The 144,179-nt window shown below is 35.0% G+C and overlaps 5 protein-coding genes across 31 annotated transcripts; 3 read left to right on the plus strand and 2 right to left on the minus strand.

Moving 5' to 3' along the window:
• Nucleotides 1-24,149: 24,149 nt before the first annotated feature.
• LOC105421414 (uncharacterized) lies at nt 24,150-31,317 on the plus strand. The gene is made up of 5 exons (XM_011628771.3): nt 24,150-24,489; nt 24,596-24,691; nt 30,193-30,257; nt 30,357-30,468; nt 30,846-31,317. Coding segments are annotated over exons 1-5 (516 nt in total). The 5' UTR covers nt 24,150-24,488; the 3' UTR covers nt 31,088-31,317.
• Nucleotides 31,318-36,534: 5,217 nt separating this feature from the next.
• On the minus strand, nt 36,535-41,078 carry LOC18444230 (large ribosomal subunit protein eL37x). The gene is made up of 4 exons (XM_006854406.4): nt 41,003-41,078; nt 40,746-40,881; nt 38,079-38,180; nt 36,535-36,917 (listed from the first exon to the last, which is right to left on the minus strand). Exons 1-4 carry the CDS (start codon nt 41,003-41,005, stop codon nt 36,880-36,882), a joined length of 279 nt encoding a protein of 92 aa, XP_006854468.2. The 5' UTR covers nt 41,006-41,078; the 3' UTR covers nt 36,535-36,879.
• A 4,744-nt stretch (nt 41,079-45,822) lies between these two features.
• On the plus strand, nt 45,823-60,498 carry LOC18444229 (TLD-domain containing nucleolar protein). Of its 15 annotated transcripts, none has more exons than XM_020673493.2 (9): nt 45,823-46,053; nt 46,370-46,399; nt 47,700-48,151; nt 48,259-48,331; nt 52,849-52,929; nt 54,338-54,401; nt 59,346-59,433; nt 59,827-59,911; nt 60,147-60,498. In XM_020673493.2, the coding sequence occupies exons 1-9, from the start codon at nt 46,006-46,008 to the stop codon at nt 60,186-60,188; spliced, it is 963 nt and encodes a 320-aa protein (XP_020529152.1). In that variant the 5' UTR covers nt 45,823-46,005; the 3' UTR covers nt 60,189-60,498. The 15 variants fall into 15 exon arrangements, 7 of the variants coding, with proteins under 7 accessions (XP_020529152.1, XP_020529153.1, XP_020529154.1 ...); XR_016058862.1 differs by having other exon boundaries at nt 45,838-46,053; nt 48,254-48,331; nt 54,338-54,413; XR_016058860.1 differs by lacking the exon at nt 45,823-46,053 and having other exon boundaries at nt 46,155-46,399; nt 48,254-48,331.
• An 11,898-nt stretch (nt 60,499-72,396) lies between these two features.
• On the plus strand, nt 72,397-79,955 carry LOC18444228 (nucleotide-sugar uncharacterized transporter 2). Of its 2 annotated transcripts, XM_006854404.4 has the most exons (7): nt 72,397-72,578; nt 73,929-74,080; nt 74,612-74,817; nt 75,206-75,299; nt 77,999-78,165; nt 78,631-78,801; nt 79,346-79,955. In XM_006854404.4, the coding sequence occupies exons 1-7, from the start codon at nt 72,461-72,463 to the stop codon at nt 79,602-79,604; spliced, it is 1,167 nt and encodes a 388-aa protein (XP_006854466.1). In that variant the 5' UTR covers nt 72,397-72,460; the 3' UTR covers nt 79,605-79,955. The 2 variants fall into 2 exon arrangements, with proteins under 2 accessions (XP_006854466.1, XP_088727333.1); XM_088871207.1 differs by lacking the exon at nt 79,346-79,955 and having other exon boundaries at nt 78,631-78,805.
• Nucleotides 79,956-129,223: 49,268 nt separating this feature from the next.
• LOC18444225 (uncharacterized) lies at nt 129,224-139,537 on the minus strand. Of its 12 annotated transcripts, none has more exons than XR_002282608.2 (6): nt 138,754-139,537; nt 134,884-134,988; nt 134,339-134,763; nt 133,988-134,210; nt 129,635-129,807; nt 129,224-129,482 (listed from the first exon to the last, which is right to left on the minus strand). XR_002282608.2 is itself a non-coding variant. In XM_011628767.3 (4 exons), exons 1-4 carry the CDS (start codon nt 139,510-139,512, stop codon nt 129,356-129,358), a joined length of 1,164 nt encoding a protein of 387 aa, XP_011627069.1. In that variant the 5' UTR covers nt 139,513-139,537; the 3' UTR covers nt 129,224-129,355. The 12 variants fall into 12 exon arrangements, 2 of the variants coding, with proteins under 2 accessions (XP_011627069.1, XP_006854463.1); XR_016058866.1 differs by having other exon boundaries at nt 134,319-134,763; XR_016058870.1 differs by lacking the exon at nt 134,884-134,988.
• Between the last annotated feature and the right edge of the window lie 4,642 nt (nt 139,538-144,179).

Consider the following 144,179-nt stretch of genomic DNA (forward strand, 5'->3'; position numbering starts at 1 on the left):
TCGGCGCCCCTAACAATTTTTGTGGAAGGAAGGTTGCAATAATTTACACCATCCAATCTATTTGGACAATGTAGTTTTAATATTATCTTAAAAGTCATATTATTTTTTGATACTGTATTAAAAGATGTGTCAAATCCACATCATCAAGCTAAAATAGACTATGCAACAACCTTACTTTTGAAAGCAATGTTACAAACTTATATAAACCACCTTATTTATTTTGAGCAATGATCTAATGCAACGATTGTATCATAATATAATGCAACCACACTTTTAGAAAACTATGTTTGTGGTATTTGTATGACCCCAAATTTTGCACACGTACTCTCTTCATCTCAATAATCAATCCTCCCCAAAAAAAATTCAATTTGAACCCTAGATATAGTTAAAATGAGTTCCCTCCAAAACCGAATCTAAACCATTCATTTTGTGAATTTCAAGATCTTAGCTTTTGTAAACTCAAAATAATTTTTTTTTTTTTTAATATTGTTCATCTAATGATAATAAAGTCATCCAAAAAGATTGGAAATGAAAAAAATCATTCTAAGGCCTAGATCTAAGCATCTCACCAAAATGAATGGCCTATGTTAATTGAGCAAAAAAATATTTTATAGATTGTGTTTTCAACTCTCTTTTTTTTTTTTGTGATTGTTCATTAGAATGAAAAGAGTGTATATTTTAAAATTTGGATCAAACAAATGGCCATAAGATGGTTTTTTAAAGTTGTTTCATCATATTACCATATAACGGTTGCATGAAATCATTGCCCATTTTTAAATGCTAAGGTTTGGATGAGTCAATGGACTCATTTAGTTACATGCCTTCCCCGTCCAAAATCAATCTCACATATGGATTTAGGATTAAAAAATTTAAGGGTTGAGAATCTAAACTATGGTGTACAATTTGAAAAAATAAATTTTAGAAACTTAAAATAATTGTTTTTGAGTTCTTTTGATGTTATTTATTTTAGGTCTTAGTTTTGGGTTAGTTTATAAAAGGTGACAACCTTACTAATACAAATAACGTTACGAATTTTTTACATTCTCTATTTTAGTTATATGGTGTAGATTCAACACATCTTTTAAGACAATGTCAAAAAGTAATAAAGCTTTTAAAAGTCAAATCTATATTGTCTAAATAAAATGGATGGTATATATTAATTGCAACTTTACTTCTATAAGGTTGCAACATTATATAAACTTTGTTGGAAAATAAGGTGGGTGAAACTGGGGCTGGAGTTTGTAGTAAAGAAACAAATTAAAAGAAAGTAGACTTTCGTGTTTGCAGTCACATAGATTTTCTCTCAAGACTATAATTTGCTTATTTACTGTAAAATAACAATGTGTAAAAGGGGACTATAACAAATTAGTCCTTAGGATATCTAAAACAGAAAGTCACACAAAGAAATACTTGTCTATTTTGCACGATATAGATAAGTATAGTATGCAGCAAAGTTGCCTTAATACAAAGAGAAAAAGTGGCACATTTTGTATTTTTGGAGAGAGCAAGGAGGAAATTTTTGAGAGAGAGAAATCAGGCCCAAGCTCGACCCATACACATACTCGAGCGAGGGGTGGCCTCATGTATCGATGCAAGTATGCCCGACCTGTATATAGGTGTATGAACATACGAAGTACGCCATCTAAAGCCCTTGCGACACACACATGCTCTTATTTGTTTCATGAAAATAAAGCATGAGAGTACTTTTTTATTAATGCTACTCTTTTCACATTCCACTCTTCAATGTGGGATTAAAACCCACTACTTTATCTTCCTATTTATTTAAAACATAAAAAACAAAATAAATATATTATTTTAAAATATACAGTAGTATTTAGTATACTAAAACACTAACAAAACCTTCTCCTTCAATTTTTATATGTAAGGCCCCCATTGCCTGAGTGTTTCTTTTGTGCCCAAAGCCATAAAACCGTTTTATGCCTTTGGATACGTAGCACAACATGGGATCCTGGCGACATTACGAAGAAGAAGAGTAACTACGCTTGTTCTTGAATAAACCGAAGTGTTTCTTTGGTGCCCCTAAATAGAAATGGATGCAGGAGTAAATGGACTTATTTTTTAAAAATTTTGGACTGTCCAAATGGCACCAAAAACTAAAGAAGAGAGGGGGGAGGAGAAGAATTACATGGGTTTATAAAAGCAGTGTTTTAAAACCTAGTAATTTTTACCTAGTACTTTTTTATCAAGATCACTAATCTCGATGGGAATTGGTTGAGACCGAATTAATTTTGGAATGATATAGTTCTCAGTCCCATTCTCCCTTAAAATCCCCAATATATAGTGTTTTCTAAAGTCTCCTTTAAATCCTCACCCATAAACTCTTATTTTTTGTTTTATTTTATTTTATTTATTTATTAATATTTTTCTGGATCACTATAAAGGGTTGTAATCCGGTACTAGCCCTGCCTATGTCTGGTCTCGATCCAGTACTAGTACTACCTATGTAGGGTCTCGAGAGGGCTGAGATAAGCGGTCAGGGTCTCGAGAGGGCTGAGATGGAAACGGTCCTAGTCCTGCCTATGCAGGGTCTCGATCCGGTACTCGTCCTGCCTATGCAGGGTCTCAAGCGGTTAGGGTCTCGATCCGATACTAGTCCTCGATCCGGTACTAGTCCTGCCTACGCAGGGTCTCGATCCGGTACTAGTCCTGCCTATGTAGGGTCTTGAGCGGTCAGGGTGTCGAGAGGGCTGAGATAAGCAGTCAGGGTGCCTATGCAGGGTGTCGATCCGGTACTAGTCCTGCCTATGAAGGGTCTCGATCCGATACTAGTCCTGCCTATGCAGGGTCTTGAGCGGTCAGGGTCTCAAGAGGGCTGAGATGGAACGGTCCTAAACATTGATTTTTTATGTACAAAGTGGCCGGTCCTAAACATTGGTTTTTTATGTAAAAGTGGCCGCTCTCAAGATTCGAACCTACGCTCTTGTGTTGGCTACTCAAGCCTTTTACCGTCACACCAAGTTGCTAACCCGCGCTCTTTTTGGATCACCAATTCAAACTAATCGAAACCCATTTTGATCACCGATCCGACGACTCCATACGGAACAATGGAGCAACATGAGTGATGCAGAGACGTTGAGGGATGGATACCTTGAGAAGGATGCCATACTCAGTGTATGCTCCCTCACCCATCTCTCTCTTCTTCCTCCACAAAGATGAAAAAAAGAAAGAAAAAAGGAAAAGCCTATTTCTCTCTTTCTCTCCCTCTCTCTCTATAGAACTCTGTTTCAATCTCTCTCTCTCCTCTCTTTCTTGTGACTTTTCCTTTTCTATTTTGCCCAATTGTAGAAGGGTGTGGACCAAAGTATGCTATGCTCTTCAAGAAAAGAAGCATCTATGGTTTATGTTGTTAAAAGGTCTACTATCTTAATGCAGTTTTTTATCTTTTACATTTTTATTAGGAGTTATTGCATTGAGTATCTTAAGGTAAATACCCTTGCCCTCTAGTGAAAAGTTCAAGTTCAACTATAAAGTTGATAAAATTACCCCTTGATAATTATGCGTGTACCTTATTTAATGAGCAAGTTACTCATAAGACGCAATTTTGATGTAAAAAGGAAACCACCAACTTGGTAAAGCCACTTTTTATAACCCATTTTAACATTAACTTTTGTTTTGAACGGTTCTTAAGATTATTTATAAAAAAGGCATAGTTCTTAAAGGATAACTCATCATGTGGATATGACCTGCATAAATGAATTTTAAGAGTTCTTAGAAATTCTTGATAAGATAGGTGCAACAAATATATGAAGACTTAGTATGTTGCCACTCTAGCTTCTTATTCCCCACTGATTTACCAAAAAAAAAAATCTTTTGATAATCCATTACAAACATGCACAATCCTCATACATGATCTGCACATATCATGAATCCCAATCCACTCTATGGAGTATGTAGGGTTATAGATAACATACATTCTCGAAAGAAAGAAAAAGATAAAAACGAGGAAGAGAAAGAGCATACAACGATAAAATTGAAAATATATACAATAAGACCGTTTACTTTTGTATAAAGAAATCATAATCAATCTTTAGCCTTCAGATGTAAAATTTGGTGGTTAGGAATATATGATAAACTATTCTGATTTCTGAAAGTCTTAAGACGATTTTCTTGAGCTTTATGACACACAAGTAGAAACCTAATTTCACTTTTGACTGTTTCCAGGGTTTGTGGCCTTTTACCAAAAATAGATAGTCTTGTAGGACACTGATTATCCTAGATTATCTGAATGACAAGGTAATTCTATGTTCAGCAGGCGATTGCTTTATTTAGTACTTATTAGTCTCAAGCTTCTGAGAATCGCTGTGGAGTAGTGCATCTAACGTTTATATAATAGTTGGATCAGGATTTCCTTACCTCCAAAGGGAAAAGTAATATGCCTTCCAAGATAGAGAAATCATAGTATGGAAAATTGTTTGGTGCATCTAAGCCTCTACCTGTTATTGTACGGGTTCGGAGATCTGCACCGTCCACCAAAACTAGTCTTTCAAAAAAAAAAAAAATCAAAGGTTCAAATATTTTCTCTAAAAAGTATCACTTATATTTCTTGAAATTCATTTATTTTTACAGATTAATAGTCTCCATGTTAAAGATTATATATTTTCTAAAAATTAGGATCAAATTCTATCTCAAAAATAAATTATTATGGGGCCCGCGTTTGTATATGTGAATCCGTGGACTCATAAAAACCGTGTCCATCATAGTATAGGTTCTTTGATTATTTAGAAAAGCACAATGGAAGCAGATTTGAACAAAAAATGCCTAAGGAATGGCCATACAAATGTGGAGAAGTGCCATCCTTCGGGAAGACCTTAACTTCTTGAGGGTTTTGCTCAGTCAGGGATTGTGTGTGTAATGCCTAGAGTTTTTTTATTGTTAGGATTATTTTCTTGGTTGATTTGTATTTGTATTTATTTTTTTTTAATTTTGTTCCTTTGGCAATCCAGGGCCGGAGGTTTTAGAGGAATTGCAGGGAATTCATATGGGGCGATCATTCATTTATGTTATGCAGATCCATGTGGAAGTTTGATTGCAAATAAAGCTGAGATGGAGGCTCTTGAACAAGGATTATGCTTGTTGGTGCAAAGATAAGTGGTGCAACCACGTTTCATTGAAGGGGATTAGTTGAACGTCATTCATTGGAGTGATAAGATTATTAGACTGCCATGAAAACTGAGAGGAGTGATAAGATTATTAGACTGCCATCAAAACTGAGAAGGCAATGGATGAGAGTTTTGGAGCTTTGGGTCTACAGACATATTTATAGGGAGGCCAATGGCATTGCTAATAGTTTAGCAAATAGGGGACGGAATTGGAATCGATTCAAGTTTCTATTGTTTTGTTTGTTTGAGTTCATTGTATTCATCTTTTAATTAAGAGACTTTCCGGTTCAAGCTCTATTGACTCGCCTAAGTATTCTATTACCGGGGGAGTCATACTGTACTCACGTGAGTACATTGGGGGAATCTATACCCTTTATTTTTTCATTTTTATAGATTTTCTAGCTTAGCAAGTGCGATTTGAGTCCAAATCTGGTCCATTAATTTTTATTTATTTTGCCGAACTTGTCCACTAGGTAGATTAGATTTAAGAAAAAATGTCAAATTTGATGGATTGGAGGGATTTGAAATTTCAGCCCAAGGTTTTGCCTAATTTCAAAAAAGTTGTAATTTCTCCGCGGATGGTTGATATTAAATGAAACTTGTCCCTTAAGCCTATTTTTGGGTTTCTTAAGTTAATCATAGGCTTGCTTTTCATAAAAAGATAAAAACAAAAGGGATTGTCTACAAAGAGACCATCCAATTTAAAATTCAAAAGGGACAGTTGTACGAGTCTCATTGAATAGATACGAAGTTAAAAAAAAATAAAAAAATCTCTTGCGTCATGACTGACCCCAAACCATCCAATTTGACCTCTAATAAGTGAGAATAGTTGTAACCTCCTTGTAATAAAGATAAATGGTCACTTTGTAGAGAATCCCAACACGAAAAAAAATAGGATTTGAAAGATTTCAAATTCAGATTTACCATTCATTCGAATTTTCAAGAGTTTGCATCACCCAAATCCAAACTCGAGACCCAAACTAGTTGGGCTTTTTTTTTATTACGGCTGTATGAGGAAGTCTTTTACAAGGATTTGAGGCATCGATTCGCACCAAGCGCAAAAGTTGGGAGATGGGCCTTGAAATTTTGGGTAAGTTTCCTTTTTTTTCAAATTAAATTCATAAAGTTGATATATTTTCAATTAAATCAATTACAATTAATTTGCATTAATCTTGCATAATTTTTGTATTTTTATAATTTTCTATTTCCTAATTTTGCAATTTTTATATTTTATAATTTTCTATTTTCTTTTTTAAAATTTTTTTTTTTATTTTTTAAACCAGTAACATCAATTGTTTTTTGCGTTCCATGTTTTATATAAATTTTTTTATTTTCTATTTTTTCTTGGTTTTTTTTAACGGGCCGCTTGACGCTCTGTGCAACACGCATGATACTATGGCCCGTGTTGCGCGGCCTGGCGGGTCCAAGCACGGCCAATGACACAATAAACACATTTTGACTCCGAAAAATCTCAAAACAATGGGGAAAATAAAAAAAAATCCCTAGATTAACCCTAATTGAGCTAGGAGATTAGGTTTAACAATTTCAACATTAACCATAGTTCAAAACCTATAAATATTCCTTTCAAAAACCTGGAAAATCACTTGCAAATTCATAGACTATCTTTAGAAAATAGGAAAAAATCCTGAAATTTGAAAAAAAAAAAATAACAAAAACAAAAAACCCAAAAATAGGAAAATGCCTCAAGAAATTCCTAAAAAATTAGGGGAAAAAAAGCCAAAAATCAGCAAAATTCAAAACTTCAGATTTTACTTTAGGAGATCCCAAAAACCTTATAAAACTAAGAAAATCCTCCACCTAACCTTAGAAAAATCTAGGTATACCCTACCGAAAATTCTCAACCTCTTCCCACAACCTTAGAAACCCTAAAGCTAGGTGAAAGAACCTATGATCTACCAATTCCAGCAAGCAAAGGCATCCAAAAATAAGACGTTGGCTCAAATCAAAAGAGCAGTCTAATATAAGCCCGAAACTTCGAGTATCTCTGCCTCTGCGTAATTTAGTTTATTTTCATCATTAATTTAGTTTATTTTTCCTATAATTTTCTATTATTCATTACTTGGTAAAATTTAAAAGTGATTTTAAGCAATATACACAGATTTTGAGAAGCTGGCGCTGCCAGTAGACTCAGGAAAGAATCAAATCTAAATAGAACTGTGTCATTCCTAAGCCCACAATTCAAGTAATCCTACTTCTCTACTTTTCCATAAATTAACTCAGTTTTGAGAATATTTGAGTTGATCTCACCCAAAGATCGGCATAAACCGGAGCGTAAAGACCAAAGTGACATCAACACAAAGTTAGAACTTTATAGGGATGCTTTGGATTTTAAAAGTTTTAAAATTAGCCAGACAAAGGCAATATATGGAATACAAAGTTTAGTAATATTAGGAGTAGAGAAGAGAAATTAGTTAATATTAGTAACAAAAAAATTCCAAACATAGTATATTTTCAATATCTTAGATTGAATATCCAAGAAAATAGAATCTAAAGGTTTTAAAATTAGCCGGACTAAGGCAACATATGGAATGCAAGTTAGTAATAATTGGAGTAGAGACGAGAAATTAGTTAAGATTGACAATCAGGAAAAACCAAAAATAGTGTATTTTCAATACCTTAGATTGAATATCCAAGAAAATAGATAGATTGGGGAAGATGTTGCATATAAAATTAGAGCTGGGCCGATGAAGTTGAGATGTGCAAATAGGATTTATGTGATCGCCGCATACCAATGAAGCTTAAGGAGAAGTTTTATAAGACAGTTGTGAGACCAACTTTACTTTATGAGGGAGAATGTTAGGGGTCAAGTATAGCTAAGATGATGATATTGAGATGGATGAATTGCAAGACAAGAAGGGATAAAATTCAAAATAAATACATCCGGGAGAATTTAGGTGTGCCTCAATAAGTGATCAGATGAAATAAAGTAGACTTAGGTATGTTGGTCATATGCAACACAGACCTAATATAACACCGATTAGGAACTTCAAGTTGGTTCAAGTGGAAGGTTAAAAAATAGCAAGGGGTAGGACTGAAAGGACATGGTTGGAAGTAATGAGAAAGACCATGGAGGACATGGGAACTTAAGGCCTCACTGAGGGTATGACACTTGATAGAGCAGAATGTCTAACTATGATTTGTGTAGCAGACCTCAAAGTTGGAAAAAAGCTTTAATGATGATTATTATGATCCAATACAGTTTGGAGTGCTGCTTTCTAATGTTGATATTTGTTGCATGTAAAATTACTAGAGTAATCTATAGTAATACTTTACAAAGGCAATGTAAATACTTCTTCCAACAGCTTTTGCATTTCTGCGACCTTTTTGGACTTTCTCCCAAATGATCATCAAATTCATGTTATTTTCCATTGCTTGAAATTTAGCATTTATGAGAAAAATATTTTCTGTTTATAATTAATATTACTTCCTGATAGTCTTATTTAGCAATTTTGTCAAATCAGACAGGTTGTTAATGATTATAACTGACAGGTTTATTGTTTTCTTCGATATCCTCTCATTTACAAAAATATAAGAGATAAAGCATTTAGAATGAAGCACATGTTTGGTTGAACTAGGGAAAAGATTGGATAGGTTAGTTAAGTTATGTTCCCCCTTTGTACAACAACTATTCTGGTTCATATTCTCTTTTTTTGGTTAGTTTTATCCCATCATCCAAATCTTAGCAATTATTCATACGAGTTTGAACTTTTCCCCCTCGATGTCTCTTTGTTCCAAGGAAAATTTTCTATTATAATCCTCAATTATTTCTACTTGGTTGAGCATGCTCATTTAATAACTTATTTGGGCATTCTCTTTTAATGTGGGGAATCGCTTAATAGTTGTATTGGCATTTGGGATGTCTATGTGGAGCCATAGTTGTCAAGGGAGATGAGTCAAATGTTATTTTTATGTTGCACTATGAAGGATCTTATGTATTAGACCCTGAAGTTAGAGGAAACAATAGTTCTTTGCTTAACACCGGCTAGGGGTGGCAATGGGTTGGATGGGTTGGGATGGCCCGGTAGGTCTGGCACGCACCTTGATATCGAGATGATCAATTTCAGGATATTTAAGCATCAAAACAACTTCTTTTAATGAAAATTTTGAGGTGAGCTCTAATCTGATTGTTTAGAGCCACGGCTCTATATAAAGTTACTCCCTTTTTTATTATTTTTTTGGAGGTAATAAAGGGGCGTATCCCTCACTTTATGCCCCAGTTTTGGTTCTTATACTTGAATGATGAAATGCTTTTGCCATGGCCTTGTGCAAGAGAGGCATAAAGGTTTCAATTTTTCTGACTCGGTCTTTAATCTTGTGTAGGTTAAATTCATGGGTTCGAGATTTTTTCTCTCATCTAATTAAATCTTGTAAGACAATTTTTCCTCTCACACAAAGTCTTATGCATTGGTTGATTTTTTTTCTTTCTTTTTTTTTCTTTTTAACTATATTGATTGAATTTTTCTCTATCATAAAATTTCCTTATATTTCCGAGCGTTTGAAAAGTCGGCCAAGTAGTTTCTACTCAGCCGAGTTACTCAGGCTCTGGCCCTTGCCGAGCCCAAGTTGTCCACCTCCCTCTTTTTTTTTTAAAAGTCTTGGTGTCACTTATTGCATATTGAGATAAATTACTACTTTACTCGAACCAAGGCTGCACCCTTCAATAGCATCTAGGTCTAGGGGAAATGCTGTCAAACCAAGACCACACCCTTCATCAGTGTCTAGGTCTAAGGGAAACGCTGACAAAATAAGGCCGCACCCTTCATCGACGTCTAAATCTAAGGGAAATGCTGCCGACATTTACAATATGAGTGAGACCACGTCCCTCCAAATTTTCTTGACCCACATGATCAACTGGACCTGAGTCGACCTACTCAAAGACGGAGTCAAGCCGAACAAGGTCGAAGTCCCTCAAAGACCCATTTTAGGGGCTCTAAGAATCAGAATCCGAGCCGTCATTGCTCATCCATCAGGCACATGCACCCAGTGTTCCCTAGGACCGATCTAGAACTAAGTCTTGAGTTTTACGAGCCGTTTTCAACTGAGCACCGTAGGAACTTACCTTCAGTCAAGGCTTTTCTAAAGCGTTCTAGTCTGGTTGAACCCCATGACCCATCCTAGATCTTACGTCACGTCAGCAGTCGAGTCATGGTCGGGGGACTAACTCTACCCCTATTCAGCAGAAGCACAATCGTGGTATTTCTACCCCACTCACCATCACCAAATCTCAACGTCCCGAACCTTCCAAAGACTTGGCTCGACAGCGGGGACCGTCCGTGTCTCAATCCTCAGTCCAGTCCAGGCCTGACCCTCCTTGCACTAGGAGTGGAGGTCTCACATGGACAGAGTTCATCTAGTATCAAGTTTTGTTTCTATTTAATGGAAGAATTACTTGATAAAAGTTTTTGTTCGGATGAATAGGATAGGGGTCTACATACTGTAAGCGGGCATTGTATAGAAAGAGGCATAGCATGAGTTACTGGAAACAAAAAAAAAAAACAAAAACAAAAAAAATAGTCATTGTGGGTATTGTAGAGACTTTTTTATTATGTAATTTTTCTATAATGCATTGAATTATCTCTCTCTAGATTTGGTATGAGCATGTGCACGTTATTTCCATGATATTATTTGTGTGTTTCCAATTGTGCATAGGGAGCTCGTTGTGGACATGAACTTTCCGTTCTGTGGCTCAACAATATTCATACTACATTATTAAGCCAATTAAGAAGCAATACATGTCTCAAGAATAAAAGGGGATCTAATCCCTGAAGAAATGTGAACTTCAAATGGAGTAATCTTGGGCATAATGTAGAGTATGGTTATATTTAAAAAATAAAAATCCTATTTTTTAAGATAGAGGGAGATTTTAAGATAGGATAGAAAAACTATATGTACTTTGGGAGATTTTTAGAAGTATATCATGTACAGAATATTTAAAAAAAAATATATCAAAGTATATTTAATATATATATATATATATATAGTAATGTATATCAGGTCATTTTTATTAAAGATATAATTCTTAAATAAAATATTCAATTATAATTAACATAAGACCAACAAAATATATTCCATTCACAATATTAATATTTATAATATGTATTTTTTATGTACATTAATTGATTAATTCAGTAATAAATATTTCGAGTAGTAGTAGTAGTTGTTGTAGTAGTAATAATAGTAGTAGGAGCAGCAAAGTATTAATAAGACTACACAAAAATATAATAATAATAATAATAATAATAATAATAATAATAATAATAATAATAATAATAATAATAATAATTACAATAATATGAATAGTAATGATAATTAAGGGTTTTTCTTTTGGATGTTGTTTGTATAGAGCCTAGGCTGTACACAATCAAATTAGAGCCAACCTTCAAATGGTGTCAAGAAATGTGTTTTTAAAATTGAAGATCTTTGTGATAGCCTTAAGATATATTTTTATATTTATTTATAAAGTTTAAAGCGTCAAAAATAGTGTAGATTGACAGATCTATGAAAACTTAAAACTTGACGGTGTAAAATTGTGTTACAAAATACACTATTTCTAAAACTTGAAATCCATTTTTTCTCATGTCCATGCATCTTGATGTCGAGATGGTCAATTTGAAGATATTTGGGCATCAAAACAAACTCTTCTAGTGAAATTTTTGGGGTAGGCTGAAATTTGATTGTTTAGAGCCTCAGCTCTATATAAACTTTTCCTTTTACTTTTTTGGGGTGTTTTCATGTATGTAGAGATCCATATATTGGAGTCTCTCCCTCCTCTTTTAATAAATATTTAGGAACGTCGTAGGAATAAATGGGACCCTATTTTTAGAGTGGTTGTAGGCAAGACACCTGATTTAGAATCACATGTTTTTAATATGAGAAGACTCTGGAATAACATACTTGTATTGTGATGAATTTTTATTTTTTTTCTTTATACTTGTATTGTGATGAATTTTTATTTTTTTTCTTTTTTTGCATTATAAAAGCCCTTTCAAGTATTTGTGAGGCTAAATTTCAAAAATCGAAAAAAGGTGGAGAAAATTCAAAAATCATGGAAAAGTTGGAAGAAAGGAGGTTTTGCGAATTAGAAACTGATGGAGAAAATATGTTAGGATATTTGAGGAGACTAAAAAGGTATATTAAGTATTTTAGGGCATGAGAGGAGAAGATGTATATTAATTTTAAGTAATTTTTTATTACTATCATATTATGTTTATCTAGTATAGTTTTTGCTATTTATTATTTTAATTTTATTATAATATTTAGCATTGAATATCCATTTATTTTTCTTGTTATCTAAGTAAATTTAGAGTTATCCAAGATTTATATTTAAATAGAAATAACAAATTTATTCTTTTAAAACTTTTTTTTATGCCAGCATATTTTATGGATTTGAAACTTTTTTTTTATATATAAATTTGTATGGAAATATTTTTAGAGGATAAATTTTCAATCTCATTTATTTCATTGATCATTGTACTCTCTCTATATTTATTTGTTATTCTTTTGTTTAAAACTGAAATTAACTTCATATTATCTTTTTGTTTGTTATTCTTTCGTATTTTACGTCTAAGCACATGCATTAAACTAGGAATAGAGAAAAAGAGAATTAGTTGTTCAATTTAGACCTCTTGAATTTTTGTCCTGCACCACCTAATACAATACATTATGCCACCATATTGAAGACTTGGTCAGAGAGAATGAGAATTCAAGACTTAGTTCGACTTGGTTAGAGAGAATAAAAATTTAAGACTTAGTTATCCGTGAGGAGATTTTGTATTTCCTTTTTGTCAGTTTGGTTTCTCTCTATACCTTGCGTCCTTGGGATCTTCAGCCTTTTTGTTCTTGAGGCATTTCATTCTATTACTTTTCTATTAGTCTTTGCATTGTATTTTTTCTTATTGATTTTGGGTTAGGTTTCATGCGTTCATCTTTATTGTTGTTTCTTGCAAATTCATGATTGTTTCACTTGGTCTTTTCGTTTTTGTGACTTGGTTTTGTATTGTTTTAATCAATTGGAATATGTGTGCATCATTTATCTAATTGTTGCATTGAAATCCTTGTTTTATAGTCTCAAATCTTGGTTTCCAATATCTATTTGTTTTCTTGCATTGAAATCCTTGTTTTATATTCTCAAATCTTGGTTTCCAATATCTATTTGTTTTCTTGCATTGAAATCCTTGTTTTATATTCTCAAATCTTGGTTTCCAATATCTATTTGTTTTCTTGAGAGGGTCGCAAAGTAAAACTTAACATTCTCTGATTTATCGTATCTTCGTTTCTTTTAAATATTTCTTCCTTGGTTTGTGTAGTTCAGTAGATGAAATGTGAATGTTAGTTCGCTCTAGTTCCATCTTTTGGCGTTGCTTTTGGGTATTTCTTTAGTCTCTAAGCACTTTGTTCATTTTCATTTACCTTTTTTAAGTAATATGAATTATTAAATTTTTTGGGTAATTATAAAAAATATCACGTTTCTCCAAAAAACTTAAATAATACCAAGATTCTTTGAAATATGTGGCCATACCCATTTTGCCGCTATTTTTTTATTTTTGCTCAAAATGTGCTTTACGGACCCCATAGGGCCGTGATCCTTAATCACGGTTCTATCTAGTCTGTGATCAATCAATGACCTTAAAACTATTGTGATGTGGGTGTCATGGAGTATCACGATCTTCGTAGAATTGTGATACTCCCCATGCCCTACTTTTCTTTTATGTGAAAATGAAGTGACCATCATGGTTCTATTAGAACTGTGATGGTTTATAAACAAGGTCCTTTGACCATCACCATTCTATTAGAACCATGATGGTCCTTTTACGGCCACACCAACAAGCTGAAGCTGGAGTGGGAGATCCTCAAATTTTTAGGGACCTATTTGGTCCATAATAGCCCTTCACGGCTCTATTGGGTTTATGAATAGCATTTTAGGTGAAAAAATAAATTGTGAAATGATATGGACATAGTTTTAAAAAAAATGGATATTTTGAAATTTTATTTTTTATAATTACCCTATTTCCTTTGATTTATCTCTTCGATGGTTTTTGCATTGTTTTTTCATTTTCTTAGTTGTTCAATGAAAATGAACTTACTTATGAAGTAAATATTTGCTTCTTGCCTGAAAATGAACTTACTTATGAAGTAAATATTTGCTTCTTGCCTCTCTTTCTCATATGAAGTAAAAATTTCAAGATATTGAGTGCAATCAAACATGCCCATTGTTTTATTGAGTTTTAGCCCAACATTTATTTTTTAAAAATTTTGCGGAAATTTCTTAACATCATGTCCCTATCTTTTTTTTTTTTGAATTTTATTTAATATTTCTAATTTTTCAAAGGAGACTTCTGTATACCCCTGGAACATAGTTTAGGCAGTCCCTTCGATACTTTTCAAACCACACAACTAACCCAATTACTATTATTTTTGCAGCCCTCCAAAGTGAGGAAATAAGTTTGAATTGGATAAAAATATGCCTATATATATATCCACATTTCTCTCTAAAAGTTTGAGATAATTTTTTTCTAAAAATTTTGATATTTTTTCTTTTGTTTTTTTGGAGCATTATTTCATTTACTAAGTTGTTGGATATGAAAGTGAACCACCCTCAAAACAAAACAAAACAAAAACAAAAATACTGAGGATCTTAAAATTTCAAGATATTGGGTGCAATCATATATATGCCCCTAAATTATGTGTTATTGAGTTTTAGCCCATCCATTTGTTTCTTTATCTTTGAGAAAATTTCTTTCTATACATGACATGCTCCTATCTGTTTTTAATGTTATAAATTATGTTTTTAATCTTTTAAGGGAGACTTGTATGTACTCCGTGACTATACTTTCTTGGCGTTGTCCTCTGAAAATTTTTCAAACCACACAACTAGCACAATTATTATTTATTTTTACAGCCAACCCTAAAAGAAAAAAATCTCTTTATTTTTTATAAAAATACCCCATATGTATAATTGAGATAATTTCTTTTTAAAAATTTTGAGATAGTCTCTCTCTAAAGGTTTTGAGATAGTTCTTTTCTATTTGAAATTTGAGATAATTTCTCTCTTTAAAGATTTTGAGATAGTTTAGTTCTCTAAAAATTTGAAATCTCAGATAATTTCTCTCTAAAAATTGGAAGATTCTCTAAAATTTCAAATTTCAAGTGTGTAGATAGAGAATTGTGGGTTTATTTATGGGGATATTTTTGTAATAAATTTATTTTCTACCTTAGGGAGTAGCTACAGAAATCAATAGTTATATACGGGAATATTTTTGTAACAAATTTATTTTCTACCTTAGGGAGTAGCTACTAAAATCAATAATAATTGGGTTAATTGTGGCTTAAAAAGAATTGGAGGGCCATGCCTAGAAAGTATGGTTCAGGAGGTATACATAATTCTCCAATCTTTATTATGTACCATGTTCTATGTTCGTTATAACTTTTAGCCTATCCATTTATTCATGTAAATTTTTCTAAAGGCACATCCAAAAAAGTTTGATTTTCTAAACTGCTCATGGAAACAATTTAACTTTGCGTTTTTTTAAGGTTTCTTAATTTTAAAATTTTGGCGTATGTTTGTGGGAAATTTTGGTCTCTCGATTTTACTCAATTTTTTAATTACCCACCAAGATTTCCAGTGTTGAACCCTTCATGTCTATCTAGATCCAACCACCCCCTCCCACCCTCTCTCTTCGGTTCTCTCTTTACATAAGCATTTTTTTGGGTAATTTAGTAGGGAAGACAAAACCCCTATTGTTTTTTCGAATGTTTAAAAATTAGTTTTTTTAAAGCCTCAATGAAGTGGTAATGAAAACCGCAACGTAGTAATAAAGTGAAACATAATTTCTTTATAAACTTGCTGTTGGGTGAACTCATGTTGAAGAGCTCTTCCTTTTCAAGAACTTGAAAATATTATAAAATTGTGGTTCGTTGTACTCGTGTTGAAGAGCTCTTCCTTTTCAAGAATTTGAAAACAATAAAACATAACTCCGTCTTCTCCAACCCTCTATCTCTCCAACTCTGTGGAAGAATTCTATTTTGCACTAACATTCTTAAATGGAAAAGTTTATATAAGTGTGATGCTCAAAACAATCAAATCACGGTGCACCCCAAAATTTTTACTAGAAGAAGTTGTTTTGATGCTCAAGAAGAAGTTATTTTGATGCTCAAAAATATCTTTAAATTGATCATCTCAACCTCAAAATGCATGGAATGAGAAAAAAATGAATTTCAAGTTTTGGAAATAGCGCATCTTGTAATGCATTTTTTAGTTATCAATTTTTAAGGTTTTTAAGTTTTCATAGATTTGTTCGCTCTACACTATTTTTGAAGCTTTAAATTTTATAATTAGAGGCGAAAATATATTTCAAGGCTATTAAAAAGATTTCCCGTATTGAAACTACACTCTCGACACTATTTGAAAGCTTAGAAAGATATACTTTCTAGTCATGTTTATTAGTGGATGATCCACGGCTGGCCGAATAAATTGTTTATTTACTTATTCTTTTTTCTCTAAATTGAGATGAGGAGTCTTGTTGCCCAGAAAATATTTAGATGAAGATACAGTTCTGTCTTGTCCAAGTAAATGTAAATAAATAGTAAATTGGATTGCACATTTGGAGTTAAGAGTACTTAGGATTACAATTTTTTCTGTCTTGTCCGAATAGTAAATTTTCATGGGGTAAGTTGCAAGTGGCTTCTCATTTTCACCAAACAATACATGTAAGCGCAACTTACAAGCATATTGAAGAATGATTCTAACAAATCAAGTTTTCAACTTCAATCCCAAATGCCTAATTCATTGCCTCTAAAAATTGTTCAAAATTAGCACCCACAACATATTTCTGTTGACACTATTGAGTTATAATGTTACATAAAACTAACCTACTGTACTAAATATGCATTGGATAATAACTATTGAGATCAGTCCATTTTATCAAAAATATGTGGCAAAATGAAATTTGAAATAGATGGTAAAATGAGACTCCAAATAGGCGGAAAAATGAGAAGATCAATGGCGGCATATATCTAATAACCATCCAAATTATCTTCCGATTTCCCCACCTATTTCGAGTTTCAGTATTTGTATTTGTAAATTTCTTTTTTTTTATTCTATACTTGGGATGTGTGTCACGTGAGAAACATTTTTCAATAATTTCATTAAACAATTCAATATTCGCAAAATCGAACCAGAACGGTTAACTGGAAATGGGCCTGCAAGCGGTTCAACCTGTCTAACCGGTAAATCAGTCGATTCAACCATTATAACTAGACAAGTCCCGAGAGGTGAAAATAGTGTTGTAAAAATAAAAAAGATCCATAAAAAAAATCTACTAAAATATGAAAAGCATATAAATAATGATTAAAACAAAACACATTCAAATGAAGTTGAAAATTAATGAAAAGAAAATGGATTTTAAAGAATCGATTTGTGCCCCAGATGTATTTTTAAAATTTTTTGAAAAAAGATAGAAAAATATAAAAATGAGTATTAATGACCAAAACAATTTTTAATCTTTACCATAATATAAACAATATTAAAAAATGCATTATAAACCAAATTTTTTATTTTTAAAAATTTATATATTTTTTTTAAAATGCCGACCGATCACCAAAACCACCCGAAACCAATCTAACAGGGCGGTTACCAGGTAGATCACCCGTTTTTTCTAACAGTGATCCAAACAACATTCTTCTTGATAATCAACTTGGCACCACATAAAAGAGATGGACAGCGTGATATGGTTGATGCAATATCAATATGAGTAGGATTTTTTTTTTCGTTTTTTGGAAAACTAATGGTTATGAAGAATAACCGATGCTAAATTTTTTTTGGGTGTGGTTTGTATAGAGCCGAAAGTGCATCTTCAAATAATGTCGTTTCAATACTGGAAATTTTTGTAATAGCCTTAAAATATATTTTTATTTTTTATTATAAAATTTAAAGCTTAAAAAATAATGTAGATCGAGGAGATCTATAAAAACTTTAAAATCTTGAAAATTAAAGGTCCAAAAATGCGTTAGAAGATGCACTATTTCCAAAACTTGAAATCCATTTTTTTCTCATGTCCATGCATCTTGATGTTGAGATGATCAATTTGAAGACATTTGGGCATCGAAACAACCTCTTCTAGTGAAATTATTAGGTGGGCTCTAATTTTATTGTTCCTCGATTCTATATAAACTTTTTCCTCTTTTTTTAGGGGTTCTTTTTTATGCTAGATAAATCTGCCGAATACTCTTTGGTCTATAAGTTCGGTAATTTAATTGCAAGGTCCTTCTCCCACATTTTTATTATCCTTTTCCAATTTTACCCAAACATCGAACCGCTTATTTTTTTTAAAAAAAAACGTTGTTTTTTTTGGCATTTGTGAGGCAATATAATGTTTAATATATCGAATCACTCCATTTGTAGGGTGGTCCGATAACTGCAACACGACCTCCCTATATTTTTTGCCCAATGTTCTATAGGGTGAAATGTCGGACCACCTTTTTTCATAGGATTTTTATATTTTAGTTGTTCGAGCTTTCAAAATTCATGTTGTTTTTTACCTACATTTTTTTCCTAAGCATATGTAGTCCGATGTTTGGAACCTAATATAAACTCTCCTTAAAAAATATCCCTCGATTTTTCATATTTTATGCTCATGTGATTCTATTAGTTTCACATAATACCTTTGTTTCGAACATCAAGTTTCGAACTGGTGCCTGCCATATTACTTGTGGAGGGAAGGTTGCTGTAATATACATCGGTTCATTTTGCTGGGACGATGTAGGTTTAATATTATCTTAAAAAGTACCATTTTTTTATACTATCTTAAAATATGTGTCAAAATCAAATTAAAATAGATGGTGTAGAACACTATAGCCTCTTTTTTACAAGTAATGTTGCGACTTTATACAAATTGCCTTATTTTTAAAAGTTAAGGTTTTGATGAGTCAATGGACTCAATTTATTTACATATATTCCCCCTCCAAAATTCGATGGTATAGAGCAATACAACGTTACTTTTGCAAGTAATGTTGCAGCTGTCAATTTTTATGATTTTCGAGTTTTCATAGATCTCTTCGATCTACATTATTTTTTAAGTTTTAAATTTTATAATTAAAAATAAAAATATATTTTAAGTCTATTACAAAGATTTCTAATATTGGGTCCATATTTCTTGACACTATTTCCAAGCTGGGCTCTAATTTGGTTGTTTAGTGTGTGACTCTATATAAACCTTTTCCATTATAAATAGTGAAGACCTAATATTTGCAGAAGAGGGCAGTACAGTCAGAAAATAGTGGTGGTTTGTTCCCCTCCCACTACTATCAAGGGTTATTATCTGGAAATGGCCCTGCAGATGATAGAATCAGTGGTTTACCAGTTGAGATTCTAGCCTCCATTCTCTCTCTCTTGTCCATTAGGGAAGCGGACAAAACCTCCATATCTCTCATGCATGGCGATACATTTGGGCTTCTATGCCCGCCTTGAGCATCAACTTTGATGATACAGGCCCTCCTGATTGGAGACCACAAAGTCCGTGCAGTGGGAAAGAAACAAATAATCTGTGTTGTCTTCTGTCTCCACCAGGGACCCATTCTAGGGTTTCGGTTCGAGAAACCAATGGGATTTAGCAGCTGTTGTCTTGATCGATGGCTCCTCTTTCTAACATCTTACCCTCCTCTACTTGGTTGATTCAGTATTCAAGGATGACGATGCGTATGAACTCCAAGGTTATCTGTACCCGAAGTATCGATATACATTGCATTCCTCGATGTTGTCAAGTGATTCTCTGGTTTCTTTAGAGCTGCTTGATTGCATTCTTAAGTCTCCCCTTTTGGTTTCAACGAGGGTATTGAGATCCTATTTGGCCTTTGAACTTAAAAAAAATGCTCTATTTTTTAAATTATTATTATTTGATGTCGTGAGCTTTGGCTACGAGGAGGGAGGATTCTTATTATTTGACATTGTGGGCTTTGGTTTGTTGCAAGGAGGGAGGATTCCTCAAATAAAGACTGTCTAACAACTTGATTTCGTTAAGAAATTTTTGAAATAATTCTCTGCAAGTTTCCTTCAACAATGTGCACCATGGCCCACAATTATACAAAGGAGGGAGAAAACGTTTTAATGTAACCCTTTTATAATTCGAAGGCTTTCGGTGCATCTAATCTTATCAAGGGCCCACATTTCATATTTAAATAAAAAGTAATTTGGATTGCAAATTTGAAGTTAAAAATACAAAGAATTATAGTTTTTTCTGTCCTGTCCAAGTAGTAAATTTTCACAGGGTAAGTTTCGAGTCCAAATGATGTATGCATGCGCAACTTATAAGCATAATGAACGATGACTCTAACAAATCAAGTTTTCGATAATAACTATTGAGGTCAATCCACATTAGCCATGGTATTAAATATATTTTGTATATATATTAAATCTATATATATATATATATATATATATATATGTAATATTTAAATATTATAACTAAAAATATATAATGATATTTATATAAAAGAAAAGGTTTACATAGAGTCGAGGCTCTAAACAATCAAATTACAGTCCACCTCAAAATTTTTACTAGAAGAGGTTGTTTTGATGATCAAATATCTTCAAATTGATCATCTCGACATCAAGATATATAGATATGAAAAAAATAATTGGATTTCAAGTTTTGGAAATAATGCATCTTGTAATATATTTTTTTACCATCAATTTTCAATATTTTCAAGTTTTCATTGATCGATCACACTATTTTTTAAGCTTTAAATTTTATAATTAGAGATGAAAATATATTTCAAGCCTATCACAAAGATTTCCAGTATTGAAACCATATTTCTCAACACTATTTGAAGGTGCGCTCTACTTTGATCGTTTTGAGCCTTGGCTCTACACAAACCACACCCTCTATATATTGAATCTATTAGTTGATTTTGTAAATAAATTATTGAACCCATTATTCAATTTTGTAAATAAATTATTATATAATATGTATTGGATGCGGTTAGCATGCAGCCAGCCCACATACTGCAGAAATGCGAGCTTGGCAATAACATACATTTTTTAAATATAATTTGATCCTAATTTTTAGAGACTATATAATAGTGAATGGAAAAAGTTTAAATAGAGTCGGGGCTCTGAACAATCAAATTAGAGACCACCTCAAAAATTTCATTAGAAGAAGTTGTTCCGATGCCCAAATATCCTCAAATTGATCATATCAACATCAAGATGCATAGATATGAGAAAAAATGGATTTCAAGTTATGGAAATAGTGCATATTGTAATGCCCTTCAATTTTCAACATTTTCAAGTTTTTATTGGATCTTCTCGATCTACACTATTTTTTAAACTTTAGATTTTATAATTAGAGATGAAAATATATTTAAAAGCTATCACAAATATTTCCAGTATTGAAACCGTATTTCTCGACACTATTTGAAGGTGCGCTCTATTTTGATTGTTTAGAGCCTCTGCTCTACATAAAATATTTGAAGGTGCGCTCTAATTTGATTTTGTTCATAAAATATTATATAATAAAGAAAGTATATAATGAGACCATTTAACTTTGGTGCAAGGTGGTTACAATTAATCTTGACCATTGGATGTGAAATTGGGTGGCTACATTTTTGTCATTGACCAAATTCAAAGTTCAAAAGCACTTTTTTCAAACTTTGTAATACACCAAAGCTATTAGATTTCACATCATATGGTTGTGAGTAATTGTAGCGTCCCAGTACTAAAGGTAAATGGTTTTAGTATACAATCCCTATATAATATGTATTGGATGTGGTCTGCATGAGACCAACCACCATACTATAGAAATGCGGGCTTGATAATAAATATATTTTTTAAATATAATTTGATCCTCATTTTTAGAGAATATAGAATCGTGATTACCTAATAGTTGGAGAGGAGGGAAATAGAAGTGAGAAAATAGCCATCTCTCTTTCCCCTCCAACAACTACTTAGGGTTATTCTCTGGAAATGGCCCTTGCCGACCAGCCGATCTGAATTAAGAATCATCGGGGGCAAATCTTTTTGCATGAAATATTGTGAAATTGGATGGTTCCCCATAACATGGCCGGTCGTGGCTAATTCTTTCATAGAACCAGTCAGAACTAGCCCCACTTTTTAAAAAGAAATTTAATTTTTAATGATCAGTTCAGTAGACTGGATCGCCAATTTGGATCGTTGATACACTTAATCAAATAAAAAATCTGAATACATGATCTGGGTCACCGATCTATTTTTAAAACATTGAATCAGGCAGTGATATTGTCTCAGTATTTGGTACGGAAATGAGTTTTTGAAGCCCTAATATCAAAATTGGTTTTGCAAATATGCATGTTCGTACATAATTTAATTTAAAGTTTAGGGGCAAAAGGGCTTTTAGGTGTAAATCTAGAGGAGGTCAATCGGGCTTAGAATGCCTAGTTTTTTTCATATATTTAGGTGAGAAATCCACACCGTCCAATCTAATGGACCATGTGGAGGGCTGCAGCCCTATCAAAACATTTCCTTGAAGGTGTATCAACTATTTCACTCAAAAGATCTACTTATAATGGTGATCCCATCCTATTGAGTAGCTAAGCCAGCACTACAGCCAAACACGAGCTTGTGGCTCAAGGTTGAACCCTAGATCTGTATCCAATTGGATGGATTTTTTTATTTTAAAATATTGGAAACCACCTAACAATTATCACCATCATCACAACCTTTTTTTAATTAATTGAAGTTGGCTACATGAATCCTCTTGAACTGTCACTCTGCTCTATTAAGGATTATACGTTCATTGAAGTCATAAGTCTTTATATCTTTTCTCACTACTTCCAATCATGCCCATTTCTCTTGTATTTTTTTAGCCTTCCACTTGAACTAACTCGCACCTCCTAACAGGTGATGTACTAAGTCAACGTCATATATAGCCAGCCCACCCAAGTCTACTGTCTCTCATCTTATCGCCCACTAGTGTCATGGAACCACTTAAGAATCACTAGATGATTAATTTCTAAAAAACAAAATTTAAATTTTGAGTTTTTGAAACTTAGATCTTAACCTCCAAAAATTAGATAGATCTTTATTCAATCTTGAGACCCTTTTTTCTAGTACATAGATCTTACTTTCTAAAAATTAGATAGATCTTTGTTCAATCTCGAGACCATTTTTTCTAGCACATAGAGAATGCGATTAAAAAAAAAATTCTTCATTGAGGTCGGTGTATGGGTTGAACCAATTGCATCTCCAAAAGTTGGGGTCTTACCCAAGGGAGTAAATACATAATACTACGGGATTGTATACAATGAGACCATTTATTTTTGGAAAAAGTTTATATAGAGCCGAGGCTCTAAACAATCAAATGAGAGCCTATCTCAAAACTTTCACTAGAAGAGGTTGTTTTGATACCCGAATATCTTCTAATTGATCATCTCGACATCAACATGCATAGACACGAGAGAAAAATCGATTTCAAGTTTTGGAAATAGTGTATTTTGTAACGTATTTTTTGACCGTCAATTTTCATGATTTTCAAGTTCTCATAGATCTGTCGATCTACACTATTTTTTAAGTTTTAAACTTTATAAATAAAGATAAAAATATATTTTAAGGCTATCTCATAGATTTTTAGTATTGAAACCACATTTTTCGAAACTATTTGGAGGTAGGCTCTAATTTCATGGTTGGCTCTGTACAAACCGCACCATTTGCTTTTTAATAAAAGTGGTCACAATTCTTTACAACCATTTGATGTGAAATTTGATAGCTCGATGTATCACAAAATTCATGAAATTTCATTTGAAGTTTGAGTTTAGTCAATAAATAATTGTAACCATCCAACTTTACATCCAATAGTCAATGATTATTGTGACCACTTTAAATAGTCTCATTGGATACTTTCCCTAAACGATTTCCTCTCCAGAGTCTGAGATATACTTATAACCTGTTTGTATTAAACTATTTCATCTCTATCCAGAAAGAGTCACACATAGATTTATGGTATGTTTATATTAATTAAACTATTGCCTCACTCTCTCTTTGTCTCTACTGTAATGAAAACCCAATCGTTGAAAAGTGCTGTGGGCAGGGCATCTTAGCTATTCCCACTACTTGTAACACCACTTGTAACTTGAAACTTGCAACCGTTAACGTCAAATCCTTTTTAAAACCCACCCATTCATTTTCATTCAAAATTCACGAACGGTCTCTTAACTCTTTTCTGAAAAATCTTCTCTTCCACTCCACGTTTTCAACGATTCATCATTCCTCTTATTCTCCTATATTTGACTCTGCTTGGTTTTCCCTCCTGTCAAGAAAAACCCCAGACCAGAGCACCCTTGAAGAAGTTGTTTCAATATCAGAGTTGTTTCTATTCAACAAGTAAATATGGCCCTGGTTTCTTACTTTCAGAAGATGAAAGTCACATGCTTTTTTCAGTCTAGATTGTGTTTTTGATGTGGGTTTTTTTTTTTTTTCCCTCATGTAGTGTATCCAAGGGTGAAAGTCGCAGAGCAGGAAGATGCTTCACTCTCCTTAGATGATCGTCCCTTTTGCTTCCCAGCTCTTACTGTTTCTGATTCAGGTTTGTTTCTCTGAGTATTCTATGAATTTATGAACCTCTCTTTCTTTCTCGTACGTCTTTCTCTCACTATGTAAATCATGTTATGCGTTTGACTTTATGACCTCTATAGTGAGGCCATGGGAGTTTTAATGGTTTCGGGGCATAAATTTGTCTTATTGGTGAATTTGGCATCTGGGCATGTGGAATTCGTTTAGGTTACCGTATGATGATATTTTTAGAGCGTTGTCGGTTAATTACATAATTTAGGAACTTTTAAATTATGTTTGGTGATTTGTGTTTTTTGCACATGAACTAGTAAATTCCATAGCTTTTTGATGATTTTCCGCTATGAAGGGAATTCTGCTTTGGACTTATTACAGGTGTTTCATTTAATCTGGTGGTTTGGTTTTGATCATTGTTCAGCCATGCATCTGCAAGGCGTGTTTCATTTAATCTGGTGGTTTGGTTTTGATCATTGTTTAGTTATGCATCTGCAAGGCTCTACAAGGTGGTTATGTTTGATCTGTCACACACACACACAGAGAGATCATGGAAACCCAAGCTTCTTTTTTTTTTGTGTGTGTGTGCACATCTGCTTGTGCAGTATGAATTTTTCATTCTAATTGAATTAACCAGTGTGGTGGGACTCAGGGACTCGGCCAGGTGAGTCTCTCGGCACACTGGAATTAACCTCCATGTTGCTGGTTTAAGTTAGGTATGATCTTTATTAATAAGCACGATGTAACTTCCTAATATGGATATAAAACGTACGAATGGATCTTGAAGGTTACGTCTCATGATATTGGATGCCCACTGATCTGGTGGTTTGGTTTTGATCATTGTTTAGTCATGCATCTGCAAGGCGTGTTTCATTTAATCTGGTGGTTTGGTTTTGATAATTGTTTAATTATGCATCTGCAAGGCTCTACAGGGTGGTTATGGTTGATCTGTCACAGAGAGAGAGAGAGAGAGAGAGAGAGAGATCATGGAAACCCAAGCTTCTTTTTTTTTTTTTGTGTGTGTGCACATGTGCTTGTGCAGTATGAATTTTTCATTCTAATTGAAGTAACCAGTGTGGTGGGACTCAGGGACTCGGCCAGGTGAGTCTCTCGGCACACTGGAATTAACCTCCATGTTGCTGGTTTGAGTTAGGTATGATCTTTATAAATAAGCATGATGTAACTTCCTAATATGGATATAAAACGTACCGATGGATCTTGAAGGTTACATCTTATGATATTGGATGCTCACTAATGGAGTCTGTGATAAAATATTTGAAGGGATAGTATCATGTGGCATCAACAGTCTCTTATCCTGTTATATTTTTGGTTACTAAGGTTATAGATTTTGAGCATGGATATTTAGTAAAAAAATTATTTGAAGATTAGGATATGAGTTATCTTGTGGCATCCACATAACTCTATACCGGTTTTGTATCCAGTAGTGTCTGTATGAGATTTTGGAGTATGAATGTAATTTCTATCAATTTTTGGTAAAAGTTGTATAAACTATGGCAAAATTTTTGGAGTATGAATGTAATTTCTATAAATTTTTGGTAAAAATTATAAACTATAGCAAAATTTGTGAACTTATACATGCATCGAAGAATCTCATGAAGAGAGTTACTTCCCGGAGATCGAAGAGACACAGGATGCTGGTATTGTGAAATGCTTGTGTTATTCTAGTCCTTGGGATAGTTGTGGTAGAAAAGAAGGGACGAGTTCATTGCTATTTGCAAGTCTAACATGTTACTTCCCTGAGATTGACGAGACACAGGTTGCTGGTATCATGAAATGCTTCTGTTATTCCAGTCCTTGGGATAGTTGTGGTAGAAAAGAAGGGACGCGTTCATCGCTCTTTGCAAGTCTATCATGTTACTTCCCCGAGATTGACGAGACACAGGATGCTAGTATCATGAAATGTTTCTGTTATTCCAGTCCTTGGGATAGTTGTGGTAGAAAAGAAGGGACGAGTTCATCGCTATTTGCAAGTTATTTTGAGATTTCATTTGTCTTGAATGTTGTGTCTCTGTCAATTGGCAGATGTATGTTGACGAGTTCGATTCACTCAAACTACTCAGTGGCCCAACTCATTTGCATAAATATCCCTTGGATTTGTGGTTAAGACTATTGTCTCTTAGAAGCTTTTGTGGAAAAATATTAGAAAACGGTGCTGGGGAGAGGTATGAGGCTATGACTGCTGTTACTAGTTAACCTATTAAATATGTCACCACAAATCAGATGGTAAAGGTTAGAGGTAAGAACTTGCCAAATATTCTCTGGTTTGAAGAAGTGTACAGAAAATTTAGGGAATGCATATGATTATGAGACTTTAAAGGATAGCTCGTATGTGGGGATTTTGGGATTCTTTACATTTCTCCTAGAGGGGAAAGAGTGAATTCAAGAAAATGGAAACAAGTCAAGGTAGATTGAGAAAAAGAAATACATTGAGCCCAAACGGAAGAAATTCTTAGTAATAGTGAGGTGAGAGCCTATTAAGTATTCTACTAGAGGCACAAAAAGGTGGCTTCACCATTTGAAGCTGTAATAAAGGAGGACAATGATGCTAATAAAAGCAAAACTTTACAGAATCAGACTCATAGGATGATTTGAGTTGACAATCTAATCAGGGTATGAGTTGGACTAATGAGAGGTAAGAATCATAGCTGAACTAGGCCTATTAAGGGGCACTACATCTTAAGTTCAACTCTTACCACTGAAAAATTAGGAACAAAATGAATTTGAACTTGAGGTAGGGACAACACGTCTATTTGCACAGATTTGGATCACTGATAGAAATGGAACTCCTTATATAGACCTTATTCGATTTGAAGCAATGAGGAAACGTGAACCAATTAATGGCCCCGGAATTGAAATGAATATATACAACTAGAGGACACAGTTTTATTTTTCATAAATGGAAATTTGGTATGGACATATCAAAGAATGAGACCAATGAAGAAAGAGCAGTGATTAAACTCATTTCCGAGTTGTTGGAAAAACTGATTGAATCAACATGAATTGTCCAGTGAGCAAACTTTTATAAATGAAAAACTTGGTATGTGTCTAATGCTTTAGTTATGCATAGTTTTATGTCTTCTTTTGATATAGAATGACATTTTCTGACATGGTTGGAATATGGGTACCAGTTTGTATACGGAAGCCAAAAACTTTGAACATGGAGGAAGAGTTTAGGTAAGTGGGAATCAATTGAGTTTATTTTGTCGTTCTATTGATTATAGAGTCATACTTATCAGATTCTGCAGTTAGAATGTCATGATGCATATATAGCTGAAAAAATGAATGTCTTTTGGATTCACCTAGTTGGTAACTTCTGGTCCAAGACCTAGACTTTAGACTTCTTGAAAGGCAAAGTGGGGCTTCACCATTTATTTACTGGTTAGACCTATTCTTTCCTTTTGGGTTCTATTTCTTCATATAATTTTTTAATCACTATGAGATACAAATGTGGAACTTAGTGTTGTGAATAATGCTCTCATGTTTATTTTCGTATGAGAATCACATTTTATAAGATAATTATTGCTTTGGAAATTTTGGGGAGATCTAACTATGATAGATCTTTATTGGACCCAAAAGAACCAAGGATGTTTATGAAAACTTCAAAACTTGGATAAAACTGAGCTATCAAAAGTCGAAGAGCAGAGTGGATCTGACTTGGGCAAGTTGAGTTGACTCGTCTGACTTGTTCGACAATCATTTAGCTACTGAAATTTGGTATTATAATCGTAGAACTTCTTGACACAATCATTATTTAGTCAAGCTAATCAGTAAGTTATTAAAACATCCTATATCCTACACTCAAAGAAGAAAAAGATTAAGGGAATATGTTTTTCACCCAATTGCAACACATTATCAGTACCAGCTAAAAGGTGTATATAGGGTCAGGACTTCCAAGGATGGCAGCTGTAGACTTCCAATGAGCTATTGCTTTGATTCCACGACGTGTCAGGACTTCCAAGGATGAAGGCTGTAGACTTCCAATGAGCTATTGCTTTGATTCCACGACTCTGAACCCCACTTCATTAAGACATTACAGATTCTAATTGCAATGGACTGCTAGATTCCTGAATTCGAGAGGACTCGATTTTTTATGCAATATAACAGAATCAATTGTAGAAACACTAAGAACTTCGAATTTCACTCAAGCAACGTCTAATTGGCCTTATTGGTTTCTTTTGCTTATTGGTTTCTTTTGCTTCTTTTGCTTCTTGCCATTTTCACTGGTGTAACACTGTTGCTTTTGTCTCGTTGTGTTTGCCCTTTAAACCAATAATGAACTATGATAACGAAATTTGTCTGAAAAAGAAATTAAGTTGTCCTTAAATCAATTCCAAGATGCTCATTTCAATTAAAGAAAAGCTACAACAGAAAGGGTGTCCATTCAGTCTGTACATGCATACTTGTAGACCCAATAAAAGGAATTTTCACGCATAAGTTTAACCGAGGTGCTTGGTAGCTGATTTTGCCCGAAATCAGATCCCCTACTGTAAATAAACAAGTAAATTAGGGTCTCAATAGAGTTTCATGAAGAAAAATAGGCTACGATACCATGTAAACATCAGAGAATAATATCTGAATGATCTTAGTCAAACTGAACCCTCAAGTTATACATAGAACTGCTATGATTCTAAAATGCCCTCAAGTTAGAGCAAAGGAACAAAGAGACTTATATACTGATTACAACTATGACCTCACACATACAAATGCCTTTTACCAGGAGCAATGCACCATGTACACTATCTTGGGCACAGCCGGAAGTCCAGTATACTTTATGTTTATGGAATGTTTTCTTTGTTGTCAATTTGGATTCATACAAATTACAAGCACCCCACATGTCCAATGTTTACAATGGATGGACGAGTGAGCTTTTTACTTGAACTCTGTCAAAAGATCAGCCATTCTTTGAGCTGATCAAAGACATATCCCAACCGTCTGTTGTTCGACATCTGGTGGTTGGAGGAGTCCTGGAAAATGTCGAATACAAATAAAAGAAGAATATTAAAACTCATTTTGTGTTCCTTGCAGACTACATTTGAGAAGTCATTGTCCTTTCATGACATAAGGGTCGCCTGTGACATAATAGTTTTTTTATGCATACGAGGGGGATGATTACGTAAGTCTGTCTTACTTTTGTTAGCATGCGAGGGGAATGATTACATGATCAGGCTTATATGTTTTTCTTAATTTAGAGTATCCAGATTGTGCATTTTTATGAATTGTCCAATCAAACAATAGATCAGGTAGGGATTGAAATGTAAGCAGTGACCTAAGCTACTTGGTTGACCGTCTATGAGACTGGATGGTCCAGATGTTCCAAACTTATGGGACCCTTATAAGCCTGGTCTTATAGGCCTCCATGCATATAATTAATTTGAAGATCGAAAAATCACAAATTGTTGCTGTGCGTCTGCTTCCTTTGTAAGTTTATTTACTTAAATTTATTTGAAGTGGTTTGCTTATGATTTGTTGCTTAGTTCTTCTAATGAGCATCTTGTGCTATAGGTGTTGAATACCGAAGCTGCTCTCCCCCAACAGTTGCAAGGGATCCAAATTCCCATGTTCCGAATGTGACATTCTCGACCTTTTTCATTTAATTTTCAACTTAGTTGGAATTATCCATGAAGTGTTTATATGTTTTGAAGTGTTTATATGTTTTTGCTCATCAGGTCCAACGTCGCGATTGTATAGTAGAAAAGAACAAAGAAATTGATGCAGAAGACAGGCCTAATATTCGAGCTAGCCCACTGCCAAGGCCCCGTGCTGTGTTATCCAGTCCTGGTAACTCATTCTTTTCTTATTTCCCCTTTGTAAGGTTTAAAATGCTGGTTCTTATGAGGACTCGAGGTGTCGAACTCCTTACTACAAAGCAGGTCACTTCATTAGGCAAAGACCATGGTATTGAGGGGAAGAGGGAGAGTTTGACTATTGGTTATGTGTCATCTGTGTTAAATAGAACCTGGTCATCAATGAAGATTGTTGTTTCTTTTCATTTATTGGTTTCAATTAACACTGCATGTGTCAGTGAGAGAGAGAGAGAGAGAGAGAGAGAGAGAGGGCGAGATTTTTTGTGTCATTGGACTGTTTGTTTGTAGTACTTGTTTGTAGTAGTAGATATGAAGGGTGATTGTTGCTTCTTTTGGGTTTGTTGGTTTCAGTCAATGATGAAGTACTCGGTAACAGGAACAAGTTAACACAAGTTAGAACGTCAGCTACCAAGAAAAGCAACCCACTTCAACCCACAAACCCTTCTGTTAAGGTCAATTCAAGAAATGTTCAAGAAACCACTTCAGGCAAAAGCAAAAGAACTCCTCAGGATAGCCAAGTAAGGACTCAGCCAAGGGGGACACATTCTTCAGGATCTGCAGTATCAAGACCCAAAACATCTCTCAAAAAGTAGCCACATGTTACAGTAGTGATATCCAAGGTTTTGAATCAGTAGACTACTTAGAAATTACTGATCAAGATCACGAGGATTTTAAATTTTGATCCAGACATCCTCGGCTTTTATGATCATCTTGTAGTGATGAATAATTTTCATCTTTCAACCCTGTAATTCTCGTGGTTTTTCTGGAAGGATGATACTTCTCGCATCATTCCAGTGGAGTAAATATATATCCAGTTTCTCAATGTTATTATCCAGTTTCTCTATGTTATCTATAAATTTGTTTAAAACTGTGAAGTGGTCCAATAGCATAAAATTAAAATGGGCAGTAGGGATCCCTGGCTCATCTCTCTGCATCAAAAAACAAAAACAACCATCTCTCTTCCCATACCTGAAAACCTCCCCCCACCACCTTCCCCAGTTTTCTATTTTTATTGTTTTGTTTCTTATTTCTACTTCTATTTTTTTATTTTTTAACTGGGTCTGCCTTCAAGGATTTAAGTGAACCATCCAAGGCATTAACATCAACATTAATATGAAACAAGACTATAATTCAAATTACACCAATCTCCAGCTAATATCCATGATCAACCATTTGTATTATGAAGTAAACACATTTTTAGTTGTTTATCTATGTAAAGGAACGAAAGCTATCTGAGATTTGCAAATCTTTATTTTCGTCCACTTCCATCTCTTCAGCCGAAGCCTCTACCTCTACCTCTGTAGTTAGCTGAAGTCTCTTATCTCTTCTGCCGGGGGAGGACGAGACGCGATGCCGGAGAACCAAATCCCCTTCTGTACCCACGAAGGAAACCATCACCTTTCTCTTTATATTCCTATATTCCATGGTATTCCATACCCCGTGCTCGTTCATGATGAGAGATTAATTATTAATCATATGAATAAGATATTTCCCATTCTTCCTTTGTTTAGAAAAAGATTTTTTCTATTCGTAAATATCCTCATCTCCTTCTCTGTCATTTAGGGTATGGTGGATCGTTGGACCTTTGCACTGTAGACACAACGTATTTGTATGTGTGGATCTATAAAGGAGAAAGAGACAGATCATTTGAAACTTTTGCCATATTGCGAGCCTCATTAATCTTCTTCCCTATATTATATGTTCTGAACAAGGATCATCTCCAACATTAGCCATTGTCCTTACAACTCTCACAGAGGATCATCAATTCATTTAAAACCCTTTCTCTCTCATGACTTCTCTCTTTTCGCCCTTTGTCTCTACCCCATCAAGAGAGTCGAGAAATGGAAAACTGACCTTCCTCTGGGCCCTTGTCCCCTAGCCATCATCAGCAACTTGCACCAATTTGGCGGGCTAATGCATTTGTACCTTCACAAACCTCTTGAAGCAAAGTATAGTTCAATCATGCACCCACATCTTGGCCACGATTACAACATAGTCATCTCTTCCCCACTTCTTGCCTCTCTGAACCTTGAGATCTATGATCTTGCCAAACTGATAGTCATAGGGGCGCCTTCACTATGGCCATGACTTGCAGTTGCTTAGATGTAGGATTCATCCCATAAGGCTGCTAATTGCAAGCCTTTTGTCCTCAACTTAGTTCTGAAGCATTGGGTACTTACAGCATACTCAAGCTCAAGTGTCTCTGCATGATTCGAAGAGTACATAGATCTGACACACCTAAGGAATATTGTTTTTTCTTTTGGATGTTATCTGTTGAGCTACTTGTGTGGGAAGATTTCTTCCCATCTGTTGACTTAGTTAATGAATTAAGGGGTTTAAGGTCGGTTTGAGAGGAGTCATGAGTAGCTGGATATATCTCTTGAAAAGGTGATCCAAGAGACCAAGATCATTTGCTTGGTGGGTTTAGACGGAGAGGGAATTTGGTGGGGGACATGTTTGAACTTCTAGTCGATGGGTTTGGGAGCTACTGGATGGGTTGGGGAATTCGTATTTGAACTGGACCGATGTCATGAACATCATCTTGGCAAGTTAAAAGTTCATGGTGAAATTCAATGTTGTTCTCGATCTCTAGTTAGAATTGCTTTCAGCATTTCTAGAATTAACAGATTTAAGACACCAAATAGAAAAGTCTATGGCAAGGCACATCAACGTACAATAACATTAATGACAAGAATGCATTTTTATCAGGCAGAGATACCACCTCCTTTACTAGAAAGATACCTCTACTACTTTATAATGGCAGAGCTAATGAAGAATCTTAGATTCATGGACAGAGCAGAAGTGGATGTAGGATTGGTTGTAAAGCTAGAGAAATGAATGAAGAAAATGATCCTTGTGAATTGAACTATCTGACGTCAGCGGTTCAGGAGACACTGAGTTTGCACCCTCCATTCCCATTGATAGTGCCTTGAGAATCCATTGAAAGCTGCACCATAGATGGATATGAGATACCTCCCCATTGGAAGGGATTGACAACACTGGGAAGATGCTGAGAAGTACAAACCAGAGAGATTCAGATTAACTCCATTGTTAAGGGTCTAATTAATTTATATTTGTTAAAGGGTGCGGTTTTTTACAGAACTTAGGCTCTATGCAATTAAAGTAAAGGACACCTTCAAATAGTGTGGAGAAATGTGGTAGCCTCAAAATATACTTTCAATAAAGCAAAGCATACTTTCAATACTAGAAATCTTTGTGATAGCCTCAAAATATACTTTCATCTTTTTCATCTTTAACTATAAAATTTAAAGCTTCAAAAATACTGTAGATCGAGTAGATCTATGAAAACTTGGAAATCTTGAAAATTGACAGTCCAAAAATATGTTACAAGACGCACTATTTCCAAAACTTGAAATCCATTTTTTTCTCATATCCATGCATCTTGTTGTCGAGATGATCAATTTGAGGATATTTGGGAATCAAAACAACCTCTTCTACTGAAATTTTTGAGATGTGCTCTAATTTAATTGTTTACAGCCTTGGCTCTATTTGAACTTTTTCCTTTTGTTAAATTCGAAAGCCAGTTTAACTCTTTCAAGGGTCAAACTGTTCCTCATGATTAGCTCATCAAACTTGCTTGAGTTCGACAGTGCAAGGATCAAAACTTGCTTGAGTTCGACCTTGCAAGGGTCAAATCTTGCTTGAGTTCCACCCTTCAAAGGTCAAACTTAAAGAAACACTAGAAAACACATGGAGGGGGCTCAGAACTCTAAAACAATAGATAAAATTAGAACAAGATGACTTGAAATCATGCAATTGCCATTCATCTAGTGGAGAAACACAACGTTTCCATGAGGAACATTCGAGTTTGTTGAGAAACAAAACAAGCGCATCCTTTGATTTAATGCCCAGGCTTCTTGATTTGGTCTAGTGATGTAAATACACAAGTTTGCACAAGGGACATGAACTTCCTAATTGATACAAATTAAAAGATGGATAATTCACAATTTATATTAAAGTATAAAACAGCTTCTCAAATGCAGCTTTTCAACTCACTACCACCATCAGAAACCCATTGAAATTTTGAATTTCATCCGGAATCCACAACAAACCAAGCCAATTTACTTTCTTACTTCGCACTTACCCCATAGTGCCCAATTTGGGGCCTTAGTTTAATCTTTTTGACCCTTAAAAGGGTCCAACTCAATCAACTGTAAGACTTTCCATAATGTCTAAATGGCATGCGAGAATCATCCTTCCTTTTCATAATGTCGAACTTGCAAGCCTGACCCTTCAATGTGGTCAAACTTGCAAGTTCGATCTTTCAATGTTGACCTTAACGACATATGTAAACTAGTCCGAACCTTTGAAGGTTGAATTCGTGATGATTTTAATTATAAAAAGTTTTGACAAAAGGACTTAAATGTAAAATTAAAAATTTTTAGGTCTATTAAGGGATTGTCTATAAAGAGGCCATTTATATTTTGTACATGAAGGTCACAATCATTCCTACTCATCAGATGTCAAATTGGATGGCTTGAGGTGAGTCACAAAATAAGAAAAATTGTTTTTTTGAAACTCTATATTCGATGACGCTCTTACCACCACCCATTTAAAAATTTAAGAGACAAAAATGATTATAACCTCTATATATAGAAAATAAATGGCATCTTTTTAAAGAATCCCATGTATTAATTTTAGGGATTTGTACGATAATTTTGTTGCGAAAAATAAATGACCAATCCTCAAGGCTAAAGCTTCCCATATCTCAAATACAGTATTACACAAAATTGTGGAGTGTCGAATATGAAAAGTAACTAAATACATCCTTAGGAAAGGTCACTAGTTTTTATTCATTAAAGGTGCGTTTGGATCTTAGGGTAAGCAAAACCTTATTTTAGATCATACCATGGTTATGCAAACTCTGGTTATGTCAAAAACCTGGTTATTGAGAAATGACTGTTTGGATAGCTTGTAGATAACCCTCGTTTGGATCAACTATTTTGCATAGCCTGGGTTTATACTATTTGGGACACGTTTGGTATGTATGAAAATATGTAAATGTATTTCTCAATTGTTGCTTGGAAAACCCTAATCCAGAAGGAAACCCACCTTGGGAAGAAAGTTACCTTACCAGTACAAGTATCTTATCAACCCTTTATCAAGTACGGTCTTAAATGACACTTTTAGATACAAAGACAATATGTAAATGGGATACAAGCTTACATGCAAGTAATTGGTCATTCCATTGAGAAACTCGACGAAGATATGCAATTTTACCATCTCTCTCCGCCCCTTCTCTATAAAAATTTATAGCTCTGCGAAAATTCTCTCCCTAGGAAGGCCACGAGTCCCTCACTCGTACATGAAGGCCACGAGTCCCTCACTCAAACTGAGCGTACATGCGTGTTATACTCCTAAGTTCTCTTATAACAAGACAAGTATGCATTTTCTTTCTTTTAAAAAACCCTAAAATATACACGTGTTTCTCATACAAAGACATTGCTTATAATTGGGCAAAACTCTTACCAAATTGCCAATACACAATTTAACGCCCTCTAGATGGCCATGCGCGAAAGAGACGCATAAACAAAACCCCCTTTTTTTTTCATGACTTTGCCGATCCCTTTATGGGAACACAACGCGGTTACGTGACCACTAAAATACCAAACATAGTTTTTTGAAGGATAACATGGTTATTCAAAACCACATTTTGTTAACCCCAGGATCTAAACGGAGCCACCAAACATGTTTTTTTGCGGGGTTATTCTGTTAACCCCAGGATCTTGCCCTAACAGCACAAGCACATAGACATAAAATAAAACAAAGACTACCAGACTACATTTATTATTGTTTGTATACGAGATGCAGATCAGCAGTGTCCATTCAAAAGCCTACCAGACTACATGTATTATTGTTTGTGTGTACCGGACGCAGATCCGCAGTGTCCATTCTCGCGGACAGATGGTCGATATGAACCATCCCTCCTTGGAGGGATTGTCGTGCATTCACATGCATCTATTATAGGGATTGTCAACATTCAAAAGAAAATGGGGACGGTTTCGCACAACACCGGACATTGAATGTTGAAACTGCTAACCATAAATAAACCCACCAAGAACCATAAGCACCATGCTTGCACTGTCTAAGACACAACATTCAAAGAACAGTAGTAACCCCAAAACACAGGTTTCTGATAAGAAACCGTAAATAATTTGTCAAAAAAAAAGAAAAGATAACATACTGCCTCAAAACTACAAAATGTAGAAACATATGTTCTCATCTTTTATTTCTCTAATGGAAAAACAAAAAAAAAAAAAGAATCCAGTGACTAAAATCAGTCCGAGAGGCCACCCAAAAGAATGCTCATTTAATAAAGGACGTGAATGTGTGCTTCGTAATCTGCTTTATCGTTGACTCATGATCAAGTAGCAGTCTTCCTCCTGGGTGCTGCTTCAGTTCCTGGATGAGCAGAAAGAGAATTGGAACAGTATGAGAAGGCTATGCTTAGGTATGAACTTTTCTTCCATAATATGAGGCAGTGTTTCAAACATTAGACCAGTGGATCGGATCGGTTAACCACCGGTTCCAAGTCGAACCGGCTGATCTATCAAGAGCCAGATCGGCAGCAGTTCATGGTGTTCAAACAATGGAAAGAATAGAGAAAAAATAAATTTCAGGGATGAAATATTGGCAAAGAAAATAAAAGAAAGAAACACTTACAAATCAAAACCAAATATTTGATTTCATCTAATAGGAGCAATAAATTAAACCAAAATGAAAATATAAAATAAAAAACCCTTCAAAAAGAAAATGGTGGGGAAAAAACTAAAATTTATCTTAAATATTTTTTTGTCGAGATACAAAACATTTAAGGACTTTTGTAGATCAAAATGTGATAGGAACATTTTTGGACAATTTTGAACAAATTACATGAAAAAATAAGATTTGGGTTCAAAAATCCCCAACATTTGGACTTATTAATTTCATCTATTTTGTTTTTTAATTTAAAAAATGCTTTCGTATATACAGGAAAGAGGGCACAATTAACTATTTGACATTAAAAAATGCTTGTATAAATAGGAAAGAGGGCACAATTAACCATTTGACACTGGTTTCATGATTTTTTGATGAATAAATGAATGAGAACCATTAAAAATGTCGGATTAGGGATTTGCTCAAAAAAATCTTTTTTCTTTTTAAATCCACCAATTTCGAAGAGACATGGACTAGTTCCCCCCTCAGTCCCAAACTAACACAGGTAGCTCTAAGTTGGCTCGGCAAACTTTTAGACATTAATATTAGGTACAGAAAAGACATACTAGGGAAAGATCTTGATCTTCATGACGCACTGTCCTTTGAAATGATGGATAGTAATGGAGAGAGAATGGGACCCAAAAAACCAAGACATCAATAGCAGGTCCTCTCCATCTCCTTTACTTTCTATCTCTAGAGATGCCCAATATGGTGATGACCATAAGATCTATGGTTTTTCCATACTTCTTAGAATTATTCTATATTTCCCTTTAGGACAAGGGAAACCATATATATGGACGATGGTTTCTCCATAGTTCTTAGAATTATTGTATATTTCCCTTTAGGATAAAGGAACCATAGACATACCTTCTCTGAAACCACTCTTAAACCTTCGTGCCATGTGACGAAGATACCTCATGCGCCCTGTCCCCGTAGTTTTCCTCCTAATTGCCTTGACACTCCAATTATCTAAATCCATGAGCTCGAAAAAGTTAGTGAAACCAATATGTCTTCCATTCAATGTATCAAAATTAAAAATTACCAAAAAATATTATAAATCGCGACTTGAAATGATACTAACGTATTTTGGTAAATAAAATTATTAAGGGCATATATTACTGCAGCCTTACTTCTACAACTAGAGCTGCAACGATATATCAACTTTTTCCAATTATTAATAACAAAGATATAACAAGGCAGTCCTCAAAAAATACCAATTGGACTACTCATATCTTTTAGATAGCAGCTGCATGCTCTTTAAGTTATTCTTACTCATAAATATTAAGAGAACTATCAATCACACAAAAAAGCTCCAATCTGAAACTAAAAACCATTTTAACATAATATGCTAACCACATAGAGCATAATACCGCACAAAGGTAACCACATCATCTATATGCATGTGCATGCACAGAGAGACGAAGACAGGGGAAAAGAGAGAGAGAGAGAGAGAGAGAGAGAGAGAGAGGGGGGGGGGAAGAGAGAGAGAGAGAGAGAGAGAGAGAGAGAGGGTGGAAAAAGGAAATGAGGTGGCAGAAGAGGAGGGGGGGCTGTTGGCATTTGGTTAGTTAGACATCAAATTTGCACACATGCTCATCTTGTCTGGGTGATTAAAACCAAAAAGTGCTTCATGGGGACATATTTTTGTCCTTCAGCAGCATTCACACACAAATCTCTTGTCCTTATACCCAAGTTTTTCTGTTATAATTTTCTTTTAATTCAGTAGGCATCAGTTATGCATCAACTATCACAATAGGTACAAAAAACATACAAAGGAAAAATCAAACAAGCAGATAAATGTATCATAGGATGGAAATAGGAAATCTCCACCCACCACCTCCATAGCATGGTAAACATCTTTCTCACTAGAAGCCCAAAGGATGTCATTGCACACATCCATAAGTAGACAACTAATCAACACTTGCCGAACCCACCACATGGCAATGGGCAAATCACCATGTTGTGCTGCTGCTGTGCTAACTCCTGAGCACTTCTAGTGAAAAGGCTCAAGAGATGACAGCAACGTAGGTCCAAAAAAGCATAAACCAGAAAAGTCTCAAAACAATAGCCTGACTTACTAAATCGCTGCTTATGTACAAATCCAAAGATTCCTATCGTTCCTCTCCCAATGCCCTGCAAAGGGGTTGAGTATGTGAGGATTGGTTGGGTGGGTTTTTTGGGGGGTGTTGAACAACAAAGCATTAGAAATCGCACATCACATTTGTTATATGTCTCTATCACCTTGACTCTAGGATTCACCAAACCAATAATACTATTTTGATATGTTAGTTATGCAATTTTTTTTTTTCTTTCTTTGGTTCATTCTTTGATGTAACACTTGTGTTGAATATCAGTTGATTTGGGTTGTATATATATGGCACCATGTTCATTAGTCCATATTTCTAGCAGTGTTTTAAATAAGTTAGTCTTTGTCTAGTCATTTATGGACATAACCATGTGGACCTGGGTAGGGTGCTGGCCGCCCCCAGGCAGTGCCCTAGGCGACTAATTGTGCGCCCAGGGTCACCGCCCCGCCCTGGGCTGAATAGCTGCTTAAGCGTGGCTGGGCAGTCGACTTTTTGAACTATGGAGATAACATCAAAGTTGTTATGGAGATGGACTAATGAGGATCCCGATGGAGGTGGTTTATCTGGACATACCGTAGGGGTATTTTATCTTGACATTTAGTGGTCTTATTTAGGATCATGTCCAGGTAGGAGTTGTTAAAAATATATCTCCATGTGCAAGGAGGGTCAGCACTAGCGGATCTTTTATTTGTGCTTGTATGGCTCATTTGATCTGTTGACTTTTAGCTGCTTTGTCGGCCTTCTTGGATGTGACATGCGTCTTGCTGAGATTGGTGGTGATCCTTGTGTACTAGTTGCTCTCCCATGAAAGAGGTAATAAGGGACACGCCCCCCAACAGAAGACCCAGTTCAATTCCACTTCAACAATAGAAATTCTAAAATGAAGTCGGTGTAAACAATCAAGTTTCGTACAAAACAACGAAATCCTAAGCCTCAGTAATCAATAGAAGCAATAGAAAAACCAAATGACAAACAAACTCTAACATGCACAATAAACCATAACAGACGCATAGAACTGCAAATTCATGAAAATAACTAGAGAGAAACCATTCAACTGCAGCTATAGCCATGACGCAGCTTCCTTAAAACTGCATAGATATAAGAAATACAAAGAAACCCCCAAAATAGAGTCAACAATTCAGTGAAAAGCTAAAAGAGTGTGAAACTATAAACCATCTTTTGTAGTTACCATACACCATACATTCAATAATATAGTTGATAGAGAAGCCCCAACAAGCCATTGATTAGTCAAATTGAAAACAGCAAGCGCAAAGGGTTTGCAGTTCTACTAGCTCAGTTTGTGGTTCAACGTGCTCAATTAAAAAAAAAAAACCTCGTATAAATCCTAACCAATGCTCAATCCATCGAATCAAAAGCAGAAAAACATGAATCATTGATCAAAATTACCACCAAAAACTTTGAATTATGAGGTTTCACTTCTTCATACATTTTCTGATGCGGGCTGCAGGATATCCACATGAAGCACATCTGCTCTTCTGAAGATGAAAACTCCGGCGCCCACACCTTATACAGATGGTGTGGGTCTTGTTCCTCCTCTTACCAAAGCTCCCTGTACCTTTTCCCTACAAATTTAGGGTTAAAACAACACCAGAAACCATGAATTATCATCTTCTAAATCTTTAATCCTGAACAAAATTCACCTTGCTTTCGATTTGAATATGAGGCCCGGGTTCAGTGTTTTACCATGACGAAGATTGTTCTCTGTGTTCTCTTCTAGGTCGCCCCTTCGCAGAAAAGGCTGCGAGAGAGAACCTCTGCCACCTTTCTTGTGGAGTTGAGAAACCCTAGAATATCAATATATAACAATGATAAATGGAAATAGGGAAAATACGGTTAGGGCCCATGGTTTAAAAAGCCGATCTGTTATTCGGATCCGGCACCTTAAAAACAGATTTGGATCGATGAATCGGCGATTCAGATCGAGAATCGGCTGAATCGGTCGAATTAAAGCTTCAAAAAAATTCAAAAAAATTATTAAATTTTATTATAAATATTGTTTTTTTAGGAATCCAATAAAAAATGAGAGTACTACATTAGTAACTTTTATTTTTTTTCATTAATTTGTAAATATTGATATACTCTTTCCCTGTATGAACTTACGTTGACCATTAAATTTACATCACACAAAAGAAATCATAGAATTATCATGGATTAATTATAAAATCATATGTGGACTACAATAAAGAGTTGACTAAATCGATGAAAATTCGAATTGGTAGAAAATCCTACTCCGCTAAAAAAACTCAAATTATTACAACCTAACTAACTATAATATTATATACCATTAATATTTTATAATTATTTTATTATATAAATAATAACAAATCCAAAATATTTTATAATATCATCTAATTTAAAATGTATTATTAACAATTGTAAGAAAAATAGTACACTACATGATTTATAATACAAAAAATAATAAATAAAATAAAATATTTGATTATCAATGTAGAAATTATTAGAATGCATACCAATTTTCTTTAATTTTTAAAGTTTCTAGAATAAATTAGTAGAAAAGATTGTTAGCAGAAAGAGAGATTTCAAATGATCTCATTGTATGAATCCTATCTTTAAATTAATATTACTAAATTTATGTTAAAGACCATCATGTTATAAAAATAAAAAATATAATTAGACCATTTATTCCTAAGTTGTATTAAGAAATACCTTTTATTTTTTTGACAATAAATACTTATTGTATTATCTTTTTTTTTTTTTTACAAGAAAAATATGATACTTGTTGATTATCTTCTTCTTCTTTTTTGACAAAAGAAGAAGACGTTGTACTACATTTTTTTTTGCTTGTTATATTACTTCTTTTTTTTTTTACAAGAAAAATAAAAAAATGATGCTGCCAAAGTACATTTTATTTTTTTATGCCTTTTTTTTTATTTTTTTACAGGAAATACTTGTTATATTACCTTGTATTTTTTTTACAATAAAAATAAAAAAATGTTGTATTATATTTTTTATCTTTATCTTGAAAAACCTTTTATTTTTTATTTTTTCTAATTTTTTACAACAGTATTTTCTGCCTTTGTTTATTTTTGTTGTCAAAAAAATTTTTTATGCCTTTTGTTTTATTTTTTTGCAATAAATACTTTTTATATTACCATGTATTTTTTTTACAAGAAAAATAAAAAAATGTTGTATTATATTTGTTATCTTTATCTTGAAAAGCTTTTTATTTTTTATTTTTTAAGATTTTTTTACAACAAGAAAAGCTTTTTATTTTTTCTATTTTATTTCAAGCTTTTTATTCATTATCTTGAAAAGTTTTTTATGTTTTAGGGGGGTTCGAACTCAAAACGCCCACCTAAAATTTAAAGTTGTCAGCCAACACCACCACATCGTCTAATGTGATTCATTAGCTTCTATAATATAATACATATTCAATCATATTGCTTTAATGGTTTTTTGTGGGAATTATCCCACATCGAAAGATGAGTGACCCTTTGTTCTCTATAAAATGTTGTGTACTAGTCCATCAGCTGCGCGTGGAGAAAAAAGAGGGGGGCATACGAGTGAGGTGAATTAGCACGTGTGTGAATAATTTTTAGGTGCCACGCCTCACGTGAGGTTGCCATGTAAATGATTTTTACGTGCCATGCCTCACGTGAGGCTACCACGTGTCACTCTCGATGAGACTCGCGATTCACTATTGGGAATCGCCCGGTTCTCTCTGGATACTAGGCGATTCCCGATTTTTTCGTGGAATCGGCTCGGTCTCTGACGATTCCCGAGTCGTAGTGAATCATGAGTCTCACTCGGTTCTCTCTGGACACGGGCGATTCTCGATTTTTTTGTAGAGTCGGCTCGATATCAGACGATTCCCGAGTAGAACCGGGCGAGTCCGGCTCGACTTAGAGAGTTTTTAAACACTGGTTAAGGCCCTCTTTAGCTTCATTATGAAGTAACATTTTGAGTTGATTCGAGCCTGTTGGCCAGAACTCTGAGCCTAAGCCAACATTATTTAATTCCCTGCCCAGCCTGACCGAACGCTTTTTTGTTTTATAATGAATTTTTCAAAACTATCTAATTTACCTAGACAAGTGGGGTCCCACATCAACGGGTTGACTCACTTAGCCTAGAAGTAGGGTTGGGCCTAACTCGGGTACCCTTTTGCCTCGTTTGGGTTGGGCTTGGGCAAGGTTCTATTGCACTTGAACTAACTTTGTGATTTATAAATATAAAAGTATATAAAGAGACCATTTACTTTAGATACAAAATAGTTACAATCACCATTGTCTCTTAAATTTCAAATTGGGTCGTTGTAAAAGTATCTTAATGCACTTGAACTAATTTTGGCCCGGCCCATTACAACCCTTACTTATGAGTCATTGTGTGATGGGGTAATTTAGAAATGGAAAAGTATATATCAAAGAGATTATCTACTTTTGATAGAAGGTTTCAAATTAGTAGTTGATTGACTAAACTCAAAATAATAAATAATAAATAATAAAAAAAAAATCTTGAACTTTATAATGCTCCCAAAGCTATCCATTTTGACAGCTAACAATTAGGAATAATTTTACCAAAGATAAATGGTCTCTTAGTATACAATCCTTTTAGAAATTCAAAGTTTGTTTACTAATCGAGCTGTGACTTCCTATTAAAATGTCATATTGAAGTGAGTTTTGTTTTGTTGGAAATGTTTTAATTTGATATGTAATATGACCAATTTTGAACATAAATTGAGGGAGTTTTAAGGTTTTGGTATATAGGGTACCAACTGCAAATTTCATATTGGGTTTAATGGGACTAATTTCAAAGGGAATTTTATCTAAATCAAGTAATCAACTCTAATACTCATAGATGAATTTCTAATAATTTTAGGGGTGAAATCCTTGCACATTTGCAACACATGCTACATGTGGCATAATATGCGTAGTATGGACGGCTAGAATGGAATAATGTAATTTTTTCAATATTGACCCATAAAGTGATTATGGACTATTCAAAATAAATCTTATGGGGTTATAATGTTTTCTAGGTTTTGATTCTTAGTTTTAGATCTTTAAAATATTTGAAATTTAATCATTCAAGGGTGATGTCTACAAAAGGGGCGGGGAGTAAAAATGGTTGTAAATATGTGACAATCTTTTTATAACAGATTAAGACACATGATACAAGTTTCCCAATTCAGTTTATATAATAAAGAAGATATAAATAATATACAATAGTATCAAAATAATAAGAGCAATAGATGTTATTTAAAAAAGAAGAAGTTATTTTTCATAAAAAGATGAAATAACAAACTTCTGAAATATTAACCTCATATTTGACTCCTTATGTTTTTTCAGTTATTTCCATTGTTTTCCCCTTTTTTTTTCCCCCAATTTTTCACTCAATTGTCCTTAACTTTGTCCTTCATGCAAAACTAAGCTATAAGACCATGTTTGATGCGCATAAGCATTTCATAATGCATGATTTTACACAGTTTGGTTTCAAGATACTGACCACTGTATATACTTGGCAAACTACAAAAATTGTGACTATATCCGTGACATCTTGACGTAACATAATTATTGTATTTGGTATTTGGGTGATTTGATGGTCAAAAGTGATAATTCCATCCAATATTTAAAAAACAAAATAGTAAGGTGGATCACCCACCCATGGATATCTTGTTCAATCCTCAAATCGTCAATCCAGAATGGTCTAATCCAGAATGGTCTAGATCAGTGATCTAGATAAATATTAAAAAAAAAAAAAGAACTTTTACGTGTTTAAACAAACCATTTACTTTTGATACAAAAAAATCACAATCATTATTAACCATTGGATTTAAAATCTAACAGTTAAGGGTGTGTTATTAACTGAGTACAAAGTCCAAAATATATTTTTTCGAATATTGTAATATATTTTGATTTGTTGAATTTTGCATCCAACCGCTAAAGCTGATTGTGACTCTTTGTGCCAAAAGTAAATTGACTTATAATATACAATGTGTAGATGGTTAAAGTGGCTAATATCCACAATCGCGAAGATCAAATCCTCCCTTTTACTTCTCAGACTTGAGATATTAATTAACGTGCACATATAGTTTTAATGTAATAAATGATATAAAAATTATATTATCTTTAAACACTGATTTAGCTCAAAAACTCGCGATTCCTTATCTTGATCAGCAATTTTGAAATACCAAGGTAGGGAGAGATGTTTTCGGTCACTACCATGCACGATAGCGAGGGGAGAAGAGCCAAAAACAAAAAGTTATAGGATTGGTTATTAATGTTATAGAAAGCAAAATAAGAAATGAAGTGTGGACTGCTCAAATTACTTTGTTTTTTAAGTTTAAAATTTTAATGCTAATACAAATATTTTCAACTTTGAAACCACATTTTTCGAAACTATTTAAAGATAGGCTCTAATTTAATTGCTTATAACCTAGGCTCTATACAAACCGCACCCTTTATTTAACTCAATTACGTTAAAGACTTTCACCGGCCATTCTCGACAAGAGTCCCCTCTGTTAAAGGATAAAAAAGCAAAAGGCGCCGAAAATCGCGGGAAAGTGGGGCCGCATTCGAATAGAAGTCCAACTGCCTTGGGCAACCCCAATTCACCTTCCATTCTTTGCCCGGATCCACCATCGGACGTCTGAGATATCGCCATCTCCTTCGCCAACGGGTCCAAAGCTCTTGTACACCTTCCTCTCCCTCCCTTCCCTGTCCATCTCTGCAATGAAATCACTCTCCCCTGGAATTCTAGGGTCTTATCTCTTTGCAATCGTAAGGCTTTCCTGAAACTTTTGCGTTTTATCGATTGATTTTCTGAGTATTTAAGGGTTTCTGGCAACCCCAAATCTTTGTTTGAGAAGATCTGTTTCACATTGGCTTCTCAATCTCATTTATTTCTCATGAAATTAGGGTTTCTCTGTATAATGCATATGGGGTTCTTATAGAGTTCTAGTTCTTTAGCTTCAAAGCCTTTTTTTTTTAAAAAAAATATTATTTGGTGGGTATAATGTTGTCTTGGAAAGAGAAGGTTACGCAGAGGTTATCTCGTCTTTTTGCTGATTCACCTTCCTCTTCTCACATTGCCAAGGATTCATCTACTGTTCGACCTCAACCTCAGGTACTAATCTGGAAATTTGTCCTTTTTTTAAAAAAAATTTGTTAGTTTAAAGTTGCTCATTTAATTTTTGTTCTTGGCTTCTTCTTTTGTAATTTAATATTGGTTGATATTATCATACTATCTGTCAGATCCATCAAGCTGCAAACTTTTTGCTGCGTCGCTAAAAAGTTGGAATTTTGCAGTTGATTGTGGCCTGAAGTTTTAATAATTAATACTCTTTTCTTTTTATGGCTAAGAGTGGAAATGGACCTAGACCAGACCCAGGACCCGAGGGGGTAGATTCGATCTGGGTCTGGGTATGGGTCCAAAAATTGGACCCGCCGGGTCCGTCTGGGTCCAAATCTTGGACCCGAACACTATTCGGGTCTTGGTCCGGTAATATTTTTTGGGTCCCAATGTATGAAATATATTTAAATATAGTTAAATACATAGATATTTTAATTTTTGGGTCGGGCGGGTCCCATATAATTTTTCAGGTCCGGGGCCGGACCCCCCGGTCCGTTGTCACCCCTATTAATAGATATCTGTATCTTATTTTCTTTTGATGAACATCTGTTACATTGTTCTATTTTCATTTCTGTTAAATTGGGTCTGGATTCTTTATGCTAAATTAATGTGAGAGTTGATGCAATTAATATTCTTTTCTTTTTCTTTTGATATTTTCCTTTTAGTTTCATTCTTAATTTAATTTTTGCGATTTTTGGATGTTGTTTTATTTCTGATATTGGTGGGATACATATAATTCGAGAATCGCTTCTTAAGTTGATTCTTGGTTCTTTCATTCTTTGGGTCACAGAGGTTGTACTTACACCCAATTGAGCATTTTATTTTATTTAGTTTCATGCTCTTTTTTATGTTATTAGATGGTCTACCTTCAAAATTATCAGTGGTAGATTACAAATTCTTTTACTTGGGAGATTAAATTTCATATGCTGAATGTTTTTAGTCTTGCCTACATGCCTTGCTAACTCCCAGTATTATCAACAACACTAATCCTTGCTTTCATTCTAGTTGCTAGGTTTTTGGCATGGCATTATTTTATGTTCCACTTGAATTATCAAGTCAAGTTTTAATTTGAACTTCCTTAAAAATACATGGATTATATTATTGCATTTGAACAATTGTTAAAAGTTCTACCTTTTTTTTTCCCTATTGGAATGAGCATCTGTGATGTTACAGTATGTTGTTGGAAGGATGAAAAATCCCCTTTGTTATTTATCTCATGTGTTAATTATGGACTTCAAATGTTCTTCCTTCACGTTTGATGATAGGCAACAATCGGATGATGTTGAATGTGCAGATTGTTCCATTGAACAGAGAAGATTTGAATGGTTGCGGGACAACTACATTCTCTTCACTTCTTATTTCACTTCTTCCTAATGTAAGCTCTAGCTTGAATGAGCAAAGCCCAAAACGATCTCCTCAACCTGTGATAACATCATCACGTATTCAGCCAAACATTAGTGGGACATGGAGGGAAAGCCGAGAAGCTAACGCATATGCAGATAGAAGCCTATACTGCAGCTTGAAGGATGAAAGTGAATATGACAGTGAAGAGAAGTTGAATACTGATGAAGAAAAGGGACAGGAACCTTTTACTAAACTTGAAGCAACATCTAATCCATGCAACCTAACAACATTCCAGCCTGATATCATGGAAGAATCATCATTTTTATCCCCAGATATGCTTGAATTTTTGCAGTCATCAGTTCCTAATATAGTCAGGGGTTGCCGATGGGTGTTGCTATATAGGTAAAGTAGTGTGAAATAAACATCTATTGTTAATACAGTGAGTTTAATTTTCTGTTTATGTATTTTCGAATTTGATATAGCTTTTTCTTGTTTAATATGAAGGGCAGTACTTTGAAACATGGGATATCTCTTCGTACTCTACTACGTAACAGTGCCAATCTTCCAGGCCCATGCATATTGGTAAGATCATGCTACAGAGGAAATAGGAAGGCTTATTCCTTTTTGTTGAAATAATTGAATCTGTAATGTTTTGTGCACTATAGATAAATAATATTATTTAAACTTTTTGTAATCCAACGGGAAACTGGCTATATTTTGCTTGAATTAGGCAACAAATAGGCAGATGTCCTTGGCAAATGAAAATTCCATTAAAATTCAATGATGGTTCCTATAAACTCTGGCTTATAATTATGAAATAGGATATCTAATAAATCTTGTAAATGGTGAAAGATAAAAAGTAAGTAAAATATGAGTAAAGTGCCTTCTAAGAACAAATTTATATGTTATGATAGGAAAAACTAGAAAATTTCAATCCAAGATATGAACTAAATTTGTAACCAAAACGCAGCACAACCAGAGAGGATGAAGAAGAAAGGGTCTAGACTATAGAAGCTATTGGCGATCGAGGAATGATTATTCTTGTGTGGTGCATGATAATTATACGATGCTATTGCTACCTGTGTTACTGAAGAGTACTTGAATATGCATATGCATATTGTTAATTAAATCCATGTCTCATTCATGTACACATTCCCAATCTGCATGGCATAGTCAGTAGTCCTTCCTGCATTTAATCATTTGTATTATTGTATAAAACATTAAAAAAGAAGTGCACTCTTTTATGCTAGCATGTGTCTTATAGATTGTTCTTTTGGTTTAGGGACAGGTGATGCCACCAATATTTTAGTTGATACATTGTAGATCTGCAATGTTTTTTTTTCTTTCCCTAGTTTCTTGAATTATCTAAGGGATGGGTAGTGTTATGTCGGACACTAGGGTTTGAAAAGCTTTGAAACTTACATATATATATATATATGTTTGCAAAATTTATGGTATGGTTTATGTGTAGTTGGTGTGTTTTCATTCGCTTCCATCATTGACATATCTTATCTGATTAGTTAGTTAGGATACCACTAGAAATCTAAAAAATTACTTTGTACAAGGAATACTCATTTGCCCACCAAGATGTCTATTCCTTGAAGCACAAATGGTTGAAGCATTCTGAAATTAAACTATGGATGTCAACAATTTTTGGAACTTAGATTAATCAGTGAACTGGCAAGTCCTAGCGATTCCTCCAAAGTGTGTTTAACAGAAACTAAAGGAAGAAGAATGGATTCCAATGGATCAAATTCAGATAACTTGTTTCATTTACATTCACACATAGACAGACTCAAAACACATAAATTTGGCTGCAGCTAACTCACATTACTAAGAAGATTGCAGTATGCAACTACGCAATGTTTACAGTAGAGGAAGAAGACGCTTAATGCCAAGTTAACCTAGTGTTATGAAGATGGCTGATGCAGATCGAGAGATGGATGGATTCTTTATTTTTATTTTTCTCAATTTTTAGGGGTCTTAATTAATTAATTAAATATTTATTTTGGGTGTATTTGTTTTTATCTTTATTTTTATTAGGGTTAATTGTTAGAAAAAGGATTACTCTAGGATTCTTTGGGTTAGCTTGATAAGTCTATTTCATTATGAGTCCAATTTTGTTGAGTTGTTTTAGGAAGATGAAGCAATTCCGTTTCCTTTTAGTAAGTTTTAGTTGAGTTGGTATCCTCTTTTTTTAAATTAGCTCTTTCCTTATCTTTTGGATAAGGACATAGTTCACGTGATATGGAAACCACCTATTAGGATTAACGTTGAATTGGTGGACTTCATTTGTTGTAGGGAGTTTTAGAAAACAAGTTGGAAGTGTATAAAAAGCAAGCACGTACAAAGTATTAGGGGATGAATTTTGTTGAATGAAAAGATACTTTTAGCGTGTTAGAGAGAGAAAGATCCTTTGCATGCTTTTTTTTCTTCCCTTAACTCTTGTGGGGTGTGTTGGAGATCTTGGATCCCCACGTTTGTACCTTCTTCTTGCTGATTTCTTCTTAGATTTTTGTTTGTCTCTTTAGATCACAGCTGTATTTGCCGGTTGTTAGTTCCGGTGAATTTTCAGCTGCGTCAATGGCTTAGTGCTCCTTCGCGAATTTTTTCTCTCTGAACTTCCAAGCGCCAGGAAAAAAGTCCCCTTCCAGTGTGTGAGAGTGCTTTTATGGTTTCTGTGAAGTGTTGGTTGTTGTGATTAACACCTCTTAAACATTGGGTGATCTTGAGCTGTCCATCTTCCAATATGACAGTTCTTGATGTTTGAGGAATGATATAGATGATATTGAAGTTTATCCAATTCAAACCTAGTTCATTGAATTCAAGTCTGTACTGTCTTTTGTTTCGCCACGATCCGGCGACTTCTTGATCTGAAGCTTTGTGCTTGAATCGCTTTGAAACTGTTGTTCTTTTGATCTAGATCCTTTTATAGGATGAAAGATTACATGTTGATGTTCATTCTGACCAAAATTCAGGTTGTTTTGAGTTGGCTTTTGTCAAATTCCTCTCTTGAAGTTACACTGTGGTATTGTGGTTGATGGATCTGCAATCCATCAACCATGATCCTTGTGTTTGTAAGATTTCCTCGTCATGCACATATTCCAAGATCCTTATTTCACTAATAACCATAAGATCCTCCATGCTTATCCCCAAACCATGTTGGTTTAAAGATGATACACATGAATTTCCTATTCTCAAAAAGATAAAGGTGAATTTCCTATAACAGCCCTACTGCAAATGCCTCGGTTGGATTTCGGGCTGTTAATTCATTAGGGGAGCTCATTCCTTATCCAGCTTATGCTGCGAAGCAGGTCAAGGGTATGCGCTGATAAGCTCTAGAAACTGTTGGAACCTTTAGTGCCCATTTCCTTTCTTCGGAACTGCTTCCCTCCTTTTTTTGGGGGGAACTTGAGTGGCCCCGTTACCCTTGGGGGTAGCTTCGGATAGGTTTGTAGACTAGCCTAGTTAGGTCTATAAAATGATGGTAGCTTAGAGTTGGTTTGAGAACCTATGAATTATTAGTCATAGAACATTATTCCCGTCAGACTTAGACCTACAATATTGGCACTTTCGTTTTTCCATGAAAAAAAATCAAGGTAGATTGCATGAGAAAGGCTTCAAGGCTTATTCTCTTCAAATTTCCCAGCAATTGGATCGAGAAGCAACATGTATCCAGTTGGTTGCCGATGAGTCCAAAAAGGGGAACCGCTATCAAGACATGATATCTAGTAAATTCAGCTCACATGAGTACAAAACTCTTTCTGGAGCATAATCAGGGTTAACATAATCCATAGAAATAAAATCATGAAGTATGGATAAAAATTGAAGGAAGGCTCTATTTTCACTGCAATGTTCTAACACCAAGTCTCCGAGATAGCGGTGAAGTCTGAAACTTAATTGATCATTGGTCCAAAAGCCTTAGGGATAACCTCAAATAACCAAGAAATCATATGGATAAGTATTAACCTTAACATTTGAACCTCTATCAGCCAATCTTGCTTCGCCCTACAACTAGTGGAGATGACGACTAATAAGATTGACGACAGGAGAACACCTTGCTATTGCTCGCCTTCGGAATAGACTAATTGCTAGCCTTTGGACTAAAAGCTAGGAAGAACTACCTTTCGAAAAGATATGACTACTAACACCTATGTCACTCCTGTAGGTCCGTTAAGTTGAGTGTAAGGAACCAGGGGCATGACTGAGACAGCTTTAGTGTTGTTGTTGTTATGTTAGTCGTATTCCCCCCCCCCCCTCCCCATTGGGGCTTAGGGGGGACGAACGCTTGCTGCTTTAGTGGAAAGAGAAATATCCCTTACCTCTCTTTTGAAATAGATAGGACTTACCTTATAAATATCGTTTTCTTGAGGTAAGATGACATTGTATGTAATATAAGTATCAAAATTTACAACTTCACAAATAATTGTTCATTTTCTTTATCACTTCCAAATTTTCTATTGGTTATATTTCAAATAGTTGTTATGAACCAATTTAGTGTCGTCCTCTTGACTTCTTGCCAAAATGCCTTCCTTGACCTCCTGTTTCTTACCTGATTGGGTATTGTATGATCTTTGAACTGCCAAATTGCTGACCCTTAAAAAGGGAAGAGGCACAGGTCCTTGATTATGAATGAAAATGAAAAGGGAGGAGAATGGGATATTGGGATGATTTCCAGAAACCCAAAAAGAAGTTTTTTGTAATGTCAATAGGCTTAGGCTTAATTCATATGTTTATTTGACAATAGAAAGTATTGTGAGGCTATAATGCAGTATGCTGAAGCCCTCTAGGTTACTGGTTGCCCAATCTAAGGAGCACTTTATATGCTTTTTGGCATATAAGCAAACACCTGTCATTAACAGTTAAGAGTTAGGATCTATTTTGTCATATTTTTACGATAGTTTACCGCATAATCGTGTTTGTTTGTTAAGTAGATGACAGTTTTGTACTTGTTTACAAACTCATAATTATGGATTTTGACTCCGATGAAAAAACAAAAAACCACATAACTGATGGATAAATTAATATCTGTATGCACATGCATATATCCATTTGTATGTTTTCCTTTATCATTGTTATGGTGGCTTTGTGCCTTCTAGGTGGCTGGAGACATGCAAGGTGCTGTATTTGGTGGTTTGTTGAATAGCCCTTTGAAACCTACAACCAAAAGAAAATATCAAGTAAGCTTTTGTGGGTCTGTTGATGTGTATTTTGTTTTTAAATACTGCCCATGTTAAACAGAACTGCTAATTGTTTTCTATGAGAACAATTATTAGTCCTTTATGGCCATTTTGATATGAAGAAAGCTTCTTCCGACTAAATTTAGTTCCCTATGTACTGCATGTGCCGAAATCTCTAAGTTTTTCTACTTTTGTTTCGATGAACACATATTAGACTAAGCTTTTTATTCATGCTGCATTTTAATCTTGAGCGACCTATGTTAACACATTCAAAAAAATCTTAAGCGACCTGGCTTTTTAGTTGACCTACGAATAAGAAAATTACTATTTATATTTATTAGATGACTGCTGTGAAAGTACGTATACTGCATCTGCCCAAATCTCCATGTTTTTCTACTTTTATTTTGATAATAAACGCATATTATACTAAGCTTTTTATTCATGCTACATTGTAATCTTAAGCGGCCTGACTTTTTTGTTGACCTGCGAGTAAGAAAACGACTACTTGTATATATTAGATGGCTACTGTGAAAGTATGTACCTAGGAGTAATTTCCAAGCATGTGATAGTTATGAGTTTTCTTTTTTTCTTTGGAATTGAACCCAATGAATACTTTATGAATAAATAAGTGCAAGAACAATGTAGAATAACCTGCCAAGAAAAAAAGAAAATGCTTTCTAATTCATGAAATCAGTGTTGGAAATTTTTGACAAAATATCTGCTTTCTACAGAATTTTTACTTGTTGGATACATTTCCAGAATTTCTTTTAGCTATAGTCCAAATGCAGCCTTTTTTGTACTTTTCTTTTTGTGAGTGGTGTTGGTTTTTCGCTGTCATTCTTGTGGCTTTGGAAATGAGGGGGCCAATATACCAATTAGCTAATGGTCAATTGGTGTTTGGCAGAAGAATTGGGGCATTTGGCAAGAACATATTGATGAAAGTACTTTTACATGTCTCATGTTTCTGTCCTCTTTGTAAATGATTTTATTGTCTATAAGAATGGAAAATTGAAATAATAGTGATTCAATAAGTATAAGAAATAATACATCTCTGCCTTCCAAAAGAATGATGTTTGATCTTCTTTCTAATTTTGCTATTACAATGCCAGTAAAGTGAAGAAAATATCATGTTTTCTACTTACTGTACTTTTTAAGAAAAAGATAATGAAGTACTAGCAGTTTTTGAAGGATAAACTTATTCTTCTAGTGGCAGGATTGTTTTCAAGTTTAAATTATTGGCATTCTTATAGTTTTCAATGGTCTTAGGGCATCTACAAATGATTCCTGCTTTACATTGCTGTGAGAACTTCCCACATAGCCATTTATGTAAGGTTGCTTCTTCCATTTTATTGTGCAGCATGCTATTCTTGTGCTCCTGATCTTTATTTCTTCGTTCTTTATTTGACAGGGAAATAGTGAAACATTTGTATTCACAACAATATATGGTAATCCAAGACTCTTTAGGGCTACAGGTGAATTTTAAGGTGCAACTTTTCTGTTTTATTCTTTTTATACATTGAATAATTGTTGAGTATTTAAATTCTTATTCGGATCGCTGTACTTGTATGCTTTTTATTGACTGTAATGGAATTGCATGAGGCACTTAGTTTTCAGTGACTCAAGTGCAAAAAGCCACTCAGACCCAGCAGGGTGCCAATTCCGGTTCGAAAACCTCAGCTCTCACCCGAGTCTGGGCTCTACTGTGTTACTTTTGCAGATACTGATCTGAGTCAGACTGGCTGAGTCGGTCTCAGGAGCCTAGCAAGTCGTAGCCTGAGTCCGTGTTTTTTAACATTCTTGTGGGCTTGGGAGCCAAGCGAGTCGAAGCCCAAACCCTGTTTTTTTAACATTGGCGCTAAGTTTTTCATAAGCTCAAATTGTCTTGGAGAACTAGGTCTGTGCTGCTTCTAGTATGTGTTCTGTTTGCTTTTTAATTAATTCACTTGAAATAATGTGAAGAAGAGGGAGAAAAGGGAAGTTGATAAGGTTGGGATAGGAGGTCGGTGTCTTGTTATGTCAGATACTTAAAAACACTTTTAATTTATCTATGCGGCTTCACATTCTACTAGTTAATCTTGAGCCTCTTTATACAAGAATATACCATAACATTTGTGTAGTCATATCCTAGAAAAATCTTGAACCTCTTTATACAAGGTCATACCATAACATGTGTGTAGTTATATCCTAGAAAAGAACAACCATTGACATATTGAAAAGCTTGTCATTTTTCAAAAAATGGAAGTTATTGCACTCTCTTGGGTTTTGAAAATATCTATTAATGTACATTTTCTAATTTTCTTGCTATCATTGCAATTTTGCTAACCATTTAACATCTATTTATTTACTTTATCTTTTTGACATTTTTTATTCTTATGCTAGCTTCTTACATTTGAAATATCTCATATTCCTATCTGACTTAAACAGAAAATGAAAACTCCCCTAAATATTGGCATCACCCACATGGAGCACATTAATGACATTTAATGCTCCATGTGTGTGATGTCACACACCATGTGGATGATGTCATACCCTTCCTAATGACCAAAAATACCCTTACTAAAAAAATATTTTATTACAAAACAAAGGTATATAAGTGTCCAAAACTTGATGAGTACAATTATAAAGTGCTTTGTGCGAGCACCCTAACATAACTCTCTCTCTCTCTCTCTCTCTCTCTCTATATATATATATATATATATATATATATATATATGGAAGATACTACAAAATGGCTATAGGTGAAAATGAACAGTGATTTCGCCTACCCTCATCATCATCCAAACTTCATCGCACGGTCACAGTTGTTTAGTAGAGTTTCAATTTTCATTTTTTTTACTAATTGGAATGATTTGAAAATTTGAGCGTGTGTACATCTTAGTGAGGCACACCTAATAAAAATATGAAAAAATATAATTCGCAAAATATAAATTGACCGAAATACCCACGTAAATTTTTTGGGGGTATTTTGGTCAATTTATATTTTGTGAATTATTTTTTTTATATTTTTATTAGGTGTGCCTCACTAAGATGTACGCACGCTCCAAATTTCAAGTAATTTGAATTTGTAGAAAAAAAATGAAACACTACTGGACAACTGTGACCATGCAATGAAGTTTGGATGGTGATGACGGTAGGCGAAATCAATGTTCATTTTCGCCTATAGGCGTTGGAAAGAGTTATATATATATATATATATATATATATATATATATATATAATCTTCATGAAAGAATGAACTTTTAAAAGTCTCACACCCTAGATTACCTTGTAAAACCAAATCCCAAGCATGGAATTATTTTACTAGATAGTGACCTTATCCTGAATCCAATGATTTTCTATTAACATATTGCTCACATAACTCTATGCACTACTTAATCAGGCAATTGATGAACCTTATGACACATTCATAGGAACCTCAATCTTATAAGTACAATTTGAAAATTATATATATCTAGGATGCTACTTTGATTGGGTTTTTATATTTGGGGAATGATGGAAATGCTATTTAGAGCAGCAGGGTGATGGTCTGTTCTCTCTCACTGAAATGCTAGCTTACTCCTAGAGTACAACTTGGTGCATACAAAATCTCTGATATGATGGTGGATCATATTTTCCCTCATCATCATCTCTCATTGGATAGTGAATCAATTTTCTGACATCAAATTATGGATTTTCCCTCGTCAACTCGTATATAAATCTTTCATCAATTGATATCGTGGTTGCCTATTAGACAAAAAGAAAAGGCAATATTTTCAAGTTGTTCAATTGCATAATCCAGCCATCTCTAATTAATCAGCTAGTGTCTACACGCATCAATCACAAGTTCACAACTTTTGATCCATAATATATAGATGCACTTACTGATTGAGTAAAAAAATAATGCTTCTGCTTGTAGTACTTATATCTAGAAAAAGAGTAAACTTTTTAATTTGGTTCTTTGTTGAAATGTAAGATTTTCCCCACACTTGCTATTGTGTATGTATTACTTTTTCTTGGTTTCCAATGTGTGTGTATTAAATTTGACTTGATGGATTGGATTTGATATTCTACATCATCGTCATCATCATTATTATCAGAGCTTTTTCCCAATTAGTTGGGGTCGGCTACATAAATCTTGTTCTACCATTATGTTCTATCAAGGGCCATACCCTCAGTGAGACCATAAGTCCCCTTATTTTTTTTAACTACTTTCATCCATATCCTTTTGGGCCTTCCCTATGAGTTTTTAGAGCCTTCCACTTGAACCAAATCATACTTCCTAATCGGTGTTGTATTGAGTCTGTGCTGCACATGATCAACCCACCTAAGTCTACTTTTTCTCATCTTGTTTCTTATTAGAGCCACCCCGAAGTTCTCTCGAATATATTCATTATGAGTTCTATACTTGCTGGTTTCTACTCCTATTGTTACTAAACTTGCATTCATATATTCTGTCTTAGTCCCGGCTAATCGTAAAACCTTTAGATTTTAGAGCATCCCTCTAAAGTTCAAACTTTGCATTGATGCCACTTTTAGGATCATCGATCAGAACTATGTCATCCACGAACAACATATACAACGTTACTGCATTTTGTAGATGCCTAGCTAACTCATCCATAACTAAAATAAAGAGATATGGGTTCAACGCTGATCCCTGATGTACGCCTATTGTCACTAAAAACTCACTTGTCTCTTCACTAATTTTCTGCACACACTAGTTAGCACTCCCTTGTACATATCTTTCATCATGTCAATATAGCATCTGAAAACTTCTTTCTTTTCCAACACCCACCAAATTAAATCTCTAGGTACCTTATCGTAAGCTTTCTCTAAATCAATAAAGACCATGTGGAGGTCTTTTCCCTTCTCCTTAAACTTCTTAATTAGTTGTATGAGTAGGTAAAAAGCCTCAATTGTTGACCGCATTGGCATAAATTGAATTGATTTTTTGATAGACTCGTTTCATGCCTTATTCGCTGCTCAATCACTCTCTCCCATAGTTTTATAGTATGGCTCATAAGTTTGATCCCTCAGTAGCTTGCACAATTTTGTATGTCTCATTTGCTCTTGTAAATAAGTACCACAATACTTTTCTTTCGTTTGTCTGGCATTTTCTTTGTTCTCAACACTTTGTTGAATAACTTGGTCAACCAGCGTATGCCAATTTTCCCATGCACTTCCAAACTTCTATAGGGATGCCATTTGGTCTTAAAGCCTTTCCTTACTTCATCCTCCTCAAGGTTTCATTCACTTCAGATATCCTAATCCTGCGAACTTCTGTCCTCCTTTATGCCTAAAGTTCCTCCTAGCGCTGCATTCCCATTGTATTCGTCATTTAACAATTTTTGAAAATAAATTCTCCACATTTCGTTGACCATGTCATCCTTCACCAAGACCTTCTAATCCTCATGCTTAATGCATTTAATATAGACTAAATCCCTACACTTCCTCTCTCTTAATGCATTTTATTTGATATTCTACTTCCCATATCAAAACTATGGTGAAATGGGTTGATACTGAAGTTACTTAAATAATTTTCAAGAAAGACTGAAGGTCTAAATGCTTACCGTAGATCACCTTGTGAACCAAATCCAAAGAACAAGATCACTTACTATAGATCCAACACTTGCAGCATAGCTAATGACCCTATCTTGAATCCAATGATTTTTCTATCAACATATTTTTTCACATAACTCTATGCACTACACTTTCTTTAACCAGGCAATTGATGAACCTTATGATACAGTCATAGGATCAATTTATCGAGGGTAAGGCCACCAGGATAAGGCCACCTTGATAGGGAATTTTATGTTTGGGGAAAGATGGTAATGATATATTTGGAGTAGTGGGGTTATTGTCTGTTCCCTCACTGAAAATGCTGGCTTACTCTCTGATTTGATGGTGGATCATATTTTCCCTCATCATCATCTCTCGTTTGATGGTGAATCAACTTTTCTGACATCAAATATGAAATTTTCTCTCATCAACTTATGCATGGATCTTTTATTAATTGATGCTGTGGTTGCCCATCAGACAAAACAAAAGGTTATATTTTCAAGGTGGTTCAATTCCATAATCTCCCTTCATACCAATAAGGCCCTCTAATGAATCCACTAGTGTTATACACACATCGATCCATAAAATTTAAATGCACTTGTTGTTTTGAGTCAAAAGATATTTAAATATTAAATCAAGCAAAGTAGTCAATTTACCAATTTGGTTCTTTGTTGAAATACATGATTTTCCCCACACGGTTGTGAGCAAGTTATTTTTTCTGGGTTTCCAATGTGTATGTATTAAATTTGACTTGATGGATTAGATTTGATATTCTACTTCATCTCTCTCTCTCTCTCCACATAAGAATGTAAAGAGAGAAACAACTATTAATGTTGCTTTGCAATTTTAGATGGCACCAGTGATGATGTGTGCTTGATTAGGTGCAAACAGATATTACTACATGTGCATGAACGACTTGTTGGCATTTGGAGGTGGAGGCAACTTTGCACTGCGTTTGGATGGAGATTTGTGAGTCCCTTCTTTTGTCTTGATTTATAAACAAAGTTTTTTTTTTTTGCTGACAATGTTACATAGAAATGAACTTGAGACGTTGTGCTATGAAAACCCAGCCTCTACTGTCTTGACCCCAAGCCCGATGTTTCTGCTTTGTTGTGATATTGATAAATTTCTCCGCAGTATTTTATGAAAAAATGTTACATTAGATATGGAAAAGGAAAGAGTTGTAGTTTCTAGTATAATACTTAAGGTGAAGCATGCGACCAAGGAATAGTGCCTTTTTGAATGTCATTACATTTAGTTTAGGAGATGACAATGTCTTGTTCACTAGCTTCAGCAGGCTTACACTTAAAATAGAAAGGAAAATAAAAACAGAAACTAACTTTTACCAGCTCTTGCAAAAAGGTTGCAAGGTACCAGTGGACCTTGCGAGACATTTGGGAACTTATGCTTAGCACGTAGCAAGGAATTCGAGCTGAAACATGTTGAGGTACAGCTTTCAGTTTTGAGCAATCATGATCTTCTTATTCTTTTAGTCCCTTTTTCTCAATTTGCTTATATATATTACGATGTCTGATACATAAAGGCCTTTTTTTATAAGAGTAATTTCTTTTTTTTCACTATTTATGAATTTTTTATTTTTAAAACTCCTGACAATATTATGAAAATCAATGCAGTTTTGTAGTTTCACTGAACTTTGTGTTCTTGTTGATGGATATTTGCAGTTGTGGGGGTTTACACATTCAATGAGATATCATCCCCAGTGATTGGATGTTGCCAACACTGATTTTTTTATTTTTATTGGTGTTTCCAACACTATGATTTATCTAAATAATTTATCAGTATTATAGCTATAATTTATATTGTGAGTGTATTATTTTTTGGACACTCTTGGGGTTTATTAGAATGAGAAATTTTCTTGAGAATTTGTGCCCAGGACTCAAGCGGTGTCTCTTGACCGCTCTCGATACTACAGTGTGTTAGAATGACAATTTGAAATTATACTTGGGGCTTGTTTGAATGTACTCGTTATTATTGATAATCCGTTGTTTCAATAAAATTAATCTTGATAATGAATTATCTGTTGTTTGGTTCTATATAACTTACCTGAGATAAATTTATTTGTAGTCTTACATACAAGTTTTATCTTTTTGAAAAATTGTTTTTGTTTGACAAGAGTACTTACTTTTCATTAACTAAATAGGAAGTACAAAACATTTCTCAAAATATACAGATGACACAATCAAAAGAATCCAACAATGCACCTCTCTTTGCCAGACCATCAATAGTTCCATTCGCTTCTCTATGCATAATGCAAGCTTACTAGCTAAGACGTTGGTAGGTCCATAACCTTCAACCACAAGGATCGAGGATGCTAGGGTGGTCTTGACATCTCTTTATATCAATTAATAACATTGAGGGAATCACCTTCAATAACCACACCAAGGCACTTCTCCTTCCAAATTAAAACCCCTTGCATAAGAGCAGCAATTTCTGCAGGATTCGCATATACAACACCACATCAACCAGCATAACAGAAGATGGCTGAACCATCACTATCTCTACGGACTCCACCCACTCTTGCCAACCCTGGGTTATCCAAAAAGGACCCATCAAAATTCAATTTCAGCTGCCATATGCGTCTAACCTTTATGAATAGCAATGAGATGAGATTTGTCATATTGATCACAACGTCAAGTTTTGATGTCCCATATCCTTCTTTAGTGACACTAAACTAACTCCATACTGTATGCAAAATTCTATCTTTAATCCGTTGAGTTTCCAGCGACACTCCATCAAAAGTCCTATTTCTTTCCAACCATGGTTCCCAAATTGTAGCTCCTTTGTAAATGTCCCAAATCATACTACCAACTTTGGGAAATCCACTAAGCTTGAGATGATTTAAAATGTTATTTTGAGAATCTAGAATCATCAAAACACCAATTCTTTACATAGCCGAACACCAAATATGATAAGGTAAAGGAGAATGAAGAAACAAATAGGTAACATTTTTTTTTCATATTTCTAATGAAAGAGACATATTGACTAAAATTTTCCCTCTTTTTCTAGGGTTGTCAATAGATGGAATTCTATCTTGTAGCATCACCCAAATGAAAGCCTGCACCTTGTGTGGTATCCTCCATTTCCAAATATCCCTTAACTCCTACTGATTCCTTCTAATACGTTCATGAAACATCAACGAATATGCAGACTTCAAAAAATACCATCTGGCTCTTCGTCTGTTATAATCTCATCATTAGATTAGGTTAAGATTTGCACATTTTTAGGCAATCTCACCAATTTATACGACTGATTAAAAACCATATGTGGTATTCAATTATAGGCACAGACGATATTTCAAAAAACAGAATTCCCATTTACTTCTCCCACCTCCCTTACCTTCGCCATTGGATGAGCGTATCTGTGAAACAAATCTAGAAATAAAATTTTGAATGCAACCTCGGAAGCCTACTTTTGATGCACTGTTATCATCCCTCCTCATATACTATCTTGTATGTCGAACCATGAATGATCACATTAAAAGAATAAATTTTCAAACATGGGACTGCCCTGAGCCCCTTCTACCCGTAACAATAAACTGGTTTAAAGGGTCCTCAGCCATACTTTGTAAATGATTTTCCTAGTTCAAAGAGCGCCACCACCATTTAAATATTAAAGTTTGGTTAAGTAACTTGACTTTTCGAATACCCAATTCCCCTTCTTTTTTTTTGGTGTACGAACCCTATCCCAACACACAAGAGGGATCTTCTTCTGATTTTCATTAGATACCCATACGAAATTCCTCATCAGGTGCTCAATCTTCTTAATAACAGCTGAAGGCATTACTAACAACAATATTTGATAAATGGGTGAAGGCATTACTAACAACAATATTTAATAAATGGGTAGATTAGAGAGATAAGACTTGAACTCAAGAAATAAATTCTTTGCCTTCCAAAGATCCAAATTCACATTAGCTCTCTTCATCCCAAACGTCATTAGATTATGGGCATTTAATTGGAAAGGATTCTACTCTACGATTCATAACTGCAGCTAATTGATGAAAACTGAAGTTTTAGCGAAATTGACTTTAAAGCCCAAAACCAATGATGATTTAGTAATATGGAAACTCGCAACTTTGGGTTTTGGAAATCAAGTTTTTAAAATATAGCATTTCGTAATCGGGATTGTCTACGAAGAGACTGTTTATCTTTTGTACATAGATGTCACAATTATTCTCACTTATTAGATATAAAATTAGATGGCTTGAAGTCAATCGCAAAGTCCAAGAATTTTTTTTTTTGGAACTTTGTGTCTATTTAATGACACTCTTACAACCACCCATTTTGAAATTAAACTTGGGAATGTGGAAATCAGCCTTATCAATGGGTCATTAAACAATTCATCAATTAGAGATCGATATTTTTCGAAAAGGATTTTTCGGCCATAGCTTATCCATATTAAAACTAGCAAAATGGATGGTCCATATAAGTTGTTTGATTGATTAAAGTTATAACTAATTGTTATTATCAATAAAATCGTTCCATAGGGCCATTCTTGTAATCATTTGATGTAACACCATAAATATTTGCTAATCTGTTGATCAATTGCTTTGTTAATAAGTAGAGGACGTTAAGATCCTACCCAAGACTTGAACAGCCAAAGTATTATTTAAAGGAACAATCAATGAATGAGTGGCTTGGTTATCACCACAGCAATTTAAAAGCCTAGTATGTGGATAGGCAATATACTATTTCATAAAAAAGTATAAACTATGCTCATCAGTAGGATGCTTTAACTTTTCTTTTGTCCCAGCATGGATGTTATTTAGTACTTAAAAAATCAGAATCAGACTCTGGATCTCTAAGTTACCTGGTTCGAATTGGATCAAATTGAGCAATGGTTGAATCTGACCGGTCTACATATACCAAAAAAAAAGCAAAAAAAGAAAGGAAGGAAAAAACTGGGGAAACCAGGTTATTCTAAGGGCCCCACGAGTTCTTGTTCGATTCGGGCAATAATGTTTCAAATTGTGGGGCTCCAATTAGTGTTTCAAAACCCAGATCAATGGAGCAGATTGTTCACCCGTAGATCCATGGTGGATTATGGATGAGCAATCTAGGTTGAGTCTGGATCGATACTAGTCTAGGCAATGCTTATGAGCGAGATGCTACAGTGATCTCGCCCATAGGCCTATTGCTCTCCGAAAAAATCGAATGGCGTGCGTTTTTCAACCGCCATGGAGCTAGCATATCCGTGGTGGTACTGTTACGGACATACTAGGTACGTGGCGGTCAAAAAATCACACGTAACCGTTGTTGTGGGTCTGTTTTATAAAGCGCCACGGACGTAACAAGTCCATGGCGGTGGTAAAACACTGTAGCACTTCACCTATAGGCGTTTTTTAGGTTTTTTCTATATATATAGAGGGTGTGGTTTCCATAAGGTTGCAACCTTAAACAATCCAATTAAGGTGCACCTTCTAATTTTATCATAATATATCATTTTGATGTAAAATATTATTAGCATTATCTCAAAATCTATTTTCATACCTAATTATAAAATTTGAAACTCTAAAAATGGTTAAAATCAAGTAAATCTATAAACATATGAAAATTTTAAAAATGGATGGTCTAGATAATGTGTTGTAAGACACTATTTCTAGGACTCAAAATCACTTTTTCTTTCATAATCATACATCTCGATGTCGAGATGCTCAATTAAAGGGTGCTTCAACATTAAAATAATATTTTTCGATGGATTTTTGAGGTGCATTTGTAGTTCCACAGTTTAAGGTTGCAACCTTATATAAACTTTTTTCACATATATATATATATATATATATATGTCGTAAAAAAGTTTATATAAGGTTGAGGCCCAAAACAATCAAATGAACGTGTATCTCAAGTATTCAGTAAAAGTAGTTTTGATGCTCTAAAACCCTTAAATCCGATCATCTCGACCTTCAAATACATAGACATAAAAAGAAAGGACTTTAAATATTAAAAATAGTACATCTTGTGAGGCATCATCTAGACCGTCAACTTTCAAGATTCTCAAATGTTCATAGTTTTGCTTCATCTACACTATTTTTAAAGCTTGAAATTTTATAATTAGAGATGAATCTAAATTTTTAGATCATCATAAAAATTTTCAGTGCTAAAACGGCATCTTTCGACACCATTTGAAACTGTGCCTTACTTTGATTGTTTAGATCATCAGCTTTATACAAACCACACTTTTCCATAATTGGTTCAGTCCCTGCCTATTCCCATTCGAATCGATGTCTGGGTGGAAATTGCCGGGTTTTGAAACACTACTTCTAAATGACCATTCGGAGAATTTAGGTTAGAATTCTGGGGTTCCAACCGGCCATTTTTCAAACACTGAGTAATAAATATTTCATCATTTCTATTCGTTCGAAAATGTTCAAAGCGTCAAGCATCAATGCTTACTCATTCTGGGTACAAATAATATATTAGTGGGCCGGCTTCCCAGGAATAGATCCAACTGTGGTGAACTGTGAGCATACGCATTTATGGACACATGCAAATTATTTATTAGCTTTGCAGCATATATTTCCTTTTTCTTCTTATTAAATCAATAAGGAAAATAGTTTCAATTAAATCAATAAGGAAAATAGTTTCAAGTATCCAAAACTATGAGGATGGGTTTCTATGAGTCGGCCGACACAGTATATGTGGTCCCTCACTTATATGTACATATCCAGCTCCCCACTAAAATTTATTTTAGATGATTTTCTTTTTTTTTGTAGATTCATCATCTAGGGCGAAATAATCATAAATATGTATATATATATATATATATATATATATATATATATATATATATATATATATATATATATATATATAAATTTGAAAATAAAAAATATAATTATTTAGTATTTTTTATGCATCATCTATATCTAAATTATGGACAACACACTTTCGATGACATCCATCTTTAGGATGGACGTTAGCGGGCTCTTGCGCCCGCTGACGCATGAAACAATTTTCCAAACCATAATGAGAGGGTTATGCAATGCATAGGAGCTTATGTACGACATCAGTGGCATCGATGAGGTGATCTACGAACGTGTAGCAATTTGAAAAGGATGCTAATTCGCAAAGGTAGAGGAGCCCCTTGTCTAATAAATACAACATACCACTTATTTTCATATCGGGTGCGGTTTTTATAACCCCGAGACTCTAATCAATTAAAATAAATTGCACCTTCAATATAGTATCTACCAATTTGGTTTTAATATTGAAAATATTTTTAACCTTAAATTATATTTTTATTTTTAATTATAAAATAAGATTATAAACAACGAGACAATTTACTTTTTAGTATAAAAATGTCACAATTACTTATAGAGATCAATGTATTAACCGACACATCACGATTCTTTTTATCAGCACAACGCCTCTTACATCCTCAATCAGGATGACACTTATTTCACCATAGATAAGCACAACCCTTCTTCCGTCCTCGATCAGGATGATACTTATTTCACCATAACCAATAACACCTATGAGGGCAATAACCTGTGAAGCTCTAATGCCTAGGGTAATTCAAAAACTTCAACATTAGCGAAACACAAAGAGAGGGAGAGAGGTTAGGGAATCACATGGAGAGAGAGAGACTTGGGGAAAGACATGAGAAGAGAGGGAGGGATTGGGGAACCATAGGGAAAGAAGAGGGGGTTTGGGGAACCACGAGGAGAGACGTTGTTTCGGGAAACACAGGGAGGAGAGGGGTTGGGAAAGAGAGATAGAGAGGTTGATCAGGAAACACAGGGTGAGATAGAGACGGGTTGGAGTGAGAGAGAGGGGTATGGGGAAACACGGGTAGAGAGAGAGAGCCAGAGACCTGAAAAGAGAAAGTGGGGAAAAATATATATAGAGAGAGAAAGGGTTTGGGAGAATCTCAAGAGAGAGAAAAAGAAAAATTTGGGATGAATATATCACGTAAAGAGATGAAGGTTTTAGAATTTTTTTTATATTTGTTAAGGCTAAAAAATAGTTAAAAGTACGTAAAATTAGTCAAGAGGTTAAGAGATATATTTTAATTCTTTGGGTCTATTGAGATATATATACCAAAAATAAGAGGTACAAGGATATTTATGTATATATATATATATATATTAGAGTGATTTAATGCAATGGTCTTAGAGTTAATGAAATGCACCTTCAAAAGTTGTATTATGAATATTTGTTGGACCCCAATTTTTAAATATGGTAAATGCACCATTTTGGTTGATTAAACTTCTAGACGATTTGAACCATAACCTTCAAACCTAACCATCATATACTCGAGTCTTGTAACCTGAACCAAAAATCAAGAAAAACAGACAAGAAGCCTGAAGCACCTATTCTAGTCCAAACCTTGAGAAAAACCATTGAAAATGACATCAATGGATATTATGGAGGCTTCTAGGGCCCTGCACTTTCTGGAAGCTTCTAGATGCAATTCTAATGTGTTTGACATTATTATTTGCGAAGTTCTTATTCAGAACATTTGAAAATTGAGATCATCAGACTGAATCGAATCAGAAAAACCTACACAATTCCAAATCGGTGTTAGCCAATGGCCAGAGAGCTATAGCTTGAGAGACGCCCTAATTCCGAGATCGTTCAAACTAATTCAAGAGAGAGCCATAGCTTGAGAGAAGCCCTAATTCCGAGATCGTTCAAACAAATTCAAGAGAGAGCCATAGCTTGAGAGAAGCACTAATTCAACCTCAGATCATGAGGCTAGCTCACCAAAACCCTAAATAACTAGGAACCCTATGAAACTTTAAGTCATGGCTAGAAACCTTGATCCCATCTTTAATATTCAATATTCAATGTTTAATGCATCAATGATATCAAGTCCTTGTTTCAATGTTCAACGCAAACAAATCTTCAAGTTAGTGGGGACTCAATACAAAAATTCAATAAAAGTTTGATATAGGCCCCAACTATAGGCCCGGTTATATAAGCTTTCTACGTTTCCTTTTATTCCATTATTTGATTTTAGTTCTTAATAAAAAAAAATTAACTTTTTTGTTTATAGAAATAGTGATTTTTAAATGAGATCTAGCCGTGCTGTTTAGGTATGTTTTGTGACACTAAAATCCCAGATAGTCTAAAGCAAAGGCATGATGCATAATAGAGTTCCTAAGACCGACTCAAAATTCAAGTGTAGTAAGATGATTGTCTTTTGATCCAATAGATCCGTTCTCGAATAATTAAGGGTGGCAATCGGGTAGGGTAGACTTGCCGACCCGACGGGTTGAACTTGAATTAGATCCGGGTCCAAAACTTGGACCCGGCGGGTTGGCTTTGGCTCCGGCTTGACCTCTATCGGTTGGATTGGGTCCGGGTGGACCCCACACGGTATAAAATATATAGAAAAATATAGTATACAATACAAAAATTAATTTTTTAGACCCCGGTCCAAGTCGGGTTTCGGGTCCAAATGACTTGATCCCAGGCCGGGTCCAAGTGACTTGGACCCGACTCAAGTATGGGTCCATGTGAGACCTTTTTGGGCCCGGGCTCGGGCCCGAGCCATTGACACTCCTAGGAATAATCGGGAGTCTATGGAATCCCATATATGAATTTGTAAAGCATCTTTTCAACGGGCATGCCTATAAAATTTGGGGTTTATCTCTTTTAAATTGGCAGGATCCGAGGAAAAGATTAAGTTTAGATTTATCAGCACAAACCATGCCTCATCATATGGGATTGGGAATTAAAATCCGTAGAATAAGTTGACTGCCTAATAAGAACGGCGGTCAAAACAGTTCAAATCCGAATTCTAAATGACTAAAATTCAAATAGATTAGTTGTAAGTTTGAACAAAGGATTTCATCCGTGGGTGAGAAATTAGCTTGATCCGAAATTTGAATTGTCGGATTTTATCTGGATTTGGGTATGGATCTAAGATTTGATCCAACGGATCGGATCCGAATCCAAAATTTAGATCTAAATAGTAATTCAGAACGAATTTGTGTACAGGTGGAAGCGATCTAGATCCCACCCGATTATTAAAATATTATATATTATTATATATATAAATATATGTTATATTATATTTTTTGTTATATATTATTTTATAGGTATAAAAGAATATATAAAATAAATATTTGGATCCGATACTATCCAGATCCAAATCCAAATCCCATGTATCCTGTTTGGATATGATCGTATTCAGATCCGAATTCAAATATCATATATATTTTTCGTATTTGAATCTAGATCCCAACGGATCCAGACCCATCCGACCCATTCTCAGCCCTACTAAGTATCATCAACCAATGAATTGAAGAAAGGTTTTAGATCAACAAAGGATGGATAAAACCATATATCTACTTAGAGCTTACAAAAGCAGTCTAATTAAAGAGAGGGGAGATCTTTAGAAGAGAGAAATGGTGAAACAACATGAACCTCCTACTCAGAAAGATGGTAAAAGATTTGAAGATATCATTAATTCAAATAAAAATAACTATAATACCCTTATAAATTGTAAACTTTTATGGGTAATTTAGTCATTTTATTTATTTTAAAATAATTTTTTATATTTTTACAAATGTAGTATGTTGAGAAGTATCAACTCTAAAAAAATAGAATCAAAATATAATATACACTCTCAAAAAATGGGTCTTGAGATTAAAATATAAAATATAAATAATTATTTCTTAATTTTGATAACTAAAATGAAAATTTTAATAAAATTTTGAATTATTTTAGATCTCATTATTGGCACATCCTCAACAGCTTGATTTCACATCAAGTGGCAAGAGTGATTATAAACTGCATGCCAGAGGCAAAAGTGATTATAACCCCCATGCCTAAGGCAATTGAACTTATCTTGTGCACTTTCCACATAAAAGTAGGCCACATCCCCATCCTTCAAAGCACTTTTAAATTGGCAATGTTCCCTGGCTTTAACTTGTCATTATTCTTAAAAAGAAAAAAGAGATGCTTCTCTCTATCTTTCCTTAAAAGTGGAACAAAGCTTATTAAACCCACTTAAAGTTTCTTAAATATTTGAATATATGAAAATGATCAAGAAGTATACATCTATCTTTCCTTAAAAGTGAAACAAAAAGCTTACCAAACCCACTTAAAGTATAAAATATTTGAATATGTGATATTGATCAACAATTATAAAAATTAATCTTGTACGTTCCTTAAAAGTAATGCAAATATATTCATGAAGATTTATTTAGACCCACCAAGAAAAAAATGTAAAATATTTGGATATATAGTAGTGATAAATAAAGTTTACAAATTACTTTCAAATAATTGAAAATAAAATATGAATAATGAGACTAAAAAATTGGATATTATTTATAGAAATGATAGCGAGAGGTAGGGAATGAGATAGAGATTATTGGAAAGAGAGAATGGAAGAAAGAGAGAAATCATGGAGAGAAAGACCCTATAAAGAGATGTCAAAAGATATGCCTTCGGTAGATCTCAAGCTAGGAATATTTTTAGGGCGCTAAATTTTGAGGATGTAACCTGTTGAATGAGAAACCAACCTCAAAAAGGAAATTATCCAAATCAGATGTTCTATGTGCTTGAAAAAAATTATGGCCTAAGATTGAATTAGAAGAGATCTAAGTATTTAAGAACTCAAAATCCACCCTTTTTTTTTTTTTTTTAAAAAAAAAGAAGTTTAAAATAATCATTTAATTATTCTTAATTAGATCAAAAAATTCAAAAAAAAAATCATAAATACGTCCCCTCAGACAGATTTGTACTTTTTTAGGCATCCCCAAATCTTTTGATGCGATTCTTGACCACGATGCTCTTTTTTTGCAAGCAACCATGAAGTACAAAAATTAATTTTTTGGGACCAAAATACCTTATTCCTTAATCACGGTTCTCACTTCTTCTCTTAGCTGGTCCAACACAACTTGTAGGGAGCTGGTGTACCGAACCAGCTTTATATTCAACTTGTGCCGGTGCAAGCCGGTTCCGCACATTTTTGTGTCATATTGGGCAACATGTTCGGACAGGTTAAAATAGGGGATATTTTGGTAAAAAAAAATTAAAATTTTATTTAAAAAATTAGTATTGCAGTTAATAGTGTAGTATAAAAAATATTGAGGGATACGCTACCTAAAAAGCAGAAATTAATGGTGTCTATAGTTTTTCCAAAATTCAGTCAAAAAAAAATTCTAAAGTATCTCTTCCGTCCAAGGGAGTTAATATACATTATGCTCCCATAGAGCTATACACCGTCCAAAGTGATTTCAAAGCATTTTGGAGATATAAACCTCACCATTAAAAAAAAAAAAAAGAAGAAAAAAAAAGAAAAAGAAAAGAACAAATAAAAGCCTCATTCTTTCCTACGCTACCTGTTTCATCCATTAACTAAATCTTCTTAGAATAATATAAGGAAAATTGTTTCATCGGGCTCGATCGTATTTCGATATATGCATTCCAAAAAATGTAAATCATCCATTTTAAAAATAGATATAAGTAGGTGTTTTATCTAAAAACAATGAAAATTAACCATCCAAATTTTTTTTACTAGAATTATTAATTTTAATTTTTAAAATTTATTTAAAATTTTAAATTACATGCCTTAAAAAATTAAGTTTTAAAATATATCTCAAAAATAGATTTATGAAGAGGTCCCATTTCTACATATGAGGACTTGGCCACGTAAAAACCGGATCCTTAATATAGTCTCCCTCAAAAATCCAAACAACGATCAAATCATCAAAGGGCCCACAAGTCCACAATATGACCAAACTGCCCTTGGTATTCAAAAAGACTATTATACCCCTATTTCTTGACCGACACATCCTACCAATCATTTTTGAAAAAATTACAAAAAAATTCTAAAATATACTTTTTATGGAACTTACCTCTAGTTAACTTTTTTTCATTTTTTTTTTTTTCTAAAAAACAAACTTTTTCTACAAATATCTCTAGAAAAAACAGTTTATTTTTTTAAACGAAAATGTCTTTCTTGTGTAGCACATTGTCGGAATGCACTTAAATAGTGCCAGAGCCATGTGACTCAAAATACTATACTGCCGTAGCACACTTATGTCGGAGCGCTGTGTTACATTGCTGGAATGCATTTTACGAAGTGTCGGAGCATTGTGCCCTTTCGTAGCACATTGCCGAAGAGCACTAAGACAGTGTTGGAGCCCTGTGACTCGGAATGTTCCACTGCCGGAACGTACTTACGTAGTGTCAGAGAGCTGTCTTACACTGCCGAAGCTCACTTACGCAGTGCCGGAGCGCTGTGTTACACTGCTGGAGCACACTTACGAAGTGCCGGAGTGTTGTGCCCTTCCTGTAGCACAGTGCTGAAGTGCACTTAATCAGTGCTGAAGCGTCAGAATGCTCCATTGCCGCACTTACGTAGTGTCGAAGCGCTGTTTTACACTACCGAAACGCACACTTACATAATGCCGCAAAGAGGTCGGGGTATTCGGTAAAATAAGGGTAGTTTTATTTTTTTTTAATTTTTGAAATGGTTGAGGAATATTTGCATAATTTGTTTTTTTTTTTTTTTGGGAAGAGAGTGAGAAAGAAACTTAATTTGGGGTAAGTTGCATAAAAGAAAAATATATTTGAGGGGTTTTTTATAATTTTCCCAACATTCTTTCACTCCAACCGTCGGATGATTCTTACGTCAAAATAATTTCAAAGAAGGTCATAAAAAATTACAGAAAATCCAAAGTTAAAGCATCCAGGCGTCATATGACCCTGCGTTAATCACGGGAAGAGAGAGAATGTATTTTTTAGAGAGAGAAAGAGGAATATGGTTTTTTAGAGAGAGAAAGAGAATGCAGTCCATTTGAGAAAGGATGATAAGTGGGCCTGTGCTCCCAAGAAAAACACCTAGTTGGAGTCCACCCCAAACTCCTCGACTACTTGAGCAACTACTTCTCTCTCTACTTTCTCTCTCATACTTGGGCAACTCCTCCACTTTCTTTCTGCTCCTAGTGAGAGAAACCCATCTCTCCTCTCAATACAGTTGATACATTTTTGTGGCATGTGGGTTTGGAGGTCTTTCAATGGCGGGCATCAACATGAAGGTGTTGGGTTTTGGTTTGAGAGAAGCAGTGGACATGGTTTTGGGTACGTACCCAAAAAGATTCCTCAAGAGAAAAGATAGTAATGCAAGTGAAAAAGGTAGGCTACATTCTGCTGTTTCTTGGCTAATTTTCTCTTTTTTTCTTGTTGCTTTGAGTTGGGTTTTTGGATTTCTACGTTGGTTTTTGAGGAGATTTCTGGTTTTGTTTGGATCTGACAGTGGGTTGTTTGTTTGCCTTTTTTTTTCGTTGTTGATGAATTGGGTCGTGTTTATCTGGCTATTGATATACAATTTTTGGAATTTTGGGCTAAAAAAAGTTTCTATTTATGATATGTATTGTTATTGAAGGATTTTTCTGCAGGATATTGTATAAATGGGCAATAATAGATAGAGATGCAGGTTTCCTTTGGTGATTTTGGTGGTTTCAGGGAGAAAACGATATCTGGTTTTGTATATGGGATTTGGAATTTTTTAATGAATGTAGTTTTTCTCTACTTTCCTCTTTTTAATGAATAAAAACCGTGGTTTTATTTTTTTATTTTTAAAAAACTTTAAGAGGCTTTCTATGTTGACTTTGTTACGTTTGAGAAGAAATGTGGGTTTTCCTTTTTTTTTCTTTTTCTTCTCTCTTGGATTTGGGTTTACTGGCATGTTGATTTCCTATATGGTTTACAGGAATATTTGTTTCTAGTCAATTATGGTCTTCATTTCTTTTTCTCCTGTTGTTCTTTCCTCCAATCTTTGGATGAGTTACTGTTTACAAGAAAAAATATTTTCTTTTCATTTTAAGAATGTTTACTTTGTTAGTTAGGTTCCTTTTTGTAATTTTTTTATCTCATTTGCAAGTTTTAACTTTATTTAGTTATTTATTTAACAGGTTGCTTTTAGAAGAAATTTATATGGTTTTGGGGAATTTACAAAATTTTGTTAGAGGGATGTTGATTTTATATGCACCGGCAACTTATGACTCTTAGTACTCTTGGGATTTGGTCTCCCTCAGTCCCTTTCTTATTTGTGGATCCAGTTTTCATGAACATTAGCTTGTATTATACTTAACATAAAAAAAAAAGAAAAAAAAAGCTTGTATTATACTTCTCGAAGTGTTATTCGAAGTAAGGAAATCTTACACATAAAAGAAAAAAGAAAAAACAGAAAGAAGCTTGTATTATACTTCTCAAAATGTACTTCAAAGAAAGAAAATCATGCATTTAAAGTGGAAAATAGCAACATATGGACTATATATATATATATATATATATATATATATATATATATATATATATATATATATATATATATATATATATATATATATATATATATATATATATATATATATATATTGTTTTTTAATTAATATGGAAGAGGGTTGCTTCATAATTTGGGTTGAAGTTTCTAGGTAGTTATACCTGGGATTCACATTGACGTTATATATGTATTTGTAAAAGAACGAGCACTAGAGGAGCTACGGGGTTCTTTGTTCAACGAGCTTCGCACTTCGGAAGGCGCTAAGCGTCAGCAACAAAGGTTTTGTGGTCCATCCGTAGCCATGACGTTCAACTTTGTGGTTTCAGTTGGCATTATCATGGTTAACAAATTGGTGGGTTAATTATTTTTTTATGTTTTGCTTTCTTTTGATTTGAATCTCCTATGGTTACACATGGATGGGCTCCTTTGGTAAGTCTCGCTCTCAAAAAAAAAAAAAAAGTTTTGAAGAGTCCATATTACCTAGTTGCATAGAATGACCATCCTTTGCATAGAAATTAAAGTCATTTTGTATGTCCTTTACAGACAGCAGTCTGATAGCTGGCACCCAAAAGGAGCTGGGGTTATGCATTTGATTATCAAGTTGTTTCCAAGCTTGGTTCTTTATCTGATCTTGTTTCCAAAAATGGTACCTGATGCGTTGATAGCCATAAGGAAAATGAAAATTTTGCTTTTCAGAGAAACTGGTTGAATTAATGAAACTTTTTAATCAAAAAAAAGAAAATAGTAAGCAGTAGAATTTTTGGAGGAGTATTTGATAGGTTATTCTCACTATCAAAGATATATGGTGGGTTATCCAATAAATAAATAAATGAATAACTAAACTGTATCATGAGTTGACATTTGGTTCTTCTTTTGTCTACAGGTGCTGAGCAAGGTTGGATTTAATTTCCCCATCTTTCTTACATTCATCCATTATGTTGTGAGCTGGTTTTTAATGGCCCTGTTCAACACCTTCTCGCTTCTTCCTTCCTCTCCTTCTAAATCAGCATCCTTTTCTTCTTTGCTTTCCCTGGGTATCGTTATGAGTTTCTCCACTAGCCTTGCTAATATCAGCTTAAAGCACAATAGGTGAGGTTTGCTCTACCATTGTGTATTTAATGTCTTCATCCCACATTATTCATTTGTTGTTGGCTATGTATTTAAGTTTAGCTTGTTGTTCTTTCCTCCCTCTATCTCATACACACACACACACACGCGTGCAGAGTCTTTGTCACACAATGTCATTAAACCATTAAAAATATTTCACTAATCAAATGTAAAGTGGGGAATCTATTTCATTTGGGTTATTATGTTGATGGAGAAAGATCATGACCCAGCGTAATGCCACAGTTGTCTCTGTCCCCATTTCAATGGTTTGTGATAACCCCAACTGGCTATGAGTATCTATAGTTGATTGGTTTCCAGTATATTTTCTCTTCATTTATTCCTGACATTGACTTGTCACCTTTCCTTGTAGTGTTGGTTTCTATCAGATGGCCAAGATTGCTGTGACCCCCACCATTGTACTAGCCGAATTCCTGTTCTTCAGGAAAAGTGTTTCTTTCCACAAGGTAATCACTTTGAGATTTGGCTGCTTTTATTGTCTTGAAAGTGATATTTGGTGAACAATTCCATCACTGATGTAACTCTGATGTTTTAGTGTGGCTTCTCCAAAAAGCTTGCCAAAGAATAAATTAGAAGTTGTTGAATTATTAAGAAGCTGATTGTAACACTGCATTTTTAGAGTCATAAATCTGAACATTAATTCCTGATTTATCTCACAGACTCGCAGTTCAGAAATGAAACTTATGTATGTTGCTCCTTCTGATTTGATGCATTAAGAGAACACTCCATCTGCATTGTCATACATCTTGGTTGATCAAGTAATAGAAAACAATGGCAAGTCTGAGGTTTTTCTATAAACTATATGTCACGTCTATCATTTCAAAAAGGGTGCCTTTGTATAAGGCTGAGGCTCTAAACAATCAAAGTAAGGCACACCTTCAAATAGTGTCAAAAGATGTCGTTTCAGTACCTAAAATCTTTATGATGACCTGAAAATTTATTTTCATCTCTAATTATAAAATTAAAGCTTCAAAAATATTGTAGATCAAGCAGATCTATGAACACTTGAAAATCTTGAAAATTAACAGTCTATATAATGCATTACAAGATGCACTATTTCCAAGACTTGGAAGTCCATTATTTTTTCATGTCCATATACCTCAAGGTCGAGACGATCGGATTTGAGGTTTTTTTGGCATCGAAACAACTTCTTATAGTGAAATTTTCAGGTCCACTACAGTTTGATTGTTTAGGTGCTCAACCATATATAAACTTTTCCTTTCAAAAAGCTAGGATATTGTGGGCATTGTTTAGAGAATCTTCTGGGGTATGATGTCTTTATTTTTATCAGCATATTACTCAATTTATGGATAGCTTATGCATATACTATACAGATTACTTGGGTGGAAATTCTTGTCGTAAAATATAGTTCTCACATCTTTTAACCAATGACAATCAGTTTGTCAATCTTGTCCTTAAGCTTAAATGGAACTAGAGCCATTAAAAATGTCATGTCATACTCTTTCCAGTTCAGGACTAAACTTCCCATGTATGCTACATATTACAAGATTCTTTAGATGAATGAGAAAATAAATTCTTATTAATTAAGGCTAAACCATAGTGGGTCCAAGCCGCCCAGTGCCTAGGCGGATGCCCCGAACCTGGGCGGCCCAGTCGAATCCAAAAAGGATGTCCAGTCAAAGATGCTTCTAAGGAGTCAAAATCTTATAAAAAACGCCCCAATAGATTTATAAAACATCTAAAATTAAATCTAATATCAATGGGTGATGTTTTGATCAATTTTTGTCAACTTTAAAAAAAAATAATTTCCGCCTCTGGGCGGGGAGGCCGCCCTGGGCTGGGCGCTTGCCTAGACAGGTTCCGTACCGCCTAGGCAACCGCCCAGGGACTGCCGCCCAGATTGGCCGCCTAGGCCTGGGCAATGCGCCTAAGCCTTCTGGACCACCTAGGCGGCCGCCTAGGCTCTAGGCGGTCCACTTTTTGAATCACTGGACTAAACTTAAATTTCTCCCATGTATATTAACTGCAATATGTGATAAATTACCTAGTACCTACTTTCTTTCACTAGATTTCCCATCTCATGGGATTAGATTCATAATGCCTTTTTAATAGTAACAAGATGCTTATCTTCTCAAATAGTTGGAATAATCTTGGGGAAAAAGAACCAAGGGACCACTTGGGGACAATGAATTTTCATTAATAATTATCTAGAAGGTGATGAGAGTTTTTGCCTTTTTGGAGCAGGAATTGAATAGCAACCCCACTATAAGGTTCCTATAAATAGCGAGTAATTTCCATGACTTATGATACTATGATGCTAGATTGACGTGGGTATAGCTTTGTATGTCCTAGACCATAAGAAAATGGATCTATGTTGTGACTAGTTTATGTTTTTGGATGTTAATTGCTTCACTATAATATTTTGATCAATTTATATTTCTAAAATTGTCGTTAAGAGCTATGTAAGGTGGTGACTAGAATTAAGTGGCGCTGGAAAATACAAGATTTTAGACTGGTGTAAAGAGTCAACCATGATAATAGTTTATCTTTTTTTATGGACACTGGAAAAACTATGCTACCAACTTCCTGTCCAGGATTTCAGACAAATACAACAATATGGTGCTGAAAATGTTTAGTAAAAAAATATAGTGTCGTTATAGTAGACGATTATTTAGAACATCAGTGAATCTGGTAAATTTCTTATTAAAAAATGTTGAGCATTCCATAAATTTGTAAACCATTGCACTAGGTAACGCCAACCATTTCACTAGAGATATACTCTGATATGAATTGCAAGAAGCATTTTATTCATCAATCTATGAACATATCACATTGGACCTGAACTCAATCTTTTATGGCGGCTTTCCGTGTTGTTTATGTGATATAAAAACATGTGTACTTTGGTTCATCACTTCCACTGAAACTGATGGCGGTGGAGATATTTTTGGCCCCACCATTGAGGCCATGTCCTTTAATGGCGGGTCCCGTTCTCTCTCTCCATCACCCTATCAATTCATTGGAAAGTGATGACCCATTGGACATCGTTACTCCCTAAAATATATATATCGGCATCTATTTGTTTGGTTAATTGTGGAAAAAGAAAAAGACATGTATACATGAATGGCATGTATTTTATTTCTTGAAATGTGATGAATTTTCAACGAGGGGCGGTGTTCTTGTGCAGGTGTTGGCACTGACTATGGTATCAATAGGTGTAGCAGTTGCAACTGTTACAGATTTGCAATTCAACTTCTTTGGTGCTTGTGTAGCAATAGCATGGATAATCCCTAGTGCTGTAAATAAAATTCTTTGGTCCAAATTGCAACAACAGGACAACTGGACAGCTCTCGCGTAAGATTAATTTCTCTGAGATGCATCATTATTTGTTTTGTTGTTTTCTTGAGATGCATCATTATTTGTTTGTTTTTCTATGATTACTAGACCAGGAACAATAGTGAGTGGTAAGGATTGATATTTTGGATTTTGCCATGGATTCATAATGGCAGCAAATTGTTATTCTATATTTCAGATAATTTTGGACAATGGATGTTACTATCTCAGCCATTAACAATAATTCAGTGTCCACCACTTATCCAAAAAAGCATAACAATAATTTGGTATCCACCAGGGCTTTACATGGAAAGCGTAAAATTTCAGTAGTGATATTATCCGCGAGCTTTTGAAAGTAATGACATTTTAATAGTGATGTTATCCATGAGCATTTGAAACTCAGATTTTCAATTGGTATATTATCCATGAGCTTTTGTGGCCATTCTCATTCACAAAGTATCTCGCCAATGGACAATACTTGTGCAGGTTGATGTGGAAGACGACACCAATAACCTTGTTGTTCTTGTTGATCTTGATACCATGGCTAGACCCCCCTGGTGCCTTATCTTTCAATTGGAACTTCAATAACACGCTGGCCATCTTTGTATCGGCCCTTCTTGGGTTTCTTCTCCAGTGGTCTGGTGCTTTGGCTCTTGGGTGAGTCTTTTGTTTTCCCAAATTCCATGAAACACCTAAGATTCAACATTTTCTTATTGTTTTGAGCGTTTTCATTAGTTGTTATGATCACCAATGATCAAGTTAGTTGTGCCATAATTTTGGAATTGACAATAAATCACTCATGGATTCAAAGTTGGAACCAATAAATTTATATTTACACTCTCTAAACGGGATTCAAGCCAATATGTAGCTCCTTGGTTCAGCATTCAGTCACTACACTTCCCATCAAATCTTCCAAATATTGTGCCATATTTTTACGTTTCAATGCATCCACTTGTATGTGTGTGTATGTGTGTGTGTGAGAGAGAGAGAGAGAGAGAGAGAGAGAGAGTCCAAAAGCCATTTCAAATCTTTGGGTTTTCGTTATTTCTCTCCTTTTCATTGATCTAGTCCGATATTTCTCTCTATTTTTGTGCGTGTGTGAAGAGAGAGCAAGACTCCAAAACCCACTTCATATCTTCGGGTTTTTGTTATCACTCTCCTTTTCATTGACTTATTCTCATATTTCTCTCTATTGTTTCAGTGCAACATCTGCAACTGCTCATGTTGTGTTGGGGCAGTTCAAAACATGTGTGATTCTTCTTGGAGGTTCTCTTCTCTTCCATTCAGATCCGGGTGCCTTGAGTCTTTGTGGTGTGGTGGTGGCTCTCTGTGGAATGAGTGTCTACACTTCTCTAAACTTGAAGAAAGCTCCAGAGTCTACAGGAAAGCAAACCTTGAGGCAAATTTCTGTGCTTTCGAAGCCAAAAAGTAATGGAGAAAGCGAGATGAGTGTAGTCTAAAGACTAAACAATACTTGGATTTTAAGTTAATTCTACAGTTTAGAGACTAACCCATTCCTTCACGTGGTAATAATTTTTGTTTCTTTCTTTTTTCTAATGATTATAAGCTTCCTGAGTATAATAATTATGTTACAACTTACAAGCATGGGAAAGATAGTCTGGCTCAAGGTGATACACGGAATCAGACATCAATATGTTTAAATTTGTTATCCATGTATATAGTGCATTATATTTTATGGAAAACTGTCTTCTCTTGTAATCTTGGTTGATGGTTTCTTTGGGATTCAACCCATTTGTAAGAAACTTCTGATGCCTTTGGTGTCAAGTACAACATATGGCTCTTTGTATCTATGTTTTGATGGTGAGAATGGGTCTATATCTTGGTTGTGTTTTGTTTTGTCGTAAGTTTGGGTGGTGACAATGGGTTTGTATCTTGGTTTTGTTTTCACATAAGTTTGGGTGGTAAAGGAAACTATATTGAAGGGTAAAACTAAGTTAAGAAAGTGATTCAGCAAGAAGGTGCTTGAGGGAGTTTTTGGAGAATTTTGACTCTCTCTCTCTCTCTCTCTCTCTCTCTCTCTCTCTCTCAATACTGTCACACCAAGCACTTATCATTTCCAGGCATAAAGTCTGATACGGTGGGATTTCTCATGGTTAGGGTGTCAGAACCTACAAGCAAGAATGGTTTCAGTATATAGCTAGTTTAGACTTGGTAAATGCAGGATAGGTGCATTAAGCGTAGGCTTTCTTGTATTGATCCCAACTTTCTTTGGCTACTTTTAGGTGGCATTGTGCACTCTTTAGAATTAAAGGATCAACATCCTTCACCTTCTCCAGATTTAGCGGAGATATTGCAGTTGTTTCCTGCACCATCTTCTACTAATTAGTATCTATATGTGCAGTATTGGGGAGAGGAATTTGGTGTTGATGTTGTACTTTCTAGTAAAAGAAAGCATTTCTGGAGTTAAACTAAGCCATGGCCTTGCACATATGCAGTTAATGGTTAAACATATGTGGATTAGAGGTTTTTCTCTCAAACTTTAGCACATGATTGTGTTTCTCATAGGAATGTGTACTCCTAACTCTTGATTGTATTGAGTACTCAAGTTGATGGCTGGACTCAACTGACAGTCATCTTCCCTGTCTTGTGCTAACTGCATAGAGAGAGAGAGAGAGAGAGAGAGAGAGAGAGAGAGAGTTGGGCGGCTGAGGAGGGCAGAATGTGTCGGTTGGTGGAGTTAGAGAGAGTGGGCGTGTTTGGGACAAGAGAGTAGGTTTAAAGATAGAGGGAAACCCTTCTTTACTGTTTTTTGGTTGTGGTGGAAAGGCAATTTGGTCAATTGCCCCTCAAGGACAGTGATGCGAGGGTGAGTATATGCTGTAAAAATCTAAAAGCTCGGATATCCAATTTCTTAAAAAAAATATCTGAAACATCTCATAAAAAGCTTTACTTTGATTGAGGAAATGGGTTTTAAATCTAGTTGAAACCACTCAAGAAGAGCCATTAGTTGTGTTTTGCCAGTGCCATTGATCTAGCACTAAGTTGGACAAATAGTCTGAACTGACCAAGATTCCTGTGTCCTTTACCTAAATTTTGTGATGAATTGGGGTTTCATTATTTGTAATCAACGAACTGCCGATAAAAAAGGTGTTTTTTTTGGCGAAGGCATTTTATGTATTGAATCGTGCTGGCTATCGACCAATACAGGAACAGGTTGAAACCAAAGGAGAAAGGCAGTGCAAATCAAAATAATGCCAATGTGAAGCACATATGACCATTCCAAAAGTTAAGAAATCACCTGTTCTGCATTGACTGGTACTAACATTTATCAATGAACACAATCAGTATAAACCTTAAGAAGCAGATTTCTTCCTGGTTATCAAGTGATCTCTGAAAGTGAGTTCATCGCATCCAAAAGTTTTCTGAAGTCGGTATCTGGTGAATGTTGTAACGTGAATATTTGAAAGTGAAAAGGAGTGGCACTCAAGGAATCCACCATTCACAGAAAGGGATGTGTATAAGGTTATACAAAGTATGTGAAGTATTATATTATGCAAATATCTGAAACACAAAAAGAAAAGGTCTGGTACCTGGTAGACAACGACAATTTTATTTATAGTAAACATTACAATGGTTGACTCTACCAATGAGTTGAAATTTAGTTATCTCCTGAAATCAGCAGAACTTCAAAATATCCTATTTCCTTTATCATAAAACAAATTTCTCAAAAGACACAAGATTTATCGAAGACTATTTCCATTGCAAAAAAAAAAGAATGAGTTCTTCATGCTCTGACAATCAGAGATGGAGTGGAAGAAGGGTGGACTACTATAATTCAATCAGAAATAAATAAGGTGTTACACAAGAAAAAAATATCGACCAGAGACCAGTTAATATGTAAAAAATGAGAAACAAATCGGCACTTGAAAGTGGCCGACCTATCGGGAGCAAGAGTGAGGAGTTGCAGAAGTAACTTCTTCCTAAAAACTCGTAATGTCTAATTCTCTCATTTGAGTGAGAGAAAGTATGTTAAAATTTAGAGAGAGAAAGTACCAAATTTTGTAGAGAGAAGAACTATCTTAAAATTTTAGATAGATTTTGAGATAGATAAATTATCTCCAATGTTAACTTTTAGAGGGAGAAAGTATATTAAAATTATATAAAGAGAAAGTATGTTAAACTTTTAGAGAGAGAAAGTACCAAATTTTTTTGAAGAGATAAACTATCTCAAAATTTTAGAGAGAGAAACTATCTCAAATTTTAAATTTTAGAGAGAAACTATTTTAGAGAGGCAAAATACATGCAAATTTTTAGAGAGCGAAACCATTTCAAAATTTTAGAGAGAGAAACAATATCATATTTTAATTTTTAGAGAGAGTACTTAAAAGTTTTAGAGATAGAAACTATCTCAAAAAATTATAGAGAGAGAAACTATATCAAGTCTCAAGTTTTAGAGAGATAAATTATTTTTAAAATTTTAGAGAGAAAATATTCTTAAAATTTTAGAGAGAAATTAGTCTAAATTTTAGAAAGAGAAACTACCAAAAAAAATTAGAGAGAGAAACATCTCGCTTGTTAGAGAGAGAAACTATCTCCAATTTTGAGTTTTAGAAAAAAACTATATTGAATTTTGAATTTTAGAGATAAAATATATTAAAATTTTACATATAGAAATTAAATCAAATTTTAGAGAGAGAAAAACTACCTAAAAATTTTAGAGATAGAAACTATCTCAAAATTTTTGAAGAGAGAAACTATCGTAAAATTTATGTTTTAGAGAGAGAAAGTATCTTAAAATTTTAGAAAGAAACTATTTATATGAAATTTTTAGAGAGAGAAACTATCGTAAAAAAATTTAGAGAGAATCTATATCAAATTTTAAGTTTTAGATAAAGAAAGTATCTCAAATTTTAAACTTTAGAGAGAGAAAGTATATTAAATTTTAGAGAGACTATACTATTTCAAAATTTTAGAGAGAGAAAATATCTCAAACTTGAAGGTTTAGAGAGAAAAAGCATATTAAAATTTAAGAAAATAACTACATCAAATTTTAGAGAGAGAAAGTTCATAAATTTTTTAAGAAAAAGAAACTATGACAAAATTTTTAGAGAGAAATTATATCAATTTTAGCTTTTAGAAGAGAAAGTATCTTAAATTTTGAAAGAAAGACTATATCATATTTTAGAGAGAGAAACTACTTAAAATTATTTAGAAAGAGAAACTATATCAAAATTATTGACGAGGGGAACTATCTCAAGTTTTAGGTTTTAAAGAGAGTATATTGCAATTTTAGAAAGAGAAACTATATTAAAATTTAGAAAGAGTATAACACCTAAAAATTTTAGAGAGAGAAATTATCTCAAAGTTTTTAGATAGACAATTTCAAATTTTAAATTTTGGATAGAAAGTATATTAAATTTTAAAAAGAGAAACCATATCAAATTTTAGAGAGAGAAATTATATCAAAATTTTTATAGATATACCATTCCAAAATTTGAGTTTTAGAAAGAGAAAGTATATAACAATTTTAGAGAAAAAAGTTTTATCAAGTTTTGTTACCAAACAATGGACATGGAAGTGATTGCAATGAATCCATGAATTTTATGTAATTTATCCAAACAAGAGATTTGAGGAATCCGTGATAAAAATCCTTGATATTGAAATCCATAGATTTTCTTAGATTTCAAATATCCAAGATTTCTAATTTCCTCCTATCCAAAGGAAGATAGGAGGAAAGTAATTTCGAGGTACCATCAACTCTCCATCTTTGACAGGAGAAACCACTCCATGTACAACTTTGGGGGATGGACGGCTGATTTTATGTCCAGTTTGCTGTTTGTAAATTAGCACTCTACCGGTGTTGCAGTACAATGACATGATAAAAATTAAGTTAGAAGATTACTTGGTCCTGTGGGAGTAATTGTTCATTTGGTCCCATGGGCGACGGACTTAGTCCTAGGCGTTTAATGAACATCTCATTGTGCTGGCAATGGGCCAAATGGATCAGCCCGGCCCTAAAAGAGTAGGGCATGGGCCTGGCCTGGGGGCTGGCTAGGGCCAGTGCCATCCTGGTTTGGCCCGACATTGCCTTCCCCTCTTTTTTTTTTCCCCTCATTTTTTCTCTAGTTTTTTTTGGCCTTGGGCCTAGGCGGGGCCCGGCTACGCCCATTGCCACCCTTATCTCAACTATCTACTCTTGAGAATGGATGGTTGATTTGTGCTCAATATACCTTTTGTATTTGATCCTTTTTCGCTTTGTTGTGTCTTCAGTGTTAGTTGGATAATACAAGTATGCCAAACACTGTTAGTTGGATAATACAAGTATTACTAGGGCAGTTCTCACCCGGACTCAGGGGAGTTATCCGGTTCCCCATTTTGATGTGAAAAAAAGGCAAATAAAAAGGATCCTCTTTTTTTTTTTTCTTTCTTTTTTTTTTTTTTTCTATTTTTAAGCAATAATTCGTATCGAACCCCGATTTTGATCAACTTAGATACAAACTGATCCTTCTTAATCCCAGAAAAACATTCTTTCCATCAAAAATTCTATTTAGGCTTGTTTTCATAAAAGTCTCACCATTTTTTAGGCCTTAAATTTTCATCCAGTTAACAAGAAGGTTATTAAAGAAAGTAAAGATTACAAAAGGAGGCTTAGGAAGGAAAAAGAAACAAAGGTGAAGAGGGGGAAAGAGGATGGAGAGAGAACCAGGAGAGAAATGATAAGGAAATGGGGAAGGAAAATGAGGGAAGAAGTGAAAAAGGAATAGGACCAAGAGTAGGAGAGAAGTGATAAGGAAATGGGGAAGGAGAGCGAGGGAAGAAATGAAAAAAGAATAGGACCAAGACTAGAGGGTTGAAGCGCCTTAGCTAGTGAATTACTCTCCCTATTGACATGGGAAAAGAGCACATCCCTCCCTCTCAAGGCAAACAAAATTTCTGCAAGAGTTTGGGCCATCTTTTAGGGAACAGAGGAGGGGTCAATGCACCACTTGATAACATATTGAAGAATCCTCTTCAATGGTCACTCGAGAGTAGCATCCATCTAAACTTGCCACTCCATTCTTGAGACTAAGAGGCTCAACCTCAATTGCCGGACACTGTGGGAGAGCTCCATTTTGTGTCCAAATAGTGTCCCCTACTGATCGCTAAGGACCACCCCATAACGTGCCCTTTGTCCATTGTCCCTGCCGTCAAAGTTAAGCTTCACCCAAGAGGGGGTGTTTAAAAAAAAACATAAACTAATGCAGATTAGTCTCAAATTGTTCTGTAGGAATCCTCTTAGGAGACTGTTAGGACTATACCATAGAATGAGATATCTTAGGATAACCGATTTTACCATATCCAATTCTCTTTGCTTATTCTAAAAAATTATAGCATCCCGCTCCTTCTAGATATGCCACATAACAGTTCCAACCATGATTTTCATTAAAACCAATGCCAATTTAGAGAAAGACGGAAGGAATCTGGAGAAAGAAATGGTTAGCAGTCTCCGGCATAATCCAATAACAACGCACCATAAAAAAAACCCACTTCCATAGGCCAACAACCTAGGAGCAATGAAGGCAAAGGCGATCATTAGTCTCAGCTGCCTCCTTGCAGAAATTGCAAATGTTGGCCAAAATCATTCCTCTCTTTTGCAGTTGTTGAACCAAGAGAGTACGGTCCATGCTAACCAACCACATAAATGCCTTACTCGATGAAGCTCTACTAGGGAAATATCGATCCTGGCATAATAAAGAATACAAGGACTTAACCGAGAAGACGCCATGAAGAGATAGCTCCTAGATGATCTTATCAACTCTATCAGGGGAATGGAGGTATAAAGATTTTGGATAAGTTCTTGAAGTTGGTCTGCCACCTGGGGTGGGATTCTTTTGTTTCTCGAAGTAATGTCCTAGGTCAAAACATTGCCCTAACCCACAATGGCCTCAGAGATCAAGAGCTTGTTGTTAGCAGAGATCTAGTAAAATCCAGGGTAAACTTTAAGCGCGCAATTCCCTAACCATTTAGTGGACCAAAATTTGGTCTTACTGCAACCCCCCACCTGCTATGAGCCAGGAAAAGACCCCTATATTTATGAATTTCTTTCCAAATCATTGACATTAGTCTTGTTTCTGGTAAGAAAGCCATAATCATCAACAACATGGTAATAGAAGGGGACCTTCTTCCACAATTGCATTCTGCCCGAAGCCAACCTCTACCACTACTTGGTAAGTAAAGCTTCAGTAAAGAGCCTAAGACTCCACAACCCTAAACCCCCTTCCTTCTTTGGGAGACACATCTCAACCCACTTACGTGGATTATTAAGATCTGTCAAGCTGGTATTAGCCATATTAATCTTTGCCCCGAAGATCAACTGGTAAAGTTCTAGGAACAACCAAGGGTCTTTAACCTGGTCCAAGGAGTCTTTAACGAGCAAGTCTATCATTTGCATATTGAAGATGAGAAAGATGGGGACCTATAAATGAGGTAGGGAGGCCTTGCAACCAACCATCCTTAGTAATCCCTTCCAGCATGAGACTAAAGGACTCGCTCACCAGAGTGTAAAGAAAAGAAGAAAGAGGATCCCCTTGTCTAAATCTCCGGGAAGCTTTAAAATATCAAACTAATTTCCCATTGATAAGCCCTGAAAAATGAGCTGCGGATAGGCAACCTTGTATCCAATTTATACATCTATTGCCAAAACCCATGAGCTTCAAAATTTGGCTCAAATAGTTCCATTCAACATGATCATAGACTTTCTCAAAATCAATGTTGCACATAATACCTCTCTAACCTTGACAAATAGTAGAGTGGATGACCTCCTAAGCCACCAAAATGCTATCCATAATCTGACAATCCTCGATGAAAGCTGTCTGAAGGCCAATAACTACCTCATTTGTGACCAATTTCAAGTGGTTGGTAATAACTTTAGCCAAAATCTTATACACTAAGGTTAGAAGACTTATGGGCCTAATATCTTGAAAAGATTGAATAATATTTTTCTTAGGGCCCAGGGCTATAAAGGTAGAATTTATAGCTTTATTGACGACTCCAGTTTGGTAAAATTCTTGAAAGAAAATAAGTTGTCCTTGATAACATCCCAAAACTCCTGGAAGAAACTAATGGGGAATCCGTCCTAGGGGCCTTGTCCTTGGGAAATTGGAAGAGAGCCGCTTTGATTTCCTCAATCGAGAACTCCTTTTCTAGGTCTAGAGCCTTATGAGTTGAGAGTTTCTTAAAAGGAATACGATTTATTGAAAAATTGAGCATGGGTTCATATTGGAAAGCCTTAGTAAAATAAAATTCTATTGCCTTCACTTTACCTTGCCAGCCATCATCCGCCACCCCTGGGATCTAAATTACCCCAATACTATTAGCTCTCCTTGAATTTGCGAGTGCATGAAAGAACTTGGTATTGTTATCTCCCTCCTTGACATACTTAGATCTTTACCTCTCAAACTGGTAAATTTCCTCCCGTCTGAGCAAATTTTAGAATTCCTTTCTCAAACCATCCCTTCCGAGTTTTTGTTGTCCCGTGAGGCCCCCTGTACAGTTGTTAACTCGAATTCAAGACTTGTATCCCATCCGAGACACTCCAAACTTCCTGGGAAAGTTGACCAAATCTATCCTTACTCCACCTCTTAAGTTTAAACTTTTGTGCTATGACATAGCCACCCCAACCCGTTACATTGATGCTCTGCCAACCATTCAAAACCTTGATGTCTTATCTCGCAGCCACAAAAGCTCAAATCTAAAAGGGGGAGGCCCATATGTATCAACATGGTCCAAGGACCATTATGGCAGTGCTTTGAGTATTGCTTTAGGAAAAAGCTCCTCCCAAGAAGAGGTTGTTACCATTGCTCCATCAGTTCTTTACATTTGAGGATTAATCATAGAGTTATTAGACCAAATGTAAGTTTCCCCCATTAAATTAAAATCCAATGGTTCATTGTCCTGGATAAAATTTTCCAATTACACAGCAAAATTGATGTGAGAAGAATAATTAGTCTCAGAAGGCCATCTAACTTGATCATAAGGCCTATTACACTATTGAATAACATTAAACAAAGCATAAAAAAGGCATCCTTTTGGTTTAAAGCATTGGGCCCCATACAAAGCACTAAGGACCCATTGAGAAGATGACACTGGACCAGCAAAGAGAACATACATACAAACATTTATCAGAAAAATTCAAAGGAGATCCCCTAATGAAGCTGGGATCCCACAACAACAACAAACCTTGGACCTACTACTAGTAGGAAAAAAACAAAATCCAGGGGTCCAGAACCGCAAAAAGACTTCACCAGAGAACATCAACAGAGGAGAGCTTCGTTTCTTAAAAGAGAAGGATATGGGGCTTAAAAGTAAACACTAGGTGCCTGAGTGGTCTGTGTCAAAGCCCTCACATTACATTCCATGAGAGCACCCTCATTTTGGACGGAAGTCCGTCCCCTTGCAAAGCTTTGTTGATGGGTTCAGTAACGGTGAGGATTCATATTGAAGTTTAGTGATTTCAGAGGAGGATTCAAAGAGTTGGAAAGCAAGAAAGAAGACATGCCAGAGACAAAAAAGAAAGTATTCATGATGGGTACAAGAGGCTTTGTAGGGGTGGGGTTGCATTATAAATAATCGAATGAGGAATAACGGGTGGAGAGAGTTAATTAATAGTGGGAAACTATCTAATGTGATATGGACCGTTTCTATCTTGGTAGAAGCACGAATACTCAGCCTCCACATGAAATTTAATATCACGATAAGACATGACTACTGCACAAAAAGGTACACCAGCCTCATGCGATAACACTTTCTCACTCATCCTATCATCAACAATTTCATATTCTCTTTCTCGAGCAGAAACCTCTCCCCAAAACGTGGCACTACATTGGACCTTTTAGAGTTTATAAATTTGTATTATTTTTTTTTTTATTATTATTATTTTTACTGATTAGATCACTCACAAGTGAAAGTATAATAAAAAATTACTTAAACATATGTAAATAAACAATAAAAATGGTTATCACTCGCTACAATACAAATCTTTTAGGAAAAATATCTCTTTATCATCTATTTTTAACTTCCATATCTCATGAGAGTTAATAATTGAAAATATTACTTGTAAGCAAAATGTCACCCTCTCTGTTATCTTACAACCCTCTGGACCCTTTTGACCATAAAATTTTCACCCAAACAAGCACTAAAATGACACCATATTCAAACTCCATGTCTCTCTCTCTTCGCTTCTCGATGAGTTTACCAGCCAAGGGGTTTAGCTTGAGCTCGAACACGAGCACATTTTCTTATGTGTGTGAGATAGATGAAGTTTTAGAGAGAGAGAGATGGAATTTTGGTTTTAGAAGGAGAGATGGAGATTGACTTTTAGGGAGATAGATGGAGTTTTGAGAGAGAGACGATGATGTGAGAGAGAGAGATGGAGTTTGGATTTTAGAGAGAGATGGAGTTTTGAGAGAGAGAGAGATGGAGTTTTAGAGAGAGAGAGAGATAAGTTCATTTCATAAGTTGTTGAGGTCAATAATACATAGTCAAAAGGGTTTAGGAGGTTGGAAGATAGAAAAGATGGAGTCATTTTGCTTATAAGTAATATTTTCAATTTTTGGGTTTGATGACATATAGAAGTTAAAAATAAATGATAATATGATATTTTCCCAATCTTTTATTCAATAAATAAAAACTTGACAAGGATAGGGGCTCAAATCCCTACTAACTTACCACTTTTGTAAGTACCCCTAAAAAAAAAACGAAAAAAAAGAAAAAAAGAAAGTGCACAATAAAGAAATAAAGCAAAACACAAGTAAATAGGTTGAAACTTATCTTAATCAGACTTATTACACCCCGTACCAGATCTCTTCCTTTAATGGCAATCCGCCTTCTACTCTATTTTATGGGGGGCGTGGCTCCCTCGAATAGTATGAAAGAGAGAGAAAGATTTTGGAGAGAGAAACTTTCAATGTGGGGTGTGCCCCCTATTGGAGAGAGAGAGAAGATGGAGAAGAGAGATATGAGAGAGGTATAGAGAATATGGGAGAAGGGTCCTCTATTTATAGATTTTCTATGGGTTAGCGTTTCTCTAGGGTTAGCCATCATTAGTGACATTAAATATTGGCCATCGACCATAGGAGACTTGTGGGGTGAGAGATATGAGTCATCAATTCTTTAGATAAACCATTATGATGCGTGCTAGAACTTTATCTTCCATTTCTTAAACCTAATCCCATTAAATATTGCTATATAGAAAATACCATCATACTTTCTTCTTTTATGAATATTTATTCTATATTTATATAATATTTGAATAGTCAAATGTCTTGATGCACTACCAAATTTTATTATCTTGATTCCTAATGCATGGAGGTTTTTCATCAAAGTGGAAAGCTAACTAGCAAGGAGGTTTGAGTTAAAAATAAGTAAGCCATAACTTCTATAGGTGGGGCGTACCACCCTAGGTGTCCGCCCCACCAAATTTTATCATGTCTTAAATAAAATGGGCCCCACACCTTATGGTGGGTCCTCCATTAATTTGATTTGTAGAATTTTAGAAATGAGCTTTTAGTTCTCTTTGATTATTTAAAATACTGTAAAATGATTTTTCTCTTATTTTATAAATTCAAATAATAAAAATAAAATATTCAAAAAATTATAAAAATTCAAATACTCAATCTAAAAATCATATAATATCAAAATAATTAAAACTAGATAATTTTGATAGGACTGGAGTACTCCACCTTCAATTGTGGACTATGATCTACACTAACTTTCTCAAATCGACCCAACGGTTCCCATGACCCATAGTCTACTGTAAGGTTCATGATTGGAACACCAAAGTCAGCCAATAGGCCAGGGGACACAATCCCAGTCTATGGCCTACACGTTCTTCCCTCTAGACGAACCAAGGTCATCTAGACCAGAAGCAACCACAACTTTATGACGCATAGGGGTAATCTATCGCACATGTACACGATTTACCCTGAAAGGTGGCTTGTTTTCTCGATATGGCTATCTATGTATATGTCGTGTGATGGTTCTAAGATGAGGCTTTGATCCTCATTTCTAAAGGCTAACCATCACACACAAATGTCACATATTTCCTCGACTTACTCATCTGGGAAACTCCGACCTCATTAAGGGATAACCCATAAAACCCTCATCGGTTTAGTTCTATGTCCAGGTACCACAGGTTTTCCAACTTGACTGGCTTAACACGTCAAGCCAAGTCTGAGTATCAGCAAATAACATTTGCCTAATATGGTTCATACTCCTACTATCTTTATGTTTTACTATACAAAATGTTTATATACAAGCTCTCAAAAGATCTTTGATGACCACAAAAACCCAATACGGAATACTTTAGGATAGTCCAAGACAGACTTACCTTGCAACTGTTGGGGAGAGTATATGATAGCGGCTCCTAGTACACCACCACCTTCCCGCACTCCAGAATTTGAATTTAACTTGTAGCTAGATGATACATTATGGTTGGTGGGTCTAGGTGCAATGACAGCTACCTCCACCTTCCTCCAAACAAATTTCTTTGGCGGGAACCTTCTATTCTCAGAAATAGACTGGTTCGATTGCGAAGAGCCATGCCACTTTCGTTTTTTGGAAACTTTCTTCCATCCATGGTGGAGGTCTCTCTCGAGCCGAGACTAGGAAGACACCATACTGTAAAAAGAAGATACACAAGAGGCTTCACTCCCAGGCTTAACCTTAAGATAATCATCAGAAATCATGACCAATATCTCCATCAACCTGAAGAATGAGGGATTGAGGGATAGGTTTCCCTGGGAGTCTCCCACACTCCTCTGCTAGAATCTAAAAGGCCTCCATAGTCCAAGCATGTATAGGGATATACCTTGGACTCTAATCCATATATGAGAGAGCTGTGTAAGTGAATATTCAGTTCTGGGGATCCACCATTATAGGGTCATCAAACAACCATTAAGCATATAGAATCCCTACTTAAAATCCTTTTAGCATCCTCCACATCATCAAAGAGGATGAGGGCTCTTTGGTTAGGTATAAACCTTCAAGTAACAGCACAACTGCACATTCTCCTACAATCTTGTAAGTGGGTAGGACTGAAGGAGCACACAAAGCATCTCTTTCCAGTCTTTTGTAGCATCCTTCCCCAGGGCTATAACTCTGTGTCCCACCCCTTCAAAAGAACTTGCTTGCCTTTCACTGCAACTCCAATAGGGCCTGCCGAAGAACTCGAAAGCAAGCCAAATCCACCTTACTTCTCTCTCTTTTAGGCCTTAAATCTAATCCATCTTTCTTGGAATCTCTCTCTCTCATTTCTTAACCAAATCATCTGCAATTTGATTCAAAATGTTGGTATTCCAGCCCTCTAACAGATTCTAATAGAATTTGCTGGATTAAAAAGCAAAAGAGAAGATATAAAGAGTCGAAATTTTGGGGTTTTTATAAGCTAAAATAAAAATTCTTCAATATCTCTCCCATCTTTTTACCAAATTTATTCAAATTTGTCCTAAAATATTTCTAAGAAATTGTTTTACAAAAGCCTACGAATTAATCTGAATCAAGACAAATGAATAAAAAAAATGAAGATGGACCTTTTTTTTTTGTCCAGTTACTTTTGAGCTATTTTCTTATTAATTCTTTGATTTGATTTTGATTTTTGATTTGATTTTGATTTATATCTATTGATATTTGAAATCAAATTTTAGTTTTCAATCTTTGATTTTATAATTTATTTCCATTTTGTCTATTTTAATGTTTCAAGAAGACTCAGCTAGTTGAACTCAGATCAGTGGGTGACTGAATTCTTTCAGCCCGATTTCTAACACATTGCTTTCATATGTTTAAGTACAAATAAACGAGGGAAATCAATAGTACAATGCCTTTTTATTTTGGAAATTTAAGATAGTACCATATATTTCATATCTTACATTTAATCCCTACTCATTTTGTAGTTTAATTTTGTTCTTTTTTCCATATATCTAATTAAGCTCAGGCACCCATACTTCTCATCATAATGCACTTATAAAAAAATAATAAGACATAATTATGTGAATAAAAATAACTAAAATGCCCCTATAAATTTTAAAATTTTAAGGGTATTTCGGTTATTTTATTTATTATGAAATATCTTTTTGGTATTTACAACGAATGTGAGATGCTGAGAAGTATCATCTCCCCAAATTTGATATCAATCCAATATATAAAAATAAAATAAAATAAAGATACAATTGATATAGAAATATATCCCCTCTTAAAAATCTATTTTTGAGATGACGTTTTGGATCCAATTTTTAAGAATATTATCTCTAACATGAAAATCATGAATATAAAAAATAAAATATTTTTTTAAAAAATTAAAATAATAATTATGAAGAAAACATTAGGATTGTTAGTTTCAACTGGTTTTAGATGGACCACCCATTTGCATCCATCTTTAAGAACAATGCTTTATGCCTCAGGAGAAAAATTTAGAAATGAGTCCCCTAGGAACAATTTTCATATATATATATATATATATATATATATATGGAAAAGTCTTCCCAATGCCTATAAGCTAAAATGAACAGTGATTTCGTGTACTCTCATTACCGTCCCAAGTTCATCGCATGATCACGATTGTCTTGTAGTGTTTTATTTTTCATTTTTTTTATAAATCGAAATGATCTGAAATTTGGAGCATGTGTACATCTTAGTGATGTGCACCTAATAAAAATACAAATAAAAATAATTCGAGAAAAATAAATTGATCAAAATACCCTCAAATCTTTTCAGGGGTAATTTAGTCAATTTTTTTATACAAACTATTTTTTTGATATTCTCTTATTTTTAATGAATACACGTTCCAAATTTTAGATAATTTTGATTTGTAAAAAAAAAATAAAAAATAAAATACTACCGGATAATCGTGACCGTACGATGAACTTTGAATGGTGATGAGGGTAGGCGAAATCACTGTTTATTTTAGCCTATAAGTGTTTTGAAGTATCTTCCTATATATATATATATATATATATATATATATATATATATATATATATATATATATATATATATATATATATATATATATATATATATATATATATATATATAGCAATGATATCATGCAACTGTTGTATAGTAATATGATGCAGCAACCTTTTAAAAACCATCTTATGGTCATTTGTTTGATCCAAATTTTGAAATATACACTCTTTCTAATGAACAATCATAAAAAAGGAAAAAATTGAAAACATAACCTAGAAAGTATTTTTTAAGCCCAATTAACATAGGCCATTTATTTTGGTGAGATTCTTAGATCTAAGCTTTAAAAGGATTTTTTTTATTTTCAATTTTTTTGGATAGGTTTATTATCATAAATGAACAATGTTAAAAAAGAAGAAAAAGATTTTGAGTTTATAAAGGTTAAGATCTTGAAATTTACAAAATGAATAGTCTAGATTTGTTTTTGAAAAGGACTCATTTTTGCCATGTCTAGGGTTCAAATTGACCTTTTTTTTTGGGGGGCTTAATTATTGAGATGAAGAGAGTATGCATGCAAAATTTGGGATCATAAAAATACCAGAGATCCAATTTGATATCTAATGAGTTGAAATTATCATGACCTCCTTGTACAAAAAGAAAATAGCTTTGTAGATAATCTATTATTTATTTTAGTTGGAGAGTATAAATTTGATAGGCTTTTCAAGATAATGTTAAAAAATGATATATGAAATAGAGAGTACATAATGTTATAATCTTATTTTTACAAGTAAAATTGTAACCTTATATAAACTTGTTTTTTTTAAAATATTACAGTTTAACCTCAATTCCTTTGTGAAGCTCATATATGCCGCTTTAGCCAGATAAATGTATACTTCGGCAATTTGGGCAGGCGCTCACAATTACAACATGGAATTCTAGATCTGCTTTAGCCAAATAAATGTTTTTAACTTTCGGGTCTTTGAAATATTTAACTTTTTTGTATTTCAGGCTATTTGAAAGTCGTACTTTTGAACCACTTAAATATATTAATTTTTGGTATTTTGGACAGTTTAAAAGTTAGATTTCTACTCACGTAAATCTTTTTTTTTTTTTTGGGATAATTCGAAAGTTGATCTCTGAATGATGGGTGAATTTAAGACCTCATAGTAGGATGACCAATAATATGGACCAATTTATAGTACCTTATCTGTAAATTTTTCCCTAAAATTTAAGCAGTCTTACGGTCAGTAGCAAGCTAATTCAGAAAAACAAATCATAGAAGCCAGTTGATGGAGTGGTCGAGGCTTGATTGTTAAAATTGAATTACACAATAATGGACGGTAATTGTTGCATGATAATTTTTTCCTTTATTGAAATCAAAATAAAAATTTTAGCTTTAAAAATAGAAATAGAAAAGTTTATATAACTGCAAGGCTCTAAATAAACCTCAAAAACTTCACTAGAAGAGGACGTTTTGATGTCCAAAAATCTTCAAATTAATTATCTCGACCTCAAGATGCATGAACAAGAGAAAAAAATAGATTTCAAGTTTTAGAATTAGTACATCTTGTAATGTATTTTTGAACTGACAATTTTCAAGATTTTCAAGTTTTTATAGATTTGCTTGATTTGCAGTATTTTTGAAGCTCTAATTTTTATTTTTGAAGCTCTAATTTTTATAATTAGAGATGGAAATAAATTTGAAGGCTATCACAATGATTTCTAATATTAAAACCAGATTTTTCGAAACTATTTGAAGGTGTGCTTTATTTTGATTGTTTAAAGCCTTGGCCTTATACAAACTACACCCTTTAAATTTTGAATACATTTAAATAAAAAGAAAAACATGAAATAATGTAAGCCAAGTTGTGTCTGACATTTTCGGAGAAATACACAACAATTGTTGTATGATTATTTTTATTTGGGCAAGCTTTCCATGCTTCCCCTAGAGCATAAAATTTATATACTTCCCCTTATCCAACCGTCCATTCTGAATCGAGGGATAAGATTGCCCCAATCACAATATCACATCTCTACACTATTTTTTGTTATTTTTTATAAACTATTTTGGTACCAAATTTAAATATATTGAAAATATAAAATTTAAATATATTGAAATATATATGGTTTTTTTTTTAGGTTGGGTATAGGTCCAGCCAGATCTCGGCCCGACCCGACCTGTTGCCACCCCTAAAGTCTCCAGCTGAGTTGGGCTGCTTGCTATGTTAAATGTGAGCCTCTCACTTCATGCTTCATGCCTGATGTATCTCCTTCTTCAATGTACTAGGTATTACTTTTTGGACACAAGCTAGTGGAAGGGAAAAACTAGCTCAGAAAGGACGGACCCCTCTCTGGGCATCACAATCTCATGTAAAATCTCGACACCATTTTTGTCTTATTCACAGGTAGTAGCAGAAGAGATTCTGCTTTTTCAAACTTCCGCTATTTGCATCATGCGAATAGTAGCGTGTGTGAACAGTATAGATATTGTTAACTGTACATTCATGTATAAATCCGTTTGTTTAATTATAGATTTACATGGTATCAGAGTCTAGGGCTTTTCAATCTTATATATGAGTTCGCCTTTAGATTCGCACACCTGAGCTCGCACTCGAAGTAGTGTTCTATTTAAACTTTAAAAAATCCGTTGATCACCAAAACCGCCCAAAATCGAACCGGCCACTGATCGATTCCGATCTAACCAAACGGTTAGCAGTTAGATCGGCCAGTTTTGCAAACACTGAAATGACGTTTCATCTCCAATCAGGGTTGAAAACCACCCAAACCCATATAAAAAAATAAAATAAAGAAACTGTAAACAGTTATGGGAACTGTTCACAACGTGTAAAGCTGGTACACTTGTTGTGGGACAATTTCAAGGGATATTTATCTTTAAAATGGAAAATAGGGATGTCCAAAAAGAGCTTAAAGAGTTTTTTTGAGCCCACAAAATTCTTATAGCTAGGTGTTTAAGCTGCATAACCAAATGAATGTGCTGCTCCTTCAAGACCACCACAGCTTTTACCTCATAGATAATTTTTTAAGTTGACTGTATGGAACTTGGTAGAATTCAAGTATGATTTGGGTAACAAGTGAAGTTCAATATCTATCAAAGATGCCTTTTTTTTCTTTAGTAATATTCTTCAAACAAAAATACAAAAATGGTTTTCAGGAATTTTAATAAAGAAATGGGAATCAGCTCAACACAAAGACACAACAATGTTATCATTGTGGGTTAGACAGGGCAATATTTATGCATTTACTAGGAGATAGCATAAGGAATCGAGATTTGGTCCCTGTGGTTTTATATCTAGGTGTGGTTTGTATAATGGATCAACCTTTTTTTTTAGCCTTAAACGATCAAAGTGCACCTCAAAATTATGCTAAAGATACAATTTCGGTGCTGGAAGCCTTACGATAGCATGAAACATCTATTGTCATCCCTAATTACAAAATTTAAAACTCTAAAAATAGTGCAAATTGATCACATCTATAAACTACTAAAAGTTTTGAAATGGATGGTCCAAATAATATTATACAAGATGCACTATTTTTACGTTTAATTTTTTTTTTTTCTATCATATTAGAGTTTCCTAGCATCGAAACAACCTTTTCCCGACCTATTTTTGAAGTGCAACTTTAATAGTATAAAGTTTTGTTTTCGGGAAGTCAGTGGAAAAAGAGGCCCTCTACCCATTTTTCATTAATAAGTAAGAAATAAGAAGCTTACAGCTCATTACCGTATAACCTAGAATAGGGCACATGTGCCAACTCATGAGTTAAAGTAAGGCAAATAAAATTTGGTGGACGCGAACACCAAACAGTAGCTCCTTGATAAGATGTAGCCCTCTTTGCAAGAATATCAGTCACCATATTGGGTTAAGGAAAGATGTGGGAAATGGACCACCCACACTTCGATAGATATTGTCAACAATTTATTGCCACTGTATGTAACTTCCATGGAGGTCAGGAGCGCTCATGAATAACATTAACGAGCAATGCTGAGTCACTTTCAATCTGAATAGGGTAGCACCGTAGCTGATCAGCTAGGATTAATCCTTCTTCCAAAGCCCAAAATTCAGCATAATTATTAGAGGCGATTCCAAATGGTTTGGCAAATGCTGCAATAAAAGCACCAGCAGAATTCTTAATAACACCACCTCCCCTTGCTTGGCCTGGGTTATGCAAGGAACCCCGTCAATGTTTATCTTGAAGTGATTAGGGTTAGGAAATGACCATGCCACTAGAAAAGTAATTTTATCCCTCTACTGATACCATTTGAACTGTAAGTTATCAATGATTGTCTTTTCTGATAAATGAAATATCCAAGATTTAACATCAGTTAATTCCTGAACATGAGAAATGATCTGTCTGACTAATTATTCCCTTCTGGTCAACCTATCCTGAAAAACTCTTCGGTTGCATTCCGCCCATAAGAACCATATAGTTGTGAAGAATAAAAAAATTCATATATTAAAGAAATCATTTGATTTGAATATGAATGATAATCATTTTCTCAATATCATAGGAATAGAAATGCTAGAGATGAAGCTCTTTCCGCATTACTAGGCAACCAACCTCTATATAGCCTGCAAAAAATCACAAAGAAATAATAGATGACATAAACTATCATCACGATTTTTGCAAAAAGGGTATACATGAGGAGCCAAAACAATCCCATGCTGTTGCAAGAGAGAAGTAGTAGGTAACCGATGATGGATGGCCAACCAAGAAAACCATTTCGCTCGGGGGTGATATTTTGCTGACCATAAGATTCTGAATATCGGCTGAGAAGTTCTCTTATTACGAATAAACTCTCAAGCTTCTTTAGTTGAAAACAAACCACTCTCAGAATTAATCCACATCATAAAATCCCTATCTAGTTGCAGTGGAAGAATAGTACTTTGAACTTCCTTCCATATCTGTGTCAAAAAACCTGATGTAGGTAGGGGTAAACCCAAGTTTGAGGAACACCTCCAATATAATCAGAGACTTTTGACATAGCAACCTCAAGGCCCTGATGAACAATCGTACTATAAGAGCCCCATAATGACTTTTCTCATTACCATGTGTCTGCCCAGAAGTCTACAAGTCGACTATTCCCAATAACCCATCAGACATTATCCTTCAAATGAGATAATTCGAGCCGAATACCCTTCCAAGCATAAGATGAGTATCTTTTGTATTTAGTCTCCCATATTAAAGAATTCTTGAAGTAACGATGCTTAAGAAATTGAGCAATTAAGGATGAAGGATCTGCCAATATTCTCCATGTCAATTTCATCATCCCTACAATATTAAAATCGACTATATCACGTATCCCTAGTCCCCCTTCTGCATGAGGGAAACAGATTGTGCTCCATTTAACTAGATGAAACCCCTTCTTTTTAGTCATGCATGCCTATAGGAAGTTTTTCTGCAACCGTTCAATCATAGTACAGGTTCTCTTTGATAAAATAAATGATAGAATCCAGAATATAGAAGAAGCACATAGAACTGATTTCAACAATTGGAGACACCCTGCATAAGATAAAGTCACAACTTGCCAAGAACATATCCTTCTAATAACTTTTCCAACCAAAGCATGACATTGATTGTGCTTCAAATAACCATGAAACAAAAGTAGCCCTATGTAATGGATTAGAAAGGACCCTTCACTAAAACCAAGTTCCTTCATAATCAAATATTTATTACCCTGTAAAACCCTAAAAAAGAAGGCTTTGCTTTTTGCAATATTGAGTTCTTGTCTTGTAGTTGCTTCAAAAATAGAGAGAACTGACTTCACAACAACGACAGTATTAATTGAAGCATTACAGAAAATCATCGCATCATCCGCATAAAAAAGATGTGATATTCCATAATCACAACCCGAAGGAAAGCCCCAAGTAATTATACCTTGCTTGATAGCACAATCCAATTGTCTACGCAAGAAATCTATCACCAATAGAAAAAGATAAGGAGATTAGGGATCCCTTTGTCTCAGACCTCTTTTCCCCATAAAAAAACCCTTAGGACAACCATTACGCAACACAGAGAAGGAAGGAGTGGATATGCATAAACGAACCCAAGATATGAAAGTATCTGGAAATCCCAAAGCATTCATACGAGCAATAACAAATGACCAAGATACTTTATTATAAGCACTGCTCAAATCTAATTGCAAACACATTTTTTCCCTATTAGAATACTTACTGCAGATAGATATGAGTTCATTTGCCATGAGGATGTTATCTGTAATAAGTCTACCTTTCAAGAAGGCAGCTTGTATTGGATCATTTAGCACTACCCATAGGCGATTAGAAATGATTTTACCAATTATTTTATACAACACATTGTATAAAACCAATTGGGCGAAAATCTTTCATAATAATAGGAGTGGCAACCTTAAGAATCAGACAAATAAAGGTAGAATTGATTTGTTTAAGAAATTTACCTTTCTTATAGAAATCATTAAGACCCAAATAAAGATCTTTCTTGAGCACCTCCCATCCGAATTTATAGAATTCCATCAAGAAACCTTCAGGGCCCGGAGCACTGTCACATTTCATTCCCCAGATACAATCATTTATTTCTTCCATAAAAACATAACTTCTCTTGCTGATGAGTGCTTAGTCGAGATGGTGGCAAAAACTGTTAAGCCATATGACTATGAACATCATTTTCCTAGGCTAGAAGATCTTTGAAAAAGCCTATCATGTGATTGTCAATATCTACTTCCGAAGCCAAAGAAATTCCATTATGATCTTTTAGGGAGATAATTACAGTCGACAGATAGAAGAACCTTGTATTCGAATCTCCTTCCTTTAACCATTTTTTGCCTCGACTTTTACCTCCATATTCTCTCTTTATGACCCAAAAGCTGTTATAATTCTTCAGTACACTTCTTCTCTTCTAACATTAAATTTTCATTGGAAGGGTCAAGGCACAAGCTATCATGTAGAATAGATAGTTTTTGCCGAACTTCTGAAATAGAATCACTCACATGACTAAATACTTCCTTATTCCAAGTACGTAAATCTCCCCTAAATCTTTTCAGCTTTATAATAAAGCGGAACATAAGTGTACTCCCACTCTGCCTTGTCAAGATGCTGAAATTATATCAATAAACTAGGAGAATTTTCCCAAGTCAAAAATTATTTAAAGGGTTTTGGCCCAATATGACCCAAATTTGATATGGATACTGACAGAGGGCAGTGGTCAAGTTCCCCTTGGGAAGCAGCTCTACTTTGGACTCTAGATACGCCAACACCCAATCTGTGGTCGCCATAGCATGTTCCAAACTTCTTCTAACACATCTCCCAGTAAGTTGATGGTTAGACCAAGAGAACCAACCCCTTGTTGTCCCAAGTCAGTTAACCCACAGTCTGACATAACTTGTGTAAAATCCCCTGAATCCAACGGTAAATAGCCACTACCACCCATCCTTCCAAACTATCCAATAGGGTATTAAAATCTCCTAGTACCAACCAAGGTATTATAATAGCAGCCCCCAAACATCTCATATGATCCCAAAGTAAAGCCCTCTGAGAGATAAAGTTAAAAGCATATACCCCAAAAATAATTGACATACAACCATTACATTAATGAGTGGCCTCAATAGCAATCATCTGTTCATTGACACTAAGAACATTGATTGAATAAATAGATGGGTTCCAAAGAAGAAAAATTCTTGATCTGCCATCAACAATTTTAGCAACGACATTATTATAAAAACCCAATTTTCTTGAGCACACATTAGTCAGATCCACACGTAATTTTGTCTCAAGAAAATATAATAATCCCACATTGTGTTGATTTTTAAGAGCCCCAATATCAAATACCTACCGCGACCTTGAAGGCCACGGTCATTCCATGCAAGCACCGACATATATAAACTATTTATTTTATGGCTTGCAAAAATTAGGCTTACCTTCATTGGCTGATGAAACACCTTGGGTGGTGCATTGAGTCTTACGAGATGCCACTTTCCTTCCACCAGTAGATGTCGAAGATGCTACTGCTTTATAGGACAACTTATCTTTATACATCCCATCACTAGCAACACTCGACTGCATATGAGTGGTATTAGTCATCTTCTTACCGCCGACACCTTCCACAATAAGATTAGGAACTGTTGAAGAAGGCATGAGAGGACCCTCTTCAAAATCCCCATCAGGAGGCAAGGCCTCGAGCACTGCTATATCTACTGTTGAAGCAGCATCATCGTCTTGAAGCACAACAGTGTCATCATCTTGAAGTAGTCTCACACTTGATTTATAGAAAAAAGAGAACTCTCTCTCTAACCCAACCGAATCCAATACGGGAAGAAGACCCATCTGAATGTCAGTAGTAGCCCCATTATTGTTAAGATTAAGATCCAGTCTATCAGTAGGATACAACATGGGTGGAGGACCCACATCAACGCCAACCCCGCCGTTAGGTTCACATTCATCTCTGGGAAGAAACTTTGTCTTTTGACTTATATTTAGTTGAGTTCTACGAAAATCAGCCGCTTCCAAATCAGTTTTGTTGACATCCCCAACATGGGCTTGATTATGAGCGTCATGAACAACAACTTCCATGGGCCCTTCATCATGTATATGGTGGTTAGCAGCATTAGAAGCACCTGTTGTAATTTGGCCGTTAGGCCCAATTTGTTGCTCTTGAGCAGTAACAGTAGTATCTTCTGCTGCAATTTGAGTTTTAGGTTCATCCGACTACATTTCAGCAGCAGTGTAAATATCTTCATCAACTTCAGTCAAAGATTAAAAGGTATTTGGTTTACTACCCACCTCTTTTTTTACGCCCTTTAATGACTTTCCAACCTTCCTCACCCATAGGCAACACAACCATCGAACCACCATTGTCATTGACTACAACTTTAGGCTTTGATGAATCCTTTGGAACAAAGGTGAATAGGCATAATTTAGCTTTATGTCCTACCTGACGGCATTTGGAACAAATTGACGGAATGAACTCATAAGTGATCTTCTGACAATACTTATTTCCATTGATGTCGAACCACACCTCATTTAAGCAAGAGCTATCCAAACCCATTGCCACATATATTCTTGGTTCATCGCGTGTTCTCAGTTTTGTGGGTTTGTTCAAAAAAATGGGCTTACCAATACTTGAGGCAATTCATAATAATATTTTAGGCTCCCCAAAAACCAAGGGTAAGTTCGGAAGCTTGATCCAAACTGGTACTGTTTTCTGAATATGCCTAGATGGCTGGACATAAGGATAACACAAGGCATTTTTTATTTACAAACCAAGGCCCGCTAATACGTGTTATTTCCATCTTCTTTTTTGAATGAAACCGAAAGATAAGAAACCCGTCATTTACGAATATTTCCAGTTCATGCTTCAGTCTCCACATCCTTGGCAACATACCCTTCATGTATGTCCACTCAGGTCTGTGCCCCAATAAATACCCCAGTAAACAATTATCCCATCTCCCGAGATATGAATCTACTAACTCTTTCTCAATTTGAACATAGCATCTACCATTAATTGTCTTAGTAGGAACAACCTCCAGATCTGAAAAATAATAAACCCCATTCTGAATCCCTTTAGCACCAAACAATAAGTCCTTGGATTTACCAAAGTTCCAACAGCTACTGCTTGCATTCTCATTCACCTTGGGATTTGATAGCAACAATGGGAATTCCTCACACCCATGGCTCCTTGTGTCTTCTACATAATGATGAATACCCGAAATAGATCCAAAATCCATTTTCTTTCCATTAAAAGCCCCATGACCATAGGATACAACCATCTTTTTTCCCGTAGCAGTAGTTACATCAATCTCCTTAACTTTAGTAGCAATAACCTTAAAGTATCATTCATAATAGTAGAATCACCATGAACATCTTTATGAACCCCAGCAGTACCACGATCCTCTAGCCTCTTATAGGAAGCACCATAAGGAGAGCCTTGAGCCCCAATGGTAGTTACTGGAGAATTAATTTCCACATTAGCACTTGGAGAAATCGCATGATCATCAATCACATGATCTACCTTAATATCAGCGAGACCCTGAACAGTAGCACAAGCATCATATTTAACAGCAGTACAACATGCAACCTCCATATCAGATTCATCATGATCATCAGATTGGTGCTAAGAACCAGCCTCAAGATCAGCAGCCCGATGAGCCATACTAGCAGCCCAATCAAGAAGAACTTTGCCATCCATGTCAAAAATATTCTCAAGCACACTGCCATGATCCTTACCTTGCTGACCACCAAGAACACCATGATCACCACCATTAGTTTTACCCCCATGATCAGCAGCCCGATGAGCCATACTAGCAGCCCAATCAAGAAGAACTTTGCCATCCATGCCAAAAATATTCTCAAGTACACTGCCATGATCCTTACCTTGCTGACCACCAAGAACACCATGATCACCACCATTAGTTTTACCCCCATGACCAGCAGTAATATAACTTTGAGTACCCTCGACAAATTTATCAGAACTAGATTTCTCATCATGTGAAGGTTTACCATCATCCTAACCATCACCACCATAAGCTTGCAAAACCTTCCTCAGATCAGACGGTTTGCCCTCCATGGGGAAGGCATCACCATGGCTAGGGTTGCCCGTATGAGCCATCTGCAGATCACGAATGGAGGGCATCACCATGGCTAGCGTTGCCCGTATGAGCCATCTGCAGATCACGAACTTTCAATGGCAAGGAAGCCTTAACTGTGATAATATGTTACTCCATTAGCCTCCTCTCTTTAAATAATTATTTCTCTGCTCTACATCAATTTTGTCTTTAGCAGATCAATGTTTTTACCATTGAACCAAGAGCAAAACTATATTGAGCGAGAGCGGAACACGAACGTGGTAAGTCAGATTAATAGTATAAAGTTGGCATTTTATATATGCTCTTTCCTTTATAAATGCATAATTTACCGTATGATTTACTAGTTATAAATGCCTCTCAAAAACCCACAACACCTACACATTCGATTATAATATTATGCAGTAATGTGGTGCAATTAAGACACCTAAATCGCCCAAAGATCATCCAAGCATCAAAACTGATAACTATTGTGAATGTTATTGGAGTATCTAAGCAAGATAGAGCCAACAAGTTGGTGAAAGTGCAAGCCAACTGCTAATGGTGAAAGTCTTGAAAAAGGTTCGCCAATATTTTTTTGGATAATTTAGTGGGAAGACAGGCCCCCTATCTCTTTTTTGAAATAGTTTAGGAGTTGGTTTTTTTAATGTGTTAGTGGGATCAATATTATCAAATTCATTTCGGAGTCTTCTTCGGTTTGATGAGAAAAATGAAGCAATCTGGTACTTCGGCTGATTCGAGGGCAGACTTCGGATTTTAAAAAACAAACATTTACTATAAATAAATTAAATATATATATATATAATATATACAAATAATAGAAAAATAAAAATAAAAAAAATACTTTTATATAGCTATTTCTTTGCTGGCCGGAGCAGACTCAAAGTATACCTGAAGCAAACCCGAAGTAGACTCGAATATGACTGAAACAGCCCGAAGCGGCCCGAATTTGACCGAAGCAACACCAGGCTTCTCTTCTCTTCGATTTATGCCTAAAATCCGATGGCTTCAGCCGAAGCGAAACGAATTTGATAACATTAAATGAGATTGTGTCAGTGGGAATGGAAACTAGAACGTGGTGACTAGGGTGCGGGGGTGCTATAGCCACGACTCTAGCCCCTTTATCAAGTTCGCCAATTGGGTTTAGCCACTTCCCCCTTTGTAGTCTTTCATAAGTGTTGGATTTCGAGTTTCTACCCATTGCACTAATTCACGAAAAGTGGGAGATGATCATATCCAAAGGGTAAAGTCTTTCGTATGGACTCATTGTTGAGATTTAAGAACCCTCTTGTAAACATAAACAAGAATTTGAGTTAGATCCCGCGAAGATCTTGCAGTTAACTAGTTATAAATAAAATCAAGAAGCACAAACCATATTGCGAGCATCAAAAATAAAGCATAAGAATGTACATACCACAAGAATACAAAGACTAATATAGTTCACCTCAAAGGCTTACGTCCATGTGCCAGGTGATAAAGAAATTCACTAAATAATAAGGAATACAATAATCCAATGAAACAAAACGAATCTTTCCAACTAGAATGATGGATCGAGATTATTGCTTTGTTTCTTCTCTTTCTCTACACTGAAGAGGAACACACTGAAGAGATCTTATATGTTTAAGGTTTACTTTATCTCGTCTTCCTTCTTTCTTCAAGAGAATCGCTCTTTAGGCTTCCTTCTTTCTTTAAGAAACTATTTCTCTTGGCTTCCTCATCAAAAGGAACTTTCTGTCTCTTGGATTCCTTCATCAAGAAAAGCTCTCTTGGATTCTTTCATTAAATGGAACTTTTCTCTTGGCTTCCCATAGGTGACCTAACTAGACATACAAAACTAACATAAAATGCTTCATGTATGCGTTCTTGAACTCCTCCTACCTATAGAAATATTGTTTCCTTAATCGATCCTTTTTGGATCCTAGGGTATCCAAGATTATGTTTTGTATGCCTAGTCTATTTTTAAAACATGTTTTGCAACTTTTTTGGAAAAAACATGTTTTGCAACTTTTTTGGAAAAAACATGTTTTACAACTTTTCCCTGTAAGAAAAAAGACGGTCAAACCGTGTGGGTATACAAAATCAAGAAAAAAGAGTTGACTTATCCAAAATATGACTTTGTGTAAGCATGAGAGAGAGAATACAATATAATACAACTGATGGCGGTACTATTTTCACACACCAAAGCTAGCCACTTTATCAAATACATTAATTCTCCTTAAACATCCCTACAAATTTGAGAGAGAAACTACCTCAAATTTTAAGTTTTAGAGAGAAAAAGTATCGTACAATGTAAAAAACGAAACTATATCACATTTCAGAGACTACCGAAATTCTTTAGAGGGAGAAACTATCTCAAAATTTTTAAAGAGAAACTATATCAAATATCAAGTTTTAGAAAAAGTATCTTAAAATTTTAGAGATAAATTATATCAAATTTTAGGGAGAGATTACTTGAAAAATTTTAGAGAGACACTATCTCAAAAATTTTAAAGGGAGAAATTATATCAAATTTTAAATTTAAAATAGAAAAAGTATCTTAAAATTTTAGGGAGAAAAACTACATAAAATTTTAGAGAGAGAAACTACTTGAAATTTTTTAGAGTGAATCTCAAATATTTTGAAGAGAGGAACTATATCAAATTTGAAGTTTTAGAGAGAGAATATCTTAAAATTTTAGACAGAGAAATTAACCAATATATTTTAGAGAGACACTATTACAAAATTTTTAGAGAGATAAACTATCTCAAATTTTATGTTTTAGCTAGCGAAAGTATATTAAAATTTTAGAAAGAAAGAGACTATATCAAATTTTAGAGAGAGAAACTATCAAAAATTTTTAAGAAAGAAAAATTATCTCAAAAAATTTCAATAAAGAAACTATCTCAAATTTGAAGATTTAGAGAAAGTCTATTAAAATTTTAGAGAGAGAAACTATATAAAATATTAGAGAAAATGCCAAAAAAAAAAAATTAGAGAGAGGAACTATCTCAAATTCAAATTTTAGATAGAAAGTATTTTAAAATTTTGGAGAGTAAAATTATATCAAATTTTAGAGAGAAAAACTACATTAAATTTTTAGAGAGAGACTATCTTAAAAAAATAAATAAATAAATAAACTACACCAAAATTTCAACTTTTAGAGAGAGAAATTATCTTAAAATTAGAAAGAGAAACTATATCAAATTTTAGAGAGAGAAGCTGCCTAAAAAATTTTACATATAAAATATCTTAAAAAATTTAGAGAGAGAAAATATCTCTGATTTCAAGTTTTAGAGACAATATATTAAAATTTTAGAGAGAGAAACTATCTCAACATTTTAGAGAGAGAAATTATCTCAAATTCTAAGTGTTATAGAGAGAATCTTAAAATTTTACAGAAAGAAACTATATCAAATTTCAGAGAGATTAATTGCTTAAAATTTTACAGAGAAACTACCTCAATTTTTTTACAGCGAGAAACCATATCAAATTTTAAATTTTGGAGAGAAACTATCTCAAAATTTTTAGAAAACTACATCAGATTTCTAGTCATAGAAAGAAAAAGTATCTTAAAATTTCGGAAACTGAAACTATGTCAAATTTTAAAATGAGAAATTACCTAAAACTTGTTACAGAGAAACTAAATCAAAATTACCAGAGAGAAAAACTTTCTCAAATTTTTAAGTTTTAGCGAGGGAAAGTATCTTCAAATTTTATTGCGAGAAACTATATCAAATTTTTGAGAGACAAACTACCTTAAGATTTTTAGATACTAAAACTATCGCAAAAATTTTGGAGATAGAAATCGTCAACTATTTGAAATTTCAAAATTTTTAAAGAAAAACTGTCCTAGAATTTTTAGAAAGAAACTATATCAAATTTTAATTTTTTTAGAAATAAACAATCTTGAAATTTTTAGAGAGAAACTATCTCAAAATTTTAAATTTGATGTGTTCTCTCTCTCTGTGTCCCTATTTTCAATTGTGTTTGCCAAACATGGGAAAAAGCATACTTGAGTATTCTTTTCCTGTAAACTGTTTGCATGTTTAAATATTATTTATGTAAATATTTTCTTGTTAAACTTTCACGGGTACCAAACGACCCCTAATAGCAAATCACGTTATACAAAAAGATGATCCAAACATGAGATTTGCATAACCTGGCTACCATCCGAAGCCATCCAAACAAGTCTTGTTTGAGTAACTAAGTTTTTAACATAACCAAAGTTTGCCATAATAAGGTTTTGATTCAAAAGTTGAGTTTGTCAACTCATGGAGCCAAATTATTCTCAAAATATTAGGATTTATATCCTAGCCAAATAGGAAATAATATCAATCGAGTCTCTACAGGATATGCATTGATGCTTACACCAGTAAGATATTGAGTTTCATTTCTTGTGAGATTAGTAGATATTGAGTTTCTTATCTTATGAGATTACACACTTGTAATGAGATTTGTTTTCAAAAATAAAAAATTGGAACTCTATAAATCTCAAGGAAACCAGGGCAATCCCATGAATGAAAGATTGGTTTACGCTATGTAGACGTAGACGCCATTGCCGAACCACATATATGTTCTCTCTCTATTTCTTTTATTACAATTTCAACATGGTATCGAAGCTAAGTATTGGGAACTATGTAGAAAACCACTAGTTGATCAACAGGACATCTGTTTGCATTTTGACCTGCTGCTGACGAGTTGTGTGTTCTGTTTTTTCAAGGATTGCCAAACAAGTCCGCTACCGTCTGTTCTCCATATGCTCTAAAAAGGGGCCGGCCCATCTGATTTTTTTCGCTTTCATTTGAGATTTTCTGGGGCGGTGAGCATGGATCTTTCCCTCCTCTCTACAATGTTTTCCTTAGTTAACTGCTATTGTTTGTAATGAGTTTTGACCCTTGTCAGCTGAGTTTTTGGCTTTTGGTGTTGCTTTGGCATTACAATTTTGGCTCCTTATTTTAAGGCCAAGTTTTCCTTTCAACGGCTATGGGACCGCTATTTCTAGGGTTTGTTTTGCGAAGAAAACACAACCTATTATGCGATTTTGAGTATTTAAGTCATCGGTAGTTTGGTCGATTTAGTTTGGTCGATTTTGAGTATTTAAGTCATCGGTAGTTTGGTCAACGTTGAGCTGTGCAGGCAATTTCTAAAGAGAGAAACCACAATGCTCGTTGGGATCTTTGGTTGGTTCTAATTAAAACATCTTCTATTCTTTAATCGACCTTATTACTGGTTAGGTCGGTCTTTTGATTCCCATTATCTCTTTGTATTGGCGGATCCATAACCTAACTTGAGCATGCAACTTATTCCTTTTCTTTTAAATGAACTTAATTATCTTGCTTGGTCAAAAGTTGTTTCTCGTTCTCTCTTTCAACAATCTAAACTTGGACACACAAATGAGAAGAACATTACGCTCCAATTAAGGGTGATCCCTAATTTGAGGAATGGCAATCCAATGATAATCTTGTAATATCATGGATCTTGAATTCAATGGAACCTAAGATTTCAGATATCTTTACGTTTATTGAGAATGCCCAAGCTTTATAGAACTGCATTACGGAAATGTATGGCCAACAAAATAATGTTGCTCAGATCTTCCAATTAAAACATGAGATTCTTCAAACAAAACAAGGGAATAAAACAATTACTAAATATCTTGGGACTTTTAAGAGTATCTGGGATGCACCCATAACTACTGACTTGTTAATCTTGCAAAAACATGCTGAGCATGACAAAATATTTCAATTTTTTGCTGGGTTAAATATTGAAATATGAATCCATCAAGAATCAAATCTTAATGAACATGGAATTTCCTTCCTTTAGCAATGTTTGTGCTACTATTCAATGTGAGGAAACTAGGAAGAAAATCACACTTCTTAATTTTAAAACATTTAGAGAAAGTATTGAGAAATCTACCCTGGTTAGTCATAATGAAAAGTATAACACTAATAAACATCAAAATATAGGTGGCGATAGAGGCCTTAACAATTATCGCAGTGGGGAAAAGACTCGCAGTAATAGAGGGCGCCTTAGATCTGATCACTGCAACAACATAAGACATGTGAATGACAGGTGTTGGGTATTATACTAGCACTTAAGGCCTACTAATGACATAACAGCCAACAATCTACCGCTCCAACAGCAACCACTCAAACCCATCACTGTAACTATGATCATTGTAAGAAATCAAGTAACAAGAGTGGGCCTTCCTCTACACAAAATCCTCTTTCCTCCCAGGACATATGTAATCTTAATGCTTTCATGCTTCTTGTGGTACTTTTCCTTAGATAATAAACTCAAGGGCAACATATCATATGACTGGTAAATTACAGTGCCCTATCCAACTTCAAAAACAATGATAATACGAACGTTGTGTCTATTGCCAATGGTTCTTTGATTCATATTCATGATGTTGGCAATACCATTTTTTTTTTCCAAGTCTCATAACTTTGAAGTTCTGTTTATATCGTCTTTTCCCTCTAACTAGATATTTGTTAGTAGAATTACCCAGAGCATGAACTGCAATGTTACTTTTTATTCCAACTCTGTGACTTTTCAAGACCAGGCTACAGCGAAGAAGATTGTTGAAGAAAAATTATCTCATACGTTACACCTATTTAATCAGAAGAATAAGACTTTCATTGCTAATCGAGATAAGTCAGATAAAGTCTTGAAAATTTTAATATCTTCTTTATCTTTTAATTCTAATTTTTATGAAGCCTGTAAATTTTCAAAATATGTAAGACTTCTATGCATGTTTCAGAGGAACCATTTTATTTGATACATTCTGGTATGTGGGGACTAGCCCCAGTTGATGATTGGTCTCATGCTACTTGGGTATATTTATTTAAATAAAAAATAAAAGTTTTTATTGTATTCACAGAATATTCCAATTTAATTTCCAATCAACATAATGCTAAGACTAGAATTCAGCGAACTGATAATAACACATAATATGTGAACAAAGTTTTTCCTGAGCATTTATGTAATAATTGCATTATGCACTAAACATTGTGTGTTGGTACACCCGAGTAGAATGAATTTGCTGAAAGGGAAACTAGAAGCTACGAGGTCTTTGATATTTTAGATACTTGTTCCAAAAAAAATTTGGTATGCAGTTGTTTTAACTACTTGTTATCTGATGAATAGACTTCCAAACAAAATTCTTAAAGACAAATCTACCTTGAAGTTTTGAAAAAAAATTGATTTGTCTCATCTATGTATATTTGGTTGTCTTATGTACATATGGCTAAACAGAATAGGGATAAACTTGATAAACATGCTAGTAGATATATCTTTCTTAGATACTCCCCTATTAAAAAGGGATACAAATGTTGTGATCCCACAACAAGAAAAATATATGTTTTTAGAGATGTTTAATTTATTGAAATTGAGTCATATTTTAGTGACACTCTGTAAAGTGGCTAGAAAAATAGGACTCAAAGGAGTGTTCTAAAGGTCACTTACCCTTGCCTAATATTAGAGTCCGTAATATGTCCAAAACACTCAAAACAAGTCATATGGAAGAAAACGGGCATGATGCTCAAGCCGAAGTTGAAGATACCTCTGAAACTCACCAAACTGGTTAGAAAGAAGAAGACTCCATCGTGGCCCCACCTAATCCCCCTCTACGCAAGTTTTCTCGTGTCTCTCAACCTTTGTCTAGGCTTCAAGGTTTTTATATTTATCATGTAATTTCTTATTAGATTAAAATCATATATCCGACAATAATATTTCTCTTCGCTATTTTGCTTTTTTGAGTTCCATTTCTAATGACCCTGAGCCAATCAATTTTCAAAATACTATTTTTCAACCTGTGTAGAAGAAGGCCATGAAAGAAAAACTTCAAACAGTTGACAAGAACCATAGTTAGGACATTGTCAAGTTCCATATAGGGAAAAAAGCAGTTGGGTATAGATGGGTTTTAAAATTCAAATACAATAGTGATCAGTGTATTGTGAGAGATAAAGACAGGCTGTGGGCCAAAAGATTTATCCAAACTTAAAAGTCGACTGTAAAAAAACTTTTGCCACAATTGCCAAGATGAATGTTATCTATTACAATTAATTGTGGATGGTATTTGAATCAGATGGATGTTAATAATGGTTTCCTATATGGAGACATTTCTATGTGAGTCTTCCTCCAGCCCATCCAAAGAAAGGAGAAAGGTCTTGTATGCAAATTAAAAAAAGCCTTGTATGGACTTGAACAGTCACCCCACACACACACCAAGGTTTTCTATATTTGCGTCCTTGGTGACTAAAAGCTAAAAATTAAGCGCCAAGACATGGGATCGATGATTTTGATTTTATAGATGCATACAATCGCTGCAAATGGATGCACCATTAAAAGTTACAAATAATTACAAAATTTCTTGAAACTATTTAAACTTGAAAAAAGATTTCCTTCAGGTAGGTTAGAAATTTATAGATGTGTTGAGTACAACTTAATCTGGGAAGCAATTATTTTAAAGAACATGACACAAATATGTGTAATCATCACCATGAAATCAATGATTCAATGGGCAGCTAAGTGTAGAGGACAGTATGATGCAACTTGAAGTCATGTCATAATTTGTTGCTTCCACTCTCTCAATCAAGGAACTCATTGGAAAGTCATTTCCGCAGGTTCGGGTATCTCCATCATCATAAAATTGCTGAATGGACATTGTTGACCCCTAAGACCACCTAATGAAGTGGCCATATGGGTCACTGTATGCCTCCCCTTCCAAAATGGGAAGAATCATTTTGAGCTTGGTAGCAGAGAGGGGGGTGAAGTCACAGAAACAAAAGCCTAGGAAATATTCAATACCAGATGTACTAGCTACTGATAAGCGACACATAAGTGGCGCAACTTCCCTCTCGAGAAAGGCCGACAAGGTTTCCACCCTACCCAAAAGCCGCTACAAAACGGTAAAACGTAAATGATGAGGATCAGGCCTATAACCAAATGATAATCAAAATGTTAGATCAGGAAGTAGAGTGTTGCTGCTACCCCAAGGAGAACACACCAATGTGGATCCAAATAATGTCGCAATAGTTCCTTGGGACCAAGATGGGTTCCTCCCAAAGGTTCAAAAACCACCCGGAAAATCATCTACGCAATGGCAGGAGGTAACAAGGAGTTAGTAGTGGCGTATTAAGCCTATGGCAGCCATCCCTTTCTCAGAGGAAGAGCAAAACGATTTGGTAAAAGAATGGATGCAAACCATATGTTGATTGATTAGGTGCAGGTCAAGCAAACTTAGGTAGATGTTTTGGACGATGCATTGGGACCATGAAGCGTCCATGGATATTATAGAGCCGGCTTCAGAGAGAGCTCTGGGAGAATGAGAAATGGTGGAAAGTAGAGAGGTGAAAGGAAGCTAGTGCAAAGGAAGAGCACGCGGTAACAGGATAATCAGTATCCTGATTCAATAATGATCACAATACAAAGTGAACCATCTACGACGAGTTTAGAGTCGAGCAACACAACATCTGCTTGCGAAAAATCAACCACCACACATGAAACTGCTTTCAGATCCAAATAATAATTAATATCTGGAACATGAGTTGTGTGTAAGATGTGATGAAACAAAGAGAAATCCTTTTATTGGTCAAAAGAGAAAGACCCTATATTTCGCTTATTCAGGAGACGACCGCTCGCATCACAAGCGTTAAAGCATTAGGGCCATATGGGGACCATATGGGGATGTAGGCCTATCCAATTTCAAGCTAAGCTAGCAGAAGAAAGGTCAAGGAGGTTTGTGGACTATAGGATCTCACTATACCCAATGGATACAAATCTGTAATATGAGAGAGAGAGAGAGAGAGAGAGAGACTTCACACTCTGTAGTTCGCGAGAATAGATTATAGAGAGAATAGAAAAGAGAGAAGCATTGCAAGAGTGCTTGAAAGTTGGAAGTGATCTATTGGAGACGGTGATACCTACTGTTAGATGGCTAAATAAGGGGAACCTAAACACCAAGTTTTTCTATTCGATAGCTAATGCTAGGAGAATGAGGAAATTGCATAAGTAGAATTAAAATATTCCGAGTGCAAGAGTTGAGTTGTAAGCAATTGAAAAACGCATTGTATAGCACTTAATAAGGAAGCTTTCTCCAAAGAGTCTAGACCATATATCAAACAGACTCAGATCCTTTTTCATAGACGGCCAATTAGGAAAACAACATGGCTAGAAAGAAAACTCTTTGAAGACGAAGTTATAAATGCCTTTCAGAGAAAAGGCACCATGACCATATAGATACCCGATGGTCTTCTTTCAACAGTTATTTGAGATATCATTAAACCAAATCTAACGTTGATAATGGGTAGTGATCATAAGGAAGGCGTAGTGATCATAAGGAAATCTGTAAACATAGCACTCCTCAAAAAGTAGTCGTGGAGGATTTCAGAAGCTATGGAATAAAAGTATGGATTTGCAAATGACATATTGGTGGAAGGACCAAACCAAGGTCAGGTGGCTTGGCATTATGGAAGGGAATGAGACATTGTGAACCTCTTTTCGAAGGCACACTTGAATGTTTGTAGGGAAATTGAATAAAACCTTCTTTTGGCACCAGAAATGGGTGAATGATAAACCATTGAAGATACAAATCCCTGACGTATTTCCACAAGTGTCAAGCCCTGATGTTAAAGTATGGATTTGCAAATGACATATTGGTGGAAGGACCAAACCAAGGTCAGGTGGCTTGGCATTATGGAAGGGAATGAGACATTGTGAACCTCTTTTCGAAGGCACACTTGAATGTTTGTAGGGAAATTGAATAAAACCTTCTTTTGGCACCAGAAATGGGTGAATGATAAACCATTGAAGATACAAATCCCTGACGTATTTCCACAAGTGTCAAGCCCTGATGTTAAAAGTGCAGGACACGATGGCTTGATAAGATGAACCTGTCAGCAAACTCTGTCCAGATGGCTGATTTTCAGTAAGATCTCTCTACGAACTTCCATATCATGATAGACCCAAATAGACTAACCATGCGGTAACTAAGCTGGTTTCCCCATACAAAGTGCAGGCTTTCACTCGGCTACGATTGCTTGGAAAACTAATGACAATAAACATGTTGAAATTGGGGCAAATTAATAATAATGAATGTGCGCATCGTGCATAAAAGTGATAAAGAAACAGTCTTATCGCCTCATTGTGCATTGTAAAACTGCAAGATATTAATGGACCTGAGCCATGCAAAAACAAGAGGTACAACTAATCCTACCTAGATCTGAATCCCAACTATATGATTGCCTCAATGTTCCCCTCACTTGCTGAAAGTAGGGAGACTATGATCACCGCAATACTGTGGCATTTGTGGAATGAAAGCAAGCAAAGGTGTTTTGAAGGGAACATAATCGGCTTGCAGGGACTACAAACAAGAGTAATTGCTTCCTATGCAAACTGGACCTCTATTAGGAACGAACAATGGGGAGTGGCAAACAAGTCGTCATAGCTAAATTCAGGAAGAAGATGACAATGAAAGTAGTATAAGACTCGAGAGGTATGGGAAGGAGATACCGCCACTGCAAGAAGCCCTTAAAACTCATTTATGATGGAAGTGTCCAAAATAACCATGGGCACTTGAACATTGGAGAATAATGAACAGTAATATCATAATATTCAGGGCCAAGTGGAGAGGTATGCACCAAATATAACAGAAATACAACCTGTGACACAAAGTTCTAATTTGATACATAAAGAACAAAGGAAAGTGATAATGGAAGGAGATTCCTACAATACGGTGAAAATGTGAAACAAGAATAGAATGGAATTTTGCGTCCTGGATAGATGGAAAGTTGGACTTATGCAGAGGCAAAGGATAATACATATATAAAGTAATGAAGAAGCAGATGCTTTCACAAAGTTGGGTGTTAAAGGTAACGTATTGGTTGTCACAGATACTGACACTTGTAATTATTATAAATTTTTTTCATGAATGACTGCAATTACGTAACAGCAGTCATGACGCCTTGTAAATGTTTTGATATGTCAATGAAGGAAACTCACACTGTTTATAAAAAAAAAAAAGAAGGAATAGCATACACGCTGTGTATAATTCAATTTGCACAAGATGCTCATCTGCATCCATTCAGGACACAGAATGGTGGATATGATGCAATGTATGACCATAGAATCTTTCACATAGACTAGCAATTCATGTAATGGTATTTATATCAGCAAACATGCAAAACTGTATTAATTCCGTATTAGTCCAAAAAAATTAAAATAAAAAGATCAGGTTAAATAAGTAAAGAAGAGGGATACTTTATGTTAGGCTAAAAAACATGAGAAAATATAAGTTCATTTAGTATGTGCAACAGGAGGACAAATTGATGAAAAACAAAAAACAATTTTACTAAACACAATTAAAATAATAACCTCATATTAGTATTTGTTGCCGCTCAAAGTATATCTTTTCAGCTACGACTAAAGATAAAATAAGAGAAATTTAATGCAATTTCAAAAAAGTTTCTTCAAAAGGTTATTTTTAATCAAATATTATAACATTAACTATTTTATTTTTCTTCCAAAAAATGAGCTTTTTAAAACAATTTGAAAATCATGACTTCTAGTTAAAATCAGATCATTTTTCAAAAGCACATTTAAAAGTTAGTATTGCTAACTGGTCTATGTACGACAGTTCATCTCCAACACATTTGTATTGTAGACTTTTCCTATAGAATCACACCGCAAAAGAATCACATATGCACAAAACCAAACACTGAGAAACGGCGCTAAATACGCACTTCAAGAATCACAATCACCAAAAGGATAATATGCACAAAGAAAAGCAGAAGGATGCAAGAGCTTGTCGGCCAAGGGAACACACATGCCAAATCACAAAATCTTAGAGAGAGAAGGTTGAAGAGAACAACTACAAAACACCCCTCAGGCACATGTACACAAATTGATATGACCAACCCTCATCTCTTACTTCTTTCACAAGTTATCTGCTATTCCAATATGCAAGAAAGAGGCTCGCCAATACATGGGTTGTTTCCCAAAATCCATATACCTAGCTCATGCGATATCATATCTAATTCCCACCATGAAATACATCCTAATATTCACCTTCTAAAAATATTGGTAACCAAATGTTTATCCAAATATTTTTACTAAACAACATATGGAAATCAAAGCAAAGACCATAACATTGTACCAAATTCCAGGTTGGTCCCTGAGAGACCAACGTGTATGATCTTCTGCCCCACAGGCCCATCCCCTTCGGCATGTGCGAGAGTTTGGGTTGACGCTCAACACTCCCTCTAAGCACTTACTCTCTACTCATGACCCCAAGTTGTCCTTCGATTTTAGCAAACTGCCACTCATCAACATCCTTCGCCATATACTTTCCACCATTATCAGTCTGCAAGCACCTACTAATATCTCCTTCAATCTATTCGCAGAACTCCATGAACCTCACAAACATTGGGGCTTCTCCTTAAGAAGATACACCTACGTGTAGCCTGAGTAATCATCCACAAAGATGAGGAAGTAGCGGTTACCTCCAACGGACTGGCGCTCCATCAGCCCACACACACTGTCTGACACCAACCGTCCAACTGTGGAAGCGCCCTCACAAGTTGTCACCTTGACATTATCTATTACTTGTCATATGTGACATGAGAGGCGAGCATGCCACAAATCCAGTGTATCACTCTTACGAGTTTTGTCGACATATGTTGTCCCCACAGAGAGAACAAACACCTCTTCCATTCGACACTCATGCATGATCAGATCTCCCTCAATCTTCACCTTCTCAAACACTTTTGACTTTGACATCGTCCAGTTCAAACAACTCAATGTCCTGTAAAGGTGATCTGCAGTACCGACACCAAGTTCTTTGTCATGCCTAGGACATGCTACCCATCCTCCGTGATAGTCTCTCAACTGTCCCCCCGTCAAGTAATATGCACACTACCCACATTCAATTCCAGAATCATTGAGTTTTCCGCTATCACTACAACATGATTACCCTTAAAATTTCACAGCACACAAACTTTTTGCAGTCCCCCAGTAGTCAACAACCTTTCTCACACAAAGCTTGGCTGCACCCATCTCTGACGTGGTGAGAGCGAGGGAGATCTATCCCTCACAATGAATTTCTACCGTAGCTGTGCCCACGACATACACAAACCACACTTGTGCCTCCCAATCATCGCCGCCGCTTCACACCTCACAATGTGCTTCATTTATCAAGACATATTTGTTCTCTGCCCAACTTTCCTCATCGATGATAGCATGGCTTTTTCTTTTTCTCTATTGGCGGCAATCCACCCCCCCCCCCCCCCGCCCCCCCTTTCGCCCGTCACCAATGGGTCGCGGGAAACAACCTCCTCATTCTCTTGTCACAGAGAACTCCGCCATCTATCTTGCTAAAGCCTCTTGGTTCACTAGGATGTTCTTTAACTTGACCAACGTGGATTGTATGGGCCAACTTTGAATCGTGGTCAAAAACCCATTAAACTCGAGTCTTATCCCGTGGATGATCAACCTCTAACTAACTCCAATCCATGACTCGTCATCAAGTTGAGAGATTTCGTTGCATAGGTTGTTTACTTTCACAAAATACTGAGAAACCGAAAGTGAACCCTATGTTGACAAACCAAGCTCATACTCCAACAGCTACAACCGGGCTGTGTTCTTTCATGAAAATGAAGATGAGAATACATCGCTCCTCCTTGTCTTTATGTCCCTTATGTGGTCCATCAACTATATTTGGATTGAGGCCTTCAGCATGAACAATGGCTTACCTACTCGGATCTTCCACTTTTGCAAGGCCTCTCCCTTTGCAACCTATGCTGCTAGCGGAACATTCTTCATCACTCAAAGATCTTGCCCCTGCAAGCACGACTTCATATAGGATCACCAATCGACACAATTATGATTCCCAAGCTTCTCAATCCCCACCATCAGAACTATGTTTTCTACCATGCCAATTGTTTCCTTCCGTTTTGATACTTTGATCTATCAAGCCGAACACCCAAAATTATGAATCTCGCTCTAATACTACTTGTAGAATCAAACAAGGGAAAAATCACAATACACACGAAACACACACCAATAACTAGTGCTAAATATGCACTTCAAGTACCACAATCACCAAAGTTTACTCTGAGCTATGAAAACACAAGGATGCAAGAGCTTGTCGGCCAACGGGTCACACATGCTAAAGCACAAAAATCTTAAAGAGGGAAAGTTCTCACGTTTTGTTACAGAGAAGAAGAGAACTCCGAAACACCCTTAGGCAAGTATATATCCAAGTTGATATGACCGACATGCATCTTTCTTCTTTCATAAGTTATCTAATATTCTTGTATATAAAAGAGAGACTTGCCAAAACGTGGGTTCTTCCCCCAAATCCTTGCAAATTCCTAATGCTATATCATACATAATTTCCACCATGAAATACCTCCTAATATTCACCTTCTAAAAATATTGTCAACATCATATTTATCTAAATATTTTTTGACTAAACAAAATAAAAAAACCGAAGCAAAGACCATAACATTCTAGCGAATTCCAGATTGGTTCTTATGAGACTAAAATTATTTGATCTTCTGCAGGCTTTCGCCACTCACGCTGGCCCGGCCCATGCAGTGTGTAAGAGGCTGCATTGACTCTTCAAACATTTTAAATTTTATTTATTTCCTGAGACTGAGAAATTGAACAAAATGCTCTTTCACCCAAAACAGAAACCCCTAAGAAGGAACAAGACATGTCAAATTCTAGTTTAACACAAAACCAGAGAATAAGTTCTACATCCACTAATATGAGAGATGAGTAATTGAAGGAAGCTGATACATTTATCAAAAAAATGACTAAAAAAAAAAACCAGATTTTAATGTTACAATTTAATTTAAAGATAACTAAGCTAGATACAAATGTTGGGTATTTGTGGCCATTAAAGGCCTTATGAGAGCTTATAATCAATATTTGATACAGTGGAGCAATGAACTCCAATTGGAGTATGGTCCAACGGGACTGAGATAGGCAAATGTTATTTGTTGATACTCAAACTAGACTTAACATGCTAGGCCAATCGAATTGGAAAACCTTTAATTATCTAGGTATAGAGAACACCGAGGAGGGTTAGCAAGATTATCCCTTGATGAGGTCGAAGTTGCCCGAGGTAATGAACCAAGGGACTGTGTGACCCTTGTGTATAATGGTAGGCCTGTAGAGAGCCAAAACCACATCATTAAACCATCACACGACATGTGAATATGATAGTCGTCTTGGGAAAGAGAGTCACCATTGAGGGTGATACGTGTATATGTGCAAGAGATAACCCCAATGCATCATAGAGTTGTGGTTGCACCAGATCTGTGTGACCTTGGACTTGTCTCTAGGGGAGAACCTGTAATCCATAAACTCACCTATTGGCAGACCTTGATAGCCCAATCATGAACCCCTACGATGGCCTGTGGGCCATAGGAACTGCTCGGTCAGTTTGAGAAAATGACTGTGGATTACAATCCACAGTAGAAGATGGACTGATTCAACAAATTAATAATTCACCTAATTGGATCCGAATACCATCAAAATTACTTAAAATTAGTTCTTATGATGTTAAATAATTTTTAGATTAATAGTTTATCAAATAATAATAATTTTTAGATTAATAGTTTGAATTTTTAGAAATATCTGGATATTTTATTTTCAAATATGGATTTATAAATAGAGAGAGATTGAATTTTTCAGTATTTTAAATATTCAGAGAGAAAAATAAAATTATAAATCTGTTCTAAAAATTAATTTCTATATTTCATAAATTCTAATATATAAGGGGCCCACCGTAAGTTATGGGCACCATAAGTTATGGGGCCCACCATGAAATACATGTGGGTGGTGTGTGGGGCCGACATAAGGCCCCATAAGAGGCACGCCCCAATTTTAAGCATAAACTTCCTATTTTGTCACTCAATCAAGTTCCAACAAGATAAGAAGGTTTAAAAATTAAAGAGATTTGGTTTTCAAAAAGAAAAAATGTATAAGATAATTATGAAAGAGATAAGAAAGTATGATATACTTTCCATATTAACTTTATTTGGTGGAATTTGGTTGCACCTTCCTTTTAATCATGATGGCTGATCTAAGAACTGTATGGCTAAGATATCTCACCTCACAAGTCTTCTATGATCAATAGTCTGAATCTATTCTCCATAAGGATGGCTAATCCTAAGAAACCCTAACCCTAGAGAAAGTCTATAATAGGCACCATGGGGCGTCTTATTCTCTACACCTCAAGAGCTCCCCCCCCCCCCGCCCCCCCCTCTCTAAAAGTGGCACGCCACCCTGTCACTCTGATCTCTCATCTCCCTTTAAGCCTCCCTCACTTAGTATTATTTTGGGGTAGAAAAATAGGGGGCATGCCCCAAGCATAGTGCCAAGGGTAGGCATGCCCCATACTAGGTATTGAGACCTAGTCTACTATGCTAAATATTGAGATCTAGTCTACCCTGCTTAGGCATTGAGGCCTAGTCTTGCTTATGGTTCCAACATTGCCCACTAATTTGAAAGGGTTGATAGCCTAAGGTTTCCCATACTTTGAATATCTGAGAAAGACCTTGATCCCGTGCACCATCGGAGGAGGAGACCCGGAGTGGGGTTCCAATTGATGTAATCTTCTGGCAATTTATTTTATGTTTATGCAGTTATGTGTTTCAAGCTCCCAAAGATCAAGTTTATGCAATTTTGTATGTGTAAAAGAAGAATGGTTAAAATGGCAGCAAGTGAGAGTCCTTGGGATTCTTTATGTTTTTATTGCTTCTCATAATGTAATTGGACTATCGGGGGTAATCTGGGTGGTGAAAATAAAGAAAAGAAAAAACAATTTAATCGGCATACACTTGCCCAGGTTATGTAGTCCTACTTTTATTGGTATTAGAGCATGATCTCTTGCTGCCATATTTCTTTTATTTCACTGTTTTGGTGCGTTTTGGAAACCAGAGGTTTGAGAACCAATGGCTTTATGGTCGAGCGATACACCTCCGGAAGAATTATTAGCGCGATTCTAACACTGAGAAGGATTCTGCAAATAAGGGATCTGTGCTGTTTTGGCGCACTAATATGAACCAGAGGACGAGGTATTTTCCTTATGCATACCTTAATGATATTTTGTATTTTTAAGATTAGTATCTCCTCGCTAAATTTCAGTGGGAGATCACGTGGGAATTGAGAGTTGACTCATCATTGAAGGGTGCCAACTCTGAGCCCGCAAAATCCAAAACTGTGAGTTCTGTGAATTTTTCCACCTAGCAAATAATTTTATTTCTGGTTAATATTTGACTGTAACTCATAAAATTGAGTCTACTTTCAATCAAAAATAATTTCATAGAGAAAACCTTTGTGGTTTCAAAAATATGGTCATTTTATTGAAGGGTGCTCAAATGTTGTTTTCTGCAATGAAGACTGTTCATGTGATGAGAATGTCATAATTTTATTTCCATTTTTAACAAAGTGTTTTGCGCCCCACACTAAGTTGTTAAATTTCCATTTTGAGTCTATTTTCCTACAAAACTTATTTGAGAGAGAAACTCCAAGGGGATTAAGATAAAATATTATTTTCTTGAAGAATGGTCAACCTGAATTTCTGCAGTTTGACGTGTTTTATTGTAACATGAATATCTCTATTTGTCACGCCTACTTAAAAGAGTGATATGATGCCTACAGAAGGACACTTATTGCCATTTTGCGTCTACTTTCAAACAAAAAAAGTTTGAAAGGGAAACTCCATGTGGGTAGAAAGAAAAGATAATTTTACTAAATAGGGTTTATCATGGAATTCTGCAATACGACCCATACTATGATGCGTACGTCACTTATTTATTTCCCTAAATAAAAATAGTAACACTTCGTGGATTGAGAGAAACAAGAATTTTATTGAGGGGTGTGTGTCCTGATTTTCTGCTGTGAAAACTGTATTGCGATGTGAATGTCACTAATTCATAGGCTCACTAAATGGTGTGGTTTGGAGATGGCAATGAGTATAGCTTCGTAATTTTGAGTCTGTTTCATACTCAAAAAGGTTTCAGAGATAAACTCTCTATGAGTTGAGAGATATCATAATTTTATCATGGGATGTTCATCTTCTATTCTGCAGTAAATCAAAAGATGTGACATATTAAGGCACATTTTGGTACTCCTTATAAAAGAAGCCTTTTCAGGCTCATTCAAAATTTTATAGTTTCATGAGTATGGTTTGTAACAGTAAAACTTCAGAGAGAGGTAATGCAATATTAGGGAGATATGAAACTCTATGCAACAGGTGCTCAATCTAAAAACTACAGAAAACAGAAAAAACATAATACATGTAAAAGCATCTTGGTTTCTATTCACAATGAAGGTATACATAAAGAAGCTTGGTGGCAACATAGAAACTCTAAAGATCATTGGGAGAATCAAAATTGTGATCTTTGGAATGATGGGATGAAGAAAAGTACTTCTTTATAATATGAGAAAGGGAGAATCCAAAGGGCCAAAGAGATACACACTTCATTGACATGTAAAAACGATGACCAAGTAATTCTCCATCAGTTGTGTACTCTTCCAAGTCCATAAAAGTTCGTCAACAAACAAAAACAAAGATCAAGAAAGTCCCGGTACCACACTATACGGTTTTGAGGTATGAACTTTATCCCACATTACATGATCAGGTCATACATGAAAAGAGGATTCAATAACTTTTTTTTTTCATAGCCTTTATTCTTCTTTGGGTATATCTTAGATGTTTGTTATGTATATGTAAGAAGAGTATAGACATTAGTTGACAGGTGCTAACAAGTTTGAAAGAGCAGGTTTTTGAATACCATGTGTTTTTGTGCCTCCTTGTGCTTCGCGAACTACTTAAGGTAATAAAACACATGGAGATGAGATTTTGGTGAATATGGCCTAAATATCAAACACGAGAGATGGGTATGGCTCATTCAAATATGTAGCACAGAGGAAGCGTTCAAATGGAACTCGATTTTGGTGACCATCCTCCCGATAATGTCAAGTGATATAGTGTGTTGCATGTGATTGAGAAGGTCTTCATATTTTGCAAAGAAAATGTGTATTTTGGATAGTTGTCGGATTTTGATAACCACCCTTTAGTTGTGTTTTGCTTTGGATAAAATCATAAATGGATTTTATGATTTGTTTTGCATCCATAGCATGACTTGATAAATAATTAAAGGTCTATATGGTAAAATGATTTTTAAAGGCTGAGCATGATCTTTTGAAATCAGATTGGACCATTTATGTTTAAAAACCTAGGTCTCTGGATATGGTTTTGCCAAAACCCCATAGTCTTGTAAGGTCCACTAAGTCTTTATGGAAAATCATTCTAAACCGCCTTGCTATTTTCTAACTATTGCTTGTGAAAATATATCTAGTCAAGAGTTTTCATAAAACAGCAAAACATTGAGTCTTGAAAGTATTTTATAAACCTAGGAGAAATTATCTTTTTATCTATATATTAATTTTAAACATAGTTGTTTGAAACGCCTGGGAATCCGAATTGTTTTAGGAACCAGAATCGCGGAATCACGACCGGATTGAAGATTCCTATCTTAGGAATCGTTGTCCATACAATAGGAATCGCTAAAAACGAGAATCCTAATTTTTGAGAATCGTGTTTCGACTGAAATAGATCCAAGTTTCATCCACATATAGAATCGAGGTTCCATCCTCCTTGGAATTGAGATTCCCATCCCCTTGGAATCGACACTCCAGGAGTCAAGACTCCTTACTATGCGGAATCGAGTTTCTAGCATCTATGGAATCGAGTTTCTGACATATGTGGAACAAAGATATGTTGATATTTCGAATGGTGATTCTAACGTATTTGGAATCAAGTTTTTGAAGTATATGGATCAGAGATCCATGCCAATTTGAGATCGAGATTTACGATAATATGGACTATGGAATGCATTTAACGACCCCTACCAAGAATCGAGATTTCGTTTTTATGGAGAAGAAAGCGACGAGTACATCTTGAGCCTCATCAACTTTAGAACCTATATTGGATGTTTCTTATTAGAAGGTTCCCAAATTTTAAAGTGATTGTGTTGACTACTGAACTTACGGCCATTATATACAAAACACAAGTATTTCTCAATTGTGATTTTGACTTCATTATTATAAAGATAAATTAGGATTATGTCTATGCCATGGTTATACTTTTAATTGTATGCGTTGAATTTACCAGTTATATTTTAAATTTAAAGTAAAGGCGATCCATGGGGGCACAAGTAAAATAATGAAACCCTGCAACCACTAGAAGCATTTGAAGGAATATTTCTACTGCAATTGATGTGGAATAAAGATTTAATCCTCGCTGGAATCCAGATTCGATATATTTGGGAACGTCTACCCACAATTAATGAGTTTAAGTTTCTAAAGATGTGTTGGATCGAGATTCCGAAATTAAAGAATCGAGTTTCCTTGGTTCCGATAAATGGTTTCTAAAGATGTGCTGAATCGAGATTCTAAAATTAAAGAATTGAGTTTCCTTGGTTCCAAAAAATGGTATCTAAAGATGTGTCGAATTGAGATTCCGAAATAAAGAAATCAAGTTTCCTTGGTTCCGAAAAACAGTTTCCGTGGAGATTCCTTAACGGAAACGTGGAATCGGGTTTCAGAACCGGAAACGTGAGGTCGGTGGAGAGATTTCGGTAACTATGGTTTTAAATACCCATATATCTTGATGCATGTTTTATAGTACCGATTATGTGACCAGTTTTTTGAGTTCTTTAGAATCCTCGATTACCTAAGACCATGAACAATAGGGGATGTCATAGGTAGGCCGTCTAGTTAAGCCTCCTTGACGCATGTTGTGTGGATAAGATAACTTGGTTTGTATGGATTTACAACCAAGAGACTAAAGTGGTTGAACCCTTGTGGCTCATAAAGGGTTTCCATATTGCGAAACCAATGCGCATCGAGTTATTCTTCCATGAAACTTGTTGTACTAGCTCATAACATCGGCGTGAGTATGTCGAGAAAATATATTTTATATTTGTTATGTTTGATTGGGAGTTGCTACAATACTAAGATTGTTTAGCAACTTAGAAATTCAGATATATCAGTATTCTGTTATAAAAAATTAATTATTCAGATAACTAAACATTCCACTGGGAGTACCTGAGTGGGTTTGGAGGACCAGCATGCCCACAATGGAACCCCTGCGTGGTTTTGGAGGACCAGCTTGCCCACAATGGAACCCGGATATGTGATGTGACATTGGTTGATTGGCTACAAAAGGGGAGCAACATAATTAGAGAACTCCCTTGTGCTACTGAGATATGATCCCATGCGATGAGGGGACGTGATGATCTTCAGCGACAACAAGTCCATAATTCGCAATGCGGCATAAAAAGATGGACTACGATCGCATTTGGAATGCGATCCAAGCAGCAAAGAGAAAGAGACTTCATGATTCCCATAGAGGTTACATCCATGAACCCTTAGAGAAGAGATCGATGAATAAAAATTTCGCCAAAGGCAGGATATACAATGAGCGTGAGAGAGAATAAGTGAGAAATGCTTGAGAAAGAGATTGTATTGAAAGGATGAGAGTGAGGAAGAGAGATGTAAGGCCTTCATACGCAAAGTGGGAGATGTTAGGTATTTGTGGCCATTAAAGGCCTTATGAGAGCTCGTAATCAATCTTTGATATAGTGGAACAATGAATTCCAGTGAGAGTATGGTCCAGAGGGACCGAGATATGCAAATGTCATTTGTCGATGCTCAGACTAGGCTTAACGTGTTAGGCCAGTTGAGTTGGAAAACCCTTAATTACCTGGCCATTGAGCACAATCGAGGAGGGTTAGCAGGGTTATCCCTCAATGAAGTCGAATTTGCCCAGGGTCGTGAGCCAAAGGACTGTGTGACCCTTGTATGTGAGGGTAGGCTTGTAGAGATGAGGGTCAAAGCCTCATCATTGAACCATCGACATGTACATGTAATAGTCGTATTGAGAAAGAGTCACCATTGAGGGTAATATGCGTACCTATGCGAAAGATGACCCTATGCACCATAAAGTTGTAATTGCACCAGGTCTGTCCAACCATGGACTTGTCTTTAGGGGAGAACTTGTAATCCATAGGCTTGGATTGTGTCTCCACCTATTGGTTGACTTTAGTAGCTCAATCATGAACCCCTGCGACGGTCTGTGGGATATGGGAACTGCTAGGTCAGTTTGAAAAAGTGAGAGTGGATTATAGTATACAGTAGAAGATGTAACGCTTCAGCAAATTAATAATTCCTTGACCTAGTTGGATCTAAATCCCATTAAAATTATTTAGAATTAATTATTTTGATGTTAAATAATTTTTAGATTGATAGTTTCAATTTTTAGAAATCTCTGGATATTTTATTTTCTCAAAATGGATTGATAAATAAAGAGATGTTGAATTTTTAGTACTTTAAATATACAGAGAGAAAAATAAAATAATAAATATTTTTTAAAAATTAATTTTTATATTAAAAATTAATTTTATATTTATAAACCATAATATATTGGGGCCCACCATGAATTACAGAGCCCACCATGAAATACACATGTGGGTGGTGCGTGGGGCCCCCATAAGGCCCCATGAGAGGGACTCCCCAATTTTAAGCATAAACTTCCTAATTTTGGGTTGAGGCCATCAAACGGAACTCACTCAAGTGCAACAAGATAAGAAGGTTTGAAAAATTAAAAAGATATCATTTTAAAAAAGTACGCATGTGTAAGATAATTATAAAAGAGACGGGAAAGTATGATATATTTTTTATAATTTATATAAATTTTATTTGATGGGACTAGGTTAAGGAAGCTGAAGGATAAAGTTCTAACACCTTCATTTTAATCATAATCGCTAATCTAAGGATTGTATGGCTAAAATCTCTCACTCCACAGGTCTCATATGTTCAATGATCTGAATCTATTCTCCATAATGATGGCTAACCCTAAGAAACCCTAACCCTAGAGAAAGTTTATAAGTAGGCACCATGGGGAATCCTATTCTCTACACCTCAAGAGCTCTCTCTCTCTCTACCTCTAAAAGTGGCACACACCCTCTCACCCTCTTTGATCTCTCATCTCTCTCTAAGCCTCCCTCACTTAGAATTATTTTGGGGTAAAAAATAAGGGGCACACCCCCAAGCAAAGTGTCAAGTGCAGGCACGCCCCATACTAGGTATTGAGACCTAATCTACCATGCCAGATATTGAGATCTAGTCTACCCTGCTTAGGCATTGAGGCCTAGTATTGCTTATGGTTCCACCATTGCAGTCTGATTTGAAAGGGTTGATAGCCTAAGGTTTCCCATACTTTAAATATTTGATAAAGACTTTGATCCTGTGGGCCAACGGAAGAGAAGACCCAGAGTGGAATGTGCAAAATCCAGTTGAGGTAATCTTCCAGCAATTTATTTTTTGTTTATACAGTTACGTGTTTCATGCTCCCAAAGATCAAGTTTATGCAATTTTGTTTGTATAATAAAAGAATTGTTGAAATGGCAGCAAGTGAGTTCTTGGGATTCTTTATGTTTTTTTTTGTTTCTCATGATGTATTTGGACTATTTGTAAGTAATCCAGGAGGTCAAAATATAGAAAAGATCGACAAATTTTAATCGGTATACACTTGCCCAGGTTACGCAGTCCTACTTTCATGCACAAGAAAAGACTTGATCATAGACCAGAATTTAATGTAAACTATAAAACAAACCCGAATTTAAGTGGCAGAGGTAGAGTAAGCAAGACCATGATCAGTTACTACGAGACACAAATATATCACAATCAAGCAGTTGCTTCTGCAACTGCTCCGTGAAACATTGGAACTTCAACAAACTCTTGTTTTTTATTGTCCTCTTCATCATCCTCATCGATATCCCACAGGAAGCTTGCATGTGCGGCAAGCACATGGCTGCCCAACAAAACCAAAAATCATGTTTAAGAGATACAACGGGAATAACCCCAATTAAAAGTAATATGTATGTATGTATGTTGAGTGTGTACGCACATATCTCAAGGGAGAAATATGACAAACAAATTCAAAATGATTGTCTCAGAGCTCACCTATCAGAAGGAGCAGCCTGTACTGCTTGTTCGAAGTAGCTTGATGCCCTTTCTCGATCATGATGAAGGTCCCATATCAGTCTAGCATATTGAGAGAGAACCTCACCATCTCCAGGCTCTGAAAGTATGGCTCTTGAATAAAACTCCTCTGCTCTGTGATGGTCTCCCTTGATCTGCCAACCATAAGAGAGAAGTTCAAATACCAGAAAGAAACGATACGAAATTTTAATAGCAGGAAGTTATATGACAGGAATACCCTTCATAAATGGACCTTTTAAAATTTAGATGAACAAGTAAATTAACAAAATCATGCATTGTCAAACTCACTATTGATTTACTGGCCTGCCCATGAACAAAATCCACATCAGTTTTCTATTAGTAAAGAGACCATCTTTTTTCTTAGTCAAGATAATCAAGTAAGAAATTAATAGTACGAAGAACAATAAAAATAAGGGAAATTTACAATCGACCAGGTAATTTTACCAAAATTACCCCTTAAGTCCATAAGTTCAAGTTTTTACAGAGAGGTCCTAACCCCCTAAACTTTTTTTATATTTTTCCAACTTTGCCCTTGGAACATCAAGTTGCTTGTTAATTTTTTTTTTTGTTTTTTTTTTTTTTAAGTTTCATAGGGCAGTCCAACATCACAAAAATCGAATCACCCCAATTTGTACAGTGGTCTAATGTTTCACACCTGTCACACTTCAGTGTATGGTGCGGTCCATGTTTGAAACATCGAACCGCTCCATACTTGGCAAACATTTATTGTGCGCCGGTTTGATGATTCAAATATCGGAACCTATACTTCTTGACAAAAAATTGCCTTTATATTAGTCCGACATTTGAAATACCGGAGCACCCTCTATTATATGTCATGCTTTAAACATCGAACCACCCTCTATTATGCAAGCCTATACAGAGGCCAATCCAATTTTGTAAAACATCGGACTACTCGTTGTTATGTGAAACGTTGTTCTGTGAAAGAACTAAACAAAGGCCGGATCGGTCTGCTCTTTGTTATGTGTCATGCTTATATAGAGACCCATCTGATGTTCTAAACATCAGACCGCTCTTTGTTATGTGTCATTCCTGAACAAAGAGTGGTCTGATGTTTTAAGCACTAGGCCAGCCTCTGTAAAAGCATGACACATAACAAAGAGCAATCTAATCTGCCCTTTGTTCAGTTCTTTCACAAAACAGAGAGCGGACCAATATTTTCAAAATCAGACCAGTTGTTATTCTATATTAAACAGAGCAACAATGTCTGCAGAAAGAAAAAAGGCTTGCTTCCATCTATTCTATGCAAACGTCCATTGTTATATTCCAAGCAAAAAAAAAAAATGACATACATTAAACGCTAAAAGGCTGAAGTGTCAAATAGACAAAGAGAGCCCCTTTATCAAACCCGGTGTATCCACGACTAATCAAACATATTATTCTTGATAAAGTGTTAATCAAACATATTCATCCTACCACCGGTACATAATAATGCATTACCAAAAAATAAGAAGAAGAAGAGGAGAATGAAAAAGTAGAAGAAGAAAAGAATATATACGGTGAATGCAAACCACAACTCATCACATTAAGCACCATGCAATAAGTTAAAATGCAAGTACATCCGAATTCATCATCGTCATCGGAGCCTTATCCCAACTATTTGAGGTTTGGCTATACAAATCCTTTGCCGCAATTCCACTCTATCAAGGGCCATACCCTCCAATCAGACCATAAGTCACCATATCTACTCTCACTACTTCCATCCATGTCTTTTTGGGTCCTCCTTGGCCCTTTAAAGCCTTCCACTTAAACTAGATTGCCACTCCTAACCAATGTTGCCGTAAGTAGATACTCCACATGGCTAGACCACGTAAATCTATTTTCCCTCATCTTATCACTTATCTCCCTAAGTTCCCCTGAACGTCTCACTCCAAATTCTATCCTTTCTCGTCTTGCCACTCATCCATCACAACTCTTTCATCCCAACTACACTCATTTTATGGAAATGTTGTTTCTTAACTGCTCAACAATCATTCCTGTAAATCACAACCAGTCTCATAGTTATCCTATAGAAATTCCCTTTTAGTTTCAGTGGCATGCGGACACACATAAGACTCCAAAGGCATCTCTACCTCGTCCACCCAGCTCTAATTCTATGCGTGATATCTTCATCAATCTCTCCATTCTCATGAATTATCCAACCAAGATATCGAAAATAATCTCTTTTAGATACTTCTGGCCATCAATCTTAACTAATTCATCTTAACTAATTCATCGTTTCTGCTCCTATACTTACTAAAATTGCATTCCATACTTCGTCTTAGTCCAGCTACTTCTAGAACCTTTAGTTCCAGAGCATATCTCTCCGAAGTTCTAACCTTCCATTGATGCCATCGCTAGTCTCATCAATCAAAGCTATGCCATCCGCAAATAACATACAACATGATACATCTTCCTGAAGATACCTAGTTAACTTATCCATAGGCAATGCAAAGAGATATGGGCTCAACACTGATCCCAAACACCGGTCTACTGCCACTGAAAAATCACTTCTCTCCACTAGATCTCTTCACCACGTCAATATATCCTCCAAAGACTCCTTTCTTTTTCAACTCCCACCAAATTTACTCTTTAGGTACACTATTGTATGCTTTGCCTAAACTTCTCAATCAATTACCTAAGTACAAAAATAGCCTATTGGTTTACCTCCCTCACACAAAACCAAACTAAGTTTCTGATATACTTGTTTCAGGTTCTAGTCGTTGCTCAATTACTCTCTTCCACAGCTTCATAGTGTGGCTCATAAGTTCAATCCCTAGATAGTCTGTACAATTTTACGTCTCATTTGTTCTTGTAAATAGCTAACATAGTATTTTTCTCCATTCGTCTTGCATTTTTTTTAATTTCAAACTCATGTTGAACAACTTGATCAACCAGAATATGCCAATCTTTCTCATGCACTTCCAAACCACCTAATCCTAAAGTCTTTTCTATCTCCATCTTTCTCAAAGCTTTATTCACTTTAGACATCCTAATTCGCTTTATTCACTTCAGACATCCTAATCCTATGAATGTATCTATGACCTTTGACTTCATTTATGTCAAAAGTTCCCCCTAATGCTACTCCCAAAGTGGTCGTCACCTAACAATTTTTTAAAATTAATTCTCCACCTTTTGTAGACCTATTAATCCTTCACCAAGAGCCTCTAATCCTCACTCTTAATGCATTCAACATGATCTAAATCTGTACACTTCCTCCCTCATTTTTGCTAGTTTGAAGACGTCTATTTCACCTTTTCTTGCCCCCAATTTATTGTACAGATCATCATATGCTTTAACATTAGTGTTACTATTTTCTTCGCGATCTTCTTGGCATCTTTATTTTCTTTTGAGTTTTAATCATTCTATTCCACTGTCAAGCCCTTGTTACATGATTGCTTGGTGCTAATAGCCTTTTAAAATATCACTCCACCACTAAGTTTCCGCATCTGAATATCTTTTCCTCTAGATTCTCCTAAAACTTCTTTTGCCACTTTCTTAATACAATCAGCCATCTCATTCACATATCATGAACTTCGTCATTAGAATTATATTTTCCTTCTTTTGTCAATTTATTCCTAAACAAATCTATTTTCTCCCTTTTTTAGTTCTTGGAGACCTATTGATTTCACTCCTCTTCCATCTTTATGCAAACATCCATAACCATGAGAATATGTTGCATGGTCAAACACTCCTAGGATAACCTTACCGTCTTTACATGATAATCATTGTCTTATTAACTACAAACAAGACTATCTCACTTATATATGATCTACTTCTGTAAATTATTAGATGTTCATCTCACTTTTTAAAGTAGGTGTTTACTATGGCTAGGTCATAAGCCATAACAAAGTTAAGAACAGCATTACCCATCTCATTTCTTTCCCCAAATCCACATCCTCAATGTACCTTTTTCTGTTCTCTACCATCTTATCCTGAGTGACCATTTTAAGTACCCTCCTAAAAAGATCTTCTCTCTATTTAGTTCTCCTTGGACTGGTCCATCTGTCCTCCCAGAATAGTCTTTTTAATTCTATCCTCTAATATAAACATTAATTAAATTAATTATCAACACCTCCCCTAACACAAGTTCGATTAAAAGGAGCCTATTACCTACTCTCTTAGCATATACTACTTTAACATTTAAATATTTGTCTACTATTATTCCTACATCATTGTTATTATTATCCTTTCTTGTATACCAAAGTTTATATCCATCGATTTCCTTAGCTTTTACCCCTTTTCACTGAGTTTCCTGCAAGCAAGCTATGTTAACTCTCCATCATCTCATTGTATCCACGACTCTATACTCTTTACCTATTAAGACCTCTGACATTCCAATGCGGCTAGATGAATCCTATTCGCTTAGACTAGATTCTTGACCAGCGCTCATCCAAAATGGCACAGGAACCCTTGCGTACTTATCATTGCAACGGGGAGTCGTTGCGGCACGGAGCTTTTAGGGAACGTCCTAGCTATCCCTTGCTTATTTCTAGCTGCACTAAGGTGCTGGTACAGGTGCGCCGTTACAAGGAACGCCCTAGCATGAGCATATGACATTGGATCAGGATCAATGAGCAAGTACATCTGAATTGGGGAACAAAACGATCACACAACATATTTTCAACCCTCAGTTACAAATAAATACCAAAGACATAAATACTAGACCCTTATTTTGTTGGATGTGTCAGCATATACTGTTTTGTCCTCGCTCAGGCAATCGGAATTCCATAACTAGACCCTTCATCAAGGCGGCTAGGACGCTTGCCAGATCGGCGTAGGATAGTGCTTGGACCCCTTCGCGGTGGGAGATTGAATCGTGGCTCCTCTCCAACTTCCCCTACAGGCTCAAGCATGGGGGTCTCTTTATTTGCCTCCGCGGCCTCGGGCATGGAGACCTCTTCCCTAGCGACCTCCTTGGCTGCATGCACTTGCTCGTCAGAGCCAGACCCCGTTTGCTTTGCTTCCTCCTCTACTGCCTGCAAGGTCAGCTCCCAATGGGCAGCCATTACGTGTTTTAAGGTGTTGGGTCCCAAATCATCAGCAGCCAATGCTGAATCCAGGTGTTGCAACGTGCGTTGTACTCTGCCAATCTGCAACAGAGGCAATTAATATTTTCATGAAACAGCATAGAATGTCACTTGCTATAAGGGTAGATATTGGCAATGGTATCAGGAAGGTAGATATTGTCGAGCTCCAATAGAGTTATTTACCACTCCTTTCCAAACATCGGTATTGACGCGATCGCTTTGCATGTACAAGAGCTCAGGCTTAACTCCTTGGTCAATTGCTGGGTCAGCCATAGTATATGTATCACACTGTAACAGACTTTTTTTTAGAAAGCATATTAAGGGAAGAATACTATATTGCACTCAGAACTATGCACAAATTTTATCCATAAATCCACACAAATTTGGAAGACTGGCTAACTTGGGTGATTGAATAATACAGAGAATGACATAAAGTACGAACTTTTGACAGAAGGTATAAATACACAAATTGGACATCTTAGTCAGTAATTACCATGTAATGACAAATATGAGCACATCAACCCATTGTTGTATGTTAATTAGGCAAGGCACACATATATGAACTAGTATGTAATAATAAATTATTCATTAAATTGACATGTTAGGCATTTTACATGCAACACAAAAAGAGCCTAACAGTTGAGTACCTCAAAAATTTTGCTGAATATTTTGACAAGCAGTAAATCCGCAAGAACAATATAATCTAATTATCATACTTCACCAAGTGTATTACTGATTGCCTCACAATTTTTGTTGAATATTTTGACAGGCAGTAAATGCGCAAGACCAATATAATCTAATTCTCATACTTCAAGTACATCACTTTCTACTCGTAAAATTTTGCATAATCATAGCACATGCATGTGACTGGTAAGCAGATTTGCACCTTCAAAACCCATATGTTTTTAGGTAGGCAAAAAAGGGGATTAAGTATTGGTTGAAAATTCCAACATCCCAAAGTGTGGAACCAACATTCTGCTAGTACAAATTGGCAAGGCACACAGTGGCAGAAATAATACAATGTTTGGGTACAGAAAGAGTTACAAAAGTAGCATTGTTCTATAGTTGCAATTTGCATGTCACAGGTAACCCAACCCCAAGACTTCTCCAAAGTTCTACACTCGACAGCTCACAACTTAAGCATTAGATTTTATCAAGCAGATAACTTAGTTAAAGTTACTTTTTGTCACGTATGGAGAAACACCATTATAACATATGTTCCCAGGGGATAATTGCCAAATCTAACATTTGGATGAATTTTACAACATAGATGCATCCCACTCCAAGAAATAATAGGGCCCTCCAATCTCCAGAAAGGTTATACATAAACTCCACTTTTTGTAATTCCCCTCTGGAGGGTATTCATTTAATGTCATACACAACATACGGATAATTTATAAACAGCTCTTTCTACTCTCTTTCTTTCCTGAAGTATGTTTCTTTTTCTTTTGGGTCAACATCAACCGAATTACTTTCACTATATTTAAGGGAAACTATGACCTTGAGTTAGACACAAACCGGTGATCATGTGCACTGAAAGATGAGCTTATCAAAATAAGGCAGAGATGCAGACTAAGTGAGCACAAACAAGTGAGACATTCCAGTAATGACTAGGCATGCATAATTTGGGTTCTGCAATTCAACAACAAATGGCAGCAATCTCACTATATGCATTAGAATCTCAAGGCAAAAAAACTAAGAAATTGATTTAACTTCCATCCTAACGGAAGTATATTCGGATTGATCAGTTTGCAATAGTGAATAACACAGATAATACTCCTATTGTGTATTAGTAAAGCACATCAACCACTAATGCATAATTTAAGAACTCCAATATCTAAAATAAGGGTAAGACAATCACATATAAGCATGTCTCAATAGAATGGGCACAAATCTAAATCAAAGGGAACAACATTCTAACCATATAACTTCTCCAAACACCATTTCACACTCAAATCCAGTCTAGGTAATTCCAAGAGAGTATGAAAAACTAATCTAACTCATTCAAACAAAAAGAAAAAAAAAAAAAAGAAACAATAAGATTTCCAACCAAGACCAAGAAGTAACCTGTTAAAAACCTTACCCAACAAACATGAAATTTTTCTTCAAAATACTGTCTTCACTCTATCAACATATTGAGTTTTAGGGGTCTTATTCTAAAAACTTTTTTTATGAATTTATGGTTTTGAATGGAACTAGGATCAACAACCCATAAATCTAAGGATTAATCAATGCACTACACAAATATCATGACTAATGCATACATATGCATTATACAAATAAACTAATGCACAAATGCAAACCCCAAAACATCATAACTAATGCAGAACTCCAATATCATAACTGGTGCAAAATACAAATATAACCACTTCTACAACCAATAAGTCTAAAGACATCGGAAATTGAATAAATCTTAACAAAACTACAACTAAATATACCACAAAATCCTTCTTCTGATGATAATAGTAGATTTCATATCTAATTCATCCTACAAATGGACCGTTATCTACAACCAATAAATCTAGAGAAATTGCAAATTTACTAATGTATTATACAAATAAATGCTCTTCTACAGCCAATAAACCAAAAGAAATTCTAAATTAAAAATAGAACTTAACAAAAGCAAAATAAATATAACAAATAATAGATAACACATACGTTTGGCAATCTGAAGCTCCAGCTAGGCGCGGAAATCGCTTGCCCAAGGCACAACACAAAAACATTTCTTCACAAATTGAAGGAAAAAAAATCTAGGTTTTGATGAAAGCTCAGGTAGAGGAAGGTGTGGGGGATGATGGAACGTGAGGCAAGATGGAAAGGGAGATTAGAGGTGAACATTTAGGGCAAGAAGAGTTCCATAATTTTTGGGATGTCAACGAGAATGGGATATGAGAGAGAGGGTGAAAGAGTACAGGGAGAGGAGGTAGAGAGCACTTTGTGAGAGAGACAGAGAAAGAGAGATGGTGCCTGCAGAGAGAGAATGAGAGTACAGAGAGAGATCGACCACTTTAGAGAGAGAGAGAGACGGTGCTTGCAGAGGGAGACAGTGAGCTTATGGAGGGAGATTGACAATTTGAGAGAGAGCGAGAAAGATGGAGCTTTGAGAGAGAAAGAGTGAGAGTCTAGAGATTGAGAGAATAGGAGAGAGTGTGAGGGAAAATGGGGCGAAAGTGGGGCTTTTAAGCCCGAGTTTCACACAAGGAAACAAAAAACCCATTGATGAAATATCGGACCGCCGTTTGTTCTGTTGTTTCACATAACAAAGGACAGTCCGATGTTTCAAACATCAGACCACACCATATACTGCAGCGTGATGGAAGTGAGAGCGGTTGCACTGCCCTACAAATGGGGAGATTCGATTTTTTTTTATGTCAAACCGCCCCATGAAAGTCAAAAAATAAACAAACGTAACAACCAATCCAATGTTCTAAACATCAGACAAGGAACAAATTTGACTTTCAGGGAGGTAACACCTACCGTAAAAAACCTCAACTTATGGAGCAAGGGGAAATTTCAGTAAAATTACCCAGTCCATATGTAAATTTCCCTTGAAATAAATGCTATTTCAGATATAAACTAGCAAGAAGTTAATGAAAGAATTAAGGAATCAGTGAAACAAAAAGGAATTTTATTACTCTCCATTGATATGTTACCCAAAAACAACTGAATCAAAAAGTTCAAAATAGAAAAAGCTAATCACCAGATAAGAGGATAAGTTAAACATGATGTATTATTATCACCTGGCCTTATATGTAAACCACCAACAAAACCCATATGGAAAAATAAGCAATACTGAAAATTTATTGAGATACAAGATCAAAAAAAATGAAATTCTCACTTCGTAACATTTAGTAACACTAGTCACTACTCACTCCAACCGCAAACAAAAACCAATGCTAAAAAAAAGAAAGGTGGCCCAGAACCCATAGAACAGAAAGCTATGGTAAACACAAAATTGAGAGAGAGATTTCTCACACTAGAAAAGACTAATTTGTGAAGAAAAAAAGAGATATTCTCACACGAGAGAGGACTAAAATAAGAGATCTTTCTTACCTGGTACAGGTACTGAGCATAGTTCCTCAGGATCAAAGGATTGCAAGGAATCTCTTCAAGCATCTTCTGGTAATACCTCTCAAGATCAGTCCCTTCATCATCACTTCTCTGAAAATTATCAACACCACTCCCCCCAGCCATGGCAGTTGTAGTATTAGGAATTACCCCTTCTATGCCTAACCCCACTGCCAAAAATAGAGGCCCAGTGTCACTTAACGAACTTGGATCCTTCATTCTCTCTCTACCCAACTCGTCGACAAGACCCAACTCTCCAAACTTCTGCAGACCCACCTTCGAAAAGCTAAAATCTCTCTCTAGTGGCTTGATATCACCTCCAATGGTAACAGTCCTCTGTATTGAATTGTTAAGCTGAACCCCACTCTCTTCATCTTCTTCTTTTTCTTCTTCTTCATCATCGTTTTCTTCTTCTGCTGCTTCATCTGTTTCATCTCTCTTGTTGTAGAAAGAGAAAGAAGGAATTGTTTGGAGTTTGGAGTGAGGGAAATTCCGTGTTTTCGTAGGGTTTATGCTGTGAAATGTATCGAGATCAGTGGATATAAGCCCATGCAGATTGCTATCTGAGAGTGTTCTTCTCACACCTTGGAGAGAGATGGAATCGGGGTGGCCTCCATTGAAGAAGAGTTTCTTCGAAGAATCAGAACAAGAAGGCTTGGAACTGGTCTCAAAAGTTTTGGGGCTATCTGATGAGGAAGAATGGAGGGAGCCCAGAATTGGGGTGGAGGAGCTTCTTAGGAGCATGGTTTTTGCTAATGCAATTCAAAGAATAACTGTTTACAAAAAAAAAACAGAAAATAGTTGGTAAGAATCTCAAACACGTTGAATTAATAGCTGGGAAAGTATAATGATAAACAAGAGATAGAAAAGTAGGAAAAAAATAAAAAGACAAATTGAATGATCAGCAGGGAAAGATATAAAAAGCTAAATAAGATAGAGAAACAGTTGGTAAGACTCTCAGTTATCTATATGTAATATGTATATGGAAAGTATAACTGCTCTGGTTAATGGTAGCATGGGTGCTCTAGATAACATTGCTTTATGTCAGTCCAATATAATAACAGAACAGAGAAACACCAGATGTTCGTTGTGAATAGACATACCGCGAACAGTCCATCTGAAACTAAATAACTCAATCAAAAAAAATCAAAAGACGAGGAATATCTACAAAGGAGTGAAACTAGTGGCTGATATCTTAGTTAACCTGATATTCACAAACAAAAAATGTGAAAAGCCCATGCTGAAGTTTGATATTATCACTCAACAAAATAAATAAATGAACAAAGTTGTAATATTTTACCCAAAAAACCAAAGTTCGTGATATTACCATGAATTCATAGCCACCCCATATCTACCCATGGTAAGTTTGTAGAATGTCATTGAAATCTACTGGAATTTCAGAAAACACCCAGTTTGCAGAAAAGCTAAGAAATGCAAGCATCTTTAACTCTCTCTCTCTCTCTCTCTCTCTCTCTCTCTGTGGTTCAATTCCTCTTTTAAGTTTGAACCATTATTTACTCCAAAGTGAACAGAGCACCCCTAGACTGTTCAACAGTGACAAAAAATGAATTATTGGGATGCAAAGAGGGATACTCTGGTCAATATTTATTAAAGAGGTGTATAATATATAGAAATATAACTATTTAAGGCAAAAAAGTCTTGGCAAATTGATGTGGTGATGAAGAAAGTATTTTTGTTCCCACCCTTATAAATCCTTAAATGCTCTAAATATACTTTGACCATTATTATAAGAATATTTAAATTCTGCGAAAAAAGTCACAAAGGAAGCCATTCATGTTGAATGATGAGAGATAGAGAGAGATGGCACTTTGATTCAATATTCTGCAACAATTCATGGTTTAACGTTAACGAAAGGATATTAATTGTCAAAAAAAAAACTATGACAAAAATTTGTTACTGGTTTGCATAATACCCAAAGAGAACGAGACTGCGCATGTGTTAGAAATGGAAAATGAAGACAAATAAAAAAGAAAAAGAAAACTGCGCAAAAAGAAGGTAACCCCAATGAAACTAATGCCATGCCCCAAATAACAAACCGTGCAATTTTCCGATATAGAACTTCCAAAAATTATTTAAAACCAAAACCTAATTTCCATAAGAAAAAAATAAATAAATAAAGTAGAACTTATGATCTCAATATCTCAATATCAGTCCTGGGCAATGAAATGAAACCAGCAATGATAAAATAAATAAATAAAAGGAGAAAATAAAAGGAGAAAATGCAGAAAGGAAACAAGGAGCTCACGCCCCCAATTAATGGAGATGAAAAGTACAGGACCTTAAACACAAATTGCATGGAAGCTCCTAGAAAGAAGCACTGGATATTCCAGTTATCAGATGCAGACCAGAGAGAGAGATGACCTTCAGTGGTGAGAGGAGAGTTTGGGTGCTTTGAGCTTTGAAAGAAAATGCCTTTTTATTAGACAACAAAAATAAGAAAATAAAAAATAAAAATAAAACTCTTTTATCATCATTATAATAAACTATAAATTTATTAAGCCAAAAGATTTCCCACTCCATAGAAGTATACTGTCTATTTACTCCATTTACAGGAATACCTTTTAAATATTAAATTTTGAGAATGTAATCTCTACTATCTATAAACTAATCTTAGTAAAAGATTTTTTGTAATAAGCTTTACTATATATTAGAAAAAAATATTTTAAAATTGAATAGAGATTGTCAAATTTTTGAAGTATTAGATCTAAATATCACAACATTCAAAATTCAATTTTTTTCAAAAACAATCAATTCTTATATAGTTCAAATAATATTTCTAAATAGAAAATAGTTTTATGTGGGCTGGATTGCATCTCTACGTATGCAGTTAAGAAAGTTTAAAGCATCCATCCTAAAGATGGATGCAAGCAGGTGTTTCATCTAAAACCAATGGAAACTAACGGCCCAAATATTTTTTATTAAAATTATTATTTAAGAAATGACACATTGAGACTCTTCCACACCCATGTGACTAGGACCTTAAAAGATCACCATTAAATTTTGACACAAATCCCAATAAAAGTTATGACAGGTATGGTAAATATGTTTTTTAGGGATATGTGTGGAAATTTAATGACGATCTTTTGAAATCCTACTCACGTGAATGTGAGAGGGTCTCACAATATCATTACTCTATTTCTTTTTAGTTTTTAAAATTTTTTTTTTTTATATTCATAATTTCTATGTTAGAGATTACACGTTTTTAAAAATTAAATCTAAAAATCTATTTCAAAAATAAATTTATTAAAAGGCCCACATTTTTACGGGCTTGATCGCATAGAAACCGAATCCTTTCTAAATAGGTGCAATGCATGAGGGAGGAGAGGCATACTTTAGGGTGCAAATTTTATTTATTTACTTATTAAGTTTAGGGTGTGATTTGACTTAATATTAGTTAGGAGCTGTTAATTGTTAATTGATGTTTACAGTTTGTTTACTAGAAAAAATATTTAAAATCAGTGAAAACAGTATGGCGCTAAATGCCTCGGGACCTCTTTTCACGTGAGTGGTGCAGGTAGGTCGGTTCTTTTGTTTATATTTTTATGTTTTTTTATTTTTTTTAAGGAAACTTCTGCAGCCACAAATCTCAAGATATTACAAAGATAACCTCTCTTATTTTTTTATTTTTTTATTGTTTTATTTTTTTATTTTTTTATTTTTTTATTTTTTTTATTGTAAATATTACAAAAATAGCCTGATGATAACATTTCGAAGGGCACATGATACTTTCCAAGTTCTACTATATTTTAGCCCGGTTTGTATAATTCTTCATCAATCTCAATGCAAGGTGCACCTCCAAATTAATCAAAGATATGGTTTTGGTATTCAAAAACTACGAATAGCATGAAATTTTATTTTTATCCCTAGTTATAAAATTTAAAGCTGAAACCTCTAAATTAATCAAAGATACAGTTTTTGGTATAAAAAACTCTTTGCAATAGTGTGAAATTATATTTTTTGTTTCTAATTATAAAACTTAAAGCTGCAAAATAAATGTAGACCAAAAAAATCCATAAATACTTGCAAATTTTTAAAATATAAATTAATCGGACTAAGACAATATATGAAATGCAAGTTTAGTACTAATAGGAGTAGAGACGAGGAAGTAGTTAGGATTGACGGTCAATAAATATAACAAAGAGCGTACTTACAATACCTTAGGTCAATAATCCACAAAAATGAAGAGATTTAGGACGATATCACACATAAAATTAGAGTTGAATGAACAAAGTGGAGATGTGCGACCGGAATTTTATATAATTGTTACATACCAATGAAGCTAAAGGGCGATGTCTATGAGATAGCTGTGAGACCAGCTTTATTCTATAGGGCGGAATGTTGGACAGTTAAAACCAATATACCAATAAAATGAATGTAGCGGAGATGAGGATGTTGAGATGAATGGGTAGAAAGACAAGAAATGATATAATTCAAAATGAACACATTCGAAAAAAATTTGGTGGCACCAATACGTTATAAGATAAACGAGTGTAGAATTAGGTGGGCTTGCCATGTATGGCGCAAACCTAGTACAACTCTTGATAAGAGGTGCGCATTAGTTTAAGTAGTAGGCTCAAAATAGGTAAATGGTAAGACTCAAAAAGACATGGTTGAAAGTAGCGAGAAAATGTACAGGGACCTATGACTCTTAATAAAGCAAAATGGCAGACTAGGATTTGTATAGCCAACCCCAATTAGTTGGAAAAAGGTTTGAGAATGATAATGATGACAGTCTAGATAACGTACTACATGATGCACAATTCTTAAGATTTACATTTTTTTTTTTGGATCGATAGACACCAAGGTTGAGATGATCAATTTGAGAGTTGTCCATTGTCGACACAATAATTTCTAGTAGAGTTTTTTAAATGCATTGTATATATAGTACAAAGGTTTTATGCGATATAAAGTATGAAAAAAGATCATTTAATGCGTTGAAACGTTTTACAAAATCATTAAAGATGTCAAATAATTTTAAGTTTTCAACCCATTAAATAATATTTTTCTATAAAGTTTTTCATTCTTTCTTATATAATGTGCAATTTCTATTTTTTTTTGACAAAATATTATTTAATTTCCTATCACCTACACCTGCATCTCTCCCCAACATGTGTTCGAGAGCATATGTTACATAGCTTAGAGAATATGTATTCGAGAGCATATGTTAGATAGCTTTGAAAAAAGAAAGTAATATTTTACTTATAGAAAAGTATATAATATAGAAATATATATAATAAGACCATTTACTTTTGGTACAAGAAAGTTACCTGTGATGATCTAAATTTTTTAAATTAAAAAATAATAATAATAATAATTTTAAAATATATCATTAATATATTGTTAATTTTATATTGTTAATATTAATCAATAATAATAATGTGATATTCTTA

Source organism: Amborella trichopoda, chromosome 7 (genome assembly GCF_054954075.1).
Source record: "Amborella trichopoda isolate Santa Cruz 75 chromosome 7, AtrichopodaSantaCruz75HAP2 v2.0, whole genome shotgun sequence".
NCBI lineage: Eukaryota > Viridiplantae > Streptophyta > Magnoliopsida > Amborellales > Amborellaceae > Amborella > Amborella trichopoda.

What these genes read in the sequence shown, in the direction of transcription:
- LOC105421414 (XM_011628771.3), top strand. An exon ending in CAAATTCCCATGTTCCGAAT is followed by an intron (nt 30,258 to 30,356) that starts GTGACATTCTCG and finishes TTTGCTCATCAG; the next exon opens with GTCCAACGTCGCGATTGTAT. An exon ending in TGCTGTGTTATCCAGTCCTG is followed by an intron (nt 30,469 to 30,845) that starts GTAACTCATTCT and finishes TGTTGGTTTCAG; the next exon opens with TCAATGATGAAGTACTCGGT.
- LOC18444230 (XM_006854406.4), bottom strand. An exon ending in TGCAGCCCGCATCAGAAAAT is followed by an intron (nt 38,181 to 40,745) that starts GTATGAAGAAGT and finishes TCATGGATTTAG; the next exon opens with ATAATTGGAGTGTCAAGGCA. An exon ending in TAAGAGTGGTTTCAGAGAAG is followed by an intron (nt 36,918 to 38,078) that starts GTATGTCTATGG and finishes CTGCTCATCCAG; the next exon opens with GAACTGAAGCAGCACCCAGG.
- LOC18444229 (XM_011628768.3), top strand. Translation starts at nt 46,289, where the DNA reads ATGTTGTCTTGGAAAGAGAAGGTTACGCAGAGGTTATCTCGTCTTTTT. An exon ending in TTCCAGGCCCATGCATATTG is followed by an intron (nt 48,332 to 52,848) that starts GTAAGATCATGC and finishes TGTGCCTTCTAG; the next exon opens with GTGGCTGGAGACATGCAAGG. An exon ending in TCGAGCTGAAACATGTTGAG is followed by an intron (nt 59,912 to 60,146) that starts GTACAGCTTTCA and finishes GGATATTTGCAG; the next exon opens with TTGTGGGGGTTTACACATTC.
- LOC18444228 (XM_006854404.4), top strand. Translation starts at nt 72,461, where the DNA reads ATGGCGGGCATCAACATGAAGGTGTTGGGTTTTGGTTTGAGAGAAGCA. An exon ending in TTATCATGGTTAACAAATTG is followed by an intron (nt 74,081 to 74,611) that starts GTGGGTTAATTA and finishes TTTTGTCTACAG; the next exon opens with GTGCTGAGCAAGGTTGGATT. An exon ending in ATCAGCTTAAAGCACAATAG is followed by an intron (nt 74,818 to 75,205) that starts GTGAGGTTTGCT and finishes CTTTCCTTGTAG; the next exon opens with TGTTGGTTTCTATCAGATGG.
- LOC18444225 (XM_011628767.3), bottom strand. Translation starts at nt 139,512, where the DNA reads ATGCTCCTAAGAAGCTCCTCCACCCCAATTCTGGGCTCCCTCCATTCT. An exon ending in ATGCTCAGTACCTGTACCAG is followed by an intron (nt 134,989 to 138,753) that starts GTAAGAAAGATC and finishes AGTCTGTTACAG; the next exon opens with TGTGATACATATACTATGGC. An exon ending in CCGATGTTTGGAAAGGAGTG is followed by an intron (nt 129,808 to 134,883) that starts GTAAATAACTCT and finishes TATGGTTGGCAG; the next exon opens with ATCAAGGGAGACCATCACAG.